Below are 111,386 nucleotides of genomic sequence, written 5' to 3'. Positions count from 1 at the left end.
CAGGAATATTTGAAAATAAAATAAGGCTATTAAATTTGGTATCACAGACCAGCTAAAGGAAAGTGAAAGTGAGCATTTGTTGTAGAAAACTGCTACCTATGGCATGGTAACACAAGGTGCTGTATGGATTGCTTCTTTTGGAACATTCTGCAGATGATGCCAACCTCTTCTCCTCATCTGCCCAAAGAATTTCAGACTAGTAAGGTATCTTGTTTCTTCAACTTTGGAGATGTGAAATGAGGCACTTCCTTCCTTGATGGTTCTGTCTTCATCCAGAAGTTTGCAGAGTACTAAAGTGCTTGCCAGTTTCCATTAGATATTTTCCTATACTAGATAAGACTGTCCAACTGCAACTTAGTTCCTTAAAAAGGATGAAGGTGGAAAGGTGAAGACATTCTTTCACTTCATGAGTACTATTTCACTTTCACAAAGTAGTGAATATCACTTTATGTAGTAATTTTACATTTACAACAGTTCTATCTGCAGTCTATAATGTACTAATTAGAAGATAACCTAAACCAAAGGTTTAACATTATTTAGTCAGATACTTATCTACAAATATATTATAAGAAATCAAAGCATACAAAAATTGTTAAACCATAAGTGAAATCCATTCTGAGGTAATAATAGCTGTTTTCCCATTTCGACCTCAGGAAAAAAATCTTTTGAGGGAATGCCAATAAACTGCTGACATTCAAAAAATAACAGGCATTGAGGAAGGACATAACATCAAATAAGAAATAGCAAAGTTTTCTTTTACACAGTGGTAGCAGGGGGCTTCCATGCAGTATTCTGATAAATGAAGGATACCTCGGTGTTGAGGTGTCTTCCGTCATCGATTTTTACAGCAACATTTTGTATCTTTAGGTAGCTTTAAAAATGCAACTCAGGTTCTTTTTTCTTTCTGCACACAAGGGATTGGAGTAGTTTTACTCAGTTCAACAGTTAAGCAACCATTTCATCAATCTCCAACTAGAATTGTCGCTGCACCGTTCTTCCTCTTCCCTCCAGGGGTAGGCAGTCCCCAGCTCCGGAGGAAAATGGGTGTTCCGTGCATTACTACGTGACTTACATAGGTGACTGTCAGTAAATGTTACAAAGTCTGTAGAAGTAAATCCTAAAGAAGCTTGAAGTCACTGGTTGTAATAGACAAAAATGATCTAGTAGGCAGATGCCCAGGAAGACTTGGCATGGTTAAAATGGTATGCTTAGAAATTTTTTTTAGCAGCACCATTCTTTGTGGTTATCAAAATGGCAAAACAAATTTGTCAGGGTCTGTGCAAAATCACTTCGAGACAGCAACACAGACACACTGAGTTTCAAGCTAAGCAGAAGCCAAGACGGTGTTCTTACCGAAAGTAGCTGAGAGAGGAGGGCAGAGAAGAGTCTGAGCTGAGCATTAAACCTCTGTGAGTAGTGCCAGAAAGGAGGACCAAAGCTTTATTTTCAACAGTCAACTGGAAAATACATGTAACTGGGCAAGTAATCACAGAAACTATCACTGAAGCTGTGTTACTAATGAGGTTCCTTAGAATGGGTGTTCCAACAGAAGGGGCCACCGGCCTTCAAAGAGGGTTGGACCTCCAAAGGACACTCTGGAAGGCAACCAGCAGACCAAGACGATGGCAGGGGAGTAACAGCACCGCAGGCAGTGGGGAAACCACTGTTACAAGACAAGCACAGTTTTACAATATGATTGAGAGGAGCCATTTTAGAGGTGTTCAGTGAGAACACTGGGTGGCTTTGGGGGAAAATTGGTAGACAACTATAGGTGACACTGTATAAGAGATTAATAAATTAGCTTGGACATGAATAGGAGGAAACCTATGGAGAAGTCATTCAGTGAAATTATGCCCTGACCCACAGGCAGAGCACAGAAGAGTGACCTGCTAGACTGGGGCAGACAGACGATCTTCACAAAAGGCGTTTTACACCCAGAGGTGGTTTTGCAGAGCCAGCCCTGAGAAACAAGGATAGTGGGAACAGAATGAGGGACCGCCTCAGCTCATGCTTACTTTCGATGTACATCTGAACTCAAGGGAACAGTGTCCCTCATTCTGCCTTTCTGTGGTTGGGAAGGTGAGAAACTTGTTCCAGGTCATTCATAAAGTCCTGGAAAATTTCCCCTGTAGCAGCCTCAACTATACATCTCCAAATTTGTTGAGTTTCCAGCTGTCCTGGAAGCCCTGAAGTCCCAGTTATTTTATCATATCTACTCTGTTACCCAGGGAAACTACTGTGTTAAGAAGTTTTGATGATCTACTTGGTCAATACAGGCATGCCTCTGACACTCCCTCACTCCCATCTATTGTTCATATTCTGCTCTAGGTGAAATAACCTAATCCATCAAGATCAAGCAGCAAAGAGACAAAGAACAACTCCTGTGCCCCAATTCTTCCATGCCCTCCCCCTTTGCTACTCACTTATTCAGAGGCATCCTGAACACTGAGCTATTTCATGTCTGTAATTTAGTAATGTGACATGTCATAAATGCTTCTTGTTCTTCAAGACTGGACCAGCAGACAATGTCCTGAGAAATGAAAGGACCTGCTTCGTTCAGCCAGCTGTGCAGATGGTCTCAAGGTCTCGAATGTGGAGAGAACCTGACATTTCTACAGGTCAAAAATACAAACATCTGGAATGGGCATCTCAAGGGAGGGATAAACGCTTGTGAGGACAGAGCTGCAGTTGTTGACTGTAGGTGAATATTACAGAATCAGGTGGCTATTCACCTCCTAGAGAATAGAATATGAAGTGAGCTTGTGCAGAACAAGAAGTGTGCCTTGGAATTCAGAAAGTACCAGCGAAGGGGGTGCCCTGTCCCACCTGGGCTCTCAGGAAGACAAAGCAGTCACTCTGCAAAATGGACACTTCCAGATTCATCACTGTTGCAGATGTCTGTTTTCTGTTCACAACTGCAGTACTAAGCATATTTAATTTCAGAAACTGTGTCTGTGTTCCGGGGAAAAATGAACGACAGTGTTTTTTGCTTCAACCTTATTTGGATCCGTAACCTTACTAGGCTGCTGTGAAGCAGATTTGAGGGACAGCTCATTGGCCCTTGTTGCTATGGGGTGGCTGGTTGGGGAGGCATCTGCTCCAGGCTGAGGGAGGTGGTGCCTTTTCTTGGAGCCATGTTGCTCTTGTTCCAGGAGAGAAAGTTTCAAAGACCAAAGGTTGGCATGAGAGCAGATTGCAGCATGAAGCTGAGGACCTCTGACTTGTGCAGAGATGCCAAAAGATTGTGCTGAGGATCAGATAAAGACAGGCTTCCTAGGGAAAGAAGACTTGCCTAGGGATGAGAGGGGATCAGGCAGAGTATTGCCTTTGAGGCATGGAGTTAGCTGGAAGCAAGAACTTGTCCTTCAGCATACCTTCAAGGAAGAGCAGGGGGAAGTTCTGTATTCTGTACGTATACACACATACAGGGCAAAAAGAAGAAATTTTTTTTTTACAGTCTATCATCTGGCCCAGGTACGGATTTTTATTTTAAAATATTTAAATTTTACTCTGAATGATACTTGCCTTTTTTGAGTTTAAAAGCTTTCAGTCTTTTGAGGGTACCTGACTGTATGAGGCAGTGTAGACAAAACCACCATGGAGTGCACGTGTAGGGTGAGGCATAAATGAATCAGTAACACCCAGTACTGCCACAGACCTCACTGTCTAGGAGTGTGAGGGAGCCAAATTTTTGTAGGAAGGGAAAACTGTCTTTCAGGAGACCAGCTGGTGGAATTGGAAGACTAAGAAGATTTTGAGCACAGAAACTCTGGTTTTGGTTCTGAAGTGGCTCTTCTTCCTGTCCCTTCATGGTGTCAGGAACTAGAGTACCCAACAACTTGTTGGGTGTTTGCAGTTTAACCTTGCAGGCTAATAGAAAGATGGTATTAACTTTACCTCACTCCAATAAGCAGGGCTTTGCTCCATGATTCAGAATTATATCTTATATAAGATACAAGCACGAGCTTGCACTTTGATGAAGTCATGTGGCTTTTTTTGCGCAATAGCTACACTTGTACAAATGAGATGCTGCCGTTTCAGATAATCCAGTCCAACAACACAATGATGTGGCACGTCTCACGGGGGAGAGCTGTCCTGGCCAACAGCCATGCTAAGCTCTTTTTCCAGTTCAAGTTTTCACCAGCTCACTGCGACCACAAAGCTGTTGAAAGACCCTGTTGAAATGACAGGGATTCCATTAAAGCTGTGACATATACCTGCTGAAAGGGGTTTTTTTTTCCAAGTGCTTGGTTGCCCTGCTTGGAGATAAAAGGTTTGTGCTTCCTGAGGATAGATGCAGAACAGCTCTTAAGTGAAATCCTCTATAAGCTGAGCCTTTGCCTCAAGCCTGCTAATGGGAAAGAAAGAAAGGAAGGAGAGAAATGCGCTGAGCCTGTTTGTGTCTGACAAACCCAGCTGGGAGCAGCAAAGCACAAAAAGCAAAGATTAGGCTGGAAGTGCAGATGCTGAGAGTCCGGGGAGGAGCGCAGTGACTGTGTGCATCACCACCAAACTCTTCCAGAGCTCCCCTGCACTTGGCAACTGTCACACCGGCAGCACCAAAGCAGACAAAGGTGTGGCGAGAGAGGCAGCAAAAAGCACTGACATCTTTCCTTGAAAGTATATGATATTTATTACTTTGCTTAACAAACACAGTCCCATTAACAGAATGAATTTAATTTACTGTTTTACTTAAAAAGAGTCATGGAAATTAATTGTGAATGTTAAATGGCAGGGAGTTCATCTGGGGGCTTCAAGTAATTCCTAAGAGCTGGGTGCAGGTTTATGTTTGTTTTGATTTGTGTATGGAAACTGAGAATCAACTTCGACACTGGCATATGTCACTGTGTGGCTGAAATGGCATTATTGTACTCAAGGATTGCACAGGTCACAAAACAGAATAATTTAGGCTCAAGTTAGGGGTAACTCAAACAAAGGGCTTTACACACTTTGACAGGATTGGAAAAATTAATTTATGAAACAAAAAATGGGGCTAGCAGATTATAAACAATCCCTTAGCAGTGCTATATTTCAAATTTCCTGACTGTTTACATAATACAGGAGATGCATCAATTAACAGAGGGTGACTCAGCTTCTCCTCTCAGCTAACGGAGTATGCTGGGGCACGGGAGGGTTGAGGGGGGGTCATTCAATGTGTTTCTGTGATGTGTTTTAAGATCTGTACCAGAAAACCCAGCTAAGTAGAATTAGCGATTTTAAAAAGAAAGAGAGACGCGAAAATGGAAGGAAGGAAAGATCCCAAATGCCTTAACTGCAGTATGGAAAGTTTAAGAGAACAAGCTCAGAGCCCTTTTCCTTGCAGTGCCTGAGACGATGCTGCTGGGCTGAGCATGGGTGCCTGGGCTGGGCGGCTTCCCCAGGCTTCGGGGGCTGGATGCTCACAGCAATGCGGACACTTACAGGCAAATCAGCACGAGACTGATTAATAAGATTGTCAGCAGACATTGCTCTAAATTTATTTTCGTAGAACTTTTGTTGTTATTAGCTTTATGTGAAATTGGGCAACTGAGCTACTGGGAAACAGTTTGGAGGTGTCCGTGCTTGAGCTGAGCTTTGTCTCAGCCAAGAGTCAAAACAAATGGAAGGGATGATCATGCCTTGCCTGTTTTTACACCCAGTAATAAAGGCAGGGATACATGACAGGAGAACAGCCCAAATATACCACTGATTATGTTTACCTGCAAGAATTTTGTCTAGGCCTCGAACAGGGCTATCAGAGGCTTTTCTGATGGCTTATCATTGTGTTGAATTCAGTTGGTCTCAACTGTTAGAATAATTTTCACACCGTTTACACCAGACATTTTGAAAGGTTAGATGTAATTGCTTATTCATGCAAAGGCAGCAATAGGTGGTGAACATAACCAACCCATTTTAGCAGATTGCCCATATATTCTTTTTCTGAAGTAAAATTATTCTTTGCAGCAATTGTATCAAAATAGAGTCCAACGCAGGTGATGGAAAGTTGCCCAGAAGATAACTAATGGTTTGTAAGATTTGGATCTGTAGGATACCTTTTATAAATCTTCAGTCATTTTAATCGATACCGTGCTTTTATAGCATGGCTGCTGGAAGTGTTTTAACTGATACTGGCTAAAAAGGGTATGTTCTTCATGACATGTTCAGTGACATTTCCTCTTTGCCTAATTAGCAGTGAATGTTAATTCTTTTGATAGTACGTAGCTAAGCTACTCAGGGAAAGTGAACTGACTTCGGTCTTCCTTCATATCAAACATTGTTCTTTGTTTGAACTCTAGTTGAAAAACCCCAGGCCAAGTTCTCATTTATCACAGCTGAAATAAGAAAAACTAACGAAAAACTTAATGAAGAATGAATTATATAGACTTGTAGGAACATTTTTGATCTGTTATTGTTAAAGATGTGATCTTCAACGATGCTTGCATGTGCAGCTCCCACATTCTGAAAGCCCTAAGTGATCACTTTGCCGTGGGACCGTTGGAGTTGGCAAGACTTAACATGGTCACGAGCCTGCTCTTTCTTTCAGGAGATAGGAGGTCTTTTGCTTTCTAGAATCTTTCTTATGTTTAAATTTTTGCTTTCAAGCATTGACTCATGATTTCACTTACCTATGGATAAATTTCTTATGAGACTGTATTCCTGTGGTCAATGTCCTATAGGTCTCACACCTGTTAAAAGAGCTCTGCAGTAAGTGATCTCATACATTAAGGAAAGGGGGGGAAAAAAAGAAAAATTACAAATGGTCTCCCACAGCTAGGCAATCCCACCAGGTAAATCGGGCAGATTGGAGACTGAGCTGCTGGGTTGGATTAGGTGATCTGACTTCTCCCAGGACACTAAAATTACAGTGTCTTCACTGCTGGCTTCCTGCCTCTGTCCCTTCTCCATCTCACCAGTCACTTCTACCCCACAACAAGCAGGTTCCCCTTCACTGCCACACCGACCGCATCTGTGTCATTACCTGTATCCTCCTTTTGCTGCTCAGTTATGGAAGGAAAGGTTTTGACCTAACCGCTCTCCTACCTTCTTTTTCTCTCCACCCATGCTGTACCTTTTGGGTGGGATGTCTGTCCTCCATGCCAGCGTGAAGAGCCATAGCACAGCTGGTCACAGGCAGTGGACACTGTTAACTTTATAGCCATTTGGTTTCCTGGGTGTGAAAGTTGCTTGGGGTGACTTATAGCCCTTAGTGAGAATTTTTTTGGTAATGCTACAGCTGCTGACTAGTGAAATCTCTGCACATGAACTCCCATGAGACTCACCCAAGTAATTTTACTCCACATATTTTACTGCTCCTCTGGCAAAGGGGTACAGGGAGCGTAGGCAGAGAGGCACTGCAGTCGGATGCTGAAGCTGGTTGATGTATGAACTCCAGGTAGGTTCCTTTCCAAATCAAGTTTCAGTTTGCAACAGGACCATGCGATGGTGGTCTCCCTCTTCTCAAGTAAGACCTTTGTACCTGGCTTTTGTACTCACTAGCTCCATCCAGGTGTATAGCCTGCTTGCCTTGGGTTCACTGTGTCATGCTAGCCCATCGTGTCTGCATGGACCAACAGCCTTGTACTGGAGGCTGCACAACGTGGTTTGGAAGGGTCTTCAAGATCAGCACCTGACACTTTCCAGGCCTCACACGTGGCAAGAAACCCTGGTCCCTGGGTGCACCTCCTGAGGGAGGGTGCATGCAGTAGTCAGTGTCAACCTTGCACACCAGTTTGCTCTGCCCTGAAGGTCTCCCTTCTGCTTTCTTGATACCCTCCCCTTCAGATCCACCTGCTTTGCTGAGGGCTTGGGATGGACAGGGCTTCCCAGGGCTCTGCGCAGGCTGTGTCTGCTGTCTGCATGCCCCAGGTGGCCAGGGTGTGAGACTGAACTGTTCTGTGCTGCTCAAGGGACTAAAGACACAATTTTACCCTCCTGTCAGCCCCCTGACTCTTATCTCTCTGCCCTGAAGGCCACCTCCTGCCCCACAGGGATCCCTCCTGAGACACCAGGAAGAAGCTGGGTCTGGGATGGGCTGCCAGAAGCTTTGCCCAGCTTTGAGGCATAAAGAGGACTGGCATCTCCTTGGAGTAACCAGTTGTTTCGTGCATGTGCCAAGGAGCACCCCAGGAATCAAACCAAACAACACATTAATTAAATGGAAAGATCCTAGAGAAAGCATGTTAGAGTTTAGGGAGTCCTGTCCATTAATTTCATTATAATATGATTCTATAACATTATAGTGATATGAAGTTAGCACATTAAAACAATCCTCCTTTAGGCAAGATTTCCAAGAAGAGATTTTTCAGAAAGTTCTCCCCACCCAATTCTTTATGAAAACCCATGTGTGCCAGTGGCACTGATACCAGGAAAGTGGGGACATGAGCAAGCTGGGGACAGTGTTCAGTACTGCTCTGGTTTGGATGGAGGAGGGCACGCCTCCTGCATCAGGATTGCCTCTGCCTGGTGTTCCCTTGCTGTGCTCAGTTCACCTGGAGGGAGCAAACGCTGGCTTTGCAGGTCTCAAAGACCTTTACGGTCTTTTCCTTGATTTTTCTTAGATGGAAACAGAGTCAAACTCTGTTCTGCCTACCTCTATTAACTGCTTTAAGAGAGATCCACATCTTCACAAGAAACCCATAAAACATGCAAACAAACATGCATTATTTAAAAGGAACTGTTGCCATAATTACTATGTGTAAAGAATAACAGACACAAATCCTAAGCAACGCATCCTATGAAAAGCTCTGTGTGGATGTAACCCTAAGACCTCATTAGCCTAATGGGACTAAGTACAGCTAAGCATCACGCTGGCACGGGCCAATGGCTTTAACATTTTGCAGTCCAGAACTCAGTTTTTCCCCTCACTTCCATCTGTTTGGTCCAGCCCTGGGAATGTTGTCACTGAGAGCCAGGCTGTCTCATAATCGTAGGATCAGCTCAGTGTTTTGGGTGCTGGAGAAAACTGTTAGCACATGCACTGAGTTCAGGCAGGAGACACTGACGATTTTGCATATATTTGACCTAACAATGAAAAAATGCAGTATCAATGAAGGCTTGTATTAATTAAATCTAACTCCCTAGAATTAGGCCACGTGTGATATTGACTCTTTCAGTCATGGAGTTTCCCACTGTGGATGTAATGATAATGCAGAGACAGCAAGCTGAGTGGCTCTCAGCAGCATATCAGAGCAAAATACACAGCAGACACACACCACTGATAGACAGAAAATAGCAAAAAAGCACTAGGCAAAGCTCTAGAACTACCACTTACAGGATGCTGATGAAAGCTCCAGAAGGGAGATTTTTGGGTGCTGTTTTAAAAAAGCACAGGCTCAAATCTGTGCAGTTTTCCATGCCCAAGGCACTGCATTTTGGGTAATTGCTCACTGAAAACCAGTAACTATTTCTGTTGCATTTTCTGGATGAACACAGAGGTCAAACAGGCTCTCAGGTGAGCAGGAGAAGGGCTGGTCCCTGTAGGGGTCTTAGCAGAGACGATTTCTTGCATGACCATTGTATCTCCCTGATAGGCACAGGGCGTTGTTAGCTCACTTCTCCCTGTGAAACCGCAGAAGTTACAGGTTCTTTGATAACTGAAGGCTGAGAAAAGCTCAGCAGCCTTTAGAGGTTTGGATCCGCTCCAGCCTGCACTGCAAAGGTGAGGGATGATGTTGCAGCGATGCTCCTCCATGCGCTGCTCCACCGAGCTGAGCTGAGCTGAGCCCAGAAGATCCAGAATACAGCAAATGCTGGCCTCAAACCCTTGCTTTTCATCCCATGCCTGGGCAAAAGTTGGGACATATCATTTTCAGGAATATCAGAATGGATCACTTCAGCATTTGCAGAATCAGGGTACTTTGTTTTGACACACTGAATTGATCTTGTCCCTAAGTTAATTTGATATTTTCCACTGCTTCATGGCAATTTCAGCTCAGAGTTGACAAGTACCTGACTGATCTCAGTAAGCAAGAGTTTGGAACAAATTCTGGGTGGTGTGACCTCCACAGCACACCATGTAACACATCCAGAAGGAGGCATGTGCTGTCTGGTGGGACGTACCATTTTCTAGACACCATGTCCCATGAGAGGAAAGGAAAAGAAAAACAAGCCAGGACTCCTCGAACCCTGCAAACTCAAGACAATTCACGACAGTTCACAGAACACTGTTAATCAGCACAGACCTGTGCAAAAAAGAAATTTTCCCCAGGAAAATTATTATTTTTTAAATTATTTTTCACTTATATGCCTTTATAATACAATTTTTCTGATCAACTCCAATTTTGAATAAAAAATTATAACCAGAAGTCTAATTTTTTGAAGAACTCTTCATAGACGTAACAGCTTGGACTTTAAAATGAGGTATGAATATTTTTCTGACTACAGAATTTCAGCAATAATCTCTTGCTCCTGTTCAGACTTACTGAAATGAGCAGAAAGCCCAAGGAGCTGTTTTGAAATCCACTTCATTCCCATGAAAAGCTATCTCACAGAATCACAGAATCACAGAATGTCAGGGGTTGGAAGGGACCTCTGTGGGTCATCTAGTCCAACCCCCCTGCTGAAGAAGGGTCACCTACAGTAGGCTGCACAGGACCTTGTCCAGGCAGGTCTTGAATATCTCCAGAGAAGGAGACTCCACCACCTCCCTGGGCAGCCTGTTCCAGTGCTCCGTCACCCTCAGAGGGAAGAAGTTCTTCCTCATGTTCAGACGGAACTTCCTGTGCTTCATTTTGTGCCCGTTGCCCCTTCTCCTGTTACTGGGCGCCACTGAAAAGAGTTTGGCCCCATCCTCCTGACATCCACCCATCTCAGGCTGCAAAGCATAAGAGGGACTGCCTAACACACTCTAGAGCTTGAATGGCATTCAGAGAGAAAAAGGTCTCCAAAACCAGCAGGTCCTACATAGTCTGCTCTCCTTTTCTTGATCAAAGGGTCATTTCAAAATAATTCCAAGCTGTTTAAATGAAGCCGGCTTGCAGAGGTACCCACAGGCATGGAGGAGGTTTCACTAGGGCTTCCTCAAGGGGTTCTGATCCTGTCACTCATTCCTGTTACGGGTGGAAGGCAGCTATTCAGCTGTGAGAGTCACAGAAATTTCCATCTGGGCAAAAGCATAGATTTCCTGGCTTTTAATACATAACCCAAATAGACAGTACCTCTCTCTTTGATCGCAAACACGAGCCCCGGGGATGGGTTTGAGCTTGTAAAATGTGCAGTGGAACCCTACCCACCGCCTCCTCAAAGCAAAGCCGGCCTCTGAGCCTGCTTTTAGTTTGCCATCGGCCACAAGGCAGCTGCAGTGCTTGCCATGGCAAACAGCCTCACGTTAATCATGTGAGATTGGACCGTCGGGCAGCCCTGCCTTTTTTAGCAGTCCCATAGAGGTTCCACACAGAAATCATGTACCCCATGGCAACCCTTGGAGGGGGTGGGTGTTGATTCATGTTATTTCAGTCTCTGTGGAGTTTCACCACCTTTGCCAGGACTGCAGCACAGAGCAGTGCTCTGGAAGGAGGAGATCAAATACCCCTGAGCAATAGGTAGATGCAGGAAAAGTTGCCAAAGGCCTTGAAAATCAGCTGGGAAGGCATTTTATGGGATGACCCAAAGTGTACAAGGAGACAGACATCGTGTGGAGATCTGCAAGTGGGGAGGAGAAGAAACTTTTATGGCTGACCTCTATTTAAAAACCTTGACCAAAGATAAACCATTACTGGGGGCTGGTTTTGAATTAAATTTTACTTAGAGTCATAACTAAATCATCACAAAACAAGAATTTCAGTGCAAACTGACATGATAAAATATAACTGAGATGCCCTCAGTCTTTGAATACTTGAGTTTATGTAAATTTTTTCTAATATTCAAGCATGATTTGGAGTAAAGGTCTGAATTTATCTATACAGTAATATTTTGGCTTATAAATGTCAATGAAATCCATGCACTCTGAGGTATTCAGAGAATTGGTTTTACTTTTTTTAAAATTAAATAAAATGGTCCCTTCAGGGCTGTATTTTTTTTCCAGTTAGCCCTTAAAGAGATCTTACTACAACAAGAGCGCAGCAGGTCTCACACTCTTTGCCTGGGTCTGCTTTCCTTTACTGTGCAAGTCTTGGAGCTCCTCCCGTCCCTACCACACACATACTCCCTCTGTTCCCCGCTCTCCATGACTGCACAGCCCTGCTGAGTCCATGCCTGCCGCTGACCCCTTCCCAGGGACACCGCCATGTCTCCCTGCAGAGAGGTCCCATCTCGCCCACCTCACTTGTCCCCCAAACCCTGCGCCCAGCCTCCAGTAGGGCACACAGCTTTCGTTCTGCAGCACATCGGGCTAGGCAGTAACTGATTCCTTCCAACCTTGAAACCTGTGGCCGAATACACTGATATCCACAATGAGAAGAGAATTGAGCCCTGCAGTCTCAGGTACCTTTAAGTACCCTTTACTTCTCAGGAGACCTGCTCTAGTAGTGGTGAGAAGGTCCCAAACACACCAGTTTACAACGGGTGCACACCCCAGAGAAATCTGCGGCATTACTTTTATGTCTTTATTGCATAAGTAGAGAGAAGTCAAATGAAGTGGAAATGAAATTCTTCCCATATTCCAAATGTGAACCTCCCAGCTGGGGAACTGTAAGTTCCAGTTAAACTTGGAAGTACAAATACACAGAGCTTGAAAGCAAATTTGATGCAGGAAAGAGAATGTTTGTGGAAAGGGGCTACTGAACTTTTTACATTCAAGAACAAACATGAAGCATCCTTTTTTCCTTCTAATGTGAGGAAGGAGGCTTTCCATGCCCAGGGGAATGAGCCTTCTCTCGGCTGGGAGCCTCAGGCTGCTCTGGCATCACCCACTGTACTGAAGCTGTTGGGACCCAACATCACACCCTGTGCTTCAGTTAATCAGGACTGCCCTGGTGAGCAGCCTATGAGGCTCATTAAGTTTTTGTGAGCAACGAACCATTTAATTTCACCTTTAGGAAGCACGACATGCGAGTGCAGGACCAGTCCCTGGCTGTTATTCATCTCAGCACTAGCGCAAGCTGCTGGAGGTGTTGTTTTGATGCAATTCCTGAGGATGCAAAGAATCAACAACCAGAAAGCTTTTCTTGCTGTGAACATAGTTAGGAAGCACTTTGAAATTGTTTCATTACTGCTTTAATATGACACTGTCTCTTACTAAACACAGTTTGAAATCCCATTCTCAAGTCCTCTAAGAGCTCACTGACAGGTTAAGGGCCACCTCCAGCTCTTTGCTAACCTGTGTGACACCTGCTGAAGGCTATGGAGGTTTAACCAATGCAGCCGAGAGCAGCATGTAAAGCATAATGCTGGACGGTATTTTTAGAAATTATACCATTAAATAAAAAAGTCAATCAGTAAAGACTGTCTAAAATATCCCCACGCTGCTTGGGGTGTGCAGCAAAAGGAGAGAGCTGAAAGGGAGGTATGAAATATCCAGCAATGAACGGCAACACTTCATGTCCTGAGGACATCACGGGCAGTGCTGTCACCGTGAGCACAGGAGAGGGAACGGGTGAAAGCTGAATATTGTCCCAGACCCAGCTCTGCGGAGTGACGGGGTATATAGTGATCTTGCAGCTGAATGCTACACGAGCATCCAGAGCCCTGCCTGCTTACGGGACCCTGGTGAGACACAGACAGCTCCTCTGCCCAGGCTATGCTGTTGCAATTGCAGGTGCTGGAGGAGGCTGCTGGTGGTTGGTCTGCCCATGCGGGGCAGGTTGGGGGATGAAGGAAAGGGTGGACAAGCCTCAGCTTTGTTGCTGCTCTGCCCTAAAGCTGCTTCTGTGGGCACCAAGCAATGCCAGGCCCACGCAGGCTCGAGCCTGAGCAGAATGACCATAGGGGTATCCAGTCCTTTTGGCACTCCTGCAGTAAAACAGTCACTTGGTGCACTAAGCTGGAGACTCTTAGTCAGAATAGACAGCAAAACAGCCTGATTTCCTGGGAAAAGGATGTTAAAAGGAATCCCACTGGCTGTGGAGAATTTTTCTCCTAGTTTTGCAGACAAATGATACCACTGGAGTATTCACAGGTACTGTGTGCAGAAGAATTAATTAAAGACAAAATAGTTACTGTGCATTGGTCTTCAGCAGGCTGCAAAACTCCCCCCTTTTCATTGGGGTTTTTATAGTGCTGAGGTCTCCCTCTTCCTTTAAAGCTATTCAACTTTGAGTGTGTGCACAAGGCATTTATAATTCTTCCTTCACAACAACACTTAGGCCAAATCCTAAATGCATTCAGCATTTACAGACAGGGACCTTAACATCAGGTAAGGGACTGGCTATTAAACACACGAAGGCAGATTTGCAAAGGTGCTGCCAAGTGCGCAAGGTGGCCGAGTGCTGTTAAGCAAGAAAATGCCATGTTTTGGTTTTTTCAGAGTATTCCTTGCAGCAGAGACCGGCGGAAGCACTGACACTCAGCAGACCTGGGCTGCTTGTTTGCATAGTCCTTGTTGACTGATGGGACAACTGTCTCCTCTATGGGAGCAACATGTAGTAAAATATGTTGGTGTGTGAGTGCATAGGAAAGAGTGGCAAAAATGGCAGGCAGGAGGATCAGTAGAACAAATCTGAGGTGCTCTGGGCATTTTCTATTTCGCAGGTAGACTGCTTTGGTTTAAACAAGATGGCTGTGCCAATGTCAAGGGCCCACCAGCCTAGTTGGGATGCGGGGATGAGGTCCCCTCAGCCTCCCTTCTAAATTCCTGTTTGGATGGTAGGTTCATATAGGCAAAAAAAAAAACCAGCTGTGGGATGAAGAAAAGCATTGAGAAAGAAAAGAAGAAATAGAGAAGAGCAGGAAAGCAAAATTTAAGACCACAAAAAACAGTTTCTAAGAGTCTTATATGCCATGGGATTTGTTAAACAATTCCGGTTCTGAGACCCAAGTGGTGTGAAAATTTAAAGTGTTTTAGGAGGAACCAACAGACTTGTAATTATCCCTGCAGGACTGATGAAATGTCTAGAGCTTTGCAGCATGGCCGTGAAGCAGCCCTGCCAGGTTAATCCACCTCTGTTGTTTTTACAGAGCATTTCCCCATGCCTCTCTGACAGGGCTGACCTACAACCTTTGACAAATAATTAGAGAAACGAAAAATGGTTGTGTTCTTCAGCCTGTGAGTAAATCTCCTTTTTTATCTGACTTATTCGTAAAGAAAATTATTTGAGACTCTTGCCCGGCAAAGATTATGATGTTTATTATTCAATAGCTTATTGTTTCAAATTCTTGCTTCCTGCTGCTAGGAAAAACTGTCATAATTTTCTATTCAATAACCTCTTCTAGTGAGTGATTTAAACTTAGGCTTTACCCCGGTTTTGTCTGAAATCAGACCAGGGTTTTAGAGCAGCTGCCTGGGAAGGATGCTCCCGCTCGGGACAGAAGCCATGCAACGCGTGCTCTAGAAAGGGCTGCTGCAGGCAGGGTGCACCGGGGAGTCAACATATCTTGCTATGACCATTGGTGATCTCAGGGGCAGTTCTGCCCGCAGAGAAGTCACACTGGTTTCTGTGAGGGCAGCAATATGGTGTTGAATAATAAAGGATTAATGGATTATGGTATGGTTGTGTCTGGGGTCTCCACATGCCTGTGAGCACATAGCATGTAGCAGTATGCTGAGTTACGCATGGATGTTTTATACTGGCTTTGATCCTATCCCGAAAATAATTAGAAGTTCACAAAAGTATTTTAAGCTATTTGTCTCCTCCTTGATAAATTTTTAAAACATATGTGATAATTTCAGTAGGAAGAGAGCTCTTATGCAACGTTTGGATGTGTACCTCTTGAACAATTGATTGCACCCTGAAGGGGATGACTCAGTCAACGCAAATGTGATTTGTATTTGTCTAATGCAGGCTATTTCTGTTTGTGCAATAGTTATTCCATGAGATACATTACAAAGAGTACATTTAAAAATGAATTCTTAAAAGACAGAATGAAGATAGTCTTGCAACATTACTTGCAGTACCTGAGATGTAAAAGCCCAATATCCACTAACACACACCACATTTATTTCTTTACTTGTTTACTTTACTGTACGAGGGGATGTAGATGATCCTCTGCTGCAGAGAGATGCTCTGTGTCCACAGTAACATGGCCAGAACTTTTCTAAATGTTTCTGAGTAGGAAAGCTGGGTAACTGCAGCCTTGTTGCCTGTGTGTGGACCTCACACCTTTCTTTATCTCAACAGATACAGCAGCTGTTCAGCCAGTAGAGACGCAGACCTGGGACCTATATACTGCTCCTCTGGGCGTATAAGGGCTCTGCACAAAATGGGAGATCTTCAGCAGCAACCTGTCCACCACTGCTGCTCTGTGCAGTCCAGTGGCTCCAGGTAGCACAGAGGGTTTCTGCTTAAAGCCTAGAGATGAGTGTTCAGGCTCCCTCTCAGAGGACTTCCCATCTTTTAGGTAATGCTGTCACCACCATGTGCTTGGGTGACGCAAAGCCTTGTGTTCTGCATGGGATAAATGTATCCTGTCACCACCACTTGGTGCAGAAACATCTTGTCTGTAAACCCCAGGGAAGGGCCAAAAGTCTTAACACTGATGCACCATCGTGACTGAGGATGTTCTTGCTGTTCTCACTAACGGGTCCTTGGGTATCTGAAGAGTTTAGACAGAAGCAGTTGGAGTTGTGGAGCCTAAAGCCTTGAATGTTAATGCTTGGATCCCTTTGGGGTATTTCAGCCCAGGTGAAGAGGGCACTTCCGCAAGGGTTTTGGCCAACAAAGGCATTAGGAACACCTGAAAAAATTACACAGGACAGTATAAATCATTAACTGTATGCTCCCCTATACTGTACCATTATTTCCCAGTCCAGTGATAGCGAGATGTAAATACAGGATCTTAATGGTGGTGACTATGTAAAACCAGATCCTCAAAGCTATTGAACACTGAGGTTTGACAGAATCACAGGTCTTTGAAACAGGTCTTATAAATGTACATCTGTAAAGTGGAAGTACATAGGTCTATAAATTCTCTTTGGGCACATGTTCCACAGAGATTGCTACTGAAATTTGGGGTTTTATCTATTTGCGGATGGGAGACGAGAATATATCGTGGTTATCTGAAATCTGCAATTAATATCATATTTTTCACTATTCAGGAGCACTTAACGGAGAAGAATACACTTTTTTGAGGGTCAGAGATACTGTAGAAAACAATATGTGTATCTCACAAGTTTAAACAGCTTGTCCTCCAAGCTATCATCCCTAGGTCAGATCCCTGAGAGCTGACTGAAAAACATGGTTGTATTTCCTCTTTAAATGATTCCAGTGAAAAACTTTGCTCTGCTCAGCCCAGCCTGCACATGCCTCCCCTTGCCCTCAGCCATCGGTGGTTCCTCCTCAGGTTGACACAGAGTCATGGGAAGCCAACCCCAGCCAGCAGCTCCTTGCAAGAGGGCAGCAATTCAGAGCCCGCTTGCTGGTCCCAGTCTGCTCTGCACTTAGCGGTGGGGCTGCCGTAGAGCAAATTGTCTGCTCCTGAAGTGCTTTGAAGAGCACCATGAGGGTGGTGAAACACTGGCACAGGTTGCCCAGAGAGGCAGTGGAGGCCCCATCCCTGGAAACATTCAAGGCCAGGTTGGATGGGGCTCTGAGTAACCTGGTCTGGTTGAAGATGTCCCTGCTCACTGCAGGGGGGTTGGTCTAGATGATCTCTAAAGGTTCCTGCCAACCCAAAGCATTCTGTGATTCTATGTTTCTATAAAAAATGGTTTTTCAGTTCTATTGGGGCACTCACTGGAGAATTTTTTTTTTCCCCACTATGGAAGCAATTTCTTGTGAACATGAAGGGAGATACATGCCTGCACCAGTCATTCAGATGCTTTGAACCCTCCACTCAGCCTCAGCTGCCAATGTTTTTCCTGTTCTTTGCACCGGTAGAAGGGCCCCTACATGGAGAAGCCTCGTGACCCACCAACAACAGACACAACGAAGCGTGCACTGTTACGAGCAAGTGGCCTGCGTGCTGTGGGAAGAGGGCACTTCCACACCGCGGTGTCAGGGAAGCCACGGAGTCAGTGGGGAGTTGGGGGGAATCAGCGACCCCTTCCCCAGCACCTCCAGCGTGAGACCGCTGCTGTCCAAGCAATGCAGCCCCTGGGAAGGCTGCAATAAAACCCCTGTGCTGGGTACTGGTAATGAGCCCTGCAGGGGGGCAAAGCGTTAATTGGAAACAGACTCCCCTTCACCAGCAAAGGATTTAAAACCTGCAGATCACAGCAGTAAGCAGCCAGTTAATTTCCAGCAGGCTGAGGGCAGCAGGAGGAACGCACCGTGTAACTCCTCACTGGTGCGGGGGGACTGATGTGCAGATCTGGAGAGCTAGGTGTGGTGACAGGGCGGCTGGAGGCAAGTCCAGCCAGGAACGTGAGGTAATGGGAGAGACAGGCTGAGCAGCGATGTGGGGTAAGTGATGCAAGCAGCCCGAGCAGCTTCCTGCGGGGTCGTCAGCTGCCGATGACCCGTTCTGCAGAAAGGTGCCACACGCGGGATCCCGGGACACGGAGGAGCTCCTGCGGCTCTGCAGCTCCCAGCGCTGCAGGCACCAGCCTCGTGGGGAAGAGACAGGGGGCTCTGGGAGGGGGACTTGCTCTGCATAGCTGTGAAGGTGGGATGAGCCCCGGGGGCCAGGGAGGTTTTGTGCTCCCGCTGACAGGAACTTTAAAAAGCAGTAGCATTTTGTATAAATGTTACATTTGAATCTCTTTGACATTTTCCCCTTGGTGCTAATCACTCCCAGCAGTTTCTCACCATGCAGCAAATGCCTGGCACTGTGACAGTTATTAAAAACCTGTAAACAGGCTCTGGAGGAAAGTGCCTGGAGTCACCTTGCCAGGTTAAAGACAACCTGTCAAGTAAGTAAATGTAAATTGGATCTGAACCCTTGCAGACTTCTCGGAGGCAGAGGCTCAGGGAGGCTCTTATCAATAAGTATCCGATGGGAGAGTGTAGGTGAGACAGAGCCAAAGTCTTCTCAGTGATGCCCAGTGACAGGAGAAGAGGCAATGAGCACAAACCGAACCACAGGAAACTCCAGTTAAACACAAGAAACCCCTCTGATGTTGCGAGGATGGTCAAACATTGGCGCAGGATGCCCAGGGAGGTGGTGGGTTCTCCATCCATTGAGATAAAAGCCATCCGGACGTGGTCCTGGGCAGTCGGCTCCAGGTGGCCTTGCCTGAGCAGGGGGTTGGGACCAGGTGACCTCCAGAGGCACCTGGGCTGTTCTGCAATTCTGAGTTTCTGTGCAAATGTGCTGTTCTCTTGAGAAACAGCTCTGGCAGGCACTCCCCCAGGGGAGCAGAGTATGAGGGGTCTACTCTACCCAGAAGCAGCATCAGCTCTGGTCCTCTCAGGGACTGACTGTGATTAATACTGGCTGCAGTCAGTGAAACACTCAGCTGGACTAAGTATTTCAGCCCAGTTAGAGCTGGGCTCCATCTTTTCCGCTTCTTAAGCCAGGAGAAAGGGCACGGCTCTGTCCACAGCTCCAGTGTCAAAGAGACTTTGCAGGATGTACAAAGCTAGAGTTTCTGCCATCTGCAAGTGAAAATTATAGACAAGACTAAGATATTTCCCTGCTGGGAAATTCAGCTTTCAAGCAGCAAGTCCCCGAGAGCAGGGTTTGGACGATGGTAGCACCGCATTGGCTCAAGGCTGTGTTTCCACACAGCTTTTTCCCTCCTCTCTCTGCTGTTTGCTGTGGTTTTAGTAATAAATTAATAACTTTAGAGCTAAGTGGCAGCAAGAATTTCAGTGTATCGGAGGACATGCAAACCCTGGGGGGAAGATATCACTTCTGAATTGCTGGAGTTGTCTGAATGACAATTTACATGTAAATTCAGGTCTTACGGGCTCATGTGCTGTCTGGACCAGGAGCTGGTGGGAATACTGCTCCACAGGTTATTTGTAGTAGGTGCACAGTTCCCCCAATGCCATATTTGCCAGAGCTGTGCTGAGGCTGCTGTTTGCATAAAGGTGTTTAAGAACATTTGGTCTCAACCAGATGTGTAGCCTAAAATGTCCATTCTTTCCAACCCGCAAAGCCAGAAAACCATGGTGTAGCAAAGCACAGGGAAGGAAAAGCAGCAGATGGAGAAGGTGGGATGTGGATCTCTATGTCTTAGAGAACTTTCAAAGAACTGGTAAATCACTGCCTCTATGGTTCTCAGATGACCATCCAAACAATCTGAGTGATGCCAGCCAAGTGCTTACCACAGTACCAGTGACCTGAAAGGAGACTACACAGTCCTGTAGGGAAGGCTCAGCACAGCTTTGCAAGCTCAACCCTGTTCCTCGATACTTCTGGGCTGCCAAGGTGTCTGAGGAGGCAGTAGTTCCCATTAGCTCATCGAAGGATGTCTGGAATGAAGATGTGGCCAAGCAGTGCCATCAAAGTGACTGCTGGAGTATGTCCAAGAGGTTTGGCCCCATGGATCAAAAAGGACAGAGCTTTCTCGGGAGCCAGGGCACCCAGGATCTCAATCTTGATGGTGTGATGTCAAGGGAAACAAAACAGGTCATCTGAACACCTAGTTTGAAGGAAACTGCCATACGCACAGGAGTAGCTTCAGATATCTGCACAGACATCCTACTGATGAATTTTGCTAAGGATGGTCTGCCATCATTTTTAACATGTGCCCAGTAGAAGCAGTGGCTATCAGGAGGTCACCTTCATGAGTAACTGTGGCAGTAAGACATCCAGAAATTGAAAGGAGACTGCTGTGACAGACATCAGTCCTTCTGAGGTGGGGCATCCTTCAGGAGAAACCTTAACTAGGGCCCACAGAAAACCATGAGAACTGTGGGATGCGGAAATCCTTAAAGAGGCTTTACTGCAGCGTGATCTGTGGAAATTGCCCACAAAGAACTGAGTCCCTCGCCCCTAGCAGACAGCACAAAATAATGGGGGTGCAAGTCCCATAAAGGAGACCTGGACTTGCCAAGCAGTGGGAAGAGAACACAGAGTCTGTTAGGCAGCCACGGGTGGCCACCAGGCCTCTGCCAGCTGCTCGCCAAAGATGAATGTTTCACCCAGCACCTTACGCTGTGGTGGAGGACAAGTTTGAGAGTGGGTCCTCCTTGAGTGCTCTGTGAGCAACTTGAGCAGGAGGGGAAGGGGCTTTGGGTTTCTCCCTGCCACATTAAGAAAAATGGGAAACAGAACGATTTTGTCCAGGTGGAGGCATACTGAGTTGTGGTGCTCTGCCTGGGGACTCAGGAAGTCAGCCAAATGAGGGAAAGGCATAAAGCATTCCTCTGAAATACAGGATTTGGAAAGAACCCAGGTTCAGCCCTGCTTTCCACAGAATATCTGGCATTTCTAGTTAAGACTTTGGAGCAGACGGACCTCAAATCGCTTTGTCCTCAAACATGACTCCTACGAGATCAAACCCTAACTCCGATTTGGAATGCATGGTCCAAAGCTCACACGGACCATCCCCTTCGTCTTTGACCATGGTCCACAGCTGCTCCATTTCAAAAGGAATTTCAAGTGCAGTCGGCAAGGATGGCTGAGAACTCGAGTTGTAACACTGGGTGTGGCTGGTGTTGGCTGCTTCTTTCAGCACCTTTTCTGTTATTTAAGTGCTTTTGAGTTAGATCTGAGTACACAGCATACATACCAGCCCGCTCCATCACTGATTTCACATAAAGAGAAGGCACCTTAACACTTTGTCTCACAGCATCAATCAGCAACTGATGTTCCCACTAAGTCACAGCTGTTTGAAACACAAGAGATTTTTTTTTTTTATAAGCCAACTCTGTAAAATATTAACCACCTATTGCTTTTTACTTGAGTTGTTCTATGTAAGAGCTAGGCTCTTAAATCTTCAGATTTACAAAAACATTGTTTTAAAAATTTATTTCTCACAGGAACAACTTAGCATTTTTTTAGCTTACAAAAGCAGCATACCTATAGATTATCCACCAAGAATGTTTCATGATACTCCATTGATGTAATCTCCTATCACTCCTCTCCATAGCCGGCTTTCCAAACCATTTCTTCCTTTCTATGACTGTGAATCCTTTTGGTCTCTGTATGTATTTGCATAATGTCTACTTAGCTTTTCATCTTTAAACACATTATTCCTATTGTATTTTTTGCCTGGTGTTCAGAACTAAGCAGTGTACAGATGCTCCACCAAAGCTGTTTCATTCTTGCCATCCAAATGCAGGTCCTAGTTAATCTCACGAGGTTTCTTCTGCTGATTTCAGCGGAGGCACTGCTTCTGCCTGCCTAACAGGGGCACAGATAAACAAATATGAGTCAAGGGAACCGGCAAAAGCAGCTAGATGAAAACAGTTCACCTCTCTCTCTGCTTCTTCTAGCCCCAAGGGTCATTACGCCCACAGGTCTCTTCCTGTAAACCACAGACTGAGATGTGAAAAGTGGGAGGAGTTTTCTTCTCAGGACAGAATTTAACTCATTAAGTAGTTCGTTACATGATGGCTACCACTGTGAGAGTGTGTATTAACAAAGCTAGTCTCTACACATGTGCATAACATGAAACAAATTGAAACAGAAAATTAACTAGCTACATATCAATATTGCATCTATTTTTTTCTGAATGAAGCGATTACTTCGGAAGATCATCCTCAATGTGACTGGGGAGGTGAATTTGTTCCAGACTGACAAGACAAGTGTGTGCACCTGGGTAGTGGGGAGGGTGAAGCAACCCTGCTGCTCTGACCTAGGACCTGAGAGCTGGAGCTGCAACAGGTGGCACTAACAGCAGACATTCAAGTGCCCTTAGTTTCCTCAGTAAATGCTTGATGAGGTGGCATCCTCAGGGAGCATTTTTCTCATTACCCTAAATATCTCCTTTACTTTCATATCAGCAATAATCAGAAGCAATTCCATTAAAGCAAACTAAAATATATTATCAAGGAGTCCAACGAACAAAAGTCTTCCCATTTTACAGTGTTGCAAAAAGCAATCCTCTTGCTATTTTTCCATGTTTTTTGTTAATGAAGTGGCATTACTGGCTTTGGAGGCACTTCACAGTAGCCTGTTATGGTAGTTATCACCCAGTGTTGATCTCACTTTCCAGGAACCTAATGAAATGGCATCTTGGGCCTCTGGCTGAGACACATTCCAGTTCCAGCCAGGATAGCAAAAGTCCTAAACTATCAGCAATTAAGGAACTGAAAACAAAGTCATTTGGACTCATTCCGCCAGCCAGCAGTCACTAGAGCTGGTGTTCAGGCAAAGTTTTCCAGCATAAAAAGAAAGTTACCCAGCTGACAAGCTGCCTCAGACTCTTGCCCATTTTCCTTCTCACAGAGAAGAGACAAAGGTCAGTTCCCTTTGGGTGTCCCCATGCCTGGGCCATCTGCAGATGTAGGGAAATACAAAATACATTCACAGTCGTCATCCTCACTTGTAATCAAATGCGGGACTCAAATACTTCATCTCTCATCATCTACATGTCCTGCTATATTGAAGGCACCAGTATTTCAAGATTTTTCTTTTGGCTCCTGAAAGCAGATTAAACCACCAACCAAATTATCAAGAGAATGCCATGAAAGAAATATCTTAATAAACAGTAATTTTCTATGTTATAAACAATAAAAACAAACAGTCAGTAATGATTCCCAGATTTTCTTTTTCACACCACAATTCTGGAATGTCCCAGAAAAGGGAACTTCAAGCAGTCAATCAACTTTGCAGTCCGGTTTTAATCTGTTTCAGAAGCAAGTTGTGAATTCCCCTCCTCTTGCTTTGCTTCATCATTACACCACTTACAATCCACTTGATTTTCCTTAGAAATATTAGTAGTGTTTAGGCTCATTAACGCACAATTTTGTCTTTAGGTTTCAGATAGTAACTCCCTTGCAGAGTCTTCTAAAACTCAATTTAATACAGAAGGCTTCACATCTTGTTTTCAGAAACTCTCTGGGATCCTCTGCTGAAAAAAAGATCTTAAATTTTTTAGTTCATGGACTACAAGGTCACTTTTGTCATGCTGCTGCTAGGGTTGCATATCACTAGCTGTCTCAGAAGTCAGAGTTTTGGGGGCAGAATACTAGATTAAATTACTGCTTCATTGCTTTCAAAACTATGAAGATGGGAATCGGAAGTCTAATGCTTACTAATACCTCCAGAATCCTTGTAGTAAAATGCAGAGCTAACGGCAAAAGAAAAGATGGACTTTAAGACAGCCACTACCACATCTGTCAGACCAGAAGTAAAAGTCTGAGTAAGCAAGCAATGAATGAGTTGATGGCTCCCAATCTCTCAGTAAGACAGAAGCCTTGAAGTGCAACACAGCATGCACCCAAAGCTAGCTGTCTTTGCCTGACCTGTTCTGCCTCCACAGGGCCCAAGGAGATATGGAATATCACCAGTTTGAAGTTGGAAGTGATTGGACTACGTTGCAAGACCTTCGGTGAATCTGATAATGACATATAATCTGTGATAGCATCAAGAGCATCAAGATTCCCAATCATAAGAGGTGTCTGCTCCAAAAGCATTTTTCATTTGCAGAAAACTAGAGACTTGAAAATTAACCTAATCTGGGAAGCTTGTCAGGACAGAATATTAAAAAAAAAAAAGTTTAAGCTGTCTTTTAGTACAATGATGACAGAATACTATTCAGGTGATAAAATTACAAGACAGGTGCTTAAATAATCCTGTACTCAGTTTGCAAAGAGGAAGAAGGCAAAGAAGGCACAAAAGGTTAAAGAAGAATACTTTTATTCAGCTTTCAGCTCTCACAGTTCTAAACAGCAAACATAATTAACAATTCACCCATGGTGCCGGAGAACATAGTCTTGGTATCAGTAAAATGTCTACTGTTTAAGGCACTGATAGGGGGAAGAAAACAGGAAAAAGACATAACACGGATTGCTCCTATTTAATCAGAATTTGCATCTACTATGAATATGTGCTTGCTATTCAAATGCTTAAAATTCCACAAGCTACCTTCGCAAACAAATATTTATACAACTTCACCAATTACTGAAACGGGAATCAGTAGCTCCCCTGCTTTGACTTTAAGAGCAAGTATTGCATTACTTTGGAGTGGAATAAATTTATAACCTACTGAAAGAAAACAAAACACAAATTACTTCAGCAGTATGGCTTTAAGACCCTGTATTTGGTTACAATATAGCAAGTGAAGTTAAATAACAGCATACAAGAGCCATATACTGTCATCTTAAAAGGAGAAGTTCTACAGTATAAAATTTAGGTTAGAACATACTAAAGCCAGTTTTTGTACAAAGATTTTTACAAAACTGAATTACTTAAAGAAAAAAATCAAGAACATCTTAAATATGATTCAGTCTTTACATGTTGTATGCATAAAATTACTTATCTTGATGATATAAATTAGGAATACTACAAACTTTTTAAAGCTGGCATCCATATACTACTGAAATGCACACATCAGAAACACTGAAGTGTTAGTTCTGCAACAATCCTTAAGAGTCGCATTTATACTTGCCAAATAGATACACAGTGACTTAGGTTTCTAAAAGAGCCACAGTGACCTCCCGTGGCCACTGAAGAAATCCCTGTTCTTAACCTTTGTTTCGATTTTGAACATGACATTCCTCACAAATGCCAATAAACTGAAAAGGTACAACAGCGGTTCATGCTTGGCCCCTCTGTCCCAGGAAACTACAGTGTTACTATCTGAACATGGCCTTCACAAAGGCTAGCTCCTGGTCACAGAAACAGTCATGTCTCCTCTCTCATTTACCAAGAACCTGTTCAGAGCCGTTTAGAGAACTGTTTTCTGGAGGTCAGTGAGAGATGATGTTCAACAGATGTTCAACACATGCTCTGCATTAGGCTCCCAAATACATAACTTCAGCTTTTGAGAGAACAAAGGAATGAAATGTAAATTGACGCTGTCTGACTCCAAGCCCAAACCACAACACAGATGAAGTTGCACGAGACATTTTAAATGTGTGTCAAGTTCATTGGTATAGAAAGTTCAAAAACATTTTAAGAAACCAAGTGTAACAAAAGAATCCAGAAGTCAGTCAGCTGCCTTCTTCCACTGCTCCGAAGAAATGTAACAAACAGGACCAAAACATTGTCTGCTATGTCATGAACAGATAAATAATGTGAGAACACCACAAAAATCACAGTAGTGACTGTCTCTCATCTGCAGTACATTAATCAACACTTACATTCTTCTGCTGCTTATAAATCCTCTCTGTTATATCCAACTTTCTTTCCATTAAGTGGCTCTTCTGTGTCTGGTGCCAGCCATGTGAAATACACCTTCACTGGATCAATATTCCAATGCTTGTGAAATGATACTGGAATTTGGTGAGAAAGGTAGTCTTTCGGGTAGTCCATTGGCCTTGCCTAAGATGGAAGAATAAACCAAACCCACTTGTACTCTGTGATGAAGAATAGTTTCAGAACAAGAAAGTATCACTGTTCAACGGCCTCTGTATCAGAACAAAGCAACGTGGCATTGACAAAACACAGAAGATGATAACAAATTCTGTTAAATCAATTGATAGGCATTAGTTTGCATCTTCAACTCGCGGTGCAGTCACCACGCTGTGAAGCACACTGATACTAAATATGCCCTATTTCTCAGGATGAAATGGTCACCATCTACGAAAGCAAGTGACAAACAGTGTAGTTTGTATTGCAGCTTTTTAAATATACCGTTTTGGTTCAATAATGATAAAATTAATTTAAGTAATATTCTCTTGCTCCTCCTCTTAATGAGAGTTGCCAGCACTGCCAGTGTGATTGTAGGATCCTAATAAGGCCTAATAAGCTGAAATAATGAAGTTTTATGATGGGGAAAGCTTACCAAGTGCAGGAAATACAGTGGTGCCAGAAAACCGCATTGTTATTCTTTACCAAGTTACATCAAAATAGACAGAATTACAACGCAGCTACATGATGCCGTTGCCTTCTTAATGCACCAAGCGCGTTTCATTTCCTCTGACAGTTTAATGGCATGTAAGTGCATCATTGTGTGAAGAACCCCACCTGTAGTTGTCCCTGGTAAAATAACTTGATTTTGCCATTGTAAATAGAGTTTTTGTAAATAGAAAGGCACGAAAGGCACACATTTGTTTTTTTCTACATTTAAAACACAAGAAGAAAATTGACTGAATTGGGTACTGAACCACTGATTTTATGCCTCAGCCAGTAACTGATTTAATACTGCTCACTTCACCTACTTACGCGGTATTAATGAATTCTACATGCTACATTCTTCATGCAGTTCTGCATACACTCCAGTCATAAATTAGGCAACAGAATTTCACATGAAGAAATCTACATGTGTTGGGTTTTTTTTTTTTTTTTTTTACATGTAAACCTCAGAATCCTTATTTTAAAAAAATTCACTGGAGAAATCAAGAGGGAGCCTATATTCAAGACTTTTGAAAAAAAAATTTAATAAACATTCCAAAAACCTGAAGAATGTAATTTGGATAGTTTTTAGATATCTGAGACCAAAGACTTTTGCTGTTTGAAAATCAATCAGGTTTTTATTGAGCTACAGACAAAATATTGGTGTTTCGGTAATTCTAAAAGAATGAGATCTGCTCTAATAACTACAATTATTATTACACTACTAAGAATCACACTGCTTTTTAGATGATTAAAAAATAAATTCCTCAAATTTCTTCTTCCTTATATTTTGTGGGATCAATTACTGTAATATTTACTTCTTTTTTTTGTGCTAGAATTTGTGTCTGGTATTCTACGAAAGCCAAATATGTTGCTCTTGCCCTGATTTTATATTTTAAGAACACAGTCCTGGCTGCTACTCAACATGGGAAGGTTCCTGTTCTCTTTAAGAGTCTCATCATGGCAAAAGCCTCTGGAACAGGTTACAGAATACACAATCTGCCTTAGCATAGAGCAAACAGGAAACCCGCAAGAGCGAGCAAATACTGTTACATCACAGACACACTAAGAATGAAGATACCTTTGCTTATGTTTCATAATATATACTCAGTACAATTTTGGATTCATGTACTTCAGGGAACATTGTACATCACAATATCTCAATCAAGTCTTTAAAAAGGAATTTTCTGGTTGACAGAAAATCCAATTTGGGTTTTCTTATTTTTAAAATATTTGTTGCATAATAGTGGAATTAGTAGAACAAGCACACTCAGTTTTGACTCAGTAGTTTTTCCCCCAGGGTTAATTTTTGCTCAAGGTATGTTAAATTAGAATTTGTTATGAGCAACAGTAAAGATCAATTACAATTCAAGTGTTATTTTCGATGTGGAAAATGAAAATGCTAGGATTTGACTTTCAAAGCGATTCAGTATCAAATGCACACCATTAAGGAAGTGCTTTATTTTGTTGTATAACGGCTGTTCCTACAAATCCAGAAAATAAGTTCTGTTCTTTCCAACTCTCCTTTATTAAGGTGGTTGTTTTTTTAAACACACATGTGTGCAAGCACAAACTATCAACTGTTGATTTTCTAAGATGCATTACTTGCTTTCTTTCACACTTATACTGAAAGGAGTAAGCAATGATAAACAAAACAGGAAAGTAAACAGATATAATTTTTTTTTTAATATGGACAAGGAATTAAAATATTGCATAGCGTGTTCTCAGTCTTCCCATTTCTCTAAATAGTAAATGTAATCAGAAAGAAAATACTAATATAGGAAAACCTGGTAATTTGAATAGCAAACTTTTCCCACCACTGACAGCTGCTTTGAATTACATAGTAATTCACTAATTTTCAGGTAGCCTATTATCTTAATCTCAGTTCATATTCAGATACACATGTCTTCCCAGTTTTTAAACTAGATTAACACCTGAAAAATATTGAAAACTACAATGATTTAAATGCCGATTTAAAAAAAAAATGCACTGTTTGGGAAAAATCGTAAGTGGTGCTTCTCTTTAACACCATGGGAGGAAGGTAAAGTGTTTATTTGGTTTGCAAGGCAGCAAATCTCACTGGCACTCCATGCATCATGTTTTCCACTGTGACACTGCAGTTACATTGTTAAATATTCTGGAAGACACAAACAAGATTCAAATCTATTCCAGCCCACTTCTCCCAAGTTGGAGAATACACTCACAAGAAAATTATGCTTCGTGACCTCTTTTTCCCTTGTGCTAGCACATGGCAATTTATCGTATTTATATCACTCTTCAGAATCCACCACAAACGCAACAGTTCTGGGAATACTTTTACATTTTGTATCTTCACTAATGAGATACTTCAGAATAGTAAACACTGAATCAACAGAAAAATTGGATAAGCAGAGAAGACAAATTTACAGAAAATTTTCAGTCAGTGCTCCATTACCTGATGAAAAAATTGTTGTAGGCTGGTTTTTTTTTTCTTTTCTTAGAGGACATATCACAAGTATTTAAACTATGTGGCTCTTAATTCCATTTTTTTTTCAAAGTTCCCACCTCTGACTGCATTTTTTATAAAACGTAGTCATAGGGTAACTGAAGTATCTTATAAACTGTTAAAGCATTGTAGTAATCCATGCTTTGAGAATATTATTTGCTTGATCAAACTTGTTCTGGAGACAAAGTATAGCAGCAGTATCTTGGTTACAGTTATTACGCATTGATCAAGTCTGCAATATTTATGAGTCCTATGTGTATACTTAAAAGAATAAAATGTATTGTAAATACTAGTAAAAATAACTCTCTGACCTGATGGAAAAGGGGACTGTGTGTTATAGGGATTCCTAAGCCACTGAAACACATCCCAAGGACCATATCATCAGGCGCGTCCATGCTATAACACCGGCACTTACTAGCAAGTAGTTTCTGAACAGCTATTCTGCTGAAAACCATCCTGAATTAAAAAAACAAATGAAATGTATAAGACAACAGCTACTAGAGAAGCCAAATGACTGTAATTAATAAATATTGCTAAATGGAATAAAACTGCGAGACAAAATGTAGCCCTCTGGCACGACATACCTGAAATTTCAAACTTTGAGAAGTCAGTACTGACAAGTAATGCAAGAAGCATTTTCTGAAATATAACTACTTTATATAGTGAAATTATATTTATATAAATACCAATTACGCCAATTGTTGTTATTCCAACAATTTCTTAGCTAGCCACCATTCTTGCCACAGCTGATTACTCCTTCTAAATTTGCCCAGGACTTTAAATGGATATTCTCCTCTATCTTACTCAAATCTATGTTCAGTTAGCTATTATGTAGCAATTAAATAAACTCTAAACCTTAACTGTCATTCCTTGAATCGTCTGTTACAGAGTTCACTCCATAAGCGAAAAATGTTCCTTGAAGCCATTGCAAGGCTCTTCTGTTCATCCTAACTTTCTTGGTCATCTAAATACCAACCACAGCCTGGTGCTGCTAGACTATCACTAAAATAAACCTTCAATGGACCAGAAATATGGTATGTCTTAAATTCAACAGCTAAGGGAATATACTCTTGCCTAATACTCCATAGCTGCCTTTTGTGAAGGCACATCATCCACCCAGTCTGGTCAGAATACAGGGTACTCTAGCTACTACAAGTTATATTAATAAGATTTGCACTCTGAAATTGCTACATGTCTTGAAGAGTTCATTCACTATACGACAATCCTTTGCTTGACACCAGGACACAGCAACACTTCTACAGATACCGAATGCTAAGGCAAAAAGACTGACCTGAGAATATTGTCAGATTAAAGTTGTAAAATACTCCACCACTATCATTGAAACTTTGAAGGCTGCATGTGTCATAAAAAGAAAAAAAACAAGAGAGCACCATAGGAAGTTGTATCTCAGTATGTTATCCCAAAAGTGGGATCGTTTACCCGGTGTGTGATACACCAATATACACACAGAGCAGAGGTACTGTTTTAGTGCGTATTTGAGCAGATTTGGGTGCTAGGTGGTAATTCCAGAAAGCTAGCACACCACTTAGCAGAGTCATAAGGACTACATACTCTTACAAAAACAAATTACTCGTTACATTCTGATTAGGTCATTGTGTTACACACTCATCTTCAGGGTATATTCCTTCCTTACTTAACTACATGTGCTCACAAGCTGGGGGGGTGCAGTCTTTTTGGTTCTGAACTGAGTCGGTGGTTGCAATCTCCCCCTGCTGCCTTTACCTTTTTCCTAGTTACCCTAGATTTTTGTTGACTTCATGCTTCTTCAGCAGTCATCCAGCTTTTAGCACCTTCTGGGCAGGATGTTCCCCTTTTATCAGTCCGCTAGCTCCTCTTCAAGGGCATGGTCGTTTGTAAGGCATGCATTGTCTACAGAGCAGTCAGGCTTAAATTAAACACTGCCACTATGACCTAAGCCTTTCTGATTGAGATCAAGTACTCAGGTCAAATAGAGAAGGAATAGTAAGTCAGAGTCTTGGGAAAAAAGGGGAAAAAAAAAAAAAAAAAAGGAGCTGGGACTTGTGACCAGCATGTGTCTGTTGCTACACAGAAAGTGTGAGGTAAACTGCGCACAATTGTGGAATATACTTGCTAGCTGATTATCTGGACTGTGTGCCTTCCGTTACATAGAATTCTTCACTTACAACAAACCTCAAAACTAGGTTATAGATCTGTGCCTCTATCTGCTCAAGCCTGAGAATGAAAACAAACCTCAAACTTCCACATCTAGATGACAGAATAGCAACTAAGCAATAAACACTAAAAATATATAGAAGTATAGGACTGGTAACCAACAAACCAGTAAAAAAGATTTGTTTCTTAACTGAGACATAAATCCTACTTAAGTAAGATCTTATGCAGCTATGCAAAACAATGAGAAAGCCAGTGAATTGATTTTTACTTATTCATGGATGTACAATGATCTAGTAAGTTATTCTGGCCATTACTTTTCACAGAGAAAGACACTAAGGACATTCAGACGTCCACCCTACTTGCTTTAGACACACAAGACAGACAGATCAGTCTTAAGGTGGTTCTTATTGCTATATGAGCCAACCTGAAAGTTCACATCCACGTTAATTTAAACCAAATTTTGCATACAATAGGGACCCCTGTGTTGGATGCGTTAAAATCAACCCACAACGATCTCTTTCTATGAGAAACTATTTTCCAGGACATCAACATCAAACTCCTTGTGCAACCATCTCTCCTTAATCATCCCATGAAGTTCAAAAACAGAAGAAGAGTCATCATCATTTTTCTCCATGCTTGGACAAAGAAAGGGAACAGGAAGGAATATTTTCAGCATGGCACTTTGTATCACTAGGTGTGCTGCTTCAGGTGCTCCTGCAAACTCCACAACAGTGCAGATCACAAATCTTTTTTAAGCAACTATCGCAATTGTCTCTGCTTCTTACACTTTGAATCACATCGTAAGATGGTCTCTGAGCATGCAGAATGAATTCTATCAGATGACACAAAGCTGCATGACATGCACCAGGAGAACCTGTGGTGCAGGTAACGGTAACAGGCACTCAGTTCACAGGAGCAGTCAAGCTAAAATGACCTCCCTGAAATACGCGTGGTCCTCAGCACCAACTGCTTTGCTCTACAAATCTGTTCCCAATGGGCCGCACAACTTCTTACTAGTTAGGACATTTGGGTGTTCGAGCATCACTACATTTTAATCGTACTAGGAAACATTACTATTTCTGATGAAGCTGATTTGTGTCGTAATTCAAAACATTTGCATTCAAAGCAGGGACTGATGTAAATCTCAGTAGGAGTTTAAGCAAATTACCCTCCTCCACCAGTGATATAACTGTATCCTCCTGTTCCCAAGCCGTAACCGTAACGCTCTCCAAGAAATACTGGTTCATTTGGGTCATAGCAGCTGAGCAATTTTCGGAGTCTGAAGATACTGTAATATGAAAATCCATTAAAAAAAAAAAGTCATGTAGACATTAATTTTAAAACAGACATTGCTAGCCTAAATGGGATTCTAGTAAATAGCACAAAAATGATGGGAGAAATTCAGAAATTCTACAAAAAAAAAGAGACACAAACTTTTAAACAAAAATTTATGATGGGTTATTTACTATGAGCTATGATCGCTAAATTTGGTCAAATGATGAATCAATTAGCTTAAAATATTTTTCTGAAGAAGCAGACAAAGTTTCTTAGCAAAAACGAGTCTCATCTCAGAGAAAACATGAAATTATTTTTTCCAAAGAAAGATCTTTGCAAATTTATCTTTTCTCTCTAGGAACTGAAAACGAAAAGGTAGATGCAGTTATATAAATATTGCTTTATCTACAATTATAGCCTCTTCCAAATTCTTCTTCTGTCACAAGTTTTAATGTAAAGTATTGCCTTGAACCACTTACGCGCATGTCTATGATCATGCAATCCTGCTGGTGGATCACTGTGCCTTATTTTGCTTATACTGCAGTGTCAGTTTTCATGTGAATGGGATCTAATTTTCTAACAAACACCGCTCTGAGTGGCTCTGACAACTGACCTACCTTACACAACCTTTCTTCTGGCACATTTATGTGAGGCACACATCTTAGAAAGTGTCTTAGAAAATTACTAAAACCAATCAATCAGCTCAGATGTACCTACAGCGAAGAATCACAAGGTGTAATCATACTCAGACTATATGATTACATAGTAACACTAATATGCATAGTTTTTATCAAGTTACAAGATTACATCGTTTTTAATATCAGTCAAGGAATGCTGAAGGAAAGTGACATTTTTTCCTTAAAGGAGTATACAGCTATATAACTAACAACACAGCTGTATCCCTAAATACAGAAGAAGAGCTTAATATTGCTAAAACTCCGATCAATACGAACAGTGGTAATTCCTGCAGTATTGCAATGTATACCTTATCAGTGTGTCATCATCCACTATGACTAACCAAGGAGTTCTTGGAGAGCTATGATTCAAAAACCTTTCCAAAATGGCAAAAGTTTTCCCACAATGACCTAAAGGAAGAGAAATAACAGAATATACACACTTATATCAAGTGAGATTTTGTAATAAACAATTATTCATGAATTACATAAATACTTTACTGCACAATGCAAAACATTTCGGAAATGACTGGCAAAATATTGGAGATACAAGTTTAAATTACATCCTTCGTTGTGCTGAATGGCATTTGTACAAATTGTTCCAACACAATTATTGCTTTCTATGCAGGAACATACTTTTGAAGGATGTTGAAATATGCAAATTCTTTGAATTATGGAACCCTGAAAAATAAGTCATATTCCAGCTGTTAAGCTGTTGGACAATACTGGGTAAACTGCTACTCTTAAGATTCCAAAACCATAAAATGAGGAGACTAGGACAGAAACATGTTCTGCAAAAATACACCAAGATATTTTCATAGTATTTCATGATGCACCAGGCAGGTCCATTGCTTTTGTATAAATATTAAGTCTACATGAATCTACCATAATCATCACTAGCAACTCAGATGCTGGTAACTTTCCCTGAGGAAAAGTCTTAACATTTATTACAAGACTGTAATTAAGTTGAGTGGTAAAACACCCTTTCCTGGGAGTTGAGAAGTGAAACACCCTTGTTCAGGATGAACAGGACAACAGAAACAGAATTTTCAGACTTCTACTGAATCTTTTTTTAGATCTCAGAAAAATCTAATTGAAAGCAATTTTATCCATCTAGGTTACAGTTCACTGTCTAAAGCAATTATCACTATGTTCTGGTTTCGGCTGCCGCCGGCAACAAAACCGCCATGCGGCCGCCCCTCCCCCCGCCGGGGCGCGGAGGAGAATGGAAAGAAACAGGCAGAAACCGGTGGGTCGGGATAAGCGCAGTTTAACAGAACAGCAAACAGAGGAAACAGGAACAACAACGATACAGATAAGGAGAAAACACGACACAAACCGCACAACCCAGAGAGCCGTTCTCTCGGACCGCACCGCCGCTGAGCCCTCCCGAGCCGCGAGTGAGTCCCCGCCGCGCCGCCCCCCCCCCCCGGAACCCAGCGTGAGGCACATGGTATGGAATACCGGGCTCTGTTTGGCCAGGTGGGGTCAGCCCGCCCAGCTGTGCCCCTTGCTGGAGTCCGGTGAAAATTAACCCTGTCCTGGCCGAACCCAGGACACACTATTACAATCACTAAAGAAGCATCAAAAAATAAAGATAGGATATTATATTTGAAGCTATTTCCAGTTAAAATATTTTTTTGAGAAAATGCAGTAACTTTCTGCTTAAGAGATGAGGGAAGTCCTGGCTTTGCCGATTTTGTGAAACCATGATCTTAATGCAAACTGATACATGAACATCTAAAAAATTAAAACCAGGATTTCTATATTATATTCCATCATGAAAGATGGACAAAAAGAGTATTAGAGCAAACTCTGCACAATCTGTTTAGTTTAGAACACCAGTAGCCTACAGGCCCTACTGGTCCTCTCAGCAAGGCTCACAGGCTGAATGTGGAAGGTCCATTCCCCCCGGTCTGACTCGAACTACTGGGCACGGCTTTGACAGATGATCCACACACGCCCAGCAGGTCGGCTACCTTCTGGAAACACTCACCGGTCACACATGTCACACTGCACCTCTGCAAATGGAAATCCCTGCCTGTCATCTCACTGCCTCTAACAGAGCCTCTGGAGGACAAAAAAAAAAGGCAGCTGGAAATAATCCAGAGATCAGAACAACTGACCTAGTGGGCCAGATAAAGATTATAGGCCACAGCTTGGACACCTCTAATTCAGGGGGTAATAGCCTGTAGCAGAGACTATAAGCCTAAATAATAAGAGTATGAGGCTAAACAATAGATCAAATGAAAGAAAAAACACTAAAATTAATAAACTCACGGAAGCCATCATATCCATAGCCTTCTCTGTTATTATCTATGCTTAAATCAAGACATACTAGGCGCAAGCATATAATATTTGAACACCATATAGCATGTAGTTTATGCTCAGTAACCAGCTGGCACTACCTGAGGTCTTTTGACATACATCTATGACTTCTGCTATTATTGACACTCTTACTCAAGATCGTCAATAACTCAAGAGTTTTTATTCCTATCCAGAGTAATAACGCCAATTTTTGTCTCTTGGAGTACATCAGTGAACCATGCTTTCATACTCACAGTATTTAGGTTTCCACAAAAAAGAACATTCTACCTACATAGGTGAACTGTATTCTCCATCCATTTCCTGTGTGGCAAAAGTATTCTTTTCGTTTGGGCTGCACAAATGTGCTACAGAAATATAGAATTTCTAAATTATATACTATACATGAAATATACATATAATCCATAAAACGCCATCTTTAGACAGTTATTTGTGCAAAACCGACAACAACGGTCAACAGCTCACCTCTGTCAGTATTAGGTATGCCTAAATCTATAGTAGGAATGGAGGCGTCTGCATAATCGCTGTAGTATTCAATAAGAGCAGCTTCTCTTTCCCAAGTCTGCTTTACGACTGGTACTGCAAAACAACCGTTGACATTGAAACATAAGTAACTTGATTAAAATCAGTACCTGATCAACATATTTATGCACCTTGTTAACTGACACATTCCTTCACATGGTAATGAAAATGCTGTTTCAAATACAGCACCATGGTTCTAAATGTTTGTTCTTTTTTCTTTCCCATAATATTTAGAGAGAAACAATTTTACATTTCTAGAAAAGCCAGTCAGGGCGGTTTTATTTATGTAGTAATAAGTTTTCTTTTAAAATATGACCATAGTTTCATTCATATTACATTGAAAACTGTGATGTTTACAGTTATGCTATCCAAAGTACGGAATTCATTACTTTTACACTTGCTGTGGTAGACTTGACAGCACACATCAGCATGAACACTATCAGAGATCAATCATTCTTCCAGTACTGAAACTGTCACATTTTAAAAACAGCACATCCAACTCTACAGCATGTAAAATATTCTGAATCAGAAATATACCAAATGCACCTTCTGAAATACTACACTTGTGTTATATACATCATATCTGACAGCAACATCATGTTAACGCTCAAAAGCACCTGTCTCTGGAGACACACTCACAGACAACATTTATAAATATCACACAACCAATTTTTATCCCATGGGGATTCTTTTCAAAGGAGGACTGCTGAATGCTTCTCTACAAGAGCAATCCTTTTCTTATGAGTTTACCTTTGGACATAAACATTTAAAATTAATCATACAAAATTCTAATAATGGTGCTATAAAATCTTGAAATTATATCCAGAAGCGAATAAATTATTGGTAATACAAAAAAAGCCAAACACCTGCAGGGTGTTTGGAAAAGAATTATGAGATTAAAATCAATTACTTTTTTCAATTTTAAAAGTTAAATGGTCAGGACTTAGATGAACAAGTGCTCTGAAATATCGTGCATCCTGCTATCATTATTTGCTTTATGTTCTTTCACACCATGCAGTAGGCCTCACTAGTGCTAGCTAGCTCTTTAAATGGAGGCAGTATTTACACAACTTTCCACTGTTGCTATATAACTCGGATGCTTGTGAACAACTCATTTTAGCCCCTTGCTGGAATCATCCATCACCTAATTTGATGTTTGCTGCCTACCTACTTGCTCGCTTTCCTCTACTCTGATCACACAGAGACTTGTACAATTTCTTATTCTTGACTGACCAACAGTTTGATAAGCATAAAACGAATTGAAAGGGGACGGTTAGGACAGAATAATAAGACCTCAATGCACTAATGGAAAGGCTTTAATATTTGGAAAAAACATAATTCCACTTCTGTAGCATTGTGAAATGGACAATACTGCTTTTAAAAGTTTTAGACACTTAAAACTGCTCTCAAATTTTTGCATTAAAGAACCCAAAGGGATGTGCAAAAAATATGTTCATACAACATGACAGTGGAATTCTGAAATGCAAAGCCAGGAATTTCACAATACATTAACTCTACCTCCTGTGTATTAAAAAGTCACATTACATCATATAACAACTGCATAATCACGCATTAATTGACAGAGAATGCCATGTAAACTTCCCCCCGCCCCAAACAGAATAAAAAACCAAAGTAGGCAGAAATTATTTTCTTATTTTGTGAAAATGTTCTATTTCAAAAGTGTTTCTCAGAAGAACAAAATCAGAAAGCTTTCAGAAAAGCCCCAATACAGAAATGTCACAGATACACAAAATGCTTCCAGCCTTCACCTGGCAGAAGAGACACACCTGTAAAGGCTGTTTCACCTTTCTCCAGCCAAGGACCTCAACCTCAGTAGGGTGGTGTACATGCAGAACTAGACTAAGCCTCTCAATTTCTTCAGTGGAGTCCTGCTTTTTTGTACAAACGCAGAAAGTTCACTGAAGCAGGGACCGGAGTCTCACCTCAGTCTAACCAGGGGGGCTACTGGCTAAAATGTCTTTCTCTTTTTCTTGCTTGTTTTGACAGAAGTGTCACCATCCAGACTAATGTCTATTGTAAACTGAATCCCACCATACTCTGTAATTTCTAACAACTCATACGTTCCAAAGAAAGAATAACTATTTGAAATTTCTGACTAGCTGTTGATGCAAATATTTATCAATACGTGATTTTTTTTTGTGATCACATGCAAGCTTTAATACCACACTACAAAGATACTTATAGAAAGCCAAGTCTAAGATCTTAATTATATTTTATTTGTGCTACTTCCAGAAACATGACACATGTTTGGAGTCTTGAAATTTTCTATATAACCATATCCGGTATTTGTAAGGAGAAGAGATGTATCTGAAGTAAATTCTGAAGTAAAATTTAGCTGCTTTTGCACATCAAATTCCAAGCCTTAAGGTTGCACTAATGTAGTTTTTGACATACAATAAAAAATGACTCACCAGGTAAAAGGAGCTCTCTGAAGCTCACATCCATTAATCTTTCAAAACCTTAAGTAAGATTATCCTCTATTGCATAACACTGGAAGCTGTGAGGAAAGTTCCAAGAATTTTCCTCAGTCTTCGACAGATGTTTCTTCAAGGATATTTATACTATCTTTTTGAAGCCTTACATTCTTTTATGACTTTCTATGTCTGGGATTTTTTCTGTTTTAATTTTGATGTAAGAAAATAAACATGGATCCTGAAAGAAAAACTCTTCAGTGAACTCCAATTACAGGACAGTCAATTTTGTTTTGTCAAAAGCTACTTTAAAGATAGCCTAATGATTAGGTGATTAAAATACCAGAAACGTGCCTCCATCAAGTGCAGTAACATTAAGATGAAAAAAAAGAGCAACTGGCAAATAGTCTAAATTTAGAAGTGACAGAACCTACAATTTTGGATGCATTAGCAAAAGCAGACTTAGTTAGGAAAAGAGCTTTTATCTTCATCCTGTCCTATGATAATAGGTGTGGCAACCCCCCTCCCCCAGTTTGGTACAACTACTAGCCATTACTTCTGCCAATCATAATCACTTTAAATTAAGCTTATGAACAAACTAAGCCTATGAACAAACTAAAGGTGACAATATTACCATACCTGGAGTATTCAAGGGCACACAAAATTATAGTAAATTCCTAGAAAGAAATCCATTCCTGAATTTCCTTATTAACAAAATGTCTAGAAGTAAACTAGAATGGACTGGTGGGTGGCATCAAGCAGGTAGAGTGTCTTCTGTTAAATCAGTGGATTTAACACTCCAAGTTTTGTGGACACCGGATCTACCTCAACTTAGCTGAGCCATATCGTGTATAGCTGAAGCTGAGTGTCTCTCTGTATCTTTATTTTCTGTGCCTCTGAGAAGGATGTTAATACTCACTAGACATATCTTATTGGGCCGTGCTAGGTTTTTTGGTTGGTTTTTTTTTTTAACCATGGATATTATGGTCATATTTTCGTGGTGACTATCATTACTTCTATAATGCTACAATTTTCAGATGAAACACGCTATAGTGTTGCACACTTAGGAGACTTGATCTGGGCCATGGCTGGGATAAAGTATTAAAGAATTTTTTTTTTTTTTACAAGAGACAAAATTTCCCATTCCAAGCACTGTAGAACACCTATGCACATCCAATTGCAGAGGGTGACAATAGAGAGAAGCAATTGGATATGCATAAGTTGTTCAATCTTTTACTGGAGGGGAGGGCAGGACAAAAGGAAGGAGGAGAGGAGAGAGTTTTCATCTTGTGCAAATTTCTAAATCCGCCACCATACAGCTGCACAATTGTCACTGCTAGAACAAGGAACAGAACTGAACCAATCGTCTGGGGGGAAACACACTGAAGGATATTAATAGTTGCTATGTTAATTAATATTACAACTGCTCCAATTTACAACAATATATGCTAACTTTATGCATATTTTAAATTTAGGTATTCAAGATTTTTGCCAACCAATCACTAATGATGAAACATCAAACGACCACAACTTTTCATCTTAAACATTTTACAGCACTCCTGAAGAACTCTGAATAGCAAAAAGAATTCTACCTAAAGAATAAGGTGTTGACAGTTCTGAAGCTTTCATGTTTCCCAGTGGATTTTGCAAAGATTTAGTCCCAAAGAGCTACAGAGACAGTGTACGTCAGCTTGGCTTTTAATTTCATAAACTATATTGCACAGAACTACTGCCTTGACTAACCAACAACTTACTTCTGTCTCCATGAAATTTCTGACATGTTTTGACAGCAACAAAGACATCTTCCTTTTTCACTGGCTCTCCCTATATGAACAGAACAAAAAACAATTTCATAATTGCAAGCTCTGCCTGTAACATTTCATAGGATATGTATGTCCATGCATATAGGGCATGGGGTGCATTAAGAAGAATGTGGCCAGCAGGTCGAGGGAGGTTCTCTTCCCCCTCTACTCTGCCCTAGTGAGAGGCCCCATCTGGAGTACTCCGTCCAGTTCTGGGCTCCCCAGTTCAAGAAAGATGAGGAGCTACTGGAGAGAGTCCAGCGGAGGGCTACGAAGATGATGCGGGGACTGGAACATCTCTCCTGTGAGGAAAGGCTGAGGGAGCTGGGCTTGTTCAGCCTGAAGAAGAGAAGGCTGAGAGGGGACCTTATAAATGCCTATAAGTATCTTAAGGGTGGGTGTCAGGAGGATGGGGCCAAACTCTTTTCAGTGGTGCCCAGCGACAGGACAAGAGGCAATGGGCACAAACTGAAGCATTAGGAAGATCCATCTGAACATGAGGAAGAACTTCTTCACTCTGAGGGTGACAGAGCACTGGAACAGGATGCCCAGAGGGGTTGGTGGAGTCTCCTTCTCTGGAGACATTCAGAACCCGCCTGGAGGAGGTCCTGTGCTGCCTGTTCTAGGTGAACCTGTGTTAGCAGGGGGGTTGGACTGGATCTCCAGAGGTCCCTTCCAACCCCCACCATTCTGTGATAAACTAGATCAGAAAATATGTTTTCACTGTATAGCATATCAAGTAGAATAGCGTACCAATAATACAGTAGAAAGTACATTTTTGCCTCTTGGAGAAACGGTCACTAGTGGTTTAAAATTCCTGAAATAACATTATTGAAATACTTTTTTCATTGATGTAGTATTCTAACATGAAATAAACAACACAAAATTAGGAAAAGAGAATGAGTAGTAGAACTTGTTGAATTAAGAACGATTCATCTGAAAAAGAATGTTTTCTTAATTTCATCACTGTAAGAACATGTTGAACTGTATCATAATTGGAAAAAGAAGCTTAAATTCTACACAGCAGGCATCTTTGAATTTTCTCAACTGTAATAACCTTTTTTATTTGTTTTCCTTTCTAGCACCTAGAATGTTGCTCTCCTGCAAGCATGGAACACTTTTTGGCCTCTAGCAACAGATAACCCATAATATCATAAATGTATTCTCCTAGAGGTGAAAGAGATGAGTGGTACTTCAATGCACCAAATACTGTATTACATTTTATCTTCAGTCTTAACGAGTTTTAGCATCCCATTTGTGAAAAAAAAAGATTATTGATACTTCAGTATCTCACAGAAATGCAAGGAGAAATATGTTATAGATCACGGGCTGCTTAAACACTGTGGTCAAGAAGGCCAATGGCATCCTGGGGTGCATTAGGAGGAGTGTGGCCAACAGGCCGAGGGAGGTTCTCCTTCCCCTTTACACTGCCCTAGTGAGGCCTCATCCGGAGTACTCTGTGCAGTTCTGGGCTCCCCAGTTCAAGCAAGAGGAGGAGCTACTGGAGAGAGTCCAGCGGAGGGCTACAAGGATGGTGAGGGGACTGGAGCATCTCTCCTATGAGGAGAGGCTGAGGGAGCTGGGCTTCTTCAGCCTGAAGAAGAGAAGGCTGAGAGGGGACCTAATATATACTTACAAATATCTCAAGGGTGGGTGTCAGGAGGATGGGGCCAAACTCTTTTCAGTGGTGCCCAGCGACAGGACAAGGGGCAATGGGCACAAACTGAAGCATTAGGAAGATCCGTCTGAACATAAGGAAGAACTTCTTCCCTCTGAGGGTGACGGCACACCAGAACAGGCTGCCCAGGGAGATTGTGCAGTCTCTTTCTCTGGAGATATTAAAGACCCGCCTGGACAAGGTCCTGTGCAGCCTGCTGTAGGTGACCCTGCTTCGGCAGGGGGGTTGGACTAGATGACCCACAGAGGTCCCTTCCAACCCCTACCATTCTGTGATTCTGTGATTCTGTGAAAAGACCCACTGAAGTATATACAATATTTGTTTGCCAGGATATATCCTGTTTCATGGAAGGCTGAAAGCATAACCAAAACTAGACAAATGCTAGAACAAACTGATTTATTTTTAACTTAATGAAAAATATTTTCTTAAGGTTTGAGAATTTTAAAGTCAAGTATTATGCATTTTAGTAACAGTATGACGTTTACTAAGCAAGTGGTATTTAAAATATGGTACTTACACAAAGTGGCAGAAAATTACTGAATGTTGTTGCACAATGATCAGCCTTGTAAGAGTTCACATCATCTGTGCAGAACTCAGGCACTGGAGTAAGATGTGGTCCTTTCCCTTTCTGCCAAATATACAGGGCAATCTACCAAAACATAAAACATTTCTATCAGTAATGAAACTGGATAAAAATTCTCAGGGCATACAAAAAAATCATATTACAGGACAAAACAGGAAAACTGAAAAATATGGGAAGCTGCAGAAGATTTGTCCCTTAGCTGATTAACTAGCTGCATACCTTACTTCTTGCTTAGGTTTCTAGAGCCAAGATGTAATTTTTCTGCTATAAAAGAAATTCTGTAGACAGACAAGTTTTAAAATTCGTTTCATGGAATTAGTTTCACAGATTCAAGCATGTCAAAACAATTCATCTTTAACTCTGATAAGAAGTGGTAGAGTGAACATGCACATCTTCTTTTAAAGTAAACAAAAATCCTTATTGTGTTGCTTTTTTAAAATTATTTTGATAATGTGGAATAGGTAGGCCTATTCATCCTATGAGGCAATTTTCAGCTTTTCGAAAGAGATCCTTTCTCTGGTGACAATTTAAAATGCTCGAAAGCAGTAATGAAATTCTGAGAAGCTGTAAAATACAACAAAGGATAATGTAACAGACATGCTATCCTATAGTGGACTCTTGTCTATTTTAAATGCAACAACAAAATAAAAGCCAGCCAAAATTTACAGAGAAAAAGGAAGAAGCAAACCAGTGATGTCTAAAGAAAATAAAAAACCACCCCTTCATATTCATATTAAATTCATAATAAAAATAATAATATTTCAATCTGTACTTCATGACACATCGACACTTAGACTTGCCAAACATTTGTACTGCAATACTTTACATGGCTTATAACTTTGCCAGACTAAGTACTCAGGCAGCAAAGTTCTACGCTGGGTGCCTATCTCAGACCAGTTAAAACATTAACTTCATTTCCTACAAAACTGTTCAGAAACTTGTAAAAACAAAATGAAGTTCTTAAAAATCTAAAAGACAGAAAATATTATCTCAGTAAGTATGTGGGTCCAGAGCTTCTCAGCCGCACTGCCATACACTCCCAATTCTGAACACTTAGTCTCTCTTGAGAACAGGCCAAAGATGTGAAAGCATCTTAGGACAAGAGCTGTTTGAGCGTGCACTCAGGATGTAGGAGATCTGGGTTCTAGTTTTGCTTCTGGCTAACTCAGTCAGAAGTTACAGCTTTCAGTTTTCAAAAGGGTTTCAAAGCCCAAGTCACCAAACTGGTTACAGATGTCTAAGTTCTAGATGACTTTTCCTGCCCACTTCATTCACATCTCAACATCCTCAGAAAATCCCAACTGTGTGGAGACACAGCTGTTTCTGGAACTTAGAGGGAATAAAACAGAAGTGCCAGTTTGTTACGGGTCCTGTTACGAGTGGAGACAAGAGAATGTAATCAAACTTCTGAAACTTAAGCTTCCAGATTTGAAAGATTTTCGACAGGGTACAGTCAAATACTAGAATACAATTAACTGATGACTTTCTAGCAAGTTGTGGATTGTAACTGGGCTGTCCTAAGTACGCATGCTCTTTTAGACCACCTCAACTGCAAAGTAAAAACATTTAGTTTGATTGTACCGGAAAGAGTTAAATTACTGTATTTTTCCTTGTAATTCAGAGGATGCAGACAACTGGGAGCTGTGAGTACACACATGGTTGCTACTACTGCTCAGCTTATAGTGACTTGCTAAACCACTGTAACTCAGCTGCAGGTTCTTTCAATACAACAAGTTTTGTAGTTTGCAAGTTCTAATTTCTCTTAGCTTCACCATTATTAAGTAGTCTGTTTATCTGGTGTTTTAACAATGCTTCTGAAAATACAGATGATCTTTGCATTACAGATGAGTTCAACAAAGCACTAAAGGGGAAGGCAGCTCTATAGCAAAGAAAATGCACAAGCAGCAGTTAAGACAAATACTGTTGATAGTGCTAGGAGCAGAGGAGGAGTATGGAAATGCCATGTAACACATACACGCATGTGGTAAGGAGCAGCCAATAAACACACATACATCTCCCAGTTTATCCTTTCGCCTTGTCACCACATTCACATTATGGATGTAAGTGGTTCTTGACCCTGCCTTGTAGCTGTAAGACTACGTAACAGCAAGAGATGGGATTTCTAAACAGCTTCCGGTACATTTTAAGTTGTATTAGTTCAGAATTCAGCTATTCAGAATTAATGTCTATCACCTGAACCAACAAAGAAGCAATGCTCCTGCAGCACAAAGAATATTTAACAGTTGTAACTTAACATGAATTATTTACGAAAGTTCATAGCGTGCTAAGATTTCCCACTGAATAACAAAATCTTCCATAGAAAGCCTTAGAACGGTGTGAAGCTATCATATTTCAGAGGTGAGGTTAGAGTGCCATTTTGGGTTATAGCACAGGATGACAGACTGTTCCTAAAACAATGGAAATCGATTTACAATAAAAAGACAAAAAATATTCTTAGTCCTAGCTCAAATCTAATGTTAAATATACAAAAAAAACCATTATTCACTTCCAGTTTTGAATAAGCATCAGGGAATATGCTATCTATAGTGCAGTTACAAAAGGTCTAAAAAACAATCTACAAATCAGCAGCAGCATGACAAAAACCCTTTACCATATTTGCAAGATAGGCCTTCCAGATGGAAAGTGATATAAATGTTATGGATATAAAAAATAGAGACTTGTAAAGTAGTAGGGCAAATAAAAACTGCTACAGAGCACAATTAAATACCAAAGATTAGAGGCACATGTTATTAGGACTTTGTCAAACTAAAACATTTCTTAAAACATTTACCGTCCCTCATAAATTTAAACATTACACACAATCATTAAAGATCACAGATTATATCCTTTGATTTGTTGTCAATCTAGATTCACACAAGGACGTAGAGATAAAAATGATTTAAGAAGGAGAAGACGGTGATTTATAAATTAAATGAGGGAGGATGGAACAGTCTCTAGGGAGACATAAGACTGTGCAGAAAGAATAACTACAGGGCTGAAGCAGGTTATCAGTGGCAATAAATTTGAAATGAAACATATGCAAAGAACTGCTAACAGAATAAGAAGTGGGTGGAAGTCATTCTGCCAGTCCCGTGATCAACTGTTTTTCATTAAGCAATCTGTGGCACTTAGAAGAAATGTCTGGTTATGTTTTTTGGTTTGTTTTTTTTTTTTCAATGACACTATGTTTAGAGGCTTCGCCAGTGCTGAGGTAGAGTGGAATCTTGGGAATATATGCATGACTTTGAGGTAACTTACAAAAAGAAGATTAACAGTGTGAAGCCCAAGGTCTTGCATTTAGAAAAATTAACAAGAGGAAAGAAACAGCTTGTTGGCTTGTTTCATATAGCAAAATGAAAGCTGAGAGGGGTCCAATTGCTTTTGAGAAATACATCAGACATCAGTCAAGGAAGGGAAACTATGTGAAAGAAAAGTGCTGGCACAAAACCAAATTCAATTAAATATGCTACCAATTTATACTGTATAAATACACTACAGATTTATGTTGGAAATGAGGAGGTTTATAACCATTGCAGAATAAAGATCTGGAACACTAGTAGCAGTTTTAAGTAAGGGTTTTTTTTCTGAGCCAGAACACAATTTATAGCTGAATTTCAGGAGTTTTAAAAAATTAAAATGAATTCAACATCACTCAGAATTTTGGGCCAAAATCAGCAAGCCTATTCCAGATTCATCCTCACCTTCAGCACAGGTTCAGGAGTTCACTTTGGTGACAGTACAACACCCTGGGCTGCACAAACATTTTGAAGGCAGAAAAAATAAAAAAGCTTCAGAAAAAGTAGCACTCATATTCTCTCAGATCTCCCCACTCCTTTCCTCCCATGTTCCTTCCAGTCAACTCACTTATTCTCTCAAAGACCTAGCGCTCATCTTTCAAAACTGTTGCAAACCAGAGGCAAAAAAAAATTTCCTGACTTCCATGCTGCAAGTTGCAGAGTTGATTGTTCACACAAGTTAGGTTCCTCAGACTATTTCACCCAAACTCCATCATATTTAGGTCTTAAGAGTCTGATTTAGAAGAGAGTGAGGCTGGCTAGTATCTGAGATACTGTTCACATCAGCTTATGCTTCACGACTTGGAAGGCTGTCTCCTTTATAGAGCAAGCCTTAGAAGATATCCTTCTGTGTACAAACATGAATGTATTCATATATGAATGCAATTTTATTCATGAATTCTTCTATGCCTGAAATATAGTTGTAAAGTATTACATACTCTAAAGGAAGGGAAAGAAATTAAAAATGCCATTGCAGTCAAACTTATTAGCAATGTCTAAGAAAAATCTAATATTTCCATTAACATTTGTCACCATTCAAATATATAGATGAGACAACTTTTTCTTTCGTAATATCACTGCTTACCTCATGCTTTAAATCTATCGTAAAGTCTGACTTGAGGGGTTCACTTTTCAACTTCTTTGCAAGCCTATACAATTAAACATGAAGACATTTACTCAAAAAAAAAATTAATCACTAGTGTATGCAGCAAAGTGTGGCTGGTATTATTAACCATCTTACTGGGGGGGGAGGGGCACTGAAATCACACTTCTGTAGTTATTGCCCCAAGAAGCACCTTGTATTTTTTCACTTCAATTTTTTTTTTTCATCTGAGCACACTGTCATGATGTTAATATTAGTTTTCAGCACACACATTTTGATACTTTCTTCCTGCCCGAGAGGAAAGTTCTCATCTGGCGTATACAGAGAATCTGGCATAACATTTTCAACAGACTGAAAGCAGCAGTGCATTTGAAGCTCTATATTGATCAGCATGTGAAACTTCAGACAGTATTCTCTTTTTGTGTATTCCAAAGCACAATATTTAGGCACTGGCAATTTATGAAAACATCAATCCTTGCTACAGCAAGATGCATTCAACTTCTGAAACCTATGAACTTTTCAAATCTCATTTAAAAACTAAGCATCTAATCTGAAATAAACATCTAGGTTGTCTCCACAGCATGAGAAACATTTCTAGAGGGCAATGCAGTCACTCTAAGATCCAGGAATAAAACTGCTGTCTGGGGGAGAATACGTTTTTAAAATGACAAGAGGTGGTATTGAACTAGTTGAACAACTAGTGCTGGACAACTATTAACTAGCTGACGTGATGTTAACTTTTAGATAGGCAGAGTGAAGCAAAATAGATCACATGTACAGAAATGATACAGATATCTATTGTTGTACCCTTGACTACTAATGAATTCTTCAGTGTTTATTTATAATAATTCTGCTTAGAATGAATGTGTACAATAATGAAGAAATGGAATTTTATCAAAGGTGTATTTTCTGGGTAAGCTTATAATGGGAGCACAAGTCTATGTAGGCATACCCAGAGCTAGCGGTACATTACTGTGCCTGGTTCAATGTCTTGCTACGCACCTTAGATCCTCAAACGGAAGCAGACTGACATATATCGGCATGGATGCCGATAATACCGGTGGCAGCAGCAAAAGCTCAGCGTAGGCTCTGAAGCCAAATCCACAAGAGACCAGCCTGCACTGGCTGAGTACATCCCAAGCTGTCTACCACAGCTAAGCTGCAATCAGCAGCTTCAATTCAATGACAGCTCAGAATTAAAATCTGACTTTGCATATCGGCATGATCTGCAATAAAACCTTCAACTATACTGCAGGAACACCTTCATCTTTTGTAGAAAATACTAATCTATATGAAGTCATAACTCAGTAAAATAGTATTGATTAGCATCTAGAAAAATTCTATAAATGAAACATTCTTAATTACTATCAATAAACAAGAAGTGATTAAAAATTCAATTCTTACTTGTTAACAAGTGGAATGCTAAGTGCCCAACCAGCAGCAAAATCTGGAAATTTAAAGACTGTAGGATTTTCAGCAAAGGCATAATGGTGAATTATTGTAGATTCTTCATCATATAATGCTTTACCTAAAAACCACTCCTGTAAAGGAATATAGGAAACAATTTTGTTCATCTACAGCATCCTTTTAGTGAAGATGATGACTGCATTCATGCTGAATAAAACAAACTTGAAAACAAAAACAAGGGAAGCGTATTGTTCACAATAAACCAGACACAAATTGTACTTGGTAAAAAATGAAACTAAAGGCAGTTCTCTGAACTGAATTCAGGAATTTTATATATAGGCATTTTGAATTTCTACCTGTCTAACCTCTTTTACACTAGGGAACTTAAAAAGCAAATACATTTTAAACATCTTGATCTTCAAAACAGTTAAATGAAGAAGGTCCCAAGTATGCATTTGTAAAATAAAAAAATTAAGTAGTAGTATTACTATTTTAATAACAGTGTTTAGGAATTTACTACCGACTCTGCTGTATCTGAAAATAATTAACTGAATTAAATACTACTTCTTTAACATTACTGTCAGTTGTTTTAATCTTTGTTTAGAATGGGTATAAAACAAGCATACCCCAAATTTTTGCAGAATAGGACTGTAATGAACTGAAAAAAAGAACGTATGTGTGTATATATATAAAATGTTAACATACATATATATATGCACAAAAAATGCTTTTCAGGCCTACGAGTACAAACAGTGAATCAGAAATCTTAATCACCCTAATGGTTATATTAAATCGTTATAAAGTGTGAAATTCTTTTCACTGTGACAGTAACTCAGGCTTTTCTTTTTCCTGACAATTTACAAGTTCATCACTAAAATAGATTCAAAGCTAGGGCAACTTTTTTCACAAAAGATTCTCTTTCTCCATACTCCCTGCCATATTTGCTTTTTCCCCTCCTTTAAAGGGGAAGCTGTCAGCAGCAACAAAAAAAAATCCTTCAAGGCATTAGCACAGTTCACCCATTTGACACCAGGTAAATAAATAATTTACACAAAATTCAAGACAAAAGGGAAAATATTCAAGCAAAAGTACTATAGAAATATCTGGCCAAAAAAAAAAAAAAAGGTCAAACCCCAAGAGGACCTTGCTTCTCAGTAGCCATCTTTCTAACTCCAAGCAGATGTTCCTATACAGACTGAGCTAAACTTTATAGCTCCCCAGAGTTGATGAGGAGGAATGAGTGAGATCTGGCCAGTGTGAGGCAGTCAGCGAACAGCAGAAGAGAGGTCTCCATGGCTGGAGACACCTCCAGCTAAAACCAACTAGCTGACCCTGGCAGGAGCATGTGAGCATGACTGCCCTGAAGCACTTTCAGCCTGGCAAGCCCCCCGGCTTCCAGCCAGGACTCAGCCTGGCTGCCCAGAAGGCAACAAAAGGGCAGCCCCCAGGAGCGAACAGGGATGCTGGTCTTGCTGCACGCGCTGAGTCAAAGCTATGGGGTGCTCCTTGCTTCAAGAACCTCACCTCTGCAAGGATGGTCAGGACCCATACAAGCAACTGCGAATCAAAGCTATGGGATGCCACCCCTACCAGGAACCCCTACTCTCCAAGGGACCGATTCAAGCATAACGCGGTATGCCTGTTCATCTACACGTGTCTGAGGCGCTGAGTGCATTTCCCATGAATTCTGCACATCTCTCCCCTCTACTTTGATCAGCTACTCTCAATAAAACTACATTGAACATGGCTTGTACTTGACTTTTTCAGGCAACACAATGCTGAAAGCTTGTCTGCTCCCATAATCCCCATGTGCCTCCTGAGGCTGAGAGGCAGGTTTTTATGAATCTGTTGAGGAAACAGCCAAAGTTAAACTGATGCTACCCAATGTATGGGAAGGGTAAGGGTAGAGATTTTTTTCCACCTTTTTTTATCACCTTCATAGGAGTTGCTACCTGGTACCTACTTACTCAGCCTGTGATTTATACCCTCAATCACAGCAGACTCTGTTTTCTCCTTCCTTGATTGGACGGATTCAACAGTGTTCACTGGAAGGATTAAAAAAATAAGCAAAATATTGGGAGGTAAAAGAAAATGGGTAAACATGCTAATTTTTATGCACATAGATGACTGCCTTGAAAGAATCAAAATAATTCTTTAGAAGCATTTGTGGACACTGTTTTTTAACTCTTTTAGAGTCTCTAAGACTTCAAAATGTTCCTAACACAAGCACACTATTCTGTTTCAGAAACAGTTAATAAATAGTAACAGTTTAATATGACAGTATCATCTGCAGAAAATTTTTTTCTAGACTTCCACTTTGTTATGCTACAGATTAAAAAAAAAGTCTTTACTTATCCTCATTTCCTATGCTAATTTTTACACCAAAACAACCTATGGATTAAAAAAAACAAACCTTACTTTCCTTTCCCAATAAAACATAGAAAATTAAACCCATACATATACCCTTCTCAGACTTTCACATAGCATTATTTCTGGCAATATTAAGCCACAATTCACAGTGAAGGCACTCCAGGATACAGCCAATGCTCTTCAAGCTTATTTGGTCATAACATTTTTTATTTGCTACACTGATATATAGGACAAGTCAATCTGTGCAGGCTGGCTTTGCAAGATTGTATTAGCTGTATGTGAATGAACTTAGAAAGTAACTTAAGGAATGATGGTAATCAAATTGCATACAGGCAAAAATGTGGATTAAAAAAAAGAATGTGATTTATTGCATTATGGATAACTACCATCCACAGGATCAGTTAATATACTGTGCTTCAAAAATGGCAAAAATCACCTACCTTTAGTAAAAGCACTCCAAAGTCTTTAGAACACTTTAAAGTAAGAGCTGAAGGAATGTGATGAAACAGAACTCAACACCAGACCTCAGTGAGGGCAGAGGTGACTTTACCTAACTTGCTAATCAAGTTGACTCTACCCACTCACTCTTGTATACACTTACAAGTATTAAGACAAGCGCACCAAATTCATCTGCTTGAGACTTGTTCTGACGCAGAGGACAGGAGATTTTAGCTGTCACATCCTCACTGTGTCTTACTAGAAGATCTTATGAGTTTTTATGATTCTCAAAGACAAACTGTTCTTTAGACAGATCTTTTATACCCTTTAGGTATCAACAGCTTTAAGTCATTGTTGCCCATCAGCTTGGTTTACTCATTCTAGGTATCTTTGGGGCTGTGGTCTATTATCCTGTTAGATGACAGAAAGAGGAGTGGCACCTGCAATCTGCTTTAACCTTGCTGCCGTGTTCCATTATGAAAGCACAGGTTGAATCAACCTTCTGTTGAAACACAGAATCAGAGTGGTTGAGGTTGGAAGGGACCTCTGGGGAGCATCTGGTCTAACTTCCCCTGCTCAAGCAGGGTCAGCTATAAAGCTGGCTGCCCAGGACCATGTCCAGACAGCTTGTGAGTTACCTCCAAGGACGGAGACTCCACAACCTCCTTGGGCAACCGGTGTCAGTGCTCAATCACCCTCACAGTAAAAAGATACCTCCTAGTGCTCAGGTATATTTCACCACCTGAGTGCTCGCCTTGAGGTCTTCATGTAAATCAGATATTCCTCACTGTGTTTTAGTTTTACTGCAGTCAATAATGTCCTTGGTTATCAGTGCAGGTCATTCTCTTCAACACTCCTCCACAGTCTGGCGCTTTCACACATCTGTTTTCACTCAATATTACATTCATATCAGTCTCAATAGTTCTGTTACTAATCTCTACATAACCAGATTGAAAAGCTGCAGATTCATCAACTATTCACATGCCCCTTATAGACCTTTTATTGTGATTAATGTATACCAGCTTTTTATTATAGAGACTGCTGACATTTTAAAATGAGTAACAAATGAGCTCATTCTGGTCTAACTCCTCTTAAATTCTGTGACTGATAGACTGCTACTGTATATAAGGAATCAGTTATGGACTCTTACATTAAGATAACAATTACTATGTACAAAAGCAAAACATATTATTTTCCTTTTAATGCAAGTTGGAACACAATTTGTTATTGTAATAGAATATACATGTAATGCAAAGGAGCAATTAAAACTCTGGAAAAATCAAGAACAAAAATGTTTATGTTTCTATTCTGAGAATATCAATTAGGAGTAGGTTTTTCTGAAACAGAAATAAATGGATATTCCAAAGGTCTGAAAATATTGTCAGCCATTCTGAAGACAGAGTGTTTAAAAATGTAAGATTTCTGAATTATTATTATTACCATTTTAGAAAAGATTTGTGTGAAAACACGAGAAGGTCATGTGCCTGCAAAAGAAGCAAATATTCTGAAGTGAGACCTGAAACAGAGTTCAATACTCGTTCAAGGTAACAAGAAAAAGGCAAAACATATTTCACACAGATTTTGGCTTCTTTTATTCCAGGCAAAGACAGACACCAAGCTGGATTTTTTCCTGAACATTGATAATTCTAAACATTAATAGCTTTCGTGACAGTTACATTGCCAAATTTACTTTGTTCCTTGGTGACTGCATTTTTCTTTTGTTCTGCAAGTCTTTTGGTGCTGTTTCTTTTCCAGCAGGTAAAGAAAACTGTCTTATCACCAAGACAGTTCAGAAACAGAATGCAAATAAAATACCCCACTGTATTAGATAAGAGACAGTTAGCCAAACTAACATCAGTCATTCTGTCTGATGATAATCAGAACTGATGACAGCCAGGAAAATGGGGAGAAGGGACCACACAGCAGACTGTAATCATCTTTTTACTGATGCTACATCATTTTCAGACTATCCACAGAAGGAATCTTTTCTCTGCTTAATTTTAACAGTTCTTCAACAGCTAGGCAGGTGCCCATACTGCTTCACGTTAAACACCTCGCTCACTCTCAGCCTCAGCAACAGAAATCTGTCCCCCTACTTTAAGCTGTTTAGACACATCTTTTCAAATGTTTGGAGCTGTAAGTCATCCAGGCAGTATTATAAAATCAAATTCTGGACCACAGAAACTGTTCCATAACCAGGAATTCTAAAATTCTGTATTTATAATTTGCACTTAAAATGATTCCACATTTCATCTAAAAACCCATTCAACCACATTCAAAAGAATGTTAAGTATCTAAATTTTTATTTCACCTTAGACCCGTCAAATCTTCCAAGTGTTTCTAGCAGCTTTACAACTTGTATTCCTGTATCTTCTTCACAGAAGAAAATCCATGAGGAGTTCCGACCATAGGTAACAGAGAAGCTAACAAAAGAAATCAACATTTTACTAATAAACTGGCGTATAAACAGAATGACAGATTCAACCCACACTCCCCAAATATAAGTACTTTGCAATCAAATTACTCATTTCCACAGAAACAGAAACTTTTACTATCAACTTAGAATCACATATCAAAGGACAACAGTGAATGGATAAAGATATTGCCTCTGTTGCTATCTATTTATATAGCATCTGTTATTCCAGAAAGAAGGGGAATACAGATACATAAAGAATGTCCACTCAGAAATGTATAGGTACTACAGGTATAACCACTTATGATCTCAGAAGTTTATAGATAGCAGTTTAAGTTACCTTCCCCTCTCTATCAACTTTTTTCCAAGGAGCCCCACTGTTGGGAATCTCACACCACTGCAACACTCACGAAAATGCCTAATGACAGGTTCTCACAGCTGTTTGACACTGACCATAATCATCATCCGCAACCTAAAAATTTCCTTAGCTTTTGCAGTGCAGTAAAACTACACACATTGAAGGGACTCCCCTGCCTTCCTCAAAGCTAACACTAAGCTCAGTGCAGGATTCCCGACTCCTGCAGAAAATTCTCACGTTTCTCTACTGCTCCCAGCTTCATTTTTCCATTACTTAATAAAACAAAATCTTATTAATTCATGACACCCTAATGGGGAAAAAAAAACCCAAAAAACAAAACAAACAGTCTTTACTTGTCCAATTCCCTTTGCATAGATTTTACATTGATTTAATTAAATGAATCATCTGAGGAGAGGGATAAGAAAATTAGCACCTGTAAACAGCTCAGATTTCTTCCTCTATAGCATTGTCTACTGATGAAATCAGCAATGAAAATAAACAGCAGAGATGTAAGTCAGCAAAGATAATTAAAAAAGGATGATAGGATCATTTATGGTTTAGGGAACAGTATTTGCCAAAAAAAACCCCCAAAACAAAAAAACAAACCCACTATCTGAGAAATACTTACGCTAGAACTTCTGATACCTGCATCTGCAGGACTACAAATTTCCTGCTAGGATCACCAGATGGTTGCCAGGTGCTTTTTTCATCTGGGACAATCTATCTTCCTGTAAAGCTACCTTTCCTTCTGTGCTTTCTGCTTATGATACTTTATCTGCTAAACTATAATAGCCAGAAGAACTCACAATTCATTCATCCTTTTACTGTATAAAAGCATATACATGTTGCCTACACAACACTGAAACGTGGGCAACTCTTTGCCCTTCAGGCAAGCAAACAGGATACATTCAGGTGGGAAAGACACCTCCTAGCTGTTCCTTCTAAAATTTGCCAAACAAGTACCGAAAGGATATCAGATACCCTCGTGTTTTTAAACATGTACAGTATTCAATGCTCTGTGAAGACTGAAGGCTTTTCTCTCGCACATTAGCGCTCAGCTAGAACTGTAGGAGAGAACTACCTGGATTTACACAGAAGCAGGTGGGTGAGGGACAAGGAGCAAAACACTGGAATGATCCACACAAAACGAATTACTGCATCTTGTGAATAGAGCACATATAAAGAATGATCTGTTCATCTAGCTATTGCTGGACAAACAAAACTATTTTCCAGGCTAAGTATTTCAGGCTTGCAGAGAGTCTATGTAGACAACATAGCATACAAATCTGGAGTTCAGATTGCAAGGAGCTGTTGGTAAGATGCAGTTTCAGGGTAACAATTCAAAAAAGGGATTTCTTCTCTGCTTAATGAATGTGGTTACTGAGAAGAAATGTAGTGGGCCTTCTGGAAACAGTAAGGATACTGTGTCATAAGACAGCCATTGATGTGTTCTGATTACATCTTCCAAAATGAAGTATTCTGTCCAAGTTAATCTGTGCCCAAGAACTAAAAATCAAGAATTGTGATAACTGTTTAGAGGCCTACTTAAAAATGCTGACAACCACAGAACTGAGGGAAACCATTCTTCTGCAAGCAGTCTTCAGGTAAGAATGCATCTTGTACCACAATTCCTAGCATCATCAGCTGCTGCAGAATGGTCTGATCCCTTTATTTCCCTTCCTCCTCTTCTGTCCATTGCAAAACTAAATAGTACAAGCCTCACAACATCTACGTACTTCTAAACTACTCCACATCTTCATTCTGCCAAAAGTGGCAAGTGAAACAGTAGACACAAGGAACTTCATATTCCAGAATTCTCTTCAAGACAGAAATCCTCTACATAAAATTCCTCTTCTGATTTCTGAATAATTTTCTTCTGCTCTATCACACAAACTAGCATTTGTATTTTTGCTTCTGAGTTTTGCTATCTTCTAAGACCTGTATCTGTAAACCCTGTCACGGAGACATAAACAATTCAGAAGAGGAACCACTAGGTCATCAAAACAGGAGCCAAGAAGGAAAAACAAAGATGATTGATAGCTGGAACATCATCTTCTAGTTTTTCAATTTACTATAATTCTTCTTCTGCTTCTTTTCACCATTTACATATATCTCAAAGATAGCTACTATACAAGCACTCTTTTCATGTTTCTGCACACACAGAAAGCAATGGAAAGCGGAAGGGAGAAAAGCATTGTGTCCTGTAATTATTGTGTCCTGTAATTAATCTGATGCAAAAACCTCAAACGATAAAAACCATCCTTCTGCGTAACTCTAATAAATTATATAAACTAAATTAAACCTCTAGAGGCTGCAGAGCCTCTGCTATCAGTTTCAAATAGGAAAATACACATTTCAAAATGTTATTTCTTTTGACTAGTTTACTTCCTTAGTAATTTTAAAATGCACAACGATTTGAAGGACATTGCTCAGTTACATTACGTTATTGTTGTTTGTTTATTTAAAATAGCTTTTTCTGATTTAATGAAATTTAACAGAAAATTGCTTTGGAAAACTAAAAAAGAAGAGTAAGACAGTGAAAAGATAAGGTTGCAACTCTCATTCAAAAACCTTTGCTTCTGAAAAAAGAGGTCTGAGTAATTAGTATTTTATGCTTGGTTGCAAAAAAATTTGAAAATAACTTGCATTCATTACACTTACTCTCTCATTAATGGTAATATTGTCCATGCACCTTCATGCCCCTCCATCTGATGAGTAAGCAAAACGGTAGGTAATTCCTTTAAGAAAAATAAAAATATTCCCATTAAACTTGAATTCTACACACTTTTTTCCCTAAAATCTTAAACAAAATTATTCTGGAATGACTACTTCACTCTTCATTGTTTTTTACTGGCAAGCAACCCTGCAGAATAGATGACTTAAGATGGTACGAAACAAGGTGATGTGCAATCTGGGGAAAGTGCTTCGTCAAACCCCTGATTTATTAATTGTCTGTTAGATATAAAGCTCATACACTTCAAGTGAAACATTGCGTACAAGTCCCATGTAATCATTAAGCAATATATCATATTCTTTCTTTACTGTATCATAACACGTCCTATACTGTAAAGACGTATAAATAACATAGTGTACTCTACACAGGCTTCCATTGAAAATGATGTTACACGGTGCTTACATCAGAGTTCCAACGCTCTTTAATTTGCTGAGCTCAGCTTTGACCTGTCACACCAACATCATGACAAAACCCCATAGGTTTACACAAAAATCAAAAGGAGGAATTTGCATTTTTTCTTACTGAAAAATCAAAGAAGCTTCCTACAAAGCAAAATTTTTCTAGAAATTTCTCTGCTCCACTTGAAATCTCTCTCGTATGGCAGATCCAGATGTTTAGTAGACTAGCTATCATTCTAGGGAAGCACCCTTTAAACATAGCCCTCTAGACACACCAAACTGCATAATTTACTCACTAGTTCATACATGTAAAAAGCAGTATACATACACATATCCCATAATAATCAGTATCTTACTCCATTGACTACCTACCTATTCATTTAGAAGTACAATTCTCTATTGCAGCATTAGGGTCTCAACCACCTCACAAATGTCTAAACCCTGTGGGTCAGGTAATTACACTAGCACTGAAGGAAAAATCTTCTGCCAGAAAAGCCTAACCTCGCAAACAGTTTATCTGAACTTCCCACCATCTAAGTATATTCCATTACAACAATTAACCTAACAGAGCACTGGTGGTGTTAACACACTTGAACACAGATGACTTGCTATCTGCAGGTAAAGAATCCCACCTTTTCATTTTACAAACTGTTGGGTTAGGTGATTAAAGACTCATCTCCATAAACACAAAGAAGCACAGAGGAATATTAACAGGGGATGAACCCCAATAATGTAATTAAAGAAAACTGAACACCCTGGCCCAGCTCCCTCCTGCCTGGCACCTCCCCATCAGCCTGTCCAGGAGTCACAGCTAAAGAGAAAGGAGAGGCTCCCTGCTCAACTTAAACTCTGATGGGGGTTACTGCCTACAGGGGCATGGGATACACGATGGGATGCAGGGGAAAGGCACTTTGGGATGGCACAAAAATTAATTATAAGATGCTTAGGGGAAGATGAAAGGCCAGGAAAAAAGGGATCACGGTGGTTTGAGGTGGAGTTAAAAAAGGATCCGTCACTTGAAACACACTGCTGGTCAGGACACTTGTGTGTGTCTGCGTGAGGCAGCAGGGAGGCCAGGGGGTGTAGGCGTAAGCTACAGGACACACTGAGTGTCTACAGACACTGGGAGGATCCACTGTGTGTGCGCGCGTGTGTGTGTGTGTGTGCAGGAGCGGGGCTGAGCACCAGCAACTGGAACGGAGCTGCGAGCCACACAGCAAGTCTCACCTGCTGGCACCTGCAGAGACCGCCGATGCGGGGGCCAGGGACTGCACAGACTAAACGTCAAAGACCAGGTACTGGAAGCATCCATATTGGAGGTATGTATGTTTATGCATACAAATTCCACAAACAGGCCTTTATTCTGTTCAGCCAGAGAGGTGACACGTGGTCGGGCCACTGGTGCAGTTTGTGTTTGTATGAGTGCTGTGGTTTCCTGTCAGTGTTGATCTACGCGGATGGCCACGTATATACGTGTACACGTATTGTGTGCACCCCTGTTGGGACCGCCAGGACCCGAGGACACGGAGCTGCAGCAGCCACGCCGCTGCCAGGCTAGTGGATTCGACAGCTCCTCAGACAAACCACCTTAACCTCTCAAGGGCCTAATTCCTTTCCACTTACACCATGCATACGCCAAACGTTTTTTTGTTGGATGAATGCTTCTCACGAATATAAGCCAATTCCATTAACGTAAAATTCACATTTAAACACAAAAATAATTTATTCTCTAAGAAAGGCTATAAGATAAAGTTCACACTGGTTGCTGACTCTGTCAAGTTTACTTTAAAATCCTTTTTATGGGCACTTAAGCATAGCACCTACAAATACATAAAACCTCCAAACTTCATACACTAAAGAAAGTACGTCTACCGCTCTAAAGAATAACTGTCTCTCCCAGGAGTGCATTAAGTCTATCAAAAAATTATGATCTACTGTTTCTAAAAATATTTATGCTATTATGAATGACCCAAATTGAAAAGAAACAATGCCAAAACTCAATTTGGAACAGGATATTCACATGATTTACAGTTCTAGTTTAAGCCAATCTATCAAAGAAATTTTTTGTTAGTTTCAATTTATTGCAAAACCAAAGAAGTCCAGAGGTTTTTTGTGAAGTGGCAAATCTTATTAACATTATGCCCAACACCTGTTATTTCACTAAAATGTAACCACGTCATGGTAAAACTGTAAAAATATGTTTGCTTACGGGATTGCAGATAGGAAGATAAAAAGGCAAATCTCTGTCTTTACAAGAACATTTATTATTACAAGCATACAAACCCTGAAGTTATGCTAGTATTTCTATGTGGCCACAATAGGAGCCAGAGAGAGATGTAACTAGTTAATAATAACATATTCAATGTCTATATCACATTAAAGGCTGAAGTTGTATTTGTTTTAAATAAAAAAAACATTTTCCCATACAAAAGGTATGAAGTAAATTACATAATCTAAGTAGTTGTACCATATACTGTTATCTCCTCTAACAAAAAACCCCCAGCTCTTTCTGTTGTGCAGATCAAAGGACAGATGATAAAGAAAAAACACTCTTTCTTGAGCTAATCTGATACTTTTGCAAGTTATCTTTTCTTTCTAACATTCTCATATGCCTGCTTCCTTTCCTCTGCCTACCTTCCTCTAAAACATGAAAATACGTATCTTACATATACTTTTCCTTCCACACATCTCTAACAATGCATCAATTCTGATTTGGAATCATCGAATGCTTTGCTGGAAGGGACTTCCAGAGGAAATCTAGCCCAACCCCCCTGCAGTGAGCAGGGACATCTTCAACTCTATCAGGTTACTCAGAGCCCCGTCCAACCTGGCCTTCAATGTCTCTAGGGATGGGGCCTCCACTACCGCTCTGGGCAACCTGTGCCAGTGTTTCACCACCCTCATTGTAAAAAATTTCTTCCTTATATCTAGTCTAAATCTACCCTCCCCTAGTTTAAAGCCATTACTCCTCGTCCTACTGCAACAAGCCCTGCTGAAAATACGTTCCACATCTTTCCTGTAGGCCCCCTTCAGGTATTGCAAGGCTGCAATAAGGTCTCCCTGCAGCCTTCTCTTCTCCAGGCTGAACAGCCACAACTCTCTCAGCCTTTCCTCACAGGAGAGGTGCTCCAGCCCTTGGATCATTCTTGGGCCCCTCCTCTGGACCTGCTCTAACAGCTCCATGTCCTTCTTGTGCTGGGGGCTCCAGAGCTGGACGCAGGACTCCAGGTGGGGGTCTCAGCAGAGTGGAATAGAGGGGCAGAATCCCTTCCCTCAACCTGCTGGCCACGCTTCTCTTGATGCAGCACAGTATACGGTTTGCCTATGGTTCGCTGCGAGCGCACACTGGTGGCTCATGTTTAGCTCTTCATCCACCAGTACCCCCAAGTCCTTCTCGGCAGGGCTGCTCTCAATCCCCTCATCCCCCAGCGTGTTTTGATAGTGGGGGTTGCCCCAACCCAGATGCAGGACCTTGCACTTGGCCTTGTTGAACCTCATGATGTTCACACAGGCCCACTTCTCGAGCTTGTCCAGGTCTTCTGGATGCCATCCCGTCCTTCTGGTGTGTCAACTGCACCACTCAGCTTGGTGTCATCTGCGAAGCTGCTGAGGGTGCACTCGATCTCGCTAAGTCATTGATGAAAATGTTAAACAGTGCCTAGTCCTAGTACGGATCCCTGAGGGACACCACTTGTCACTGGCATCCACTTAGACATCGAGCCATTGATCGCTACCCTCTGGTATAAATAAAGCAGATGCTTAAAAAAAACTCTGTACAGGTAAAATAGCCTCTTCCAAAAATACAGGAGGATCTCTGTTGCTTTTCCTTTCTCATTTTATGTATTTTCACTCTGAACCTACTGGAAGTGGGCTGACCTATTCATTTTATTTATTCTGCCTTCAGTACAAAGAGAAAAAAGGCAAAAGGTACCTGATGTCAGATTTGGAGGAGTGAAAGGGCATGTGCAGGCTAGCTCATCAGGGGATGGCTAGATAATCAAAGTAGTGATATCTCATACAACTCACGTACAAATGCATCCATACCCTCTAATGTATTCATTGGTTATCTTGAAACTTTTGTTTCCACAGCTACAGAGCCCGTACGCTTTCACACAGATTAACATGTTTCATATGGCTCAAATAAATTTAATCTAAATAAAGTAATTTGATCACTTTGGAAGACCAAAAAACCGCCCTCCCTACTTTCTCAACTGAGCTGACTTTAAAAGAGCAAAACGAAAAAATGGAATCATTTGTTGTCTGAAATATAAGACATTTTTGCCCCTAATACCACCTGTTGTACCAGCATGGTAAGAGCAGTAATACCTGCCACAGATTACAACTGCAAACTCTACAGAAGCAAAAAAGCTAAATGTGAATAAAAGGGTTAGATCCACATCTTCAAACCAGTTCAGAAGACATTGTCACAGCCTCATATGTACCTTTAAAGTCATTTAGCATTATTTATGCAGGTTGAAGTACAAAGATGCTACTGATATGCTCAATTTCACAGCAAATCATCAACATAACTGATATCAAACTCTGGTTCTTGAATCCAAACATTAGAAGTCCTCTTCATTAACATGTGAAAAATGTTGGGGGAACAGCACATCTAGTGAGAAAGAAGATCATACAGAACAAAAGAATTTTTAAGGAATAATTAAGAGAACTGATCACGTGAAAGAAGTATCTGACATCATACTGCACAATATGCAGCTGATAACTACTACTGTAGATCATTAAACTAAGTTACAGTGCATTTCAGTGGCAGACTTCGAAAAAGACAGCAGGAATCCCAGCTCCCTCTGCCCAGCCACAGACATTCAGCTACACCCTGGCCTCCTAAGAAACCAACACAAAATAACATCATACTGAGTACTTAACCACTCAAGATATTTCCACAGTGGAAGAAAACTTGCTTAATCTGGGAAAGGTTTATGTGTGCCCTCATGCAATATACAGGTACAAACAAAACATGTAGCTGAAATCTCTGAAAAACAATCTTAAAGGAAGAAAAATAAGCCAGTTTTAGCAACATGTGTCCTGGAAAACTCAGTGAAAGCTTTCTTCATTTTCTTACCCAATGTCCTTCCACATGCTATGGATAAAATGCTTCTAAACTTTCTGCCTGAGACAGCTTATACCCCAAAATGCTACAGATCAGCAGCTAACACCTAACTTACACAGCACCATTTGCCATACGGTTGTCCTGCCCCTCAACTCAATACTAAGCAATTTCATATTAATCTACCAAAGTCTATATGAGAAATGCACAATTTATAGAGAACAAAACAGTGCAGTGTAAAAACAAAGAAAAGGACTAAGACTTGACAGATTACAAGGTCAAAAGGGATCTCTGTAAGCATGCAGGAATGCAGAGAACATCCCCAGCTAAAATGAGACTTCCAGAGCCACAGCTAGGCCATATCCTCTAAGACCCCCTAGCAGACCTGTGCTTGCTTTATGCTCCTGCAGAACAGAGTCTACTGAAATTCATCTAAGCACAACTAAACCTTGCCCTAGGTGTACGATTTAGTGAGAACATACCTTTTAGAACATAATTCAAACTGGGTGTTGCTCACCAGTATTTATTATACCTATGTGACAAAGTATTTAAGTACTACATATAAATAGATATGGAGCTGTGGTGAAATGCAAAACATGACAGTAACACATTTATTGTTTTATTACTGAGTAACCTGATCAGAGCAACTAGCAAACATATAATACATTATAGAAAAATACAGAAGTGTACAGGAATCTGATCTCAACGAGTCCAGTACACTGGTATCTGCAGGTGTCTTGCATACATCCTTTTGTCTTGTGTGTTTATTAAACTCCCTCATGAAACCGAGAACTGGGGAGCAGGTGGGGGGAATCCTAAACCCTAAATACTGTAGTTGAATTGCACAGTTCCAGAATTAGAAATGTTTTCCCAGTTTTTGCTCTACGTGCTCTACAAGCACTTAAAAACCTTTTCCCTACTCTCTTCTTTTCAGGAATCAACCCCCAAAACACTTTCAGAGCTAGCATATGAACTCTCCTCTCAGCCCTCCTTTAACATTTGCTCTATTCCTCCCTTTAAGCTGTTTTTTTTTTAAAAAAAAAAAAAAGCCCACATTGCAAATGAAGCATAATATGTAATAAATAGACTTTTTGTAGTCTTTCGCTCCTCAGGAAACCTAAAGTAATAATCTACTGTCTTCCATTAGAGAGAATCTCTACTTCTGTTCTACCCTCAGATGCCCAGTTATCATTTTAAAAAAGAATTGAGCTTTCTTAATGTATTATGTGCAGTTTCAAAGGGTTCAGGGAAAGGCCACAGCAGTACCCTGCTTTCATAAATCAAGAGCAAGGTGCTATGTGCAAGTCTGTCATCAAAAGATCTCACATTAGAGAAAAGATGGAAGCATTTACCCAATCACACAGAGGCAATAACTGCACCTTAAGAAAGTGATTTGAAGTGCTCCTGACTATAACTTCAGATAAGATGGAAAAAAAAGGAAGAGTTTTCACAAAGAGGAAGTAATTTTATTCCTTTTTCCTACTGCACATTAGATTGAAATTCTCACACTACTCAGCTGCCAGAAAATATACTTGAATGCATAACCAATGCACTGACTGCTGAGTGCTTGCATGCTACGTCCAACCACTCCTTGCCTGGGAAAACAGCTACAACCAGCATTTGTATCTGAAGGGACTTTTCAGGCAGTTAGCCAGAATATTAGCCCTCATGCAATAAACTATTTCATCATCAAAAAGAAAGCTTTCTACTACAATATATTTCTGTCTCAAAAACCTGTAATTATCATTGACGTAACTTTTTCATGTAGAAAGATGATGGCAGCCACTGATTTTTTTATGTTACTCTATTGTTCTTTAACGTTAGTGGAAGTAACTTTCAACATGCGTATTACAATGTTGCCAATTGCTAACATGCTGCCTATAGAAAAATCAGTAAAATGTCCAGTAGGGTTTTTGTGATCCAGAAATAATTCACTTGTGGTCAGTGGTAACCAGTGTTAATTTGGTTTGCATTATGTTGATGTTGTGACACCACAAGATTTTCCTCAACCACTGGTAAAAACAAGTGTCCTGCACCAAACTGAAAAACAGTCATACAAATAATTTATAAATGTGCATCTTTTCTGTTATGAGGAGTAGAAAATGTGTTGACATCAACACAATTGCCTCCAATCTTGTAGATGAAAACCTGAATGGATCACAATTCAGATGACCAGAACATGAGAAGACTCAAGAAATGACTAAATTGAAAAAAAAAGTTATTTCAAAATATATGTTCATCAAAAAAATAATAATGCGCCCCCCCATTTAGTAAAAAAATATAATTTCATCTGTTTCAATCTAGACTGGGCTACACATTTCAAAGATCACAATGAAGTCTGGAGTCGTCGATTAGAGCTTGCTGACAGAGTTGTCAACTCCTGACTTTTCAAACTGAACAGTATAAAAAACTAACTAATTTCATTCTTGTAATTACTGAGAGGTGAACAACATTTCGACGTATTGACCCATTTCAAAATTATTATAACAAATCTTAATATCCAGAAAAAAAGACTTGTTCACTACAGAGACTTCAAACATAACTGCAAGACTGAGACCAAGACCAAAAGCAGCTCCTACTGCTTCCTAACACTGCCTCACATATTCAGCCTAGGTTAGCCCATCTTTGGACATTTTTTCCTACTCACTGCACTATCTTGCATATAGAGTGCACAAACTGTATTCCTAAACCAAAGCACGTGCTGTAACTGCTAATGGACCTCCAGTTCATAGAACCAAACCAGAACTCGTCCAGAGTAAACCCCTTTGAAACATCATGTAACATGAGTGCTAGCTCTTCAGCAACAACTGCATTGCTCTACACGTTCGCTCCTATTGCACCACACTACTTGCTGAACGTAGAAGTAGTCCAGATAAACAGTATGGCACATCTGCTATACTTTCAGTTGACTGGGATTTAACAAAATAATAATAAAATAATTATATGGATTTTAAGGCAGTCTAGTATTTAGTTTGACCAGCATTCTGAATTTTGAAAACCAAGACTTTGAACTTGCTAATTAAAAAGTGTAGCTTTGCAGGAAGAAACTTAATCAATATAAAATTTCTCGCCAATTTATTCTGCATTTAATTTTCTTTTTCCTCCCCTAGAATTCCCTTTCTTCCCCCTAGATACCCCCTATCTTCCCTATTTGGTTCTTTTGAGAGTTAGTGATCACCAGCATCCCAAAGTAAGTCTTACTCTGTAACAAGACAAAAAAGATGTGGAAAAATCTGGAAAAGTTTTGAGTGCTTATTAAAATAAATGCTACCAGAGATGCATATAATGAGACGGTGGCCTAGAAAGACAACAATTTGCAGTAAAGTGCCATTTGTTCACTTTTCACCTGTGTGGATAAAAAGCAGTGAGAAATACTGTCTCCACAGCTCACAGTTTACAAGAATTCTAAATAAAAGCAATCATACAAAACACAGACATGTGGTATACAGTACACAGCTATTACTCATGACAGTAAGTATTAACAGTGAACCATAATAATTATGTTGCCAAGTGATCTGAATTAGATTCTTTATTTAGAATGTATTTAAGATAGGATTTTAGTATCGTGGCTGATAATATTGTTAGCTTTCACTTAAAAGCAAAATCTCAATCAGAACTAACACATAAAAACATTTCAACCAATGAAGTTAAGCTATTTATGGGGTTATGTTGATTTTTTTATTATTAGCAAATTGTCCTTTCAAAAATTTACAAAGTCTATTCTAACATTGGACGGTATGCAAATTCCATGTGCCACACAGACAAATGGACAATGATTTACTTCTGTCTTCTGCACTGCTCTCCCTTTAGCTTACGGAAACAATATAAGATCATTAACCTTCAACTTCTGATTGCAGTATCTACTGAAATTCTTAGCCTCACAGAAAGTTTTAAGCATTTCCACTTAGTAGATTTTTATATTCAGCAACGCTTATTCGTCTGGAGCACCTTTCACTGACCGGGAGTTTGAGGCACTCATCTCCCTAGCTAACTTAATGGGATACATGGGCAGCAGGTCCCTTCTTCCCAACAGCCTCCTACCAAGCAAACCTAAACTACGGTTTCTAACTCAGGAAGAAGAAAGGAAGAAGAGAAGTAACAGGAACAGCTGAGCAGAAAGAAGCTTCCACAAGGCAAGAAATTTGGTAAATGGATTTCCAGTACTAGTACAGATGCTCTGGAGGACTTACAAGAACAAAGAAAACTGTCAACAGGTACTGATTTTAAGGGTTTATATTTGATGATCTAGTAATTCTAGTCTCATGTACACTTGAGAGCAGTGAATATGGCACTCTATTGAAAGATGGCTGAGCAATTTTAACACAGCAGATGCAGCCACAGTGGAAAGGGAAACTTCAGAACAATCTCTTATTCTTTACTAACAAAGACACACCTTAGCGAAACGGTTTTGTTCAAATCCTATGATGTATGCAGAGATTGCTGCAGAAGAGGCTGAGAGGCACCTCTGCCCAAAGCACTTTAAACTTTCCAATTTCATGTATGTATTCTGCCCTGACATGAGAAGTCATCTCTGTGAGGTGACAGGTCCTATTTTCTTCATAGAACAGCCAACGCAGTTACCATCTATTTGAATGGGAAAAGCAGCTATATAAAAACAGTGCATGACGTTTAGGGCAGGGCTGAGAGAAGCCCATTCATCACTACTAAAACATTTAAAAGATCTCATTAGTGCAGAATTATCCAACATCTACAAATTCCTTCAGATCTACTGAACATCTATTATGGAAAGATGATCATATTCACCTTCCAGCATTGCAGTGTAGGTAACTTTTACAGTTTCAACAATTAATGGGCTAGTCATCAATCTTGCTGCTAACAAAGCCTAGCAACTGTCAGGAGGATTGTGGTACCCTTGCAGAATGAGAAGCGAGGGTGTATCAGAAAGTCAGAGATCAAACAATTAAAACAAAAGGCCAAGAGAACAGCTGGATGAAAGCAAAGATAAAACAGAAGTCAAATCTGTAAAGTCCTGCAAGATGACCTTGAAGAGATTCAAGACAATTCTGAAATACATTTTCAAAACTAAATAGTAATTTTGTAAACATTTCCTAAAACACTTTCACAAGGTTTGATTTTTCAGAACTTAGAGGCACCTCACCCTTCAACAACTCAGAGTTCAGAGGCGTTTCAAAAGTTGAGCACCCAAATATTGAGACCCCAAAATGAGCAGTTGCATAGTAAAACACAAATCATAAAAGAAATTAGGCATTATGAAGACAAACTCCAGACTCAACAGGAAAGAAATTGACCAAGAACATGCTGATATCAGACAATGTTTGTCAGCAGAATAAGTAATACATCAGAAAACAAACAAATGCAGATGTTAATATGGATAAGGAAGGGGAAATATGAACTTCATACACTGACAACTTAAAGGTACACACTTATTAGAGACAAGGTTTTTATACTGTAAGCTCTGCCCACATAATAGAAGTGAAATCTTATGGACATATTTGGAAGATAAGCATAAGTATGAGAGTTTTGGATGATGTTACAAATAGAATAAAAACAAAAGCAAAGGGGGAGAGAAGAAAGGCTGGATAACATGCAGGTTCAACTAAACTTTACAGAGGAGTCTGAAAATGAGGGCAAGTCCAAAATACTAAGTTAATCCATTAATTTGTTTTCTGTCTTTTAAAGAAGAAATCCAAATTATGCAAGGTACAAGTATGCAAGCTTAGGAGAAAATTCAACTAGTATAGCAATATTTATGTGTTCATTCTTTAAACGCAAAATATTGTTGGGGGTGGGGGGGTGTAGAAAAGGACACAGAAATCTTGTTTCCAGCATTTTCTATTCATAAACCAGAGTTGATCCAGAGCTTTTAGTAGTTACAGCTATTATCTGACTCCGGCACTACAGATGGAAAAAAAAAGCATTACAAGAGCAGCATATACCGGGTACTATGATGCTCAAAACTTTTGGACAAGGATTTGTGTGGTTTCAGGAGGCCACTGATAAAGGCTGGAACTTTTTCCTCCTCTCTTTCACTGCAGTACCATGTCTCCTAATTACTCCAACTTTCTGAGTCCATGAAGGACTCCCTGCAGTGAATTCACTTCTTTGAGAAGGTAAGAGTGCTCCAGGTACCCCATCAGCATCTCTGCCTTCACCAGAGAAGTGCAGGACTTGTCATCTCAGCAAGATACCTTCACACAGTCTATTGCCAGTCATGTGCTAGATTCATCATTTCGCTGTGGAGAGAGTCCTGCTGATCAGCCAACGACTAGCAAGACCTGGGCCAAGTAGAGTGGCGTACAAGATCAACATCACAGATGACACGACAGTATCTTCCCCGACAGCTCTGGTATAGGCTGGCATCTGATCTTCGTTCTACAAAGAGGGAAAAACGATGGAAAGCTAATGGAGAAGGTATGCCAAAGAGCCTTGTTTTTCATAAATAAAGTCAACAAAAACTGTCCACTGCCTGCCAAGATAAACTCTTACATCTTAAGGAATAAGCATTCTAAGAACTAAAGTGACAAGAACTTTTCATGAGGCTGCAGGATTTATTTGACATGAATAAATCCTGGCAGAAGAAAAGAAAGCTGTTGCTAGGAAGGAAACAGATTTCACACTAACATTTTACAAAAAAAAAGAAGACATTAGATCTAATAACACTGGGAAATACTATAATTTAAAATTATATTAAAAAATACCTGTTCTAATTAAAAAAGATGGGGTTGATCTTGATATTGTGGAAATCCTAGCCATAAGAGAAATCATTGTAGACATGGAGATGGAGGGGCAAGACAGAATGTAGCCCAACACTTCACTTAAATACAATCAGTTTAACCTTGTTAAAACTGCAAGATCCAAAAATGAATCATCTGACCAGCCTCAGCTGAACGCAGTTTCTGCGGCACAGGCAGCCATTATTGGAGGGACAGGAGGAAGCAGGGTTTTCAGACTAGAACATAGAATTTGAGCAAGAATTACAGAAGCAGAAGCAACAGATATATTATGGATTGCCTTCACTTACGGTATGAATTTTGAAAGGTCTCCAGCAAATTAAATAGCTTTTCTAAACACAGAGGATCTATTGCAGTGGATGAGAAATCCTTTCACTAGATTTTATAAACGCAGCATAATTAACATGCATGTGAGCTTTACAGTGAGGGGAAAATGCAGAACAGTTCAGACCTGTTCCAAGACTCAGAACCATCAGGAAATTTTAGCCACACAGCTTGCTGTAGATCTGGAGGAGGAATGTATGCCTGTTCACTTGTGCAATACATCTAACAAGGAATAAAATAAGGCAACTACTACTATAGACCAAGAAAAATCTAGACACATTTTCAGAGTTTTTTCCATCCTAGCCTGACAATATTTCAAAATCTCTTTCAAGTGAGATAAAGATGTCAGAATTCATTGTGGGAACAATATCAATCAATCGGAGAGGAATATTTCAGGACGCTTTTGGACAACAGAACTTCACAGAATCATACAGAATCACAGAATGGTAGGAGTTGGAAGGGACCTCTGTGGATCATCTAGTGGATCAGCTAGCTTCACTCCAGCATCTGAAATCAGATGTGGAAGTAGAGCTAGGAGGAACTTCAGAAAATATTAATTCACCCAGAAAAGGAATGTGTGTCCCACCGGCAAATTAGGAAAAGATACAATCTACAAACTCCCTGAAAGTAGTCTCTCACAGATGGCTAAAACATGAGCACGAACAATTTGGAGACAGATGATTTCAGATAGAAATATGGTGATGGCTTAACATACATACATTAAAATTCAAGCAAGCTAATTATACTTCTTTATCCCTCTCCAACACTTTTAACAAAGAAATCTTCCATATTATTGAAAGAGTGCAATGCTGCCATTGCTACAGCCTAGGCAATTAAAAACAACGGATTTTTAAAGCACATATGCCATGCTCAACAACAATTGGCACTTTGGCAACAGATACTGTGGCTATGACTTTAATGATGTAATAAAATAAAGCTGAGATAGGCACCAAGAGACTTTTCAACCTTATAGATGCAGCAGATAGGATACTGAGTTGCAGTCAATGTGTGTTGGCAGCACAAAAATAGAACCTTCTGTAAGCATGGTCCTGTAAGATAACAAAGAGACTGAACTTCTGAGGCTCCGACCAGGGGCCCAGGCCAGCTGCGTTTCTGATCATTTTTGCTCCTGCTGCGCTTCAGGAAACAGGATTTTGCAAAATTGCTTTAAACAAATGAGAACACAACCATACGATGCTCCTAACATTTGTCACCTATTTTCACCTTAGCCAAACTGGAAATTGGGAGATTGACAAAGAAACAATATTATGAAAGTTTCATGAAGATGTTAACTAAAGCAAGTATTTACTCTAACAACATAATATGGAAGTTTTCTATGTACAGCTCCATACTTTTGACTGTACTTGTTTCTTTTAAACTGATGTTAATAAGCTCTAAAGTAATAGTTCTCAAACTCACAAATGAGCAATACTGCTCTTTATATGTAGGGATAGTTTAAATCTGTGAAACTTCATTTATATAAGAGGGTACAAAATATAGGATTTTGCTCAAAACAAAGTAAGCCAAATAGTAAAAATACTACAAATTATAGTTGTAATGCTTCTATAAAACAGAGGTCATATTTCACATCATCTATTATTCATACGGAAATCTGTGACACTCATTTTCATTTTCCAGCACTCCACGGTATCAGTCTTAAAATCTTATTCTTACATATTTCACTGAAAGGGTTGTCAAGCATTGGAGCAGGCTGCCCAGGGAAGTGGCTGAGTCACCCACCGACCCTGGAGGTGTCCAACAGATGTGCAGATGTGGCACTTAGGGACATGGTTTAGTGGTGGACTTGGTAGTGTTAGGTCTATTGTTGGACTTGATGATCTTAAGGGTCTTTTCAAACCTAAATGATTCTATGAGTCTATGACTGGTTTGCTTGGGATTTTTTTATAAAAACTCTATAATGAATACCACTAATTTGTTATTTTTCTTCTGGTTAATATACATAAGACTCCTTAGGATATATACACATAGGTTAATATACATAGGATTCCCTAGGATAGCTTTTCAGGAAAAAACAGTTTTTTGAACATAATGAATTGGCTGAGAGTGTTCAATATAAGAAGCCTCAGGGGAAGAAAAAGAAGAAAAAAAGAAGGCATTTGGTCTACTAGAACAGTTTTCATAAATGAATACACAGATCTTTGTCTTCAAAACAATGTCACGATCCTAGGTAATTAAATAGCATTATCTGTACCTAAAACAGTACTTCAGACAAAAGCCATCATTTTCAAAAACTGTATTATAACTGTTTTTTAGTCTCAAATATAATAGACAAAAAATTAATCCTGGTTTTCATTTTTTTTAAGAAGCTAGAAAGGGAACAGTCCCAAATATTATCATTTCACACTCTGACAGCTTCCTTAGGGAGGCCTAGCTTACAGAGCTTCTTAAACGTGGAAATCTCGCAAAAAATAAGAAAATTGGTAAAAACTTATGGAATTGTCTTCATTGCTGTGTTCTAGTCATTGTTTAATATACTTAAGAGTTTTGGTTAATATTCAATAAATTGCTATGGAATACGCTTTTAAGCGTGAACTCAATAATGACATCTACTGGTGACCGGAATTACAGATTAGTTTCACATGAAAAAAATGTTTTAAGTACACAGTGAAACAAAATAAGCAGACAAATGACTTGTAAATATTAAAGTAAATATGAATGTGAGTGATTCCATCCATTTTAAAGCAATGTAGATATTGCAGTTTGATTAAGAAACACATATCTAGCAGCTGGCTTCCACTTCTCATTTTAAAACAGCAGAAAATAATAACTAATGAATCCTCATGGACTAAACATCTATCATTTGGTCCTGTGACAACAGACCAGTGAACCTGATGATGCAATTGATCCAGTCCTTTGTTCCTATATGGCAGTTGTCCTTCAAAACACAACAATTTAACTTCCTTCGCCTGAAAGTAATTATTTCATATGTATTCTTTTTAATGAAAAATGTGAACTTCAAATGTTGATGTGCAGAATGTAAGAGATCTTCTGTCTCTTCTCCATAATTAGTATTATTGGGTCATGCCTCTCAGTGGCGTACAGTGGAACTGTGAGTGGACAAAAACAAATCAAGACGTGCCAAGTACATGCTGTCTATGTTCATTTTCTTCCTGTACATTGATGGCTTTCCCCTTTTCCCAGATTTCACGTATGAGATTTTTGGTGTGAGGCATTTCCATCACTGCTTCTCTAAGATGCTATGAGTGCTGCTGAATTGGAAAAGCATCACCATTTCAGCATTCCCATAAAGCAATCTCCTTAATTCAACAATGAAGTTTTTAAAAAGCCAGTTCAGTTTGCTCAAGGCAGAAGTACTCACAGGTACAAGGCTCTGATTACAAAAAAGATTTTACCTCTCTCCTGTAAAACATGCCTATATTCCTCCCTCACTGGAGCTACTTACACTTCTATATAATGATCTTTCAATTTTTCATATTCTGCAACATCAGTTACAGAACTCAACTAAAATCCTTGTTTTCAACAACTGAAGCCATAATCCTCTCTGCACACATTGTAACCGAATGCTTGCCCCAGTCCCAAAGAGGACTCTGAAAGTGCAGAACTCCACAAAACAAAGGCTGTTCACATGACTGATTTCATTAAGGGATTAAAAATTTCATTTAGAATTGATTTAACTACAACAGGTTTGATAAGCTTGGATAAATGAAGCCTAAAACATCCAGGAACCTGATTTAGGCACTCCAAGGCCAAAATACATAAGACAATTTAAATTTGACTTTTTTTTCCTTTACAACCAAGAACCCGAAATTGAAAAATAGGTCCAATAACCTCACAGCAAGCGACTGCATATCAGGTGATGCACGCCTCTTACTTTGTTCTTATTTTTATTAAAGACAAAGAAAATAAAACACTGTTTATGTACACTTACCTTTCAATGTAAGTCTCTTAAAAACCTCTCTAGGTTAAGCTTTACAAGGAAAAGCTCATACTAAGAGTGTTAAGTCAAAACCAGACTTGTACAACACGCCGCTCCCAGGCCAGCATGGCTCACCAGCAGGCGAGAGGCAGAGTGCTCAGCCTGCAGCGGGGTGGCAGAGGAACAAGGAGTAGTTGAGGAAGGTACTGCATCAGGGAGGGAGCCAATACCAATGTAGGCAAGAGAGGTGTGGAAGACTAGTGCCGCTGGAAGCAGGGAATCCTGTGTTCGGATTTTTATGTCCACATACATTGCTGCTCTCCTGCCACAATGCTACAGTTGTGCAATGAAATTCTGACAAAATCTACTTTACAGCATCTTCATTGGCTCTAATAAAGTACTCAGCTAAAAATGATTCTAAGTACTGCTTAAATGATTATGTTTTCATAAAGAAAGCATCTGACTTTTTCTTAAATGCACACTACAAGTCTTTCTTGTTATCACTTCTACATCAAATGCCATACAAATAAAAACAGTTATTATACAAAAAAGTAGATAGCTCAAATTAGAATTCTTGGGTGATACATCACGCTATACAATCAGTAAACACCCACTGAGATAGTTCTCTTCTAAGCACACAGAAGACAATCAATAAAATGGATCCAAAAAAGGAACCTTAGAAAACTGTATTTTTAGTATAATGCAGTAAAAACATACATAACAATGTGCAATCTATATTATCTAAACATACCTTTCCAAGATCTGCAGCCTGTTTTAAAATACCTCTTTTTAGATCTTCTGCTTTCTTGGAATGAAAAGAATTACTTTGACTCTGGATGATAAATACAATTTCTTTTAATTCTGTGAACCAGAAAATAAGAAGATTTAAAGACAAAAGAAGTTATTTTCAGTTTTGCTCCAAAGCCACTGAGACCCCAGGTGTGGGGGGGAATCTATTACATAGCAAGCTATTTCTTTAGTTATACAACCATTTCACAAAATAATAAAAAGGCATAACTTAACACACAAACAAAATCCAAACCAGTCCTTTTGAGGATTAACACATAAAAATTATGACACGACTAGATCTGCAGCAACAAAGAAACTTATGCCCATAGTTACAGCAGCCACATTCATGAAGTTCCTTTTTCTCCAATACACCAGCACTTGTTATCACCAGAATTAAAAGGTGTTAGTTATAGACCAGTATCTCCCTTCACTAGGCAATCGATGAACACAAAATGGAAAAGCTGCTTCCTCAACAAAGAGCTTAAATTCCTACCCAGAAACAAACATCGGATGGAGAGAGATGTAAGTAAGAACAACAATGTAATACTTTTATCTGATAGGACAGCATCAACACCTCAAATGTGTCTTCACAGTGCTCAAAGGCACCATAGTTAAGAACTTTCAACAGGAGAGGAGACTGAGAAATTTAAAAGAAAATAATGAAGTAGCTCTGCAAACAGTTATGGACAGTAAAAAAATGCTTATTAAAAAATACAACTAGGTGATGAAGGCCGATACCATGGAGAAGCTGAAGATAGCCAGATTTTCTTGATGACAGCAGATAAAATAATCTCTCAGAACTCTGAAAGCTAAGAAAAACAGGCAGATTTCATTCTGTTCAGAAGCAGAACACAGCGGAGGATGAGAAGGTGAAAGGAAGAGCAGAGGACAGACGCCGTTTCCAGAATCCTTAACAAGTTTGACCTATGCTATATAACCCACCCAAGACCATAACTAAGTAGCAATGTCTAAGATGAGGAGACGCTATACTGCAGTTTCTGTTCAGCCAGATCAGGCATAAGAGAGAACAAATTCTAGTTAATTCAAGGAGGAGACAGCACAGAAAAGGCTGCTGAGTTAATGTTTACAGATGACATCGCTCCAAGACAAGGCAGTATCAAAAGGAAAGAAACGAAAGATGAAGTCCCATGGGATCTGTACAGAAAGAAAAAAAATGTGGAGACGGAATAAAGTGCACACCAAAACAAATTATATAGGTAACAAAAAAAGACATAAGATTCAGATTTCAGAAAAGCAAAACTTCCCAATCACCATCATTAGCAACATTATGAAAGCAGACAGAGAAATAAAGGATACAAAACCTCTCAGAGTGCTTCCTAAGCACAGTTACTGGTACTCCATTGAAACCAAACTTCCGATGAGATACAGCAGATGTCAAATTGAAGGGAGTCCACGATGAAAGTTCAGTAAAGAAAATCCAGTGTCATGGCTGACTGAAAGCTTCCAGATTTTACTACAAGCAACGTCTGTGCGAAGGCAAACATCCCAAGGACATAACCCCTTAGAGGAAGCACGTGAAGCTTGTCAGGCAGCAGATTAGTTCAACACTTCTAATTTGCAGCTTCACTGCAGTGTAAATTCAAGTTTTACATCATGCCTTATTTATTTTTAAAATGTATATTCTTGCATCATAGTCATCAACCTAAAAGATGCTAGTTTCTCATCAAGATTTTGACCTCTAGGTTAAAAATGATAACTTGGCAAATAGAAGTGGAACGAGTGAAGAACAGTGGAACAAAGACGGAGAACAAATATGCAAAAAAAGAAAGCACTAGTATCAAGGAAAAAGAGTAAAATTGAGCTCTTGAAGAAGGTTCACGAGAAAACCAGTGGCAACAAAAAGAGCATTAACCCCAAATATCTTTGCTAAGATTATGAGCAGATTGCCACGTCCAAGACCTGACCATCGATCACATTCCTTTGTTTTTCTGAACAGCTGAGTCCTATGACAGATCAAAGCTGCAGTTAAATGTTTTTCTGCCTTCCCCTGACACACTTTCTCCTCAATTTATTAGCTTATTCACCAACACAGACTTTCAAAATGTCAAATTCTGTGAGGTTCCTGCTGACAAAGTTGCAGAGACGGCATAAGCACTGAGACAGATAACAGTTCTGATCTCACATTTTTTCCCACGCAGTGTTCCTTCATCCTCTGACCCACCCAACAAACTGCTTAAAAAGCCCATGCACAATAAAAATGTCTGAATAGCAGCTATTTGCTATCTAGCAAGAAATTTGCAAGACTTCATGTGCAAAAATTAAAATTAGTGCAAAAATTACAATTACACTTCAATGATGCTAGCGAGAGTCAAAGGGCTAAATCTACACTCACAACAATGAAAACATCCCCAGAGACAAAAAGCAAAAACTATATTGCTTTACATAATTACTGTTTTAGTATCAGTACATTTACAGATATATAAGCATCTGAATTACACTCAATTTCACTTATGGTATGTGTAACAACAGTGATATCCCACAATAGAATACTTTCTAGGAGTAATCTAATAACTACTTTGGTGTTACTGCTTTAATCAAAGGGCAATAGTTTCCTCTGCTACAGACACTTAAAAGTAGTCCATTAAAAGAAATATTCAGTGTATGAAAATGTCAACAGAAAGCACGTATAACACTAAACACGGAAATTGTTTCTCAAGTTGAGAAACAGTCAGCCAAGCAAGAAAAAGAATGCAGTCTTTCGGAAGATTAGTATCCAGAAGAGCTATTGATAGACTTTGTTTCTCTTGTTGTCTTCTTTTCTCTTTTATTTCCCTAAGATATTTCCATATCTGGAAAATATCTTCAACAATCTCAAATGCTCATTGATTGGAAAGATACTGCAAGTTCACAGAAAAAAAAAAAAAACAAACTTAAAAAATTAAAAATTGGGAAACATGAAAGCTGAAACTTCCTGAGTCTTCGCACAATCCTGTCTCGTTGCAAAACAGAATGGAGCCTTAATAAACTTTTAACAAGCCAGTAACAGTAACGTGTGTTTTAGCAAGTATACGACGACCCTTTGCAAAATACGCCTCTTTAGGAGTTATCACTAAATCAGTTCAAAAGATGGCAATAGGGAAAAACTTCTCTTTGGAAGATAAGCAATGTAGTATAATGACCAGCATGAATATAATCATATACCTGTATACGATTTTTTTTTTTTCTTCCAGAGTTTATTCACCACAAAAGGCTGGTTTACTCAACTCAAAACTGCTGAAAAAATAATACAAACATTACAGACCAAAAAAAAAAAAAAGATGAAGAAAGCTCCTAGAACATGAGATGATGATGCTGCCTGCTAGCCTTCCTCTGCTAGCCAGCATTCATCCAGGATGCAAGAAACCCAGATTCTCGTCTGTGAGGTAGTTTGGATCTGAATGGTCTTTGGTGTTTTAAGTCAGTCTCTTAACTTCCAGGTTGCAAGTATATTATGTGATGGGTCTTCCCTCTTCTCTCCCATTGTTCTAGAAATGAAGAAGAATGAAAATGGCTCCTGAGCTTCCTAATTACCTAACTCTCCTGAAACAGTGGGCATCTAGAACCATGTCTCTGACTCACTGAATGTTTAAACACATCGTTAAAAAGGTAGAACAGGCATCAACAGAAAATCCAGAATTCCATGATGACTTATATACTTCCTGGAGAATGTGTGACATGGTCCAAACCACTTTTGCAAAAATCACAATTAGGACTTTGGAACAACTAGGATGCAGTCTAACCACTGGCCTCTAATAGTAAAAGAATGCCACTGACATCTTTGCAGCTCTGTCAATGGTGCTTAAATCTAGCTCCTCTTTTCTTTGGGTTTTTCTTTCTTAAGAAGTGATGGAAATAAAATTAATTTGTTTAAGGCTAAATAGAGTATTCATATAACGAAAACAAGGTTTTCACTCCAGTGAGAAAGTACAAAATGTCTCATTATTTAGTCAAACAAAAACTAAACTGGTGCTTCAACTCACAAACTGGAGACTCTACTGTGTAGGTCAGAAAACTCAGCTTTCAATTTGGGTTCAACAAAATTCGGATATTTGCATATTCTGTAGGCCTCCCCCTCCTTTTATACCAATTCTAATAACAACCTGAAACTCCAGATCAGGATCTTTTAGTTCTTATATTTTAAGCAGATTATTGTAGCCTCGTATAAAGCTTCCACAGTTAAAAGTAGACACAAGTGTTTTCTCACGTTAAGAATAATAATTTGTAAATGTGTTTATACAATGTTATTGGGATCTTTCTAGATTAAAGGCAGTGTACACATATATATACACACACAGATAGATACAGACACACATTCTCATCTGTGTGTGCATGCTCATTTATCAAATATGCAATATTCACTGTAATGACTATCTACTTACGGCCTGCAGCATGAGAACCAAAAGCCATTCATTGTACCTTCAAACACTCTCTCTCAACACAGTTTCAGTATTTCCAATATTTCTCTTTCCTGAATTTTACTAAATTACTTGCCTTAGTAACATCCAAAAAAACCTCTTTAAAATCAATTCCAAATGCACATTTTTAATGAACTTGTTTACTTCTTGAAATTAGAAATAATAGTATCTAGTTTTTCCTCAAACTGTACACTTCCATAGTTTTGTAATACATAAAGTACATTGCTTACCACTTCAGAACTCATGATGTGTCTTAATACTCAATTAACAAAAAAAAAAAAAACAAAAAAGAAGGTTCATCATCTATGCATTTCCTCTCATACTAAAGAAAAACTTCTTTAATCCTGGCATATTGTTCTGTCCTTTCCACCCAAACTCTCTCACTAATTCCAAGAGAGCCTAGATAAAATGCAGAACTAGGCCAGGCAGGATATTAAAAGGATGTAACTGTTAAAAAACACTTTTGATCCTTTCAGAACATTGCAGGTATTTGCAGATCAGAGGAAGTCTAACATCACCATATTTACAAGCATCAAATACAAGAAAAAAAGCCTCAAGATTACTTCATTCTTCCTGTCTCATTTAATACACATTTTAAGAAAAAAAGGAAAACACCCAAACCAAACATGCCCTCACCCGCAGTCAAAAGCAAGCAGATACTCTGGAGGCAAGGAATATCTCCAGAGAGAATGACTCAACCTACCTTGGATCTCAGCCACCCTCTGGAAGTGGCCCTCTCTTTCCACAGACTGCAGAAGGCATCTAGACAATTCACACTCCCAAGCTCAAGCCTTCCTTGAGTTTCCAAAGAACGCAGAATCATTGTACACTAGCCTGAAATAGCCAGGGTCTCACTTCAAGTAGATATATGTTCTTGTTATTCAAATATTCTAAAAGCTGAAAATACTGTTGGTCCGCAATATAGCCTACCATTTGGGGACAAATACACCCACCAACAGAGTACCTATACATCTACCTGCAGGACAAGACTTTTTGCCGTGGTGTGGCAATGATGAGCCAATATTCGTAAGTCACATCACTGGCTGAACTATCCATGCACGAAACTCTGTACACCAGTCAATCCAGAAAGCTACATGACATTCTGGGTAGACAAAGCAACCACGAGAACATCAAGCTCAGTCTTCTGTTTATTACACTTATCTTCCCAGTGACTACGATACCAAGATGTTGATACCTGTCTTCAAAGACTTGGCTAAGTATACTTAAAAAGACCTCCTAAAACTCTGAAAGTAAAATTACAGATGGTAACTTTGCTTCCTTGGTACAAAGGTACAGCTTATTTATAAAGAAGAAAGACTTTTCTTGTATAACAGTTTGAAAAAGAAGAACAGGAACTAAGAAACATCAAGAATTTCATTCTCTGTTTCAAGTCCTTCCTTGATTTTACCCATTGAAATGGATTAAAAGAGACTTTGAAAACAAAAAAAAATTCTTTCTTACGCACAGGTAGAATCTTGTTAAAAAGAAGATACAGAATACAAGAAATGATGTATCACCTTCAAAGGTCCCTTCCAACCCAAACTATTCTATGATGCTATGATCAGACCAGGAGTGCATCTAGTCCAGTATATTGTCTTTAACAGTAGCAACAGGAAACGCTGTTTAGGGACACCACAAGACCTTCACTTTCTGCAGTGCTCCTCATACTCTTAACATCATCCACAACTACTGTATTAGGAAATGCCAGACAACGCACTGCTACCTATTTATCTTACGATACATTTATGGACTTGCCCACTCTTGAAACTGCTGTATGGTCTGCTTCCACAACATTCTGTGGCAGCAAGTCTCTAAATTTTGCTACCTGCTGCACAAAATACTTTTGTTTGTCTGCCTTAAAGTGACCTCCTACTGAAACAAATAATAGATGACGGTAGTTACATTACTAACGTACCATTCTAATATTCCTAAATATAACTTTCCTAAGTAATGAGATTATACTAAAACTTATGAAAATTGAGCACTGTTAAAAGCCAAAAAAAAAAGACTGTCAGCGCGTCCCTGGATGTTTTATGAAGTGAGACACAGCAGGTCTGCTGGGAGTGATAAAAGCAGCAACCAGCACCTGGCTGTGCACAGAAAGAGATGAAAGAACACATAGAGGAAACGGACTTTGTTTGACACCAGATCCTCATCACCGGATCTGGTGTTCACCTTATGGGTTAACAGGGAAAGAGCAATAAAGCTTCTATAGACGTGTCCTGACCTTTCAGTGGTAAAACTTGAGATAAATGGGACAAGGGACTTAATTATTTTCCACAAAAGTGGTTATCTATGTTAGGGACAGAGCTTGCAATGAAGTCCAAAATAAGCCAACAAACAAAAACCAGACCTTCTCAGCACTATTCAGAGTTCTGTCAGCAACTCCACTAAAGGCATGCTAACTCTTCCCGGTGTTCAGCTTTGATGTCAGAATGAATTCACAACTATTCAGAAACTGCTGCAACAGAAACATGGTGAAGCTGGCTCTTTTTAGAACAAGCAGACCCAAGTGCTCAGGGTTTAGAAGAGTAAGCAGTACCACAACAGCCCAAGTTGCTTTAGGAATTGAACTGCTATAGCATAGCAGAGGCAGCACTAGGTTACAGTGCAGAGAATGCAATCCTTAGCTCAGGTCTGTAAACTTTTCACTAGAAGGACATCAGACTTGTTTTCAGAAAAGGCAGAAGCTTGCAGAACTTTTATTCTCATAATTTATCTCACATGTCCAGTAAAAATGTATTTTACCACTCAGTATCCTATTAACATTTGACATGTTTCTTAAATACTTGTTTCCAGATATTACAGGGTTATTACAAGTTGTTACAAGTAATTTATAATAACCCTAGTTATTACAAGTACCATGAGAGCCTAGCAGAATCGTAAAACCCAGTTTCATGTTAAATTTTTACAAGAACTGCAACTAAGCATCATGAAATTTCATTTTAAAATACTGCGTACTACAAAAAGCAATGCATCAGTTTCATAGTGCCAGTGCACACTTTCAGAAAAACGCTTAACTACAAGAATTGCAAATACAGAGATCGAGAAGCTTCTGTTTGATGAGACTACACGAGTAGAGAAAAAAAATACAAAGTATTTGGGAATCACGATCAACTAACAATGCTATTGAGCATTTAGGCACTGTTCACACAGTCACTTTTCAAAGCATAACCATCTTTCATTTATACTAAAAAGGCAGCCACAGTGAAAAAAAATACAAACTATACAGTACTTACCTCTGCTTATTTTACCAATTGTTCCACTTTTTTCAGACTTCTAGAAGAAAGGAGAAAAAGCAAAATAAAGATACATGCAAAACCTCAAATATTTCTATAGAGAGACACAAGGAGTCAAAGCATTATCAGATTGTAAATGCATATATAGAGGTTTTAACTCAACAACTAACAAAAAAACTAAAGTAAAAAGTTTTTCAACATTGAGCACTGAAACATATTTTACGTTTGTACACTATTACTTAGGCAATACAGTAAAAGAATAAAAAGAAAAGGTAAAAAAAAAGGAGAATGCTTTTCCATGACTCAATTTATACCAGAGCTCTTTAAGTTCAAATTAACGTCGTCTTTTTTTTCTTTTTCCAATATGTATCTCCTGAGTACAAAATTTAGAATATGGAACTCTATAACACAAACACACCTGTTCAGCAGTAAAAGAAACCCAACACACTGTTACTCATTCGATCCACTATCAAGCATTTATTGAAATACACCTCTTAAAGGAAGACTCAAAAGCAATTTCTATCTAGACAAATAAATATGAAAAGGTTGTTGTACATAAAATGACTTCACTGGGATTTACTCCGGTATCACATATGTTTGTGATGGAATTTCAATGGACTGCTGGGAAACAGACAACAGTGACATTGTATTTGCATCGTTAACTGGGAAACCAAGACATGCACATAAAAATATCTCAGGAGCGTATTCAATTGCTTCTAAATAACAGAGGCTGGATGGAAAAATGTTGTTTAAGAACTGCTGACTCGTAGAGAGACAGGACTGGAGAAACAGCTCTGCACTTCCTACAAAAAGTGTAGTAAGGAAAACAGAGCCTTCATTTATTGCACAATTTGTCCCTGGTAACAGCACTTCAGTGCTTTGGTTTCTCCACATGTAAAATCAAGATCATCTTCACTAATTGCATAAGGATGTTGTAGGATTTATCTTGGTTCAAGTGCTTTACGACCTTCAGACAGAAATGCCATATAAGGCACTCCTCAGTAATAAGTCTGTATATAGCTTTCCTACCCTTGTGATTTAATTCCTATTCATAAACACATTTTTTCCTCCCCTCCCTCCTTTTTCTTTTTTTCAATATCACATCTGTCTAATCCTTTTAGTCCTATTTGCATCAGATGATGCAATCCTCCCTCTGTCCAGGTCTGGCTTTTGCACTGAAATGCATAAGCTCCAACATCTTTGTTAGCCATCTGTAAAACCTTTTCAAGAATGACTGCCTTGCATCCATGCTTATGACCATTTCTTCGCTGACTGGGTCAACAAAGTTTAAAAAAATTCTTATAAGGCTAAGTTATTTTGATGACTATACACAGTGTTTTGTGGTAGACAGTGTGACAAGTGATATTTTACAATTATCTTTATTAAAACAGAAAACAAAACAATTATTGCCCGCTACGTTCCTGTTCACACTAAAAAAAAAGGTTTTTATTAAAAAAAAAAAAGAATTTTGGCCTGAAGAGTTCTAGGAGGCACTTCTGACTTCATCTGAGGGAAGTTTTGGAACTCTAAAATAGTGGGAAAGCCTTCATAAATTACAGCCTATACAAGAATGATAACATTAAACAGCTGGATTGAGACAGTAATGGAATTTGACAAACAGCAACTTAGAAGTAATGAAAACAGAATGACACTACCTAGTCTCCCAGATACACTGCAGCAGATCAGCAGTCTGCAACAGGGATCGTTTTCATTTATCAAAATTACTGTAGACATAGCAATCATCATCAACACCAAAAATTATTTAGAAACACGTATCTCTGACCATACTTGTACAGCATTTGATGCGAGATCACTAGATCTAAATAGCAGTTACAGATTCTAACTCTTGATTCATTCCAGTACTTTTATTTGATTTTTCCTCTCTTAAATCTTTTTTACACATACGCAAATATCTATTACAAATATAAAAAAATTGGTGGACAGAAGTCTATTAAAGGACATACATTCAGACACCTAACATCCATTATGCTGTTTAACTGCAGGGCTAGCTCTGACTACTAGTTCTTCTAATCTGTTAATTTGAAATTTCATACGCAAGCTTTACTTGAGCCGTGACTTGGGTAGCAATATGTAATAATGCTAATTTAGCAGGGAGGCAGCCATTTCCTTCTCAATGTATTATATCTTTAACAAAACCAAGAAGAAAGGAAAACCTGTCTCTGAACTAATAAAGGTTATATACTCAAAAACTATTCTCAAGAGCAATAACACTATCAACTTGTAGAAGCTATGCGAAAATCGCTAAGTTTTTTTTATTACTGTAAGTTTCTAATGCACTCTTCAGCTGATCCTGGAAAAAAGAAAATAAATTGTTTTCTCAATTGTGATTTTGTTCCACAACAAAACCCAAAAAATCTAATTCTCTTAACACAAATGTCAAAACAAGTCGGAAAATCCAGCATAAGAAAGAAATCAAAAGTGCTAGGTATAAGTTTATTCTGGTAATTCTAAGAATCCATAGGCTAAATTAAGATCCTAGTAATACTTGAAGAGTAGGGCTACACACAACTTGTGTCCCATTAAATGCCTCTTATATTCCACGCAGAACAGAATGACATCATATGACATCTAGTACCACTGAAGTCAATGATCAAAATAATCAATGTCACAGATGATAGGCTGTCTGCTCTGGTCTCTTCTACATGATTTTATAATGACTGTAAAATGTTCCTGTTCTGGTAATTAAAATTCATTACCTGCAGCACTGGTAGTTCAGTCTCATCTTCTGCACCTTCAGGAACTACACTTACAGCAAAAGCTGAAAGAAAAAAGCAGACATTGTTTCATGTTATAGGAGCTCATTTTCACACTTGACAGAGTTCTGCGCAAAAAAAAAAAAAACATTTAAGTAGATTTTCACATTAAATGATACTATACTGGTAATAATCTTTATGAACATAAGACAGTCCGTTCTTACAGAATTAATACATTTGCTGCCTGGCAATGCTATTCCCGTACTTTGCTGAAAAGATCACTCTTTGATGTGAAGCCAATTTATCCTGGCTTCAAGGCAAATAAATCTCATTTAACAAAAAAATCAAATCCATTCAGTCCAGTAGTTCACTTGACAACAGCATAATGTGCTATCATGAGGGAGACCTGCATTCCACTCTGTCTTTAGGATGGTTTGGATTGCCAAAGCTTCACTTGGAACCACAGAAACTGACAGCAGCTGATGGATATTTCTATCAAACTTGTAGATGGCTGTCATATGCTTTGAATGCCATCTTTGAACAAGTCAAACTTCTTAATGTATAAGAAACCCAAATAAACATTTACTACAAAAAGAACCCCAAAGAGCTATTTTGCACAGAACCAGCATTATCTTAAACTGTTCATACTGACACCACCCTATGCATACACTTCTGGTTTGTATTAGAAAAATAATCATAAAAAGGTCCTGTGTTTTTTTTTTCCTTGTTGATGTAGTCTAATCAATTTGTCTCAGCTAGTTCATTTGTAGAAGTAGTCCCATTTAAGACAAGAAAGCTTTGCTAAGATTCTTCCTAAGGAGTCTTTTTCTTAAAGATACTAAAGAAATGCAAATGAAAGTAAATAGCTATAATTTGGAAGGAACTCAACATACTACTTATCATGGTCAAATAGATGGTTTTCTTAAAAACTGGGGTGGAAAAAAAACCCGACAGATTCAAGTGCAGTGTCTCACTGCTAGTATAAATTATTTATTGCTTGAAATTGATTTCAAAGTGAATTGCTAGCAACTGTCAAGTCCTTCGATATGCTAGAAATCTGGAATGTAGGAAAGCAAGAAGACAGGATTGTCCAAAGCCTGTGGTGCTCCATCTCCGATTACCTACATCCCTACGGTCTTTCAGCTGGAGACCAAATGTCATCAAGTGTCTAGGAGTTGAGTTTCACAATTGTGGGTTTGCGTGGCAAGGTTTTGGTAGCGGGGGGGGTACAAGGGGGCGGCTTTTGTGCGAAGCTGCCAGAAGCTTCCTCTGTGTCTGACAGAGCCAGTGCCAGACAGCTCTAAGGTGGACCCACTGCTGGCCAAGACCACCAGCGATGGTGGTAGCGCCTCTGGGGTAACATATTTAAGGGGAATACCCTGCTGTGAAACAGCAGTTGAGAGAGAGGAGTTAGACTATGTGAGAGAAACAACTCTGCAGACACCAAGGTCAGTGAAGAAGGAGGGGGAGGAGGTGCTCCAGATGCCGGAGCAGAGATTTTCCCCTGCAGCCTGTGATGAAGACCATGGTGAGGCAGGCTGTCGCCCTGCAGCCCATGGAGGTCCATGGTGGGGCAGATCTCCACCTGCAGCCCATGGAAGACCCCATGCTGAAGCAGGTGGCTGCCTGAAGGAGGCTGTGACCCCAAGCTGGAGCAGGCTCCTGGCAGGACCTGCAGACCTGTGGAGAGACAGAAGTCCATGTTGGAGCAGGTTTGCTGGCAGGGCTTTTGACCGCATGGGGGACCCACACTGGAGCAGTCTGCTCCTGAAGGACTGCACCCCATGGGAAGGACCCACGCTGGAGCAGCTCATGAAGAACTGCAGCCCGTGAGAAGAACTCATGTTTGAGAAGTTTGTGGGTGGGACCTCACGCTGGAGCCAGGGAAGAGTGTGAGGAGTCCTCCCGCTGAGGAGGAAGGAGCGGCAGCGACAACGTGTGATGAACTGACCGTAACCCCCATTCCCCGTCGCCCTGCGCCGCTCGGGGGGAGGAGGTAGAAAATTGGGAGTGAAGTTAAGCCCGGGAAGAAGGGAGGGGTGGGGGGAAGGTGTTTTAAGATTTAGTTTTATTTCTCATTATCCTACTTGATCGGTGATAAATTAAACTTTTTTTCTCCCCAAGTTCAGTCTGTTTTGTCCGTGACAGTAATTGGTGACTGATCTCTCCCTGTCCTGATCTCCACCCTCAAGCCTTTCATCGTGTTATCTCTCCCCTGTCCAGTTGAGGAGGGGGAGTGATAAGAGTGGCTTTGTTGGGCACTTTGAATTTATCCAGGCTAAACCATAAAAACACCACCACCTCAGGTCCTAACTTGAATCTTAAATCACATCACTAGATGCAGACATCCCAAAAATCATTCTAACAGACTCATGTTGACCATAACCTCACTTCACTAAGGCGTTTAGCCAGGAATAAATAAACAGAGTACAAGTAGGACTGTCCTCAAGTAATTATGTTTTGCACTTCTCGTTTGAAAGTGCATAGCGAATACCTCAATCTGCCTACTGTATCTCTTGGTGACAGCATGTTATGGTCATTTCCCTCCTTCTCTTCCAACATAACAGTACTTAAGAGTTCCAGATCAGGAATATCTTCCCCTACACAAGACAGATCCACATCTTCTACTTGACATGATCCTAATTACAAGATCAACGCAAAACACCCTTATTCTGTAAAATGTATTAAGTACATAGTATTAACCTGAAGAAGCATAGCCTCACAAATTCAGCTTATTCGCAAAACTGAATGCAAGCAGAATTTTTATGACTTTTAGTTTTTAATATGCAGCTGAGGAAAACCACGAGACCTGAAACAACTGTGATTGACAACAGATGCTGCCTCTCTCACCATAACATTCAACAACCCATACCACACTGCTTCTAGGATTTATGAAATATTAATGCACATGATCCTTGAAACAAATCAAACAATATTCAGATAACCTGGGAAAAAAAGATCTATTTCATACTATGTCTTTGAGAGTACAGATAAAGCTCTTCGGGGAATTATTTTAACAACGTACTTCATCTTCATATTACAGAACCACAAAATTCTTGAGGTTGGAAAGGATCCCTGAAGATCCCACAAAGCAGGATGTTCAGGACTTCGTGTAGTCAGGTTTTGATACTTCCTATGACAGAGACTCTACAAACTCTCAGAGCGACCTCTTCTAGTGTTCAACCACTCTCCATGTAAAGAAAAAAAAAAAAATATTTCTTATGTTTAAATAGAATTTCCTGTATTTCGGTTTCTGCTAACTACCTCATGTCCTATCAGGCACCAAAAAGTCTGGCTGTCTTCTCTACTGCTTCCTCTCAAGTATTTACACGTTAGTAAGATCCTCCCTGAATCTTCTCCAGGCTGAACAGCCCCAGCTCCTTCAGCCTCTCTTCATATGTCCGGTGCTCCCATCTATTAACATTCTTCGTGGTCCTTTGCTGGGCTCACTCCAATGTGTCCATGTCTCTTCTGTACTGCAGAGCCCAGACCTGGACACAGCACCACAGGTGCGTCTCACCAGTGCTGAGCAGAGGGGAAGGATCCCCTCCCTTGACCTGCTGGAAACACTCTTCCTAATGCAGCCCAGGAAGCTGCTGGCCACCTTTGCCACAATTGGCACACTGCTGGTTCATGCTCAGTTTGTTGCCCACCAGGACCCTCAGGTCCTTCTCTGCAAAGCTGCTTTGCAGACAGGGTGCCCCCAGTGTGGACTGGCGCATGGGATGACTCCTCGCCAGGGGCAGGACTTGGCATCTCCCTTCGCTGAACCTGGTTTTCCAAGTTTCTCATCCCCCCTTTTCTCCAGCCCGCTGAGGCCCCTCTGAATGGCAGCACAACCAGCTGGTGCATCAAACCCTCCTCCCCCATTTTGTATCCTCTGCAAACTTGCCGATGACGCACTTTGTCCCACTGTCCAGACCATTAATGAAGAGGTTAAACACTACCAGAGTCATTATCAACCCCTTGAGTGCACCATGCCACTGATCAGAGCCCAGGAGCCCAGCAAGTCAGTTTTCTATCTACCTCACTGTCCACATATCTAGCCCACACTTTATCAGTTTGTGTATGACGTTATAGGAGACAGTACTGAACTCCTTGCTGAAGCTGAGATAAACAACATCCATTGTTTTCTCCACATCTATGAAGGCAGTCACCTTATCACAGAAGTCTTCTGGGTTGGTCCAGCATGACAGCCCCTTCACAAAAGTATGCTGACTTCTCCCAATCACCTTCTCATCCTTTGTATGTTTGCCTTGTCCTTCCTTGTCTGGCAACAGTATCCAGTAGTATTAGTTGCTCCACCACCTTCCCAGAGATTGAGGTGACACTGACCAACCTACAGCTTCCCCAGATTCTCTTCCTTGCCCTCCTTGAAGACAGGAGTGTCATCTGCTCCCTTCAGGCATCTCCCCCAGTCACCACAATCTCTGAATGACCAGATCAGTTGTACAACACAGGTAGAAACTGTAAACCCTCTGTGGCACGGATCTCTTTTTGTTGTGTGTAAAGTACACAAGCACGAAGAAGGGTGACCTATGCCTGGGAGCTATCAGATGCTACAATAAAAAACAGTAACTTCTCATGTCCAAACATCATTATTAATTCAGACAACTGCAACAGATTTCTTTCAGTATAGAACTCCCCAACACACACATCAGTCTCTGGAGCAAGAAGTACCTTTGCTAAATCCAGAATTTCCTCTAGTCCCTTTGAGTTTTTTGATGCAATGCAAGCAGGTGGACCACTGACTTACCGTAGCGCACAGAGAAAATATATAGCAAGAAAAAAACTGATCAGCTGGTGAAAGTTCAAACTGTGTAGCACCACAGTAACCAAAAAGGTTAGAGCAATTAACTACACAATTTCTTGCAAACAAAGCTATGTAAAGCAGAAAAAAGCAGAAAGGTACTGTCTTAAATGCAACCCATAATTTTGTATTTGTTGCTTATTTAATGCATTGTGTACTATGAAGTTTGTTAACACACATAGCTATTCACATCATTTGGCACACGTAGCCAGAAGCTGAATGTGTCAATTGCCAGTCCTCCCCTCCTTTTGCTAAATGCTCAGGAACTGACGATAAGGAAAGAAATCTTAGAAAGATTTTAAAGCTCTTTATTTTCATCAGTCTTATCTTTATTTCTTTTGCAAGCAGGACTAAAATCCACTGAAAAAAACAGACATTTTTAGACCCATTCAAAACATACAAATTTAATCAGAGAATGTAATGTAATGAACTTCAATTCCTATTCATTTCTCTCAAGTGTTCCATTATTTCCATTAAAATTTTGGTGAGTAAACAGACTTGGTTATAATACTAGAAAGTAAAACTCAATCATTTATTTTCATTGTTCAGCAGCTGAACTGCAGGAATATGTGTCAACAAACTATTAGCAAAATGCATGTAAATGTTGTAGTATTAAAAAACACTATGCTGCGTGTATATATATATAATGAAATAATGCCACATTATAAATGTAGGAGTCATCCTATCTTCAGCAATACCCTTTCAAGTGTAACAACTTCCAAATACTTACAATTACCTGTCCTTTAAGTGAAAAGAATGTTAAAAACTGAGGAGTTAATTATTTTGCTTTCACAGACAAAATCCATTTGAAGGAGAAAGGTAACATTTTTGTTATCTTCCTCTTTTACAGCCTGATTCAAGGCTGACTGACCCCAGAGTCATTCCAATCACCTCATTGGACTGTGGGTCAGTTTAAACAAGCTACAAAAAAGTTATGATTGTGTGACTTACCTACTGTGAAACCATGACTAATAATAACCACTTCAAAAAATGAAAGCCAATGATTATGTTGTGCACAGTAGACAAAACATTTAAAATACAATTTCTTTATACTTCTAATTACATTTTAATATAAGGCCTGGTTTTATTTTGGTTGGGGGTTGGTTGAGTTTCCTCCCACTCCCAAGTGTTCAAAGAACATAAGATTGTACAGACTGAAATGATTCCAGAGAAAATCTGTACCGATGCTGCCAGTCAAAAGAGACAGGATCTTCCATAATGAGACAGCCTGGGAGTGCTGGCAAGCAAAATAAATTCGTTTCATGTATTTATATGTAAGTTTTTATAATACTTCTTTATTGTTGCTACCCTATCAGCATCAAAGACTCTGGTCTAGCCAGGTGAGAATGAAGACTTACAGATTTATCAACCCAAAATGGGGAGAAAGTAGGGGGGAGGAGGAGGAAAAGGAAGAGGAGGGGGTGACGCAAGCAAATTTCCAGCATCTGAAGCTCTTCATAAAACAAAAGCAACTAATTTTATTTCTGTACTAAATTTCTCCAAGCTAATGGCACATATGGGAAGGCAGCTGAAATCACCACTGTGAACCACCGAAATGCCTAAATGAGTGCTGTGTACGCTAGTATCCTTACAAAAGGCCAGCAAAGAAAAACAGTAGAAGAAAAAGCATCATCATTATCCCTTCCGATTGTGCAGAAGTTAGACCAAACAAAATCATCTGAATACGTTTTCCCATCCATTCTGCAAGCTGCCACCTGCAAGCTGAAATTATGAAATGACTTAGCTACCAACAGACAAGCTGTTTTCTTCTGTGAAATGCAATTGAAATTATTTGTTTTCCAAGAGCAAAACTGATTGTTTAGCAAACTTACTATCCTGGCCACCTCAAAAGCATGGTTATTTATGAAAGGAAGGATTTTAACATAAAAGGATATTTAAAAAATGACAAGAAAGCCATGATACTTCAATAAGCTTCAGGTGAACAAATTCTATACAAGCATTACTTAAGACCTACTACACATGAGGTAACTGCACAAGCAAGAACCCAGGTTTTTCCATTTCTGCCTTCTACCCGCATGTATGCAAAATAAATACACATACACACACGGGGAAAATTGAAGCTGCTATTCTCCAGCCGTGATTACTACTTGTTCGAGGTTACAAGTGCTATATAGTACCTTGCTGAAGCACTGGAGCAAAACTCCCAGTCCCAAAGAGAATGACATACAGCGTTAGGAAGAGCAGTAGAATATTAGGACTCCTCCAAAAACCAAGCTGCATAGGTGAAAGGAAAACTATTTTACAAGAGGAAAAATCAAAATATCATAGTTTTACTTTGCTGAAAACAAGATTTATTTGTACCAGGTTTCCCCTGCGGGATTTTGATCCGCAAGCTATGCTAGCGGAAGGGAATCGAATCCAAGCGCAAACTGACCAGCCTGTGCTGACAGAGATGGAAACACTGAGGAACAGAAACACTGAGGAACAGAAACCAGGAGAAACAGAACAGATGTAAACATTTACTTCTGCCCCTCACACTCAACGCAGCAGCTCCCAACTCCAAGAGCCTGCAGCGATCCGACCGCTGACATACCACTGACCCTTCTTCTTTTGATCTTCTCCCACCTGCCTAGCCACGTTACAAGCATCTCTACAGTACGAAATAAGGTGGGGTTTTTTCTCCGTGCTGACATTTTAACCGGGCGGTATTGCCTTTCCACACACCCCCCCCCCCCAGCAGGCAGTCAGTAAGGCGCTCCTTCAAAGACGAGCGCGGGCGGCTTCGCGGCGGGCTCCGGCTAACAGTCGCTCCACGGCGGCTGTCTCCACCCGAGCGGCTGCCCCGTGAGGGCCGGTCTCCGCGGCGAGGGGCTGTCCCCGGCCCCGCACCGGCCCCTCGTCCCCACACGCCGCCGCCGGGCCCGGAGGGCGGGAAACGGTCCCGGCGCTGGGCGGCAGCGGCACCTCAGAGCCGGGGCCGCTGAGGGGAGCCCGCGCTGCCCCGTCCGCGCTGCAGCCCCGCTCGCCGACAAACTTCGGGGGAAGGAAGGGGCACCTCCCGCCTCCCCGCCCGCGACGGGGCAGCGGCGGCTCCAGGGCCCCCCCCGGGCTCTCCAGCTCCGTCCCGTGCCCTCCTCCCCCTCAGCGCCGCTGTCCGCGGAGGGGCCGAGCGTCCCCGGGTCTCCTCCCTTCACCTCGCCATGGCGTCCCGGCCCGGCCCCCCCGGCCACTCACCCCGGGCGCGGAGCGGCGGGAGAAGGAAGCAGAGGTGGGCGCACGCAGCGAAAAGGAGCCAGCGGTTGCAGCCGGGCTCCCGAGACATCTTCGCAAGCGCCGCCGAGCCGCGCGGCCGGGGGGAGGAGGAGCAGAGGGGCACGGTGCGCCCGGCTGCCCGCCTCTGCCGCAGGAGCGCGGGCGAGCGGCCTCCGGCGGCTGGCGGTGCCGCCCCCCCCTCCCCTCCCGCCCTTCCCCGCCAGGGCCCGGCAGGACCGGGCGGCAGCGCCGGGGGGAGCGGGAGGCGGAGCGGGCACCACGGCGCCCTCTGGCGGGCGGCAGCGGCAGAGGCGCGCCCCCCCCCCCGCTGGTTCCGGCCTCCCGCAGCCGCCGCGTCCCGGAGCCGGCGGGAGGCAGCGGCTCTGCGGGCCCGGGGCCGGCCGCTCCCCAGGGGCTCCCGCAGCTCCTGCTCCAGCTGCCTGTGCTTGTACACGAAATAAATGCGGAGCTACGGACTGAACAGCCGCAGTAATCCTAACGAGCGTCGCTATCTGTATTATCGATCATCCAGCATCTGTTACTGAGAACAATTAACGCCTTGCAAGTCTGAACGCTGAATGATTAACTCCACAGAAAGTTCTCCCACGAGGTTTCTAGGTTGTCCGGTTTAAAAAAAAGAAGCTTTTTTTTGGTTATTGGCACCGTCCCCCTCCTCTCACGAACAAATTTAGACATGGCCAATCAAACGGCAGCCGGCCCCGAGGGGACCCTGCTCCACAGCAGCCAGCGGCCCAGCGCGTCTCTGAAACGGCCCCCGCAAGCCGTCACCCCAAGAGAAGGGGCCCGCCTCCAGTCAGCCGTTTCACAGCTCCCGGTGTAACCAGGCACGGAGACGCGGGTGCGCGGGGACGGGACACGGGCAGAGACTCCTCAGCTGCAGCCGGCTCACCCGCGGCCAGTCAGAGGCACGCAGGCCCGGAGTGCACAGAGCTGGCTGTACGGACAGCATGGGGAACACAGCAGTAGGATCTCGCAGGCGTAAACGTCACAATATAGCCAGTAAACTTGGGTGTGATGTAGAGCTGCAGACCAACGAAGAGAGATCACAGAATCATAGAATGGTTTGGGTTGGAAGGGACCTTAAAGATCATCTCGGTCCAACCCCCTGCCATGAGCAGGGACATCTTCCACCAGACCAGGTTGCTCAGAGCTCCATCCAGCCTGGCCTTGAACACTGCCAGGGAGGGGGCATCCACAGCTTCTCTGGGCAACCTGTGCCAGTGTTTCACCACCCTCATGGTGAAGAATTTCTTCCTAATATCTAATCTAAACCTGCCCTCTTTTAGTTTACAGCCATTCCCTCTTGTCCTATCACTACACACCCTTGTGAAAAGTCCCTCTCCATCCTTCCTGTAGGCCCCTTCAGGTACTGGAAGGCTGCTGTAAGGTCACCCCGGAGCCTTCTCTTCTCCAGGCTGAACAGCCCTAACTCTCTCAGCCTGTCCTCACAGGAGAGGTACTCCAGATCAAAAGCTAAAACGTTGTTAGCAAGCAAAAATGACCCTCAGGGCGGATCCTGGAGCGAGGAAGAAGAAACCGTCCCCACGAATGGCAGACTTGTTGCAGTGAAGGACTCCACGTGCTGACAACTTGCTGCAACAGCCCTGAACAGCCTGGAGTGAAACTGCCAACCTTCAGAGCCAGGGGAGCCGCAGAAGGGTGAGCAGGACAAGGAGCAGACACCCAGCCGTGTGCATAAAATTTTCACTGTGCCGTCATTCTTTCTTTCTCTGTAGCAATTAGATCTGTGTTAATAATGATTAGATTATTCACATTTCAACTATAGTAACAAGGAGTTCTTGGCTTTACTTACATGTAAGTCGTGATTCCTCTTTGCCCTTAAACATGACTTTGAGTGTGCCCCTAGGTAACAATTCCTTACACACTGGGTATGCACAGACATGAATTCCAGCCAGGTCTACATGTACACATTTTCCCATCAAACACCTCCTACACAGGCCCCTCCCACCAACCTAACCGTTCAGTACGCGCTGATCCCGCTGGATGCAAACGGTGCAGCACCCAGGCCAGCCATAACCTTCCTGTATTTTTAATCCAGTAAGGCCACCAGCATGGGACCCAGCTGGGACCTTTCCTCAAAACTCTGCCGCTTGTAGCTCTACAGCATTCTCATCCTGACAGATCGAGCGGTTGCAGTAGGGTACCTTAAGTATGCCAGAGAGGTGATTCTGAAGATGAATGGAAATCTTTTCCCGGTGATAGACGCTCACTCTCACTGAAAGCTCACGCAAGCACTTCTGTAGCACTGTAACTTGGTAGCAGACGTCACGCTTAGCTTTAAAACTGTCTCAGGGGAAATAGATCAGTCAGGCTTCCTTGGGGCATCAGACTTGCTTTAATGTATTTGCTAGCTCCCTTACATTGCAGGGGGTTGAAGAGAGAGGGGAAACAGGGCACAAAGGTGAGCGACCACAGCTTGTTATTTGCCTAACAGAACAACTTCTTGTTGCTGACATTCTGATTCACTAAATAAGTTACTGGCCTCAAGAACAGTAATTCTGATGCAAATTAAGTAGAAACTTTCATACCACGTTTCTCTCTCTGATTCTTATGTGCGTGCTCACTAACAGGGAAAACAAAAAGTGTTAAATTATCCTTCCAGTTCTATACCTGTAACAACATAAAAGGTGTGAATCCTTCTGCATAACACGTTTATCTGTCTTTGTTTTTCCTTGTAAGTTTCAGCTGCATTTCCCACCCTTCCTCCCATTTTGCTGTTCTGTGCTGGTTTCCATAAGTATTGACGTCACAAGAATCATGACCACAACAGCTGGGATAAACATAAGACTTTACACTTTCAAAATGGGTAAGATTTACCCATGTTCGAATGTCTCCCTACTCAGCAAGTCAGTAAGGAAAACAAACAAACAAACAAACATGCAAACAACCTTTTGCTGAGATGTAATCAATGTTTTGGCTTCTCACAAATATAAGAGAAATTTCATTGTAACAACCTCCCTACAAATATAGAACTCTACCATGAAACCTAATGTTCTCCAACTGTTAAGAAAAATAGCACTTAAGTGTTTTAAATCTTATATTCGGGGGTGGAGGAAGGAGAAAATAAATCTTTGTCTTGAATTCTACTCTACATACAAACTCAGATTGTGTTTGCTTGCTGTTCTAACTACCCCATCGAGAATTTCCATCTCTGGAAAATAATGAACTTTCTGGTAAGGAACACAGAGGTTCAGAACACCATCAAGCTTCCTTTCCTTATAGTATTACAAATATCTTACATTCATAAATAATACAAATGTAGCACTGTTGCTGTCCCACCTCTCAGATTATCAAGGGGGGCTGCAAATACAAAGAAATCCTGTCAGATATATGTACATAAAGTTACGCATACAAAATTGATTTTGTCCTGGTAGGGTATCTTTTACAGATGTTAAATGCTATCAAACATTTCAAATTAATTATTCATCATAGGTGAGATTTTTAGAAGAAAAAAGTGCAAAAACACAGCATTTTTTCCAGAATGAAAAGTAAACCTGGACTTCCTGGAAAAAGAGTAATTAAAAGAACAAAGTAAATTACTGTGTCCTTTGAAATATTTACAATAGCATGTATGTTACAGCAGTTTGCATCCAAGTTACTACATTTTAGTTAATAACATTTAATATTGTATCATAAATTGTGGGATTATGAGGCCTGTAGAATTTCTGAGGTCACAGAATCTTATGGATTCGTGGAAGCTTTGCTGATTTACTTCAGCTTGACAATTTGATGTGAGAGACGAAGCAATGTTTCATCAACTGAAACATTCAGTGATATGAATGATTTTGGGCCTGAAAGCACTTTATGTGTATAAGCAGTTAAGAGATCAACAGGACCATTCACATGGTAAATCTAAGTCCTTACGCCTTTTCACAGACCCAGTGACACTATCTTAACCTTTTTCAAGAATTAAATGGCTAAAAGAAATCAAAGACTCTGGAATCCCAATAGAGATACAAGCTTGAATTTATGGCAAGTGTTTATATTTTACCAAGCATAGAGATAAACTTCCACAATAGATCATTGAATCATTAAGGTTGGAAAAAACCTCTAAGATTATCAAGTCCAACTGTCAACCCAGCACCACCAGGCTTGCTAAACCATGTCCCAAAGTGCCACATCTAACTCTACTTGTATTCCAACTGTGCCATTTGGGCTAATGTGTCATCCACCCATCCCTTTACATAAACCAGGGGACAGCCAATCTTTCCAGCTCAGACCAAAATGCTCGGATTGACATGTCAGAGAGAGAGGGAGCAGTGGGAGAAGTTCAGAGAGAGAGAACAACAGTGTTGACCTGAGGCTGGCTGGGCTGGCAGGTGGCTGAAGGGTGGTTTGCCCTTGTGCGCAGACAGCCCAGCGGTGATTCAGCATTTTCTGATCTGTTATCTGCTCCTATGGAAGGACTATGAAATTATGAACCAGGCACAATGGCAATTACTGAGTTAGAGAACTTGACTGGAACTACTTTGTTATGTTAGCCATTTGAAAAATGTTGAGCTAATCCAGGAATGGCAGCGTACTTATGTAGTTTCTCGCAATGGATGGGGCGGAAGGGCCTTTTCGGCAGAGACAGGCCTGTTAATCACATGAGTTGAGTTCTGTTCCAGCTCCTCCTCCAGCTGCTGCAGTTTGACCTCTCTGTCCTACTCACCAAGTTACGTAAGCAGGGGCATAACTTTAAGCTATGACTAATCCTGTGGAAATCAGCAAAACCAATCCAAACGAGTTCAGAATCACACAATTACTTTTTGGATCACAACATGCATCTGGAACACAGAGCTTCTCAGCTTTCAGCTACTCAAGACAGTAATTCAATGACACTTCCATTCCATTAACATCACAATGTCCAGCTAATACCCCGGGGGTACATCTACACTCAAGTGCTAGGCAGTGAGCTTGAGCATGGGAAGAGTCTTGCATTGCTCAGCTCTTCACTACACTCGCTTGTCCTGTTTGGACCACTCTAAATAGCTCTCCTCAGGAGAAATCTGCAGTACCAGGGAAAGTCCTGAGTGCTGAGGACATGATTCAGTCAGTGCCACTTGGCTTGGGACTTGCCCCATCGTGTTCAGAAGAATTGATAAAGTCTCAGTACCGGAGCACATGCATGCTGTAAGCCTGCCAGCCAAACCACGGAGGGGGATCAGCGCTCCAGCCAGCCCCTGTGGTAGCCCACAGTCTAGTCTGAGTTTAGTCTTGCTCTTTCCTGGGTTGATCTGGGAAGCACTTGCTCGTAATTAAATTTTGAGGACTCCATCCTGAGGTAAGTCTTAGGGCATTCAGTCAAAGCTTTACAGAGAACTGGTCTGGGGCTGTGGCAGACAGTCCCAGGGACAGAGTTCAACCAAGCAATTTCTCATGATAGAAACTGCTGTTATTAGATTATGCACTCTTTAGAAAAGACCCAGAAAAACACTGGGCATGAAGTGATCAGTCACAGATTCTTAGAAGATTGTAAAGATGGATCAAAGACAATTGCTTTCCTATGGGACAAATAGTGCCTGCTTAACAGCTCCTCTCTGTCACCTGGCACAAAAACACCAAAAATACGTTCAGTCAATAACTCGGCTATCCCTCCTCCCCACATGATGATAGCTTAGTTGCAGAATCTGATTCTTCTCCTTTCTCGCCATATTGCTTCTGACATTAAATTTCACTGACTAGATCTTAGAACGTCCTCAGATCTTCTCTACAGCTCTTTATTCTCCCTGCAGAGTCACCGTATCGGTTTTAGTCATTCTGCACTTCTAAACTTCTACCTCCACTTTGGCTTTGTTCTAACTACAGTATATCTAATCTGTCAAAAAAAGCCTACTACAAGATTATCCACTCTACCTGAAAAGTACTATACTAACCTATGATATCAGAGAAGGAATTCAGACTGTCAGAGTCCTGTGGAGAGGACCTTATTATCACAGTATCACAGAATCACAGAATGGTAGGGGTTGGAAGGCACCTCTGTGGGTCATCTAATCCAACCACCCTGCCGAAGCAGGGTCTCCTACAGCAGGCTGCACAGGACCTTGTCCAGGCAGGCCTTGAATATCTCCAGAGAAGGAGACTCCACAATCTCCCTGGGCAACCTTTTCCAGTGCTCCGTCACCCTCAGAGGGAAGAAGTTCTTCCTCATCTTCAGATGGAACTTCCTCTGCTTCAGTTTGTGCCCATTGCCCCTTGTCCTGTCGCTGGGCACCACTGAAAAGAGTCTGGCCCCATCCTCCTGACACCCACCCTTGAGATATTTATAGGCATTTCTAAGGTCCCCTCTCAGCCTTCTCTTCTTCAGGCTGAACAAGCCCAGCTCCCTCAGCCTTTCCTCATAGGACAGATGCTCCAGTCCGCTCATCATCCTCATAGCCCTCTGCTATTTTGTAACATAAAACTATGTGCAATTATAAAGTTTTCCTTTTTTACTTCTGGAAGCTCAGTGTTGTCTCCAGTTTTACTTTATGAGATTACTTGTAAAACAAAATAATTTGATTAGAAATTTATCTAGGTTCAGAGCTGACTGGCTGAAATTATTTAATCCGATATGATATTGACAGGAAGATTCAGTTATTGTTTTCAGTACAATATTCTTGAAAAGCTATATTATAAACTCTTCTCAGAATCAGTATCTGCAGACAAATACCCGCCAGGTTAAAACGAGGTGGGAAATGCATTATTTTGATTTCTTGCAACTGCCGGGGGATGAGAGGAAGATGATTTACGCTTCTGCCTTTGTACTGCACACAGTCAAGGAGAAACAAGGATAATACTTCCAGGGGCAGATATAGAGGACTGAAGGTTTTCAGTCTCGATTATAAGCCAAGGGCATATTGCCCACTCCTTTGGTTAAATGAACAGCTTGCCTAAAAGAACTGTCAGACTTGATACTCTCTCCTGTTTTGTCTCCTGCTGCTTCCATCTGACACAGAATTGCCTCTACCAAGTGTATCAGAGCTCTGTATATTTTCCCTGCTGAAGTACAGTTATCTGAAAATACAACACATTAGCCCTAAACTACCTGATAGTGTCTTTTTAGCAATATATGAAAATATCACCTTGTGGGCTGAGAGTTAAAGTATAAATGAACAGCAAGGGATTTAACTGAGCAAAACCATGTAGGAACAGAATGCTTCCATACCTTTTAAAGAGCTCAGTGGCCATACTGACTGCTTTCCCCTGCTTCTATTCTTACAAGAAAAGAAATAGTGGCATAAAGAAACATCTACCCTTCTGCAGTGTGTACTAAGCCATAGTGGCAGGGAGAAAAACAAGGTGAACTCTGCTCAAGGAACACTGAAGTGGATAGTCAAATAATGTCCTCTTTATTTATCTCTTTCCTGCTGTTTTGATGAGCTATAAATAACATGATCCCTGAAGCGCTGACTAACCTGCATCAGCTGTTGGAATTATTGCCTCAAGATGTCCCACATGTCACAAACAGCTTCTGCATATGTTGTTTCACCTTATTACAGCTGCACTGTAAGCTATGACAGTTCAGGAACGAACTCAAAAGTTGTTATGACATCCCAATTTGGCAGGAAAAAAACCAAAATAATGATTAAAAAAATAATCCTTGGGAATAGAAAAGACAAGTAGTCAAAGTAACATCCAGAGAAGTTCAAACAGCGTGCAACATCTGAAATTGATTTTCGACCCTAGCAAAATCCTTCCTGTAAGATGGTGACACCAAAGACTTCGGTGTATGTTTGTCTTACAGCTTTTAATGGCAGTTATCCCAAGAACTGCAAGAGGTTTATACTTAGACAAGAACACTCCAAGCAATGGCAGAAATATAAGAGGTAGTTTCTTTAGCTGAAGTAGCTCTCTTGCGAACCAACTTGGGTGTGCACATAATCATGCCCCTGAACATGTAGGGCTGGAAAATCCCCACTAGCTGCTAAGTCCCTGCATTTTATTTTACCATAACTAGACTAGGCATAGTTTTCTCATATTGTCATTTCTGTCTCCATAAACCTTTGTAGCTATGTTATGTATCATAAATACTTTGTTCTTATCTTAATGACACTGAAGAGAAATCTCGTCTCCAGTTGTGATATTAGAAGTGCCAATGCCATTGCTATAGGAGTAGCTTTCAAACATGGATACTCTCACAGCATCCCAGCCCATAGGGTGCCAAAAAGCCAGTATGTTGCAGGGACTGATTAACAGAGGGCCAGTATGCTGAAGAATCATCTTCTCATGGTCATCACCAGCCAGGAACATTTTCTGGTATAGAACAGGAAAACAGGAGGGAGTCCAAACCTCACAGATCCCAAAAAAGCTTCTGACAATGATGTCGTAGTGTTACATTCTGCCTTGGTATCTGAAGCTACCTGATACAGACCGATAAAATACAGCAGTTGGCTTCACACCAACAACTCTGGACTATACAGGCAGCTGATGGTCTTGTTTATCACTGACCCAAACAATTCCTGGGGGACACACCTTCAGCACGTTTGCAGATGACACCAAGCTATGGGGGAACAGCCAAAACCTTGGAGGCCAGGGCTGCCCTTCAAAAGGCCCCTGACAAGCTTTAAAAACGGGCTGATAGAAACCTTATGTTGTTCAACAAAAACAAATGTAAAATTCTGCACCCGGGTCAGAATAACCTCATGTAATACCAACAGGCTGGAGACTGACTGGCTAGGAAGCAGCTTTGCTGGAAGAGGCCTGGAAGTCCTGGTGGTCGAGCTGAGTGTGCAAAAGCAGTGCCCTTTTGTGATAATCAAGGCCAACTATACAACAGGCTGTATTATTAATAGTACGGTCAGCAGGACAGAAGAAGTGATTAATGCCCTCTACTTGTTATCTGGAGGCAGCACCTGGAGTATTATTACAGTTTTGCACCTACCAGCACAAGAGAGACTGTCAAAGTGGAGCAAATCCACTGGACAGCCACTAAGTCAGCTGAGGGCTTGGAATATGCGGTGTACCAAGCAGCTCAGAGGTAACTGAGATTGTTCAAGATAGATGGAAAAAAAGACTAAAGGGGAATCTAATTGCTGCCACCAATTACCTACAGGGTTAAAGCTAGAAATTCTTCTCAGCAAGTGCACAGCAAGTGAATAAGCTTTCACAAGCTGCAGTAAGAGAAATTCTGAATTAATGTACCGAAAACGTCAGAGATTAGACACTCAGAACTTACTGGACAGAAACCTGAGCAGAGGTAGACCTGCGCTGAGCTGGGCATTGGACCACATGACTTCAAGCAGTCTTTCCCAGCCTAAATTCTTCTTTTATTCTGAGATAGTAGGGAGAAGAACGGAAAATGACACAACACCTATCTGGCACATAGCTACAGACAAAGTCAATCTATAATTTTGGGGTCTGTAAACTGTCTCCAAGCACAGAAGTTGGTGTTTTCTGCCTGTTGAGGCCCCCCACTTTGGCAAAACAGCGGTTTAAAAGAATTGTTTGGCAGAAAGGTCAGTCATTATTAAAGATAAAATGATTCAGTTCTGAGCTTGCCAACCATCCTCGCTCATTAATAAAGTCACCTAACAATCATTCCTTGACATGAAGAAAACCAAAAACATGCAATAGAAATAGTTTTAATCACGTCTGAAAAGAACTTCTGCATCCTGATCTTCTTTGCTCAAAGGTGGGCATCTTCTTTGTCCTGCTGACTGGGGTAAGGGGAAACAAGGGCTGGGACATTTAACCAGATGAGGAGTTTACTGAGCAAAACCAACAGTAGGAACCACAGCACTCCTCATTCCAGAAACTTTTAGTTAGGAAATGGCCCTTAGGAGCCATTACAGCCTCATGTCACTTCAGAACAACTGCACTCATCACAGCCTGTATTAGCCTCAAAGCATTTTTAGATTATGTCCACCAGCAATTGCTCCTTTAGGACTGCTTCATTCTGCTTTTGACACAGAAAGTCAAACAGAACTGGATTACAAAAACCACAGAATGTCACACGTGGTACAGAACCATTCAAATACAGCAACATCAAGTGAACATGACACAGAGGAAATACAAAAGTCAGAAGATGTTTAGGAGATTGAAGTCAAAATCATAAAGAAAAATATTGCCAAAAATCCCAAAATACACAGTTTACACCAAAACCACTCAGTTAAGACTCTGGAAAAACTGCTTTGTGGACATGCCGAGTATGCTATGCTGCTTAACAGCAATTAACAAATCTTTACTAGCTCTACAGAAAACACCACCAATCCTGAGCAAATGCCTATGAGATGCACAGTAAACCTCAATAACTGAAGTTTTGTGTAGACAGCATGGACTAATTTGTTGAATTTTAGCTAAGAAGCTGTAAAGACTTGGGGCACTGGGTCTGGCCAGGATGGAGTTACTTTCTTCATAGCAGCCCATGTGCTGCTATCCTTCCCAAGTTAAGCAAGAAGTTGGGAGGGGACACAACTAGGACACAGCCTGGCCAAAGGCATATTGCATGCCACATAAAGTTATGCCCTGCAATAAAAGCTGAGCTAGAAGAAGGTGGTCAGGGGGTTTGACTTCCAGGGTGGCTCCTGCTCGGAGACTGGCTGGACTTTGCTCTGCATTGAGAGGTAGTGGGTGATTGCCTTGGCAGCGCTTGGGTCTTTCTCCCTCTCTTTCCTTCACTTATTAAATTATCTTTATCTCAACCTGCAAGTTTTCTCGCTTTTGCAAGTGTCCTGCTGGAGAAAGGGAGAGAGCGAGCAAGCAGCTGTGTGAGTGCTCAGAGGTTGGCCAGGGTCAACCCACAACAGTTAGTAACGATCTTCTCTAAATCAGTAACAATTTTGTCTTTTCACCACCATTACTTGGCAGTGAATTTATTGCAGCAGATCAGGGATCTTGGTCTGAATAGTAAGTTTGAAAGACAAATTATTGTTTCTAGCAGATTAATTTAGTACAGAATGTACAATATTAAAATCATGGGGTGGGATCAAACTGGACTTAGAAGAAACCTCAATAGGTCATTTCAATCTTAGCTGCTCACAGCAGGACTCCTCTCAAAGCATGAAGACACCAGAAATCAAAAGCGTCTATCAGCTGTGCAAGGCATTGACTCCCAGTTCCTGGCTGACGCTGAGCTCCAAACCCTCTGAGAGCCAAAAGGTACAGTATCAGCTGAGTAGCCCCTACAGAAAGAGGTACAATCCAGCACATCATTTCTTTAACCACAGTCCCTAGTCTTCCTCTATCTCCTCCTTCACAGTTTCAGCCAGAAGGCACAATGAACAGGGTCTAAATCTTTTTGATAGTTTTTTGAAATCCCCATCATTAGAAGTTATTATGCAAAAGTCTACCTCAGTATTTACTTCTCATTATTAGAATGCTTCTTTCTGATATCCGACTTAAATCTCCTTGTTTTAATTTTACGACATTAGTTCTTATCACATCCTTTATGGGTCAAGAGAAAGTCCTTACCTAGTTTTTCAGCATTTGAGAAATAGTATGTTTCTTTTGAATTTCTTTTCCCACTAAAAAGAATAACAAAGTAGGGTTCCTCTAATGTTAAATCACTGATCCTCACTGGTTCTCGTGGTGTGTATTTGAAGCTTCTGCCTCACTTTTCAGCTCTGAAACGGGATTATTTGTTGCTCCAAGTTTAGTTGTGAGGCTCTAAATGTTTGAAGAATGAAAGATCTTGAACTTGTAGAACTGCACTGCGATCAGTTCTAGAGCAGTATAAACAGATAGAGCTGGTCAGATTATGCACTACAAATAGATAATCCAAGAGATTTATTTTAATGATCTGTTCTTGAATTTTGTAGCTGGTTCAGATTCTAGTGAACACATTCCTTACAAGGCCTAACAGTGCAAGCTTCTGCAGGTACCAGGTTCATAAGCGGTTTATAGCAGATACCACTGATACATGTCTTGTTATTGTTTCTGATAACTCAACTGGATGGCAACACCTTCAAAGACTAAGAAATACTTTTATGTGGATTTCTACTTATGCTAAAATTGTGGTATCTTTAGGTTGAACAGCCAACATACATGCAAATAGGAACAGGGTTGGGTTTTTTTAATCAAAAAAATCAATGCTTCTTTCAGCTTTCATCAGAACATTTTCCCTCATCTAAGTCAGTCCTAACACTGATCTACACAACGCCAACATTGCTCTGCTACTTTCTGAAACAACTGCAAAACTTAATTCTATGCTTTTGCCTCAAATACAGCCGTAAACTAAAAATTAACCCAAATACTGTATTCCTTTTTACTGGCTCATTCTGTTCCACCATAGTAAACACTGTATAACTGGTCAGTCAATTTTCAAAATGCAGTCTCCCACAGTTTAATTAATCTAATGGCAAAATGCTACTTGTTATCTACTCTTATCTACTATTTGAGTGTTTTGTTCTGTACAACAAATTTAAGGAATCCCGGAAAGAAAATTTATACCTGTAGATAAAAAAGGTATTTCTCATATGCCTTTATACCAGTACTATATTAAATTTCAAAGTGGCACACATACAAAAGTCTCCTGATCTGGAACAAACTTTGTACCTGCCAATAAGGCCATCAAGATCCAATTAAAAAGACCTAAATACATCTTAAAAATAAACATAGAGGAGATTTTGCATTTACAGAAACATATAATGGTATCTGATGTTAGCCATGTGATCAGCGCAAATCAGCTCTTCATTAAAAAATCATTTAAATTTGAAGTTTTATTAAAGAAAATAAACCACACAGGTGCTATTCCTGCTTTTTATTTTACATCAGTGCACAGCTTTGCTACAGGCTGGCTGGGGAACACGAAAGCAGATTGGCTGTAAAGAGTATCTTTCTATTTCAGTCCAGAGCTTCACAGAAGCTCTGTGGATCAGCACTTGAAATCAAACAACAGTTCCTTAAACTACGCAACATCAGTTCTTGGTCAAAAATCTATTACCATTTAAAGCAAGATGATTACTTAAAATGAAGTTTAAAAAAAAAGAAAAAGAAGAAGGCTACCAGCTCTGCTTTTTGACTCTCCTTATATAGCTATGCTAGAAGAAAAAAGGGACGTAAGCCAACACTGTAAAACTTAAGCTAGAAGGCATCTATATGGTGGCTTTTGTGAGGCAATGGTGCCACCCAATGTCTAGAAGTTATACATAAGTTTGTTTTTCTTTACTGATCGAAGAGCAAGCAAAAAAAAAAAAAAACCCAACAAACCATATGTAATGCTTATTACTAATCATACCTGTATGCGAAGGCTTGGCTCAAACATAGGATTAACAGAAGTGGTAAATTTTAAAACAGGCAAATATTTCTTATTTCTTTTGTTTCAGCTTGAATTCTCTGTAAAATGGATATTAGCATAGCTCAGGTAAATTCAGACAAGCTGTCAAAACACATTTACCAGCATTTTCCTAAGGTCTTCGTTATTTTAGTTTCTCACTTTTTTGGCCCATCCAGCTGGGGCCTCTCATAGGGATCACTCTTCAGCATGTTCCAAGCAGTGCATGGACTTTACTATGACAGTACTAAAATCAAATCTATTGCATGACAATCCAGTTTTCATCCATGAAGCCTTGAATCTAGCCCATGTTCAAAGGACAGTAACTTTTTAGAAAGGCAACCATCTGTAACGATAAAGAATTCAAAGAAGTTTGTCATATTGGAAAAGTTTACCAGGAGGTCATGAATGACAGTCACTGTTAAATGCGTACATCTTGGTTTTGTTTTGAATTTTGCTTTCGTCCTGCTACCAGAGGAACATTACATGACTACGTCTAAAACAAAACAATGCCCTGATAAGCACATACCTCTTTCTCGTGTAAGTAAATCTAAACAACAGATTATTTATACCACGTTACAGAACATGCTTTCTACACTATAAAACACGTTGCCAGCTCTTTGAGCTACCTTCAACTCCTTCAAATCATCTGCAGATGTAAATGCAACAAACTGCACACAGCAAGTCGCACCTAACATTCACACAGGCTTTCACATCACAAAAAGTAGTCTTGTGTTAAGATCTATATCCCTGTAGTAAGAATGTTCTGATAGTTTTTCAACTATTACTTCCTTTTTCCTGCTGGCTAGTCCTTCATGCAACTATGGTGTGTGCTGCCTTATTTTCCTCATATTCATAACTGAATCTTATAGTCATCTAACAAATAAACAAGCTTCATTCATAGGTCCTTAATTTCCAGAATACACATCATATTTCTTAGTCAAGCACATTCAATGTTTTTTTCTTCAAAAGAATCATTTCTGTAATTTTGTATGTACTGCCTTTGAGACATTTCTTGAGAAGGGAGCAATTTGACCTGTTAAAAGTAATTACCCAGCCTGTCAATTTTTAACTTTCAATATCTGATATTCTATCCAACAGATTCTTGTGGCTTTCATATGAAGACAGTTTGAAGTTTGAAATTCTCAAAATACATTTTATTAACAGATTTCTGTGGCAGCATGTTTAGATAGTCATGTATTTATAATGGGTAATTTATCTGAAGTATAGCTATAGACATGCTATAAACACTGAAAGGTAACTTTTATAGCACCCCATTTGTGGCAACTGTTGACTTTGTGACAATGCAAGCAGAAAAATGACATACGTTTCTTCTTAGAAAAAAATACACGAGTGTTGGACTTGTGTATGCGCAGGCACAGTACCACGCACACGCACTTTTAAAAGACATATTATTACATGCTCTTTCAAAGCATGCTTACTGTAAGCTGTAGTGTATACATATAACTATCTAGTTAGTTATCTTTTCATACTGCTCTGGCCTAACTGCTTAGTCAGCATATTCTCAGTAAGTTAGTGAAAAAGAAATTAATTTCTTATTGTCTGTACAGAGGATGCTGATACTATATTGGATTTTTTTTGGTTTTGTGGGGTTTTTTGGTTGGGTTTTGTTGGTGGTGCTTTTTTTTTTTTTACACAAGTCAAAATTCAAAATCTGAACAGTCCTTGAAGTTCCTGGGATATTTTCTAGTGAAAAAGTAGTTTGGATTACTGTCAGAAATTCATAACAAGTACATGTCATACTAATATTGCAAGTGTTATTTTTAAAACATTCTACCAGTATTGAAAGCACAAGGAGTTTGTGTAATCAGTGCACATCTAATTAGCACTGAGTCATATAAATGATACATAATTTGGCAGCATATTACCAGATGGTTTGCTATCAGACCAAGTAGTAATAACTTAACTTCTTTTTCTCCATTCCCCCCCACCAGATTTTCATTTATATCCATTTTAATTTCTCTATTTAAAAAATAACATTCAGTTCCTATGATTTTATATACACAAACCAGTCAAAAAAACACCGACTCATTAAGTCCAGACTGCCTCCTTGCTATGCAATCTTTTTGATTTTACAAGTGCATTTATTTTATTAATTGGACTTATGCACCAGAGAGTTTATGCAATCTAATTCCATATTTACTTAAAAACTGTCCAACTCTTCACTACTTCCAATTATTGATGTGCAGCTGGTCACCTACATTAAATTTATTTCGTGCCATAATCCTATTGTCCGATTTTCTTATTCAAAACACTCCTCGTGTCTAAGCAACAGGAAAAAAAGAAAGGTTATGAGGGAATTATAAACATATAATAACTCAAGTTAATGTATTTGAGATTTATGAACACTTAAAGGTTTACTATTATTTGAATGTTCCTGAACTCCATGATTTTGTATCTTAAAGCATTTATGGTATGCTTACCTTGCTGCACTAAGTTTATTAAATATGAAGTAAAAAAAGTGTAAGTGTTCTTTTTCCTAAAATCTTCACATTTTCCAGTAGGACAACCCAGTTGTTTAAGTGAAGGGGTGAAAACATCTGCATATCTAAGTGAATAGAACTAAGAAGTTTACAATAACCCTGGCACCAAAACTTTTAACTTACTTTCTGCATCATTGCATTATTTAGTTTCAGTCTTAGTTTTGTGTTTTTCTAAATGCAGAGAATGCTTAATCAACATCAGACAGTAATGGTAGTTTCCCAGCAACCAAAGAAAACATTCACAATTACAATTTCTGAGGAATTCACGCTAACCTCAAAAGCAAAGCCTGCTCCATTTTAATCCATGTTTTATAATCACTTAAAAAGGACATCCTTGTATTCGGTTTGAAACGGTCTTTTGGGTTGAGAGTCTTATTCAGAGTGTCAGGAAGATAAAGCGTCACCTCCTTGGTTACTCTGGGATTCGGGTCCATGCTATGCTGTGTGTTAAAGTATGCTGACACATGGGAAGAGCTGTGAAGAGTCACATTAGAATTTGCCAAGTGCTGAGGCTTTTATCAGGAAGCATGCAAAAATCTATCAAGTGAAGTTTATTTGCCTTACCCGAGAGGCCACGCATTTCGTTTAAAGTGGACATTCCCCACAGCAGGGATGCTCTGAACAACACAGCTCTGTTGTCAAACCTTTAGAAAGCAGTGCCCATTGGTTGCTATGCTTCAGACTGCTTACGCTACCGCTTCCTTCTTTCTCTCTCCAGGATAAGTATGTGGATCGACGTATTAACAAAGATAGTACTGTAGAACATTATTATTAACACTTCCTACACAGAAGAGACCCAAAAAAGGCCAAATCAAAATACTTAGCTATTTTGCAAGCATAATGTGTTACCTATTGCTTCATGTAGTTGAATAAACATTTGGCAGTTCTTATTATTTTCCTTATTACTATCCTCTTTTTCACTTGATTTACAAAATGTTTATATACATGAAAGTAAATATCATACAGTAGTAACACAGTGGTATGAAAATCAGTGTAAAAAAAGAGCTACATTACAGCACTGTACAACAAGGGTGAGACTACTGGAGCTATCTAGTGAATTAATCCGTATTTCCAGAGAACCATGACTTGATAGGAATGTCAGTCTTTCTTTGGCATAAGCAATGATCTAAAATGCCCTTTACCTTTTAAAACTTAGCCTGGAACCCAAGGACAAATGAACCCTAATGTCATTAGGTTTGCATTAAAGGCCTCGTCAAATGAAGAGAGACAGAAATGGTGCAGAAGCTTAGACTAAACAGCCTGTCCATCATCATAAGAGGCAACTGCTCATGGTTACAGAATGCCAGGCGCAGTAAGGCTGGCATAGGCAACCTCCAAATAGATTAGAATGATAGCATGGGCTGGAATGCAGCTCAGCCCACAAATGGAAAGAGAGAACGTATACAAAGTCCTCAGAAAAATGATACACAGACCTATTTACTTAAAATGCAATGTTTAGATGTTGCCTGCCTATGCCAGGATGGGCTTTCCTGTTTTCTGTTTGAAATCAAATATGAAGATTATGTACAAAGAATGCTGCCTCTACTGTCCCAGCAGAGCTCCCGTACATCTCTGTTTTGGCCCCTGGCAACATAACAGAAATCCTAAGTACTCAATAGATTCCTATGTTATGCTCTGTGACGCCTGGCCTTCCACAGGGACATTAGCCAGTCCTCTTTAGTCCACTTAGGTCATATTTTATAATGGTAACATTCCCTGTATAGACATTAATGTCATTCTACCTCCACACCCCATGACAGTTTACCAACATTAGGATTGGTTTAACGGACGAGGTAACTCCTGTTCCCATGTCAAATTCAGTTTCTTAACACCCTTATTAATACTCTGGTAAAGCCCACAACATAGAACACCCAGTACCAAACACAAAGATAATTCTTTAAAGGCCTGACCAGCTACCATCATAAAGCATTCCTTGCACTGATGAAGGCCAGATTGCTCTTTTCTCTAAGTCAGAACGTGGACATGTTTAAAGAAGCTTTTAACTGTCACAGACAATAAGAGCGCTTACATAGCTGAACTCCCTGCGCATGCTGAGGAACAAAGGGAAATCCACAACATACACTTTTTTGTCACCAAACCATCTCCTTATTTACCACAAGCCAAACACCTAAGTAGATAGAATGTTTGGGTAGACTGAGTAACACTCATCCTAACTGTGCAAGGCAACCTTAAAAGTTGAAAAATATGGGTCAATCATTATATTGACCCATATTGATAACATTACATTGACCCATTATACTGGTAACAAGCTGCAATAATTGGTGCATTGCAAAAACCCAAAGGCTGAAACAGAGCATCCATGTGTAAGAATCCAATATCCCACTGAACAATGAGAAAGTGGGAACAGCAGAACCTTCCTCTTCCCTTTCCCAGCAGCATTAAGATCCCAGACTACTGGACAGGTACCGAGGAGGACATCATTAACAGAAATTTCACATCAGGCCAGCATGTCTATCCACACAGTCATCCGGTGAAGGCTGATGTGACAATCAAGGTGAAGGGCAGCACACCGGTTATTCTCAGTTCCTAAACTCACAAGCTTTCCGACACAAGTAAGCCCCAGCAGAAGTTAGTGACAGTGTTTCCCCATCCCCCCATACGAAACAGTTAACCGCCCCTATATAACCCATACTATCGCTGGTTCAGAAAGGAGGGACACGAAGAGTCTCCACGTCATTGAAATAAAGAACCAAGAGTTTTAAGGTTTTTTTTCTAGACTTTCAAAAAAAAAGTTTATTATCTTGTTCTACAGCCCTTGGTAAATCACAGTTTTAATGATTCTAATCCTGCTGACTCTATCCAGACGGTCAGTCTGGTCAGATAGACGCGAATCTTCTCACTGTCAGGCCTTACCCATGTGTTAACCTCAGCCAATTGATGTATCATTTCTTGATGGCCCTTTGATCTTGTATTTGTTGGCTTTCATCAGTGATGAAGAACAGGGGGTTGTTATTCACGTCATAACGGTCAAACTTGTTCCTCCACAGAGCACTTCCTTGTGGTACATGGGCTGTGTCCACAGCCACAGGGATTCCAGCCTACGGAATGCTGGCAACAGGCAGCACTGGCCACCCTTTCAGAATGGCCCTCAACGCTGTTTCGGCTGCCGCAGACCCAGCCTTGGAGACCACCTCGAGCAAGCATCTTACCATGATTACGGCCCTCAGCAGTTCTT

General features: G+C 40.4%; 1 protein-coding gene across 4 annotated transcripts; it reads right to left on the bottom strand.

The window, feature by feature from the left end:
* Positions 1-24,714: 24,714 nt before the first annotated feature.
* Positions 24,715-92,654, bottom strand: B3GLCT (beta 3-glucosyltransferase). 4 transcript variants are annotated; one of them, XM_075420149.1, is made up of 16 exons: positions 92,453-92,654; positions 84,451-84,512; positions 81,734-81,773; positions 74,042-74,151; positions 56,820-56,896; positions 53,699-53,810; positions 48,577-48,713; positions 47,155-47,218; positions 42,709-42,840; positions 40,466-40,535; positions 36,223-36,336; positions 33,744-33,843; positions 32,652-32,771; positions 29,641-29,785; positions 26,151-26,331; positions 24,715-26,060 (listed from the first exon to the last, which is right to left on the bottom strand). In XM_075420149.1, exons 1-15 carry the CDS (start codon positions 92,538-92,540, stop codon positions 26,164-26,166), a joined length of 1,539 nt encoding a protein of 512 aa, XP_075276264.1. In that variant the 5' UTR covers positions 92,541-92,654; the 3' UTR covers positions 24,715-26,060; positions 26,151-26,163. The 4 variants fall into 4 exon arrangements, with proteins under 4 accessions (XP_075276264.1, XP_075276270.1, XP_075276257.1 ...); XM_075420155.1 differs by having other exon boundaries at positions 24,715-25,828; XM_075420142.1 differs by having other exon boundaries at positions 24,715-26,331.
* Positions 92,655-111,386: the final 18,732 nt, after the last annotated feature.

The sequence above is a fragment of the Opisthocomus hoazin genome, chromosome 1, assembly GCF_030867145.1.
Source record: "Opisthocomus hoazin isolate bOpiHoa1 chromosome 1, bOpiHoa1.hap1, whole genome shotgun sequence".
In the NCBI taxonomy this organism is placed as follows: domain Eukaryota; kingdom Metazoa; phylum Chordata; class Aves; order Opisthocomiformes; family Opisthocomidae; genus Opisthocomus; species Opisthocomus hoazin.
This window is presented reverse-complemented; position numbering and strand designations above follow the sequence as displayed.

Coding starts and splice junctions, on each gene's coding strand:
- B3GLCT (XM_075420142.1), bottom strand. CDS start 92,540: ATGTCTCGGGAGCCCGGCTGCAACCGCTGGCTCCTTTTCGCTGCGTGC. Junction 74,152..81,733: donor AATTGGTAAAATAAGCAGAG/GTAAGTACTGTA, acceptor TCTGGTTCACAG/AATTAAAAGAAATTGTATTT. Junction 40,536..42,708: donor GTAATTTTCTGCCACTTTGT/GTAAGTACCATA, acceptor CTGTTCATATAG/GGAGAGCCAGTGAAAAAGGA.